Here is a 121,896-nt window from a genome sequence, read left to right as displayed (position 1 = left end):
GGAGGAGGAGCGCGATGAGCCCCAGCCAATGGGGGTGGGGGCCCTGCGCAGGCGCAGCGGCGGCGGCTGAGGTGGGCGAGGCCCGGAGTAGGGAGGCGCAGGCGCAGTGGGGCGCGGCGCATGCGCGGTGTTGCGGGCGGGCGGCTGAGGCGGCTGAGGCGGCTGCTGGGCCCGGGGCCGGTCCTGGGCCCGGCCTCGTCGTCCCCGTCGTCCCCGTGGCGGCGGCGGCGGCGGAGCAGCTCACCGCGGCGGGTCGGGGGTCGTCGGCGTCGTGGTGGTCGCGGTCGCGGTCGTCGCCGGGCGTGAGGATGGCGGAGCTGGGGAAGAAGTACTGCGTGTACTGCCTGGCCGAGGTGAGCCCGCTGCGGTTCCGCTGCACCGAGTGCCAGGACATCGAGCTGTGCCCGGACTGCTTCTCCGCCGGCGCCGAGATCGGGCCGCACCGGCGCTGGCACGGCTACCAGCTGGTGGACGGCGGACGCTTCACCCTGTGGGGGCCCGACGCCGAGGGCGGCTGGACCAGCCGCGAGGAGCAGCTCCTCCTCGACGCCATCGAGCAGTTCGGCTTCGGGAACTGGGTAAGGGGCCCTCGACCACGCCCACGCCGACACCGCGCCCCCCGGGGCCGGGGGCTTCTCCTCCTCCTGCTCGTGCCCCTCCTGGTGGGCCTCCTCCTCCTCCTCCTGGCGGGCCTCCTCGTCCTTCTCTTTCTGGTCCTGTTCCTCCTCCTGGTCCTGCTCCCCGTCCTCCTGGCCCTCCCTTCTCCTCCTGGTTCTCCTCCTGGTGGTCCTCCTCCTCGGCCTGGTCCTCCTCTTCTTTCTGGTCCTGATCCTCCTCCTCTTTCTGGTCCTCCTCCTCCTGGTGGTCCTCCTCGTCCTCCTCCTCTTTCTCCTCTTGGTCCTCCTCCTCCACCTGGTCCTGCTCCTCGTCCTCCTGGTCCTCCCTTCTCCTCCTGGTTCTCCTCCTGGTGGTCCTCCTCCTCCTACTGGTTCTCCTCCTCCTCCTGGCGGTCCTCCTCGTCCTCCTCTTCCTCCTGGTCCTCCTCTTTCTGGTCCTGCTCCTCCTCCTGGTGCTGCTGCTCCTGGCCCTCCTGGTCCTGCTCCTCGTCCTCCTGGCCCTCCCTTCTCCTCCTGGTTCTCCTCCTGGTGGTCCTCCTCCTCCTCCGCCTGGTCCTCCTCATCTTTCTGGTCCTGATCCTCCTGGTCCTCCTCCTCCTGGTGGTCCTCCTCCTCCTGGTGGTCCTCCTGGTCCTCCTCTTGGTCCTCCTCCTGGTCCTGCACCTCCTGGCTCTCCTTCTCCTCCTCCTGCTACTCCTTCTGGTGGTCCTCCTCCTCCTCCTCCTGGCAGTCCTCCTCGTCCTCCTCTTCCTCCTGGTCCTGCTCCTCCTTGTCCTCCTGGTCCTGCTCTTCGTCCTCCTGGCCCTCCTCCTGGCCCTCCCTTCTCTTCCTGGTGGTCCTCCCCCTCTTCAGCCTGGTCCTCCTCTTTTTTCTGGTCCTGATCCTGCTCCTCCTCCTGGTTCTCCTCCTCCTGGTGGTCCTCCTCCTGGTGGTGCTCCTTGTCCTGCTCCTCCTGGCCCTCCTCCTCCTGCTACTCCTCCTGGTGGTGCTCCTCCTCCTGGTTCTCCTCCTCCTGGTGGTCCTCCTTGCCCTGCTCCTCCTGGCCCTCCTTCTCCTGCTACTCCTCCTGGTGGTCCTCCTCCTCCTACTGGTTCTCCTCCTCCTCCTGGCGGCCCTCCTCGTCCTTCTCTTTCTGGTCCTGCTCCTCCTGGCCCTAGTGGTCCTGCTTCTCATCCTCCTGGCCCCCCCTTCTCCTCCTGGTGGTCCTCCTCGTCTTGGACCTCCTCGTCTTTCTGGTCCTGATCCTCCTCCTCCTCCTGGTGGTCCTCCTCCTCCTCTTCCTCTTCTTGGTCCTCCTCCTGGTCCTGCTCCTCCTGGCCCTCCTCCTCCTGGTCCTGCTCCTCGTCCTCCTGGCCCTCCCTTCTCCTCCTTCTGCTACTCCTTCTGGTGGTCCTTCTCCTCCTCATACTCGTTCTCCTCCTCCTCCTGGCGGTCCTCCTTGTCCTCCTCTTCCTCCTGGTCCTGCTCCTCCTGGCCCTCCTGGTCCTGCTCCTCATCCTCCTGGTCCTCCTCCTGGCCTTCCCTTCTCTTCCTGGTGGTCCTTCCCCTCTTTGGTCTGGTCCTCCTCTTCTTTCTGGTCCTGATCCTGCTCCTCCTTCTGGTCCTCCTCCTCCTCCTGGTGGTCCTCCTGGTCCTCCTGGTCCTCCTTCTGGTCCTGCTCCTCCTGGCCCTCCTCCTCCTGCTACTCCTCCTGGTGATCCTCCTCCTCCTGGCGGTCCTCCTCATCCTCCTTTTCCTCCTGGTCCTCCTCTTTCTGGTCCTGCTCCTCCTCTTCTTCCTCCTCCTGGTCCTCCTCCCCCTCCCGGTCCTGCTCCTCGTTCTCCTGGCCCTCCTCCTGGCCCTCCCTTCTCCTCCTCCTGGTTCTCCTCCTGGTCCTGGCCCTCTTCCTCCTGCTTCTCCTCCTGGTGGTCGTCCTGGCCTTGGCCCTGCTCTTCTCCTTCTTCCCCCAGGGCCAGTGGGGACACGAGAGCCGGGCCCCTCTGCTCCACCACTCCCAGCTTCCCTCCTAAAGCATCTTCCTCCTCCTCCGGGTCCTTCTCCTGGTCCTCCCCATCCTTCCCCTCCCATGGCCAGTGGGGACGCGAGGGCTGGGCCCCTCTGCTCCACCTTCCCCAGCTTCCCTCCTTCCTTCCTTCCTTCATTCATTCACTCATTCATTCAGTCATTCATTCAGTCATATTTATTGAGCGCTTGCTTACTGTGTGCAGAGCACACAGACTAGTTCTTGGAAAGTACAATTCAGCAACATATAGAGACAATCCCTACCCCACAACAGGCCTCCTCTTTTTCCTGGTCCTCCCTCTCGTTGTCCTCCTCTTCCTCCTCCACATCCCGATCCTCCCTCTCCTGATCTTCATCCTCCTCGTCCTGGTCTCCCTCCATCTCCTGGACCTTCTCCTCCCGTTCCTCCTCCTCCTCCTCGTCCTCTTCCAGGCCGGTAGGGACACTGGGCCAGGCCCATCTGCTCCACCATCCTCAACTTCCCTCTTTCGCATTCTCCTCCTCGTCCTCTTCCACCTCCTCCTGGTCCTTCTCCTCCTCCTTTAGATCTGCCTCCTCCTCGTCCTGGGCCTCCACCTCCTCCTCCGGATCCAGCAGGGACACAGGGGCCGGGGCCATCTGCTCCACAATCCCCAGCTTCCTACCTTCAGCAGCATCCTCCTCCCCCTTGTCCTTCTCTTCCTCCCCCTAGTCATCATCCTCCTCCCCCAGTCGTCCTCCTCTACCTCCTCTTCCTCCTCCTGGTCCTTCTTCACCTTCTGGTCCTCCTCCTTCTCCTGGGCCTCCTTCTCCTCCTCCTGCTCCTCATCCTTCTGCTCCTCCTCCTCCTCCTTCTGGTCCTCCCCATCCTCCTCCTCTTTTCTCCTTCTCCTCCTTCTTAGTCTCCCCTTTCTCCTCCTCCTCCTCATTTGCTCCTTCTCCTCCACCTGCTCCTCATCCTTCTGCTCCTGCTCCTCATCCTTCTGCTCCTCCTCCTCCTCCTTCTGGTCCTCCCCATCCTCCTCCTCTTTTCTCCTTCTCCTCCTTCTCAGTCTCCCCTTTCTCCTCCTCCTCCTCATTTGCTCCTTCTCCTCCTCATCCTCCTCCTTCTTGTCTTCCTCTTTCTTGTCCCCTCGTACTTTCCAATCAGTCAATCAATCAATCGTATTTATTGAGCGCTTACTATGTGCAGAGCACTGTACTAAGACACGTACTCCTTTACAGAACTCATTTGCTGCTGTGGCTTCGATTACCACCTCTATGTGGATGGTTCCCAAATGTGCCTCTCCAACCCTGATCTCTCCCCCTCTTGGCAGTTTCACATTTTCTCCTGCCTTCAGGACATCTCTACTTGGATGTCCCGCCGTGGCTTAGTGGAAAGAGCACGGGCTTGGGAGTCAGAGGTCATGGGTTCAAATCCCTGCTCCCTCAGTTGTCAGCTCTGTGACTTTGGGCAAATCACTTAGCTTCTCTGGGCCTCAGTTACCTCATCTGTAAAAAGGGGATGAAGACGGTGAGCCCCACGTGGGACAACCTGATCACCTTGTATCCTCCCCAGGGCTTAGAACAGTGCTTTGCACATAGCACTTAACAAACACCATCATCATTATTATTATTAAACCAGAACTCCTTATCTTCCCACCCAAACCCTGTCCTTCCCCTGACTTTTCCATCATGGTAGGCAACCCTTCCTCTGTCACCAGCCCGTAGCTTTTGTGTTACCTTTGACTCGTTTCTCTCATTCACCCCACATATTCAGTCCATCCCTAAGCCCTGTCGATTCCACCTCCACAGCATCTGTAAAATCCGCCCTTTCCTCTCCATCCACACCGCTACCACGTTAATCCGAGCACTTTTCCTATCCTGCCTCGATGACTGTACCAGCCTCCTTGCTGACCTCCTGCTTCCTGTCTCTTCCCCACTCCAGTCCACACTTCACTCTGCTGCCCAGATCATTTTCCGACATTATCGATCAGGTCATGTTTCCCCACTTCTCAGGTACCTCTAGCGGTTTTCCATCCATCTCTGCCTCAAACGGAAACTCCTCACCCTCGACTTTAAAGCAGTCCATCACCTGGCCCCCTTCTACCTCGCCTGGCTGCTCTCCTACTGCAACCCAGCCCGCACACTTCGCTTCTCTGATGCCAACCTTCTCACCTACCTCCATCTCTTCTATCTCGCCACTGACCCCTCGCCCACATCCTGTCTCTGACCTGGAACTGCCTCCCTCCTCATAACTGACAGGCAATGACTCTCCCCCCTCTTCACAATCTAATCAGGTTGGACACAGTCCCCATCCCACGTGGGGCTCACAGTCTTAATCCTCATTTTACAGATAAGGTCACTGAGGCCCAGAAAAGTGAGGTCACCCAGCGGACAAGTGACAGAGCCGGGATTAGAACCCAAGTCCTACTAGATCCAGGCCCGGGCTCCAGGAACTAGGCCACGCTGTTTCTCTCTTTGACTACTGCTTGACCAAGTTGTCTGCACCCTCTGCCTCCGGTTCCTCTGCTCCAGCTCTCTCCTCGTCCCCCACTGATCTCGTTTGGTCCCCCTTCGCTCTAGGGAGGCCTCCCTCTCTAAGGTCGCCCATGATCTCCTCCTTGCCAAATCCAACAGCCTCTACTCCGTCCTCATCCTCCCGGACCTCTCAGCTGCCTTTGACGCCGTGGGCCACCCCCTTCTCCGGGAAACGTTTTCCAGCCTCGGCGTCACTGACCCCATCCTCTCCCGGTTCTCCCACCTCTCTGCCCGCTCATTCTCAGTCCCTGTCGGCTGCTCCTCTGCCTCCCACCTCCTATCCGGTAGCGCTTAGAACAGTGCTTTGCACATAGTAAGCACTTAATTAATGCCATTATTATTATTTATTATTTAGCGGGTTGGGAGGGGGTCCCTCAAGGCTCAGTTCCGGGTCCACCTCCACCCGCTCCCTTGGAGAACTCGCTTTCTCTCACCGTGTCAAATATGGTTTCTGGGCAGAAGATTCCCAGATGTCCTTCTACAGCCCTGACTTCCCTCCTCTGGAGTCCCGCATTTCCTCTTGTCTTCAGGGCATCTCTGCTTGGCTTTCCCACGTAAACATGTGGGAAAGCCAAGTTTGACTTTCAGATTTAACCTGTCCAAGCAGAACTCCTCCTCTTCCACCCAAACCCTGTCCTCCCCGCTAGCTAGCCTGTCACCGTAGACGATACCACCATCCCCCCCGGCTCACAAGCCCTGAACCATGACGTTGTCCTCGACTCACCTCTCTCCTCCTTCCCGTTGGTTCGGTCTGTCACCGAATCCCGTCGGTTTGACCTGGTTTGACCGTCACTAGAGTCGTTAATTCATTTGGCCGAGTGGATAGAACTCCTGCCTGGGAGTCAGAAGGTCATGAGTTCCAACCCCGGCCCCACCGCTTGTCCGCTGTGTGGCCTTGGGCAAGTCACTCCACTTCTCCGGGCTTCAGTTACCCCATCTGTAAAATGGCGATTGAGCCTCAAGAGGGATGGGGACTGTGTCCAACCCGATCTGCTCGTATCCACCCCAGCGCTTAGTACAGTGTTTGGCACATAACAAAAGCCTAACAGATACCACAATTATTATTAGTGGACTCTGCCCACGTGCAGAGCCCTGTAAACTAAGCGCTTGAGAGTCCAGTACAACAGGAGATACGTTCTCTGCCCACGATGAGCTTACAGCCTAGAGGTGGATGTCCACTACCCTTTCCTCTCCATCCAAACTGCTGCTACGTCTCTCCAAGCACTTATCATTTCCTGCCTCCCTTCTAGACTGTGAGCCCACTGTTGGGTAGGGACTGTCTCTATATGTTGCCAACTTGTACTTCCCAAGCGCTTAGTACAGTGCTCTGCACACAGTAAGCGCTCAATAAATACGATTGATTGATTGATTGCCTCAGTGACCGCATCAGCCTTCTTGCTGACCTCCCTGCCTCCCGTCTCTCCCCACTCCAGTCCCGGCTTCACCCTACTACCCGGATCATTTTTCTGAAAAAGTGTTCAGTCCATGTCTCCCTGCTCCTCAGAAACCCTCCAGTGGTTGCCCATCCACCTCCCCATCAGTCAGAATCTCCTTACTCTCGGCTTTGATACCCTCAGTCAGCGCTCTCCCTCCTACCTCATCAATCTCCTTCTGTGACCGCAACGCACACTTTGATCGTCTAACGCCGGCCTCCTCTCTGTACCTCGATTCATCCGTTCCACCTCCGACCGCCCCCCCAGCCCACAGTCTCCCTCAGACTTACTCCCTCCCCCTTCGTTTCTGACCGTCCAGCACCCTCCCCGCTTTCAAAACCCTCCTGAAATCACGTCTCCTCTTGAGGCCTTCTCCGATCACCCTGGGAGTCAGAAAAAGACCTGGGTTCTAATCCCGGCTCCGGCACTTGTCTGCCGGGCGGCCTTGGGCCGTTCACTTCTCTGGGCCTCAGTTCCTTCAGCTGTAAAATGGGGATTAAGAGCACGAGCCCCATGTGGGACAGGGACTGTGTCCAACCTGGATTAACTTGGATCCTGGTTGACTAGAACAGCGATTAGAACAGTGTTTGGCACGTGGTTAGCACTTAACCAACACTATTATTATTATTATTATTATTATTATTATTATTATCAAGCCTTATTTCTCCACCTGCCCTTCCCTCTGTGTACCCCTAAAGCACTTCCGCACACACCCCAGTCCCCGCAGCATTTAGGTCCGCTTCGTCTACTATTTCCCCACCTTGTACTTATTTTAATATTCTCCCACTGCAGACTGCAAGCTCCCTGTGGGCAGGGATTACGCCCACCAGCTCTGTTGCACTCTCTCAATGTCTTAGGACAGAGCCCCACCGACAGTAGGCTCTCACTAAATAGCAGTGAGTGACTGACTGACTGGAGGGAAAATTGAGGAACTTACAGAAGAAATCCAGTTGTTGAAAGGCTCAAGAGCCCGTGATGAGGAGTTGGAGTGTCATGTAAAAAACGTTTGAGAGTGGGGTATTCATTCATTCATTCATTCAGTTGTATTTATTGAGCGCTTACTGTGTGCAGAGCACTGTACTAAGCACTTGGGAAGTACAATTCAGCAACAGAGACAATCCCTGCCCACACCGGGCTCACAGTCTAGAAGTGGGGAGACAAAACATCAAAACAAGTAAACAGGCCTCAGTAGCGTAGTTATAAGTAAATACAGTTATAGATATATGCACATCATCAACAAAAAAAGAATAGAATTGTAAGTAATAATCAATCAATCGTATTTATTGAGCGCTTACTGTGCGCAGAGCACTGTACTAAGCGCTTGGGAAGTACAAGTTGGCAACATATAGAGACAGTCCCTACCCAACAGCGGGCTCACAGTCTAAAAGATTTTTTAAAAATAATAATGATGGCATTTATTAAGCACTTACTTTGTGCAAAGCACTGTTCTAAGTGCTGGGGAGGCTACAGAGTGATCAGGTTGTCCCACAGAGGGCTCAAGGTCAATCCCCATTTTTTACAGATGAGGTAACGGAGGCACAGAGAAGTTAAGTGACTTGCCCAAAGTCACACAGCTGACAATCGGCGGAGTCGGGATTTGAACCCGTGACCTCTGCCTCCAAAGCCCGTGCTCTTTTTCCACTGAGCCACGCTGCTTCTCTAATAATATTAATGATAGCATTTGCCAAGCGATTACTATGTGTCAGACACTGTTCTAAGCGTTGGAGGAGATACAAGGTCATCAGCCTCACATCTTAAGGTCATCAGTCACAATCTTAATCCCCATTTTACAGATGAGGTAACGGAGGCCCAGAGAAGTGAAGTGACTTGCCCAAAGTCACTCAGCTGACAAGTGGCGGAACTGGGATTAGAACCCACGACCCCTGACTCCCAAGCCCGGGCTCTTTCCACTGAGTCACGCTGCTTCTCTTAGTATAAATATGTGCTTATATACACAAGTGCTGTAGGGCGGGGAGGGGGTTAGAGCAAAGGGAGCGAGTTGGGGCGATGGGGAGGGGACGGGGAGCAGGAGAACGGGGGGCTCCGTGTGGGAAGGCCTCCTGGAGGAGGTGAGCTCTCAGCAATAAGAATAATAATAATAATAATAATTGGCATTTGTTAAGCGCTTACTATGTGCAAAGCACTGTTCTAAGCGCTGGGGGGGATACAGACTGTGAGCCCACTGTTGGGTAGGGACTGTCTCTATATGTTGCCAATTTGTACTTCCCAAGCGCTTAGTACAGTGCTCTGCACATAGTAAGCGCTCAATAAATACGATTGATGATGCAGGGTGATCAGGTTGTCCCACGTGGGGCTCACAGTCTTAATCCCCATTTTCCAGATGAGGTAACTGAGGCCCAGAGAAGTTAAGTGACTTGCCCAGGATCACACAGCAGGCACGTGGCGGAGCGGGATTCGAACCCCTGACCGCTGACTCCAAAGCCCGTGCTCTTTCCACTGAGCCACGCTGCTTCTCTAGGGCTTTGAAGGGGGGGAAGTGTGGTAATTTGGCGGATTTGAGGAGGGGAGGTGGTCCAGGCCAGGGGTAGGACTTGGGCTGGGGGTCGATGGCGGGTGTGGGGAGCACTGTGTGCTCTGCACATAGTAAGCGCTCAATCAATACGATCGATGATTGATGACGATGCCCCCCCAAGTCAGCTGGCTGGGGTTGCCGACCAGAGGGCGGCTCTGGGTTCTATAGATTGGGCCACGACGAGCCAAAGAGCAGACACCGAGCCAGAGCCATCGGTTCTGCCTCTTTATTGGGCGCACTCACAAAACGAGCGCAGCAAGCAAGCCGAGGAGGGCAGGCTCTGCGGGGCTCGAAGCGCCTACCGTTCATTCATTCAATCGTATTTATTGAGCGCTTACTGTGTGCAGAACACTGTACTAAGCACTTGGGAAGTAGTGCTTAGAGAAGCAGCGTGGCTCAGTGGAAAGAGCATGGGCTTGGGAGGGGTTCGAATCCCAGCCCCGCCACGTGTCTGCTGTGTGACCTTGGGCAAGTCACTTAACTTCCCTGAGCCTCGGTTACCTCATCTGGAAAATGGGGATTAAGACTGGGAGCCCACTGTGGGGTCGGGACTGTCTCCATATGTTGCCAATTTGTACTTCCCAAGCGCTTAGTACAGTGCTCTGCACATAGTAAGCACTCAATAAATACGATTGATGATGATGATGATGACAGCTTAATCACCTGGTATCCCCCCAGCGCTTAGAACAGTGCACATAGTAAGCACTTAAATGCCATCATTATCATTATTATTATTATTATTATTGCAAATCGGCAACCTATAGAGACGGTCCCCGCACTAAAAATAGCAGCAATGCCTCTTCTATACGAAGCCCCCTCGCACCGGTTAGCCCTCCCTGTGTTCCCAGGATGTCTATCTGATAGGGCTCCTGGCTCAAGCGCTTAGTACAGTGCCCTGCACACAGTAAGCGCTCAATAAATACGATTGATTGATTGATTGACAGTTCCCGTTCCGCAACCTTGTAGTGTGGCGGTGCCGTGTCCTTACTGTGGGTTGCTCCGGCGGAGGGAGGGGGTGAATTCACAGATGGGGCATTCTTTCCACGGCAGGACAGGCGAGAACGAGGCACAGGGAGAAGGTTAGCACCAGATTGTTTCCACACAGACTGGAAGCTCGTTGGGGACAGGGATGTCACTGTTTATTATTGCATTGTATTTTAATTCATTCATTCAGTCGTATTGAGCACTCACTGTGTGCAGAGCACTGTACGGAGCACTTGGAAAGTACAATTTGGCAACAGATAGAGACAGTCTGTACCCAGCAATGGGCTCACAGTCTACAAGGGGGAGACAGACAACAACGTAGAACAAGGAGACAAGTGTCAATACAACCAAAATAGATAAATAAAATTATGGATGTATACACATCATTAATAAACTAGAGTAGTAAATGTGTACAAATATTCCCAAATGCCATGGGGAGGGGAAGGGGTAGGGCAGAGGGAGGGAAAGGGGGGCTCTGTGGGAAGGCCTCCTGGAGGAGGTGAGCTCTCAGTAGGGCTTTGAAGGGAGGAAGAGAGCGAGCTTGGCGGATGGGCAGAGGGAGGGCATTCTGGGCCAGGGGAAGGATGTGGGCCGGGGGTCGATGGCGGGACGGGCGAGAACGAGGTACGGTGAGGAGATTAGCGGCAGAGGAGAGGAGGGTGCGGGCTGGGCTGGAGAAGGAGAGAAGGGAGGTGAGGTAGGAGGGGGTGAGGGGATGGACAGCCTTGAAGCCAAGAGTGAGGAGTTTTTGCTTCATGCACAGGTGGGTGGGCAACCACTGGAGACTTTTGAGGAGGGGGGTAATCCATAGAAAGATAATCTGGGCAGCAGAGTGAAGTATGGACTGAAGCAGGGAGAGACAGGAGGATGGGAGATCAGCGAGGAGGCTGATGCAGTCATCCAGTCGGGATAGGATGAGAGATTGAACCAGCAAGGTAGCGGTTTGGATGATGGAGAGGAAAGGGCGGATCTTGGCGATGTCGTGGAGGTGAGACCGGCAGGGTTTGGTGACGGATTGGATGTGTGGGGTGAATGAGAGAGCGGAGTCGAGGATGACAGCAAGGTTGTGGGCTTGTGAGACGGGAAGGATGGTAGTGCCGTCAACAGAGATGGGAAAGTCAGGGAGAGGACAGGGTTTGGGAGGGAAGATGAGCTCAGTCTTGGACATGTTAATTTTAGGTGGCAGGCAGACATCCAGGTGGAGATGTCCTGAAGGCAGGAGGAGATGCGAGCTTGGAGGGAGGGAGAGAGAACAGGGGAGAAGATGTAGATTTGGGTGTCATCTGCGTAGAGATGATAGTTGAAAGCCGTAGGAGCGAATGAGTTCGCCAAGGGAATGAGTATAGTTGGTACTGGTAGAGCATATATTCATTCATTCATTTATTCAGTCGTATTTATTGGGCCCTTACTGTGTGCAGAGCACTGTACTAAGCGCTTGGGAAGTACAAGTTGGCAACCTATAGAGACGGTCCCTACCCAACAGTGGGCTCACAGTCTAGAAGGGGGAGACAGACAACAAAACATATTAACAAAATAAAATAAATAGAATAAATATGTACAAATAAAATAGAGTAATAAACACATACAAACATATATACAGGTGCTGTGGGGAGGGGAAGGAGGTAAGGCGGGGGGGATGGAGCAGGGAGGAGGGGGAGAGGAAGGAGGGGGCTCAGTGTGGGAAGGCCTCCTGGAGGAGGTGAGCTCTCAGTAGGGCTTTAAAGGGAGGAAGAGAGCTAGCCTGGCGGATGTGCGGAGGGAGGGCATTCCAGGCCAGGGGGATGACGTGGCCGGGGGTCGACGGCAGGACAGGCAAGAACGAGGCCCGGTGAGGAGGTTAGCGGCGGCAGAGGAGCGGAGGATGCAGGCTGGGCTGGAGAAGGAGAGAAGGGAGGTGGGGTAGGAGGGGGCGAGGGGATGGACAGCCTTGAAGCCCAGGGTGAGGAGTTTTTGCCTGATGCGTAGGTTGACTGGTAGCCACTGGAGATTTTTGAGGAGAGGAGGAACGTGCCCAGAGCGTTTCTGCACAAAGTTGATCCGGGCAGCGGCATGAAGTATAGATTGAAGTGGGGAGAGACCAGAGGATGGGAGATCAGAGAGGAGGCCGATGCAGTAATCCTGTCGGGGTAGGATGAGAGATTGAACCAGCAGGGTAGGGTACCCTTCTTCCCCCACCCCGCCCTATTCCATTCCATCACGGGCAAACTCCCAATCGATCAATCCTATCTGTTGAGCACTTACTGTGTGCAGAGTACTGAACTAAGCGCTCTGGAGAGTATAACAGACACTTTCCTGCCCACAACAAGCTCACAGTCTACAGGGGGAGACCGACATTAATGTAAATACATAAATAGAAAACTAAAATATCCATATGTGCTGTGGGGATGGGAAGAGAAAGAGGATGAATGAAGGAGCAGGTCAGAAGGGAGTGAAAGAAGAGGAGGGCTTATTCAGGGAAGGCTTCTTGGAGGAGATGGGCCTTCAATAAGGCTTTGAAGGAGGGGAGAGCGATTACCTGTGTGCAGGCCGCTGTACCTAAGCGCTCGGGAGAGCACGGCATACCAGAGTTCATTCATTCATTCAGTCGTATTTATTGAGCGCTTACTGTGCACAGAGCACTGTACTAAGCGCTTGGGAAGTGCAAGTCGGCAGCATATAGAGACGGTCCCTACCCAACAACGGGCTCACAGTCTAGAAGGGGGAGACAGATGACAGAACAAAGCATATGGACAGGTGTCAAGTCATCAGAATAAATAGAAATAAAGCTAGATGCACATCATTATCATCATCAGAGTTGTTGGACGTGTTCTGTGCTCACAAGGAGCTTAGAGTCTAGAGGGGGAGCCGGGCGTTGTGATAAATTGTGGCTGTGGGGCCGACAGGCGGGGGTAAATCAAGGGTCAAAGTGCGAGGACGGGATTCGTTTTGTGGCCGGCTAAGTTCTCCTCACTAACGCCCACACTTGGCTCTCCCCCTTTACACGATAAGCTCCTTGTGGGCAGGGATCTCGGCTACCTACTACTCCGTGGTGTCGTACTCTCCCAGGTGCTCAGTACAGCCCTGCGCACACAGTCAACACCACCAACTGACGAGGCTGTCTCCCCTCTACACTACACTGTCTTCGAGGAGAGGGCTCATCTTCCCCCGGAGCCTCCCCATCTCACGGGGAAAGGCTACGATCACCCTCTTTTTCACTTTTACCACCCCCCTTCCCTGAATCCCCCACACTGTCCTAACTCGTTTCATTGTCAGTCAGTCGTATTTGTTGAGTGCATTTTCAGTCGTATGTATTGAGCGCTTACTGTGTGCAAAGCACTGTACTTGGGGGAGTACAGCACAGCTACAAATAGACATATTACCTGCCCACAACGAGCTCACAGTCTAGAGGGGGAGACAGACATGAATATAAAAAAGTAAGGGACAGATATATCTATCTATCTATCTATATATCAGTGCCGTGGGGATGAATAAAGGGAACAGGTCAGGGTGATGCAGGAGGGAGTGGGAGAAGAGGGCTGTAGAATGATAATCCTGGCAAGGGAGTGACATGTGGACCGGAGTGGGGAGAGGCAGGAAGTTGGGAGGTCAGCAAGGAGGCTGATGCAGTATTCCAGAGGGGAATAGGATGAGTGAATGTACTAACTTGGTGGTGGTTTGGATGGAAAGGAAAGGGTGGATTTTGGCGATGTTGTGAAGGTGGGACCGGCAGGATTTGGTGACGGATTGGATGTGTGGGTTGAATGAGAGACCGGAGTCAAGGACGACACCAAGGCTGAGGGCTTGTGAGCCGGGAAGGATGGTTGTGCCGTCCACAGTGACGGGGAAAGTTCAGGAGAGGACAGGGTTTGGGAGGGAAGATGAGGAGCTCTGATTTGGACGTGTTAAGTTTGAGGTGGCGGGAGGACAGCCAAGTAGAGACGTCTTGAAGGCGGGAGGAGACGCGAGCCTGGAGAGAGGGAGAGAGATCAGGGGAGGAGATGTTGACTTGGGAATCATCCGCACAGAGGTGATAGTTGAAGCCGTGGCAGCGAATGAGTTCTCCCAGGGAATGAGCGTAGATGGGTCGAGCATTGTCAGTTTGGTCATCGAGGGAAGGTGGTTTGGGTGAGGAGGCTAAATGGGGAATGATGACGTGAAGCTACTGGTCACTGCCATCAGCGACCTTCCTTCCTTCTTCCCTGAGGAGGAGAGATCGGGGCTGGAGATGACCATCTGGGAAGCATCCCGGTGAAGGCCATAGTTGAAGCCATTTGAGCGAATGACTTCTCCAAGGGAGCGGGTGTCATTTCCCTCATTTCCACTCGCACATCTTCTTAATTCTATTGCATTCTACTTTCCCAGGTGCTCAGAACAGTGTTCTGCACACCGTAAGGGCTCAGCACATTCATCAATCATATTTATTGAGCGCTTACATTCCACCGAAGCAGCGTGGCCTAGTGGACGGAGCTCGGGCCTGGGCTTAGTACAGTGCTCTGCACACAGTAAGCGCTCAATAAATACAATTGAATGAATGAGTCAGAAATCAATCAATCAATCGTATTTATTGAGCGCTTACTGTGTGCAGAGCACTGGACTAAGCACTTGGGAAGGACAAGTTGGCAACATATAGAGACAGTCCCTACCCAACAGTGGGCTCACAGTCTAAAAGGGGGAGACAGAGAACAAAACCAAACGTACTAACAAAATAAAATAAACAGAATAGATATGTACAAGTAAAATAAATAAATAAATAGAAAGACCCGGGTCCTAATCCCGGCTCCGCCACTTGTCTCCTGGGTGACCTTGTGCAGGTCACTTCACTTCTGTGAGCCTCAGTGACCTCATCTGTAAAGTGGGGATTAATAATCATCATCATGATAATAGTAATTAAGGTACTTGTTGAGCACTTACTGTGTGCCGAGCACTGGGGTAGATACAGGTTAATCGGGTTCATTCAGTCGTATTTATTTAGAACTTAATGTGTGCGGAGCATTTCATTCATTCATTCAATCGTATTTATTGAGCGCTTACTGTGTGCAGAGCACTGTACTAAGCGCTTGGGAAGTACAAGTTGGCAACATACAGAGACGGTCCCTACCCAACAGCGGGCTCACAGTCTAGAAGACTGCTAATGACCCCATAAACTGGTTTCTCCTCCCCTTCACCTAGTTTTCCCAAAAAACACGAGTGGTTCCCCAATGGAAACGATTTGATTTTTTTTCTCATGAAGATTGGCTTCCTGCAAGGATTTCCAGGTGTTCTTCCCATGGGATTCATCCAGGGAAGAACGTAGGCTCCCAAAGCCCATTTGAAATCCTAGATTCCCCAGATCCCACCTAATTCCTGGAATTAGCACTGTCTTAAGCGCTTGGAAAGTACGATACAGCAATAAAGAGAGGCAATCCCTGCCCACCCCGGGCTTACAGTCTAGAGGGGGAGAGACAGATATCGAACAAGCTAACAGGCATCGATATTTATAAATAAGTAGGTTTGGACCCAGTCCCCGAAGGGGCTCGCACTCCCAGTTGAAGGAACTGAGGCCCAGAGAACTCGCATCCTCTAACTCCCAAGCCCAGGCTCTTGCCAATGAGCCTCAGGTTCTTGGTAGTGGAATAGTTTCTACATATTTATTACTCTATTTTATTTGTACATCCTTACTATATTTATTTTATTAATGATGTGTATATAGCTATAGTTCTGTTTATTCTTATAGTAGAACAGCGAAGCATTAGAGAAGCAGCGTGGCTCGGTGGAAAGAGCCCGGGCTTTGGAGTCAGAGGTCATGGGTTTGAATCCCGGCTCTGCCAACTGTCAGCTGTGTGACTTTGGGCAAGTCACTTCACTTCTCTGGGCCTCAGGTCCCTCATCTGTAAAATGGGGATGAAGACCGTGAGCCCCACGTGAGACAACCTGATCACCATGTAACCTCCCCAGCACTTAGAACAGTGCTTTGCACATAGTAAGTGCTTAATAAGTGCCATTATTATTATTATTAGTAGTAGTAGTAGTAGTAGTAATAGTAGTAGTAGTAGTAGTATTGCAGCCTGTCTACTTGTTTTGTTTTGTTGTCTTTCTCCCCCTTCTAGACTGTGAGCCCACTGTTGGGTAGGGACTGTCTCTATATGTTGCCAACTTGTACTTCCCAAGCGCTTAGTACAGTGCTCTGTACACAGTAAGCACTCAATAAATACGATTGATGATGATGTTGGGTAGGGACCGTCTCTATATGTTGCCGACTTGTACTTCCCAAGCGCTTAGTATAGTGCTCTGCACACAGTAAGCGCTCAATAAATACGATTGATTGATTGATTGATTGCTCAGGGTCACGCAGCAGAAACGTGGCAGGGCCGGGATTAGAACTCAGGTCCTTCTGACGCCCAGGGCCAGGCTTTATCCACTAGACCACACTGTTTCTCCAAGGATGTACCTGTGCACGGGAAACAGTTTGGCGTGGTGGCTAGAGCCCGGGTCTGGGGGTCAGAAGGTCATGGGTTCTAATCCTGCCCCGCCACTTATCTGCTGTGTGGCCTTGGGCAAGTCACTTCCTTTCTCTGGGCCTCAGTTCCCTCATCTGTAAAATGGGGACCCAGACCGTGAGCCCTCTGTGGGACACAGGGATTGTGTCCAACCCAGTTTGCTTGTATCCACCCCAGCGCTTAGCGCAGTGCCCGGCACATAGTAAGCGCTGCCCAAACACCATCTTCATCATCATTATTATTATTATTCTGGGTTCCAGGAGGCGGCTGGCAAGCGGCAACAGCCTCTCAAGTGGTTTTCGTGGTGGGCTGGCTGTGAGGAAGGGGCCCCCATGGGGAGGGGGGATTCCCAGACTGAGCCCCTTCCTTCCTCTTCCCCTCGTCGCCCTCTCCATCCCCTCCATCTTACCTCCTTCCCTTCCCCACAGCACCTGTATATATGCTTGTACATATTTATTACTCTATTTTACTTGTACATATCCATTCTATTTATTTTGTTTTGTTAGTATGTTTGGTTTTGTTCTCTGTCTCCCCCTTTTAGACTGTGAGCCCACTGTTGGGTAGGGACTGTCTGTAGATGTTGCCAACTTGTACTTCCCAAGCGCTTAGTAAAGTGCTCTGCACACAGTAAGCGCTCAATAAATACAATTGATGATGATGATGATGATGATGATGATGATGGGAAGGCGAAGAGGTTTCCCGGTTTGGATGGATCACCTTTTCGCAGGCACGGAACAGGTCTCCCAGAAGGCCGCTGACACGTCCCGCTCTGGGGCCCACCGGGGCCGGTTTCCGAGGGCCCTGGGGAGGCTGATCTGCCGTCCTCGTGTCTCTCTCCACTTCAATCCATACTTCATGCTGCTGCCCGGATTATCTTTGTCCAGAAACGCTCTGGGCATATTACTCCCCTCCTCAAAAATCTCCAGTGGCTACCAATCAATCTGCGCATCAGGCAGAAACTCCTCCCCCTGGGCTTCAAGGCTGTCCATCCCCTCGCCCCCTCCTACCTCACCTCCCTTCTGTCCTTCTCCAGCCCAGCCCGCACCCTCCGCTCCTCCACCGCTAATCTCCTCACCGTACCTCGCTCTCGCCTGTCCCGCCGTCGACCCCCGGCCCACGTCATCCCCCGGGCCTGGAATGCCCCCAATCCCTCTGCCCACCCGCCAAGCTCGCTCTCTTCCTCCCTTCACACAGTACAGTGCTCTGCACATAGTAAGCGCTCAATAAATACGATTGATTGATTGATTCAAGGCCCTGCTGAGAGCTCACCTCCTCCAGGAGGCCTTCCCACACTGAGCCCCTTCCTTCCTCTCCCCCTCGTCCCCCTCTCCATCCCCCCCATCTTACCTCCTTCCCTTCCCCACAGCACCTGTATATATGTATATATGTTTGTACATATTTATTACTCTATTTTATTTGTACATATCTATTCTATTTATTTTATTTTGTTGGTATGTTTGGTTTTGTTCTCTGTCTCCCCCTTTTAGACTGTGAGCCCACTGTTGGGTAGGGACTGTCTCTATATGTTGCCAATTTGTACTTCCCAAGCGCTTAGTACAGTGCTCTGCACATAGTAAGCGCTCAATAAATACGATTGATGATGATGATGATGATGATGATGATGGGGGCCCGAACGGGCCGCCCTTTCCTGCCCCTCCTCCGCCTTGCTCATCGGAGCTCTCCAGTGCCGTGCCAGCCCCACTCCCCTCGAGAAGCAGGGTGGCCCAGTGGAAAGAGCCCGGGTAGGGACCGTCTCTATATGGTGCCAACTTGTACTTCCCAAGCGCTTAGTACAGTGCTCTGCACACAGTACGCACTCAATAAATACGATTGATTGAATCGTATTTATTCCTCCTTCCTCTCCCCCTCGTCCCCCTCTCCATTCCCCCATCTTACCTCCTTCCCTTCCCCACAGCACCTGTATATATGGATATATGTTTGTACATATTTATTACTCTATTTTAATTGTACATATCTATTCTATTTATTTTATTTTGTTAGTATGTTTGGTTTTGTTCTCTGTCTCCCCCTTTTAGACTGTGAGCCCACTGTTGCGTAGGGACTCTTTCTATATGTTGCCAGCTTGTACTTCCCAAGCACGTAGTACAGTGCTCTGCACACAGTACACGCTCAATAAATACGATTGATTGAATCATATTTACTCCTCCTTCCTCTCCCCCTCGTCCCCCTCTCCATCCCCCCATCTTACCTCCTTCCCTTCCCCACAGCACCTGTATATATGTATATATGTTTGTACATATTTATTACTCTATTTATTTTACTTGTATATATCTATTCTATTTATTTTATTTTGTTAGTATGTTTGGTTTTGTTCTCCATCTCCCCCTTTTAGACTGTGAGCCCACTGTTGGGTAGGGACTGTCTCTCTATGTTGCCAATTTGTACTTCCCAAGCGCTCAGTACAGTGCTCTGCACACAGTAAGCACTCAATAAATACGATTGATTGATTGATTGATTGAATGAATGAATGGGTTCTAATCCCAGCTCCACCACTTGTCAGCTGTGTGACTTGGGGCAAGTCACTTCACTTCTCTGTCCCTTAGCTCCCTCATCTGTAAAGTGGGGATTCATTCATTCACTCATGCAATCGTATTTATTGAGCGCTTACTGTGTGCAGAGCACTGTACTAAGCGCTTGGGAAGTACAAGTTGGCGACATATAGAGACGGTCCCTACCCAACAGTGGGATCACAGTCTAGAAGGGGGAGACAGACAACAAAACAAAACATGTTAACAGAATAAAATAAATAGAATGAAGACTGTGAGCCCCACGTGGGACCACCTGATCACCCTGTATCCCCCCCAGTGCTTAGAACAGTGCTTCGCACATAGTAGGCGCTTAACAAATGCCATCATCATCATTATTATCACTCCCCACCCCCTTTCTCTGGTATCTGTTAAGCACCAACTATAATGGTGAGGATGGTATCTGTTAAGCGCTTCTTATGTGTCGAGCACTGCTGTGCGCACTGGGGTAGACACAAGCTCATCAGGAGGGGCACGGTCCCTGGCCCACATGGGGGTGCCAGGCTCAAGCTCCATTTTACAGATGCGGTAACTGAGGCGCAGAGAAGTCTAGTGACTTGCCCAAAGTCACACAGCTGACAGGTGGCAGAGCCGGGGTTGGAACCCGGGTCCTTCTGATGCCCAGGCCCGGGCTCTAGCCGTTGGGCCGTGCTGCTTCTGGGTGTCAAGCACCGTCCTAAGCACCGGAGTAGACACGGCTAATCAGGTCGGACCCAGTCCCTGGCCCCCGTGGGGTTCACGGTCCAAGCGGGAGGGAGGGCGGCGATCGAATCCCCATTTTACCGAGTTGAGGCCCAGAGAAGTGAAGCAGCTTGCCCGAGGTCGCCCAGCAGAGCCGGGGTAAGAACCCAGTCCTTTGCCTCTCAGGCCCGTGCTCTCTCCCCTAGGTCAGGGCATCATCATCATCATCATCATCAATCGTATTTATTGAGCGCTTACTCTGTGCAGCGCGCTGTACTAAGCGCTTGGGAAGTACAAATTGGCAACATCTAGAGACAGTCCCTACCCAACAGTGGGCTCACGGTCTAAAAGGGGGAGACGGAGAACAAAACCAAACATACTAACAAAATAAAATAAATAAATAGAGTAATAAATATGTACAGACATATATTCATATATACAGGTGCTGTGGGGAAGGGAAGGAGGTAAGATGGGGGGGATGGAGAGGGGGACGAGGGGGAGAGGAAGGAAGGGGCTCAGTCTGGGAAGGCCTCGCCCGGCGCGCCGTACACGCTTTGCGGGTCCCCCCGTTATCATCCGGCACGTGGACCTTGGCTTCCCGAAGAGCCCCGTGGTGTGTCAACCGGTCGGTCGTATTTAGCGAGCGCCTGCTGTGTGCGAAGCACCGTACCGAGCGCTGGCGGGGAGAGCGTGGTAGGCCGTCGCACGCGTTCCCTGCCCGCAACGAGCGTCGCAGCTCGCCAGCCGGCGGGGAGCGGGCGGGCGGGTGGCGGTGCCGGGCCCCTCCCCGGCGTGGGGCGCGCCTGACGGCCCCCGCGGCCTGTTCCCCGCAGGAGGACATGGCGGCGCACGTGGGGGCGTCGCGGACCCCCCAGGAGGTGATGGAGCACTACGTGAGCATGTACATCCACGGCAACCTGGGCAAGGCCTGCATCCCGGCCACCATCCCCAACCGGGTGACGGACCACACCTGCCCCGGCGGGGGCCCGCTGTCCCCGAGCCTGACCACCCCGCTGCCCCCCCTGGACATCTCGGTGGCCGAGCAGCAGCAGCTGGGCTACATGCCCCTGCGGGACGACTACGAGATCGAGTACGACCAGGAGGCCGAGGCCCTGATCAGCGGCCTGTCGGTCAACTACGACGACGACGACGTGGAGATCGAGCTGAAGCGGGCCCACGTGGACATGTACGTGCGCAAGCTGCGGGAGCGCCAGCGGCGGAAGGACCTGGCCCGGGACTACAACCTGGTGCCCGCCTTCCTGGGCAAGGACAGGAAGGAGCGGGACCGGGCCGGCCGGCGCAAGGTGACCAAGGAGGAGAAGGAGGTGCGCCTCCGCCTGCGGCCCCTCTACCAGTTCATGTCCTGCAAGGAGTTCGACGACTTCTTCGAGAACCTGCACAAGGAGAGGGTGCTCCGGGCCAAGATCCGCGAGCTGCAGCGCTACCGCCGCAACGGCCTCACCCGGATGGAGGAGTCGGCCGAGTACGAGGCGGCCCGCCACAAGCGCGAGAAGAGGAAGGAGAACAAGGCCGCCGCCGCCGCCGCCTCCGCGGCCTCCTCCTCGGCCTCCTCGGCCGCCACCGCCGCCGCCGCCAAGAAGGGCCGGGAGGACGGGCGGGAAGGGGACCTGGCCGGCATGGAGAACCTGCCGGGGTTCGAGCTCCTGTCGGACCGGGAGAAGGTGCTCTGCGGCTCCCTGGGGCTCAGCCCGGCCCGCTACCTGACGGTCAAGACCATCATCGTCAAGGACCACCTCCAGAAGCGCCAGGGCATCCCCTCCAAGAGCCGCCTCCCGGCCTACCTGGACAAGGTGCTCAAGAAACGGATTTTCAACTTCCTCACCGAGAGCGGGTGGATCTCCAGGGAGGGATCCTGAGGGCGGGGGCGCTCGGCCCGCCCGCCCGCCCCCCGGGTTGACCGACCCGGCTGGGGGCCGCGGGAGGGGGGCCCGGCGGTCCCCACCTCGCTCTTGACGCGACTCGAAGGCCTCCCCCCGGAGACGCGGGCGGTCGCCGTGGCCCTCGCGGAAGCGGCCGCGTCCCGTCGGGGAGAGGGCCCGGGCCGGGACGGGGCCTCGGCCGTCCCGCGCGGAGCGGGGATCCCGACGTCGGGTCTTTTTCGATGTCTCCTTTTTGTCGTCGTCGTTTTCTTTTCTTACGGTGGGGAGTAAGTCTCTCCCACTCTAGGAGGAGGGCAGCTCCCTCCGGCGCCGCGCAGCGCCTCCGAGTACGTTGGCCGCCGTCGGGCCCAGGCACACAGCACTTTAAAACAGAGGGGTTGGAGGGGGTCTTGCCCTGCCGCGGCCCCCCGAACCGACGAGTCCCATGTAGCAGATTGGGGGAGGAGGGTGGACCCGCTCGGCACCGGGAATGAGGAGAGCGGAGAATGGGCAGATGCGGGGGGCTCCGTCCGGCCCCGACGGTTTGCGGCCTCTCTCGGCTCCGGGGGGGGGGGAAATCCAGCCCCTCTCCTTCCCCGTCACCCCGCCTTTGCACGTCCGGGACCTCCACCGGCCGGCCGGGAGACCCCCCTCGTCGGGGACCACCCCCTGCCGTCGACGGAGGGGTGGTCAGGGGGCTCGGCCGGGAAGGGAAGAAACGTCCGACGGAACGAACCCGTTCGCGTAGCAGCTTCTCGCAAAGCTATCCAGGGAAGAAAACTACCAAGTAGTAAAGCAGGGATTTTATATATAGGTTGTGAGTTTGTTTTTTTTTATTTAAAAAAAAAGAAGCAAAATGAAAACCAAGCAGTTGGCAGTTGTTCTCGTGTAATTTTTTCTTTCTTTTAAGCAACTGGAAGCCACAGGTGTCCGGACTCCTTATTCTGTCATCCAACAATCTCCTCATCGGTGGAAGTGCCAACTCTTTCCAGCCCCGAGAGGAATATTCTCCTTTCTGAGTAAAGACCCAGATCCTTCCTTTCTCCCCTCGCCAAATGTCCCGCCCGTCACGGACAGTGTGTTTCCACCATGGGCTCGTCCGGTTGTACCCAGGGCACCGTTACTACTGAAACTTCTCTGGGGAATGGCGGTTTTTTGGGGGGGAGGGGGGGTGTTTTAGTGTTGTTGAAAGCCCAAAGCCACTTTTGAGACGTGACCCACCTTCTACCCCAACCCGCCCTGCAGTGAGGTGCTATCTACTTGCCGGCGTCTTGGCCTTGGATTTTTTAAAGTGATTTTTCAAAAAGCCACCTTCTTTGTTTTGTCTTGTTTTTGGGGTTTTTCTAATTTAATCCTCGGCCTTTCCAATATCGCGGTGCCTTCGCCTTTCCTCCTCACCTCAGGGTGAGAAGTCCCGGGACTAAGATACTGTACAGCCGTGGGAGCTCAAGCAGGGAGCGAAACACGCCCGGCCGGTGTCTAAGACCCAACCCGCCGATGCACCGAAGGTGGACCATCTGCCCCCTCGGCGACGTGGAGTTCGCTCACAATGCCGGGTCATCCCCGTCGGAAGCGGCTCTGAGGATCGATCGGGACGGCGGATTCCTAAGCGTGGCGAAAGGGAGAGGCGGCGACGCGTCGCGTTCGGCTCCGAGGTGAAGCCGGACCTCAGTCCTTCCCGCCAGTCGACTTCTTCCGACAAGGGTGTCGGAGACGCAAACTCGACGGGACTTAGGTCTGACTGCTGGGAACACCCTAGTGAAGGTCAAGCGGAGCCACGGAAGCGGCGGTCGGCCTCCTTCCTCCAGCCCCGGCGACGGGGAACCAGAGATGACTAACGAGCGGCCCGTTCGTCCGTCTCTCTCTAACTTCGGGAAATAAGATGAGCAACGAGGAATGTCATCGCAGGATTGAATCCGCCTCCCCGTTGGCTCGGCTGGCGGGCCCCGGGAACGGAAGAGGTGGCGTTCCGCTGCATTCCCGTTGCTTTGCGCGTTTCTTGATTTAGGAAGCCCCTCTCCCCCACCCCACGACCTCGCGTTCGAATATTTTCATTCTCAGAATATTCGATGCTGCTCCCAAGAAGCCCGGACTGCCCTCCCTCTGCTCTCTCTCTGTCCTCTGCTTTCTCCTCCGCCTCTCCCTCTCAGATCCTCGGCCTGGCCCAGGCTCAGCTGCAAGAGTCCAAAAAGGCCAACTGAGGGCCAGGGAAAGGCCTCTGACCCTCTGAAAAACGGCAAATATACGAATACCCAAACAGCATTCGACGTTCTTTCGACGAGACTTTGGTGCCAAACTCTACGCTTTTTTTCCCGTGATTAGCGGAAGCATGTTTTCCCTAAGTAGAAAATTTTCTGAAGTGTAGAATTTTCCAGCGGAAAAACAAACCCACCAAAACCCTACTTCCCGGTAAACCAGGCCACGGTGTTTCATCTAAACCCTTTGAAGGTGTCACTGTATCGGGTGAGAAGTTTTACTTACTAACGTCTTTTTTCTTTCCCTCCCCTCGGAGCTGTGCACTGTTTGGGAAAATGACCCTAACGTACAAATGTCCCAACTGCAGTTATGCAAAAGTCCAAACGATCGTTACTCTTGTGAATAGAAAAGATCATTGTTTAATTTTTCACTGTAAATCTGTACATAATTAAAACAGCTGTTTTCACATGACTCCGTCTCACCTGCGTCTTTGAGGGAACCCTTCAGAGAACAGATTTTTCTAGCCCTTCAAAAACCCGACCTCAAGCTATTTTCCGTGGTTTTTCCCTTTTAAAATACTCTTGTGTTTCTAAGATAGTGAGGTAATCACTTTCGCTCTGAAGTATGAATTCTGTAATGAGGAACGGCAGGTTCAACAAAGAGCTCAGTTTGTCATGAATCAAAATTAAATCTGTAGGGGTTTTTTTTGCTGGTGTTATTCAAAATTCAATTTAATATTCATCGTATTAATTAAATATTTAATATTCAATCGTATTAATTGAGTGCTTACTGTGTGCAGAGCACTGTACTAAGCGCTTGGGAAGTATAAGCTGGCAACATGGTTATCATCATCATCAATCGTATTTATTGAGCGCTTACTATGTGCAGAGCACTGTACTAAGCGCTTGGGAAGTACAAATTGGCAACATATAGAGACAGTCCCTACCCAACAGTGGGCTCACAGTCTAAAAGGGGGAGCACATGGTTATGCGCTTACCATGATGATGATGGTATTTGTAAAGCGCTTACTATGTGCGAAGCACTGTTCTAAGCGCTGGGAGGGGAAACAAGGTGATCAGGTTGTCCCAAGTGGAGCCCATAGTCTTAATCCCCATTTTACAGATGAGGAAACTGAGACCCAGAGAAGTGGAAGTGACTTTGCCCAAGGTCACTCGGCAGGCAAGCGACGGAGCTGGGATTAGAACCCACGACCTCGTGAATCCCAGGCCCGTGTTCTGTCCACTGCACCGTGCTGCTTTCGAACTGGTGGTTTTTTATGAAATCTCAAGAAAAACCATGATGGATATTAACTTTCCCAGTGTAAACATCGGATGGTCCTACAAAAACCGTCCCTCACCAGAAGGTTGGAGAGAAGACGGCGAACTCCAGCGGGCAACGGAAAGACACGTACACGGTAACCTGGATGTGTGTTCCTCGTGAAACCGAGTGCCATCGTCTGTGGCCTTTAATGAGCGCTTTCTGGGTGCAGAGCCCTGTACTAAGCGCTTGGGAGAGTCCAATAGAACAATATATCAGATGTCCCCTGCCTACAGCGAGCTTCCAGTCTATTGGCTGGCTCGTATGTCTTCCATCTCAGCCCCACCCCGGGCTTCTTTCTGGGTTTTGAGCCCCTGCTGCGTTTCAGAAAGAAGGAGGAGGGAGAACGCCCTTGGAGGTGAGTGGAGTCTGGTTTTTGCGGTGTTCGTTATGCACTTTCTATGTTCCAGACGCTGTAATGATAATTATAATTAGCATTGTGGTATTGGTGAAGCGCTTACTCTGTGCCAAGCACTGTACTAAGCGCTGGGGTGGATACAAGGAAGTCGGATTGGACCCAGTCCCTGTCCCACGTGGGGCTCACGGTCTCAATCCCCGTTCGACCGATGAGGAAACTGAGGCCCAGAGGAGTGAAGTGACTCGCTCAGGGCCGCGCAGCGGAGGAATGGCGGTGTTGGGGTTAGAACCCGTGACCTAAGTACGGGGGTAGATATGGGCTAATTCAGGTGGACACGGTCTTTACCCCCAGAGAAGCAGCGTGGCTCAGTGGAAAGAGCCCGGGCTTTGGAGTCCGAGGTCGTGGGTTCGAATCCTGGCCCCCGCCACGGGTCTGCTGTGTGACCTTGGGCAAGTTACTTCTCTGAGCCTCAGTTCCCTCATCTGTAAAATGGGGATTAAGACCGTGAGCCCCACGGGGGACAACCTGATCACTTTGTATCCCCCCCCCCCCAGCGCTTAGAACAGTGCTTTGCACATAGTAAGCGCTTAACAAATGCCAACTTTATTATTATTATTTTACAGCTGAGGTAACTGAGGCCCAGGGAAGTGAAGCGCGGCAGTGAATGTCTTGTTATGTTGTTCTCCCTGAAGCGCGTAGTTCAGTGCTTTTTGCGCAGCGCTCGATAAATCTGATTGACTGGTCCGATTGATTGGTCGAAGTGACTTGCCCAAGGTCACGCGGAGGTGGGCTTCTATTCGCCATCTGCACCCACTCCCTTGGAGAACTCATTGGCCCCTGGTCTTCAACTGCCATCTTTCCGCGGATGATTCTCAAACCGACCTCTCCCCTTCCCTTCAGTCTTGCCTTCCCTATTGCCTGCACGACATCCTTTAGGTGGTCCTCCTCGGACGTCGCAGCGAAACACAACTCCTAGTCTTCTTAAACCCATCTTTCCCATCGTTGTAGACACCACAACTACCCTCCTGGTGTCCCCAGCCTGTGTAATAGTAATCACAATGGTATTGGTTAAGTGCTTACTAAGTGCCAAACACTGTTCCAAGCGCTGGGGTAATCAGGTTGTCCCAGGTGGGCTCGCAGTCCTAATCCCCATTTTACTGATGAGGTAACTGAGGCACAGAGAAGGTAAGTGACTTGCCCAGAGTCACACAGCCGACAAGTGGCGGAGCCTGGATTAGAACCCGTGACCCAAGGTCGTAATCTTGCCACTAAACCACGCTGCTTCTCTCTCATCCTTGACTCCATTCATTTGGTTTTTTGTGGTAGTTCATTCAATTATTCATTCATTCATTTGTGTTTATTAAGTGCTTACTCTGTGCCAATCCAATCAATCGATCAATCGTGTTATAATAATAATAATGATGGTATTTGTTAAGCGCTTACTATGTGCAAAGCACTGTTCTAAGCACTGGGGGGATACAAGGCGATCAGGTTGTCCCACGTGGGGCTCACAGTCTTAATCCTCATTTTACAGATGAGGGAACTGAGGCCCAGAGAAGTTAAGTGACTTGCCCAAAGTCACACAGCTGACAATTGGCGGAGCTGGGATTTGAACCCATGACCTCTGACTCCAAAGCCCGGGCTCTTTCCACTGAGCCACGCTGCTTCTCCTGCGGTTAATAATAATAATAATAATAATAATAATAATAATAATGGTATTTGTTAAGCGCTTACTATGTTCCAAGCACTGTTCTAAGTGCTGGGGTAAATACTAGGTAATCAGGTTGTCCCATGTGGGGCTCACAGTCTTAATCACTATTTTACAGATGAGGTAACTGAGGCACAGAGAAGTGACTTGCCCAAGTCACACAGCTGACAAGTGGTGGAGCCGGGATTATTCATTCATTCATTCATTCATTCAATCGTATTTATTGAGCGCTTACTGTGTGCAGAGCACTGTACTAAGCGCTTGGAATAATAATAATAATAATAATGATGGCATTTGTGAAGCGCTTACTATGTGCAAAGCACTGTTCTAAGCGCTGGTGGGGGGGGCTACAAGGTGATCAGGTTGTCCCGCGTGGGGCACACAGTCATCATCCCCATTTTACAGATGAGGTAACTGAGGCTCCGAGAAGTTAAGTGACTTGCCCAAGGTCACACAGCAGACATGTGGTGGAGCCGGGATTCAAGTACAAGTTGGAAGTACAAGTTGGCAACAAATAGAGACGGTCAGTGGAAACAGAATAAATATTCTATTTATTTAAGAGTCAGAGGTCATGGGTTCTAATCCCGGCTCCGCCAATTGTCAGCTGTGTGACTTTGGGTAAGTCACATTACTTCTCTGCGGCTCAGTGACCTCATCTGTAAAGTGGGGATTAAAAATGTGAACCCCATGCGGGACAACCTGATCACCTTGTATCTACCTCAGTGCTTAGAACAGTGCTTTGCACATAGTAAGCGCTTAACAAATACCATTATTATTATTATTATTATTATTATTATTATTATTATTATTATTATCTGCAACCCAATCCGCTCACTCCACTCCCCTAAAACCATCCGACTCCCTGTAAGGAAGCAGCGTGGCCCAGTGGCGAGAGCACAGGCCTGGGAGGAAGAAGGACCTGAGTTCTAATCCTGTCCTCACCACTTGTCTGTTATGTGACCTTGGGGCAAGTCATTTCACTTCTCTGGGCCTCAGCGACCTCACCTGTAAAATGGGGATGAAGGCTGTGAGCCACATGTGAGTCAGGGTCTGTGTCTAACCCAGCAGCCTGGGCCTGGGAGTTGGAGGGTCGTGGGTTCTAATTCCGACTCCGCCACTCATCTGCTGTGTGGCTTTGGGCAAGGCACCTCACTTCTCTGGGCCTCAGTTACCCAATCTGTAAAATGGGGATTGAGACTGAGCCCACGTGGGACAGGGACTGTGTCCAACCTGATTACCTTGTATCCCCCCCAGTGCTTAGTCCAATGTCTAAAAATTTATTTTATTTGTACATATTTATTCTATTTTATTTTGTTAATATGTTTTGTTCTCTGTCTCCCCCTTTTAGACTGTGAGCCCACTGTTGGGTAGGGACCGTCTCTATATGTTGCCAATTTGTACTTCCCAAGTGCTTAGTACGGTGCTCTGCACACAGTAAGCGCTCAATAAATCCGATTGAATGAATGAATGTCTGGCACATAGTAAGCGCTTAACAAAAACCGATTATTATAGTTATTTATTCCCTCCATCTCATTTAACCAGCGTGGCTCAGTGGAAAGAGCCCGGGCTTTGGAGTCAGAGGTCATGGGTTCGAATCCTGGCTCCGCCACGTCTGCTGTGTGACCTTGGGCAAGTCACTTAACTTCTCTGAGCCTCAGTTCCCTCATCTGTAAAATGGGGATTAAGACTGTGAGCCCAACATGGGACAACCTCATCACCTTGTATCCCCTCCCAGCGCTTAGAACAGTGCTTTGCACATAGTAAGCGCTTAACAAATACCATCACTATTTATCCGGCCCCTGACTTCTTTGGCCTGGAGTGCCATCCTCCTTCGTATCTGACAGACCATCATCATCATCAATTGTATTTATTGAGCGCTTACTGTGTGCAGAGCACTGTACAAAGCGCTTGGGAAGTACTAGTTGGCAACATACAGAGACAGTCCCTACCCAACAGTGGGCTCACAGTCTAAAAGGGGAAGACAGAGAACAAAGCCAAACATACTAACAAAATAAAATAAATAGAATAGATATGTACAAGTAAAATAAATAAATAGAGTAATAAATACGTACAAACATATATACAGGTGCCGTGGGGAAGGGAAGGAGGTAAGATGGGGGGGATGGAGACCAACACTCTCCCCACCTCCAAAACCTTGCCAAAAATCACAGGTCCTCCAAGAAGCCTTCCCCAGTCCTCATTTGATAATGATGGCATTTGTTAAGCGCTTACTATGTGCAAAGCACTGGTCTAAGCTCATTTCCCCATCCATCATCATCATCATCAATCGTATTTATTGAGCGCTTACTATGTGCAGAGCACTGTACTAAGCGCTTGGGAAGTACAAGTTGGCAACATAGAGAGACAGTCCCTACCCAACAGTGGGCTCACAGTCTAAAAGGGGGTGACAGAGAACAAAACCAAACATACTAACAAAATAAAATAAATAGAATAGATATGTACAAATAAATTAAACCCTTCCTACGGCGTCCAGTATACGCTTGGCTGATTGCCCCCTGACGCCCTTTGCTGCTCACCTCAGCCCTACAGCACTCAGGCTAAATACCTGACTCCTTCCCCTCCCTGTAATTTGTTTCAATTTCTGTCTCCCCCTGCAGAGAAGAAACCTCTTGTGGGCAGGGCCCGGGCCTACCGACTGGACTCCACTCACCAATGCTCTTGATACAGTGCTCTGCTCACGGTAAGTGCTCAGTTCGCGGTAATAGTAATGATTGTGGTATTTGTTAGACTTTTAGACTGTGAGCCCACTGTTGGGTAGGGACCGTCTCTATATGTTGCCAACTTGTACTTCCCAAGCGCTGAGTCCAGTGCTCTCCACACAGGAAGCGCTCAATAAATACGGTTGATGATGATGATTTGTTAGACTTTTAGACTGTGAGCCCACTGTTGGGTAGGGACCGCCTCTATATGTTGCCAACTTGGACTTCCCAAGCGCTTAGTACAGTGCTCTGCACACAGGAAGCGCTCAATAAATACGGTTGATGATGATGATTTGTTAGACTTTTAGACTGCGAGCCCGTTGTTGGGTAGGGACCGTCTCTATATGTTGCCAACTTGGACTTCCCAAGCGTTTAGTCCAGTGCTCTGCACACAGTAAGCGCTCAATAAATACAGTTGACGATGATGATTTGTTAGACTTTTAGACTGTGAGCCCACTGTTGGGTAGGGACCGTCTCTATATGTTGCCAACTTGGACTTCCCGAGCGCTTAGTCCAGTGCTCTGCACACAGTAAGCGCTCAATAAATACGACTGAGTGATTGATTTGTTAAGCATCTATTCCAGCCCAGGCACTGGTCTAAGCGCTGGGGTCAACACAAGTTAATCGGGTTGTCCCACGTGGGGCTCACCGTCTCAATCCCCATTTAACACACGAGGGAACTGAGGCCCAGAGAAGTGATGTGACTTGCCCAAGGTCACCCAGCAGATGAGTGGCGGAGCCAGGTTTCGATAATGATGATGATGATGGCATTTGTTAAGCGTTTACTAAAAGTGCTAAGCACTGTTCAAGGCCCTACTGAGAGCTCACCTCCTCCAGGAGGCCTTCCCAGACTGAGCCCCTTCCTTCCTCTCCCTCGTCCCCCTCTCCATCCCCCCCATCTTACCTCCTTCCCTTCCCCACAGCACCTGTATATACGTATATACGTTTGTACATATTTATTACTCTATTTTATTTGTGCATATCTATTCTATTTACTTTATTTTGTTAGTATGTTTGGTTTTGTTCTCTGTCTCCCCCTTTTAGACTGTGAGCCCACTGTTGGGTAGGGACTGTCTCTATATGTTGCCAATTTGTACTTCCCAAGCGTTTAGTACAGTGCTCTGCACACAGTAAGCACTCAATAAATACAATTGATTGATTGTTCTAAGGGCTGGGGTAGAAACAAGGAAATTAGGTTGACCCCCATAGGGCTCACAGCCTTAATCCCCATTTTACCGAAGAGGTAACTGAGGCACAGAGAAGTGAAGTGACTTGCCCAAAGTCACAAAGCAGACAAGTGGCGGAGCCGGGATTAGAACCCGGGTCCTTCTGAGTCAGAGGCCATGCTGCTTCTCTCTGTTTTCATTAGTGTTAAGCATCTTCTAGACTGTGAGCCCACTGTTGGGTAGGGACTGTCTCTATGTGTTGCCAACTTGTACTTCCCAAGTGCTTAGTCAGTGCTCTGCACACAGAGCAATAAATAAATAATTTCTTTATTATTAAATAAAATTATATTTATTAAATTAATACATAATTTATTTATCAATAAATACGATTGAATGAATGAATGAATTGTTCTAAGCACTGGGGTAAATACAAGAAGCAGCGTGGCTCAGTGGAAAGAGCCCGGGCTTCGGAGTCAGAGGTCATGGGTTCGAATCTCGTCTCTGCCAACTGTCAGCAGTGTGACTTTGGACAAGTCACTTCACTTCTCTGTGGCTCAGTGCCCTCAACTGTAAAATGGGGATTAAAAATGTGAGCGCCATGTGGGACAACTTGATCACCTTGTATCCCCCCCAGCGCTTAGAACAGTGCTTTGCACATAGCACTTAATAAATGCTGTCATTATTATTATTATTAGAAGTTTAATCAGGTTGGGCACAGTCTAATTAGGAGGCCTCCCCAGACTGAGCCCCTTCCTTCCTCTCCCCCTCGTCCCCCTCTCTATCCCCCCATCTTACCTCCATCCCTTCCCCACAGCACCTGTATATATGCATATATGTCTGTACATATTTATTACTCTATTTATTTATTTGTTTATTTATTTATTTTACTTGTACATATCTATTCTATTTATTTTATTTTGTTAGTATGTTTGGTTTTGTTCTCCATCTCCCTCTTTTGGACTGTGAGCCCGCCGTTGGGTTGGGACCGTCTCTGTATGTTGCCAACTTGTACTTCCCAAGCGCTTGGTCCAGTGCTCTGCACACAGTAAGCGCTCAATAAAAACGATTGATTGATTGATCGAGGACAGGCAGTGAATCCCCATTTTACAGATAACGAAGACACAGGAGTTAAAGTGAACGGCGAAAGGGCACAGAGCGGGCATAGGGCCGAGCTGGGATCAGAAGCCAGGTGCTCTGATTCCTAGGCCACGCTCCTCCGTAAATATCACCGACGGATTCCGTCGTTGCCGTCGATGAGCCGGGCCTCTTCCGAGGGGAAGCGCTTCTCCTTCCACCGCAAGGGCAAGATATTAAGTGTTTAATACGCGAAGCAGGGTGGCTCAGTGGAAAGAGCCCGGGCTTTGGAGTCGGAGGTCATGGGTTCAAATCCCGGCTCCGCCACTGGTCAGCTGTGTGACTTTGGGCAAGTCACTTCTCTGGGCCTCAGTTCCCTCATCTGGAAAATGGGGATTAAGACTGTGAGCCCCCCCTGCGGGACAAACTGATCACCTCGTACCCTCCCCAATCAATCAATCAATCAATCGTATTTATTGAGCGCTTACTGTGGGCAGAGCACTGTACTAAGTGCTTGGGAAGTACAAGTTGGCAACATATAGAGACAGTCCCTACCCAACAGTGGGCTCACAGTCTAGAAGGGGGAGACGGAGAACAAACCCAAGCATACTAACCATCATCATCATCAATCGTATTTATTGAGCGCTTACTATGTGCAGAGCACTGTACTAAGCGCTTGGGAAGTACAAGTTGTCAACATATACAGTCCCTACCCAACACTGGGCTCACAGTCTAAAAGACTGCGCTTAGAACAGCGCTTTGTGCATAGTAAGCGCTTAATAAATGCCATTATTATTATTATTCTCTGTGCCTCAGTTACCTCATCTGGAAAATGGGGATTAAGACTGCGAGCCCCACGTGGGACAACCTGATCGCCTTGTATCCCCCCAGCGCTTAGAACAGTGCTTTGCACATAGTAAGCGCTGAACAAATACCATCATCATTATTATTATTATTATAATATGCCTTAGGACAGAATCAAGGGAGATGTGCAATATTCAGCGGAAAGAGCACAGGGCTTGGGAGACAGAGGACCTAGGGTTTTTTTAATAGCATTTATTCATTCATTCATTGTCGCATTTATTTATTTATGTATTTATACATAAATTTAAAATTTATGTATGCATTTATTTATTTATTAAGCGCTTACTATGTGCAAAGCTCTGTTCTAAGCACTCAGGAGGTTACAAGTTTAATCAGGCTGAGCCCCCTCCTTCCTCCCCATCCCCCCCCGCCTTACCTCCTTCCCCTCCCCACAGCACCTGTATATATGTGTATATGTTTGCACGTTATTTATTACTCTATTTTACTTGTACATATTTATTTTATTTTGTTAATATGTTTCGTTTTATTGTCAGTCTCCCCCTTCTAGACTGTGAGCCTGCTGTTGGGTAGGGACCGTCTCCATATGTTGCCAACTTGTGCTTCCCAAGCGCTTAGTACAGTGCTCTGCACACAGTAAGCGCTCAGTAAATACGACTGAATGAATGAATGAATACAAGGTGATCAGGTTGTCCCACGGGGGGGCTCACAGTCTTAATCCCCATTTTCCAGATGAGGTCACTGAGGCACAGAGAAGTTCAGTGACTTGCCCAAAGTCACACGGCTGACAAGTGGCTGAGCCGGGATTTGAACCCATGACCTCTGACTCCAAAGCCCGGGCTCTTTCCACTGAGCCACGCTGCTTCTCACCTTACCTTCTCAGGTAAGGTTACCTCCTCCACTTTTGTTTTTTTTAATGGCATTTATTAAGCGCTTACTATGTGCAAAGCACTGTTCTAAGAGCTGGGGAGGTTACAGGGTGATCAGGTTGTCCCACAGGGGGCTCACAGTCTTCATCCCCATTTTACAGATGAGGGAACTGAGGCCCAGAGAAGCGAAGTGACTTGCCCAAAGTCACACAGCTGACAGTTGGCGGAGCCGGGATTTGAACCCATGACCTCTGACTCCAAAGCCCGGGCTCTTTCCACTGAGCCACGCTGCTCCACTTGCCCGCTGGGTCACCTTGGGTAAGTCATTTCACTTTTCTGGGCCTCTGTTCCCTCCCCTGTAAAATGGAGATTCATTCATTCAATCGTATTTATTGAGCGCTTACTGTGTGCGGAGCACTGTACTAAGCGCTCGGGAAGTCCAAGTTGGCAACATATAGAGACGGTCCCTACCCAACAGCGGGCTCACAGCCTAGAAGGGGGAGACAGACAACGAAACAAAACATATTAACAAAATAAATAGAATAAATACGTACAAATAAAATGAATAGAGTAATAAATATTAAGAGCTTACTATGAGCCAAGCACTACGGTGGATACTAGCAAATCAGGTTGGATACAGGCTGTCATTCATTCAATCGTATTTATTGAGCGCTTACTGTGTGCAGAGCACTGGACTAAGCGCTTGGGAAGTACAAGTCAGCAACATTTAGAGACGGAGATGGTTATTCTCCCTGCCCAGAGACTGCATCCGACCTAATCACCTTGTATCTACCCCGGCCCTTGAGACTCACGATTTCTTTTATGGTGATTGTTAAGCGCTTACTATGTGCCAGGCACTGTACTAAGCGCTGGGATAAATATAAGTTTCTATTTATTTTACTTGTACATATCTATTCATTTTATTTTGTTAGTATGTTTGGTTTTGTTTTCTGTCTCCCCCTTCTAGACTGTGAGCCCACTGTTGGGTAGGGACCGTCTCTATATGTTGCCATCTTGTACTTCCCAAGCGCTTAGTACAGTGCTCTTCACACAGTAAGTGCTCAATAAATACGATTGATTGATTGTACTTCGCAAGCGCTTAGTACAGTGCTCTGCACACAGTCAGCGCTCAATAAATAGGATTGATTGATCAGGCTGGACACAGTCCAGGTCCCATAGAGTTAATCCCCACTTTACGGATGAGGGAACTGAAGCCCAGAGAAGTAAATCGACTCGCCCAAGGTCACACAGAAGACCAGTGGCAGAGCAGGGATTCATTCATTCATTCATTCAATCGTATTTATTGAGCACTTACTGTGTGCAGAGCACTGTACTAAGCGCTTGGGAAGTACAAGTTGGCAACATATAGAGACGGTCCCTACCCAACAGCGGGCTCACAGTCTAGAAGGGGGAGACAGACAACAAAACAAAACATAAAATAATAATAATAATGGCATTTGTTAAGCGCTTACTATGTGCAAAGCACTGTTCTAAGCAATGGGGGGGATACAAGGTGATCAGGTTGTCCCACATGGGGCTCGCCGTCAATCCCCATTTTACAGATGAGGGAACTGAGGCTCAGAGAAGTTAAGTGACTTGCCCAAGGTCATCATCAATCATCAATCGTATTTATTGAGCGCTTACTGTGTGCACAGCACTGTACTAAGCGCTTGGGAAGTACAAGTTGGCAACATATAGAGACAGTCCCTACCCAACAGTGGGCTCAAAGTCTAAAAGAGATGGGAAAGGAGGAGGAAAGGAGATGGGAAAGGAGGAGGGAAGGAGATGGGAAAGGAGGAGGGAAGGAGATGGAAAAGGAGGGGAAGGAGGAGGAAAGGTGAAGGGAAGGAGGAGGAAAGGTGAAGGGAAGGAGATGGGAAAGGAGGAAGGAAGGAAGGAGAAAGGAAAGAAGGAGGGAAGGAGATGGGGAAGGAGGAGGGAAGGAGATGGGGAAGGAGGAGGAAAGGTGAAGGGAAGGAGATGGGAAAGGAGGAGGAAAGGAGAAGGGAAAGGAGGAAGGAAGGAAGGAGAAAGGAAAGGAGGAGGGAAGGAGATGGGGAAGGAGATGGGGAAGGAGGAGGAAAGGTGAAGGGAAGGAGATCGGAAAGGAGGAGGAAAGGAGAAGGGAAAGGAGGGAGGAAGGAAGGAGAAAGGAAAGGAGGAGGGAAGGAGATGGGGAAGGAGGAGGGAAGGAGATGGGGAAGGAGGAGGAAAGGTGAAGGGAAGGAGATGGGAAAGGAGGAGGAAAGGAGAAGGGAAAGGAGGAAGGAAGGAAGGAGAAAGGAAAGGAGGAGGGAAGGAGATGGGGAAGGAGGAGGGAAGGAGATGGGAAAGGAGGGAGGAAGGAAGGAGAAAGTAAAGCGAGCAGGAGTCCGGAGCGGTCCATCTCCTCACGCATTGCAGGTCACACAGCAGACATGTGGCGCAGCTGGGATTCGAACCCATGACCTCTGACATATTAACAAACTAGAATAAATCGAATAAATCGATTAGAACCCAGGTCCGTCTAAGGCCCGGGCCCTACCCACTAGGCCACGCTGCTTCACGGCTCTGTTAAAATAGGAATGTAACTCCTCCATCCCCAAGATGCCAACCCAGGGGAAAAATTCCTCAACCCGCCATTAATTCTAACCAGTCAAAAACCTTATTTTGGAGAATTTTTGCCCTCGGGGAAAGGAGATCAAATGATGGACTGTGAAATCACACTAATTAAGGTACTCAAGCCAATGAGTTACAAAACAGTGTCTCAGACACCAATCTGTTAATGTCTGCCCCTTCAAACCGTAAGCTCCTTGTGGGCAGGGAACGTGGCTACCAACTTTTGGCTCATTTTCGCCCAAGCGCTTAGTACAGTGCTCTGCACATAGTAAGCGCTCAATAAATACGATTGATGATGACGGTGAGTCCTCAATAAATACCCGCTGTTGGGTAGGGACCGTCTCTATATGTTGCCAGCTTGTACTTCCCAAGCGCTTAGTCCAGTGCTCTGCACACAGTAAGCGCTCAATAAATACGATTGAATGAATGAATGACAGAAGCAGTTTGGTTAGTGGAGTCAGAGGACATGGGTTCTAATCCTGCCTCTGCCGCTTGTCTGCTGTGTGATCTTGGGCGAGCCACTTCACTTCTCTCTGCCTCAGTTATCTCATCTGTTAAATGGGGATTGTGAGCCCCACGTGGGACAACCTGATTACCTTGTATCTCACCCAAGCGCTTAGTACAGTGCTCTGCACATGGTAAGTCCTCAGTAAATCGATCAATCGTATTTATTGAGCGCTTACTGTGTGCAGAGCACTGTACTAAGCGCTTGGGAAGTACAAGTAAATAACAGAGAAGCAGTATGGTTAGTGGAAAGCACGGGCTTTTGGAGTCAGAGGACATGGGTTCTAATCCTGCCTCTGCCACTTGTCTGCTGTGTGATCTTGGGCAAGCCACTTCACTTCTCTCAGCCTCAGTTATCTCATCTGTTAAATGGGCATTGTGAGCCACATGTGGGGCAACCTGATTACCTTGTATCTTGCTCAAGCGCTTAGTACAGTGCTCTGCACATGGTAAGCCCTCAATAAATAACAGAGAAGCAGGATGATTAGTGGAAAGCATGGGCTTTCCGAGTCGGAGGACACGGGTTCTAATCCTGCCTCTGCCGCTTGTCTGCTGTGTGATCTTGGGCAAGCCACTTCACTTCTTTCTGCCTCAGTTATCTCATCTGTTAAATGGGGATTGCGAGCCCCACCTGATTACCTTGTATCTACCCCAGCACTTAGAACAGTGCTTAGCCCATAGTAGGCACTTAAATACCACCATCATTACTGTTATTGCTAACACAGTAAGCGCTCAATAAATACGATTGATTGATTAATAATAGTAAATACGATCGAGTGTCAACCGTTGTATTGTACCCTTCCAAGGGCTGGCACAGTGCTCTGCACACAGTACGTGCTCAACAATCAAGACCGTTGACTGGTTAGTGCGTAAGTTTCAGCTCTCTTAACAATTCTACCTCTCGGCCAGCCGCCTGGAGGGTTACTTTGCTGGTCTAGAATCAATCCATCGTATTTATTGAGCGCTTACTGTGTGCAGAGCACTGTATTAAGCGCTTGGGAAGTACAGTTTGGCAACATATAGAGACGCGTGGCTCAGTGGAAAGAGCCCGGGCTTTGGAGTCAGAGGTCAGGGGTTCGAATCCCGGCTCTGCCACGTCTGCTGTGTGACCTTGGGCAAGACCTTTTAGACTGTGAGCCCACTGTTGGGTAGGGACTGTCTCTATATGTTGCCAATTTGTACTTCCCAAGCGCTTAGTACAGTGCTCTGCACATAGTAAGCGCTCAATAAATACGATTGAGGAAGTCACAACTTCTCTGGGCCCTCAGTTACCTCATCTGTAAAATGAGGATTAAGACTGGGACTCCCCTGTGGGACAACCTGATCCCCTTGTAACCTCCTCAGCGCTTAGAACAGTGCTTTGCACATAGTAAGCGCTTAATAAATGCCATCATTATTATTATTATGTCCAGGCTGGACGGCTGACCAAAGCCCCGCCCCACCGACCACCCCACTCAACCTGCCCCCGACTCCCCCCAAGAGGGTCCAGTTGGGCTACCCACGCTCCGCCCCGCTGCAGTGCCATCATGGCCGGGACTAAACTGCCACCCCATCCGGGAGGGGAACGACTCATCTCGCTTCCTTTCTTGGCTAAAACCCCGGCCTGGGAGTCGGAAGGTCCTGGGTTCTAATCTTGCCTCCCCCCTTGTCTGCTGTGTGACCTTGGGAGAGTCACGTCACTTCTCTGGGCCTCGGTGCTCCCATCTGGAAAATGGGGATTCAGGCTGTGGACCCAATAGGGGACGGGGACCGGGGCTAACCTGATCAGCCTGGTGTGGCTCAGTGGAAAGAGTCAGAGGTCGTGGGTTCGAGTCCCTGCTCTGTCACTTGGCAGCTGTGTGATGCTGGGCAAGTCCCTTCACTTCTCTGGGCCTCGGTTACCTCATCTGGAACATGGGGATGAAGACTGTGAGCCCCACGGGGGACAACCTGATGACCTTGTATCTACCCCGGCGCTTCTTAGAAGGGTGCTTGGCACATAGTAAGCGTTTAATACCATCATCATGATTATTGTGATCACCTTGTAACCTCCCCAGCGCTTACAACAGTGTTTTGCACATAGTAAGCGCTTAATAAATGCCATTATTACTATTATTAGACTATTATTTTAGACTGTGAGCCCACTGTTGGGTAGGGACTGTCTCTATGTGTTGCCAACTTGTACTTCCCAAGCACTTAGTCCAGTGCTCTGCGCACAGTAAGCGCTCAATAAATACGATTGATTGATTGTATCTCCCCCAGCGCTTAGAAAAGTGCTTGGCGCACAATAAGGGCTTAACAGATACCATCATCATTATTATTCTAGCGCTTGGCACATAGTCAACGCCTAACCAATATTATTATTATTATCATCAGCTACCATTCCAGAAGCGAGAAAATGAGCCAGTCCTGTTTCCTAGCCCCACACCGACTGGCTTCCCAATCAATCAATCAATCAATCAATCGTATTTATTGAGCGCTTACTGTGTGCAGAGCACTGTACTAAGCGCTTGGGAAGTACAAGTCGGCAACATATAGAGACAGTCCACAAAACAAGTAGGCTGCAATACTACTACTACTACTAATGGCATTTATTAAGCACTTACCATGTGCAAAGCACTGTTCTAAGCGCTGGGGAGGTTACATGGTGATCAGGTTGTCCCATGACCATTCCAGACTTGGAAACGTACACCTTTTTAGGAAAAAGGTGGGGCTCTTCCCGTCTGCTCTGAGGAGGTCGAAGCGACTGCTTCGTCGCTACTCCACTGGATTAGTCCAGTGCTCCGCACACAGTAAGCGCTCAATAAATACGATTGAATGAATGAATGAATGAATGAGGAATCCAAGCCCATTTACAGCGGAAATCTTGGGTCCAAGGAAGATCCCCGAGCGTCACCCGCAGAGGACTCCAGCCAAGGAAACACTCGGAAAACACGCGTCGCCGAGGAACCGCGCCGTCGGAGCCCGAGATGATTTTTATTGATTTTCGTCTCCCACCCCCCTGCGTCGTGACGGGGTGACAAGGGATCATCTGGGACGGCGGGGGGCAAGAGGAGCCGCCGCTCGGCTCGCTCTTCCGTGGTGTGCGATCCAAAAAAAAGAAAATAAATCACCGCGCGGGTTTTCCCCTCCCCGAGTGACTCGCTTTCCCAAGTCCGGTGGGGAGCGGCGGCGGAGAAGGGTGCCCGGCCGGAGGGGAGGCCGGCCGGCCGCTACGCCTCCTTGGCCACCCCGACTAAGGCGGGTCTCAGGGTTCGCCCGTGCAGTTTGTACCCGGCTTTGGTGACCAGGGCCACCGTGCCGGGCTCCCTGCCCTCCACCGGCGTGTGGAACAGGGCTTCGTGTTCGTACGGGTCGAACCGGGCCCCCACCGGGTTGAGCTTCAGCAGGCCGTGCTTCCGGAACACCTTCTGGATCTGCACCTCGGTCATCACGAGGCCCTCGTACAGGCTTTTCAAGTGAGGGTTCTCCTCCTTAATTGCCTCTTGGGGAACGCTCTCGGTCGCCTTCTCCAAAATGTCGGCGACTTCTAATAAGTCCTTGCAGAAACCCTGGATGCCTGAGGGAACAGGGGAGGAAAAGAAACGGGTCACCCGACTTCTGCGACTCCAACCCGAACTGCCGTCCGTCCGGTCTCCCTTCGCGGCGACCGCCACTGATGGAGCAGCTTGGCTCGGTGGAAAGAGCCCGGGCTTTGGGGTCAGAGGTCATGGGTTCGAATCCCTGGCTCCGCCGCATGTCTGCTGTGTGACCTTGGGCAAGTCACTTCATCATCAATCGTATTTATTGAGTGCTTACTATGTGCAGAGCACTGTACTAAGCGCTTGGGAAGTACAAGTTGGCAGCATATAGAGACAGTCCCTACCCAACATCATCATCATCATCATCATCAATCGTATTTATTGAGCGCTTACTATGTGCAGAGCATTGTACTAAGCGCTTGGGAAGTACATATTGGCAACATATAGAGACAGTCCCTACCCAACATCATCATCATCATCATCATCAATCGTATTTATTGAGCGCTTACTATGGGCAGAGCACTGTACTAAGCGCTTGGGAAGTACAAATTGGCAACATATACAGTCCCTACCCAACATCATCATCATCAATCGTATTTATTGAGCACTTACTAGGTGCAGAGCATTGTACTAAGCACTTGGGAAGTACAAATTGGCAACATCTAGAGACAGTCCCTACCCAACAGTGGGCTCACAGTCTAAAAGGGGGAGACAGAGAACAAAACCAAACATACTCACAAAATAAAATAAATAGGATAGATATGTACAAGTAAAATAGAGTAATAAATATGTACAACCATATATACATATATACAGGTGCTGTGGGGAAGGGAAGGAGGTAAGATGGGGGGGATGGAGAGGGGGACAAGGGGGAGGCTCACTTCTCTGAGCCTCAGTTCCCTCACCTGTAAAATGGGGATTAAGACTGTGAGCCCCCCGTGGGACAACCTAATTGCCTTGTATCCCCCCCAGTGCTTAGAACAGTGCTTTGCATCATCATCATCAATCGTATTTATTGAGCGCTTGCTATGTACAGAGCACTGTACCAAGCGCTTGGGAAGTACAAATTGGCAACATATAGAGACAGTCCCTACCCAACAGTGGGCTCACAGTCTAAAAGGGGGAGACAGAGAACAAAACCAAACATACTAACAAAATAAAATAAATAGAATAGATATGTACAAGCTAAATAAATAAATAAATAGAGTAATAAATATGTACAAACATATATAGACGATCCCTACCAACAATGGGCTAGTAAGCACTTAACAAATGCCATCATCATCATCATGGACGGAGTCGTTTCCGCGCGTCTCTGAGCCCGAAAGGTCAGGTCCAAAAAGTAGCTGGTCCTGGTTGCCTGGGGCGCCCGGTGCCAACTTATCTTAACCCCTGTGTCTCCTTCCCGCCGAAGCTTTCGCCATTCCCTCTCGCCTCTCCTCCGGTTTTGGCCCCCATCTCCCTCCGATTCTTCCTTCCTCCCCAAATCTGAGCACGTTGTCTACACCTGCTGCCCCCCTCACGCTGCGGACACGGCCCGCTCGCAAGTGGGGAAGCAGCGTGGCTCAGTGGAAAGACCCTGGGCTTCGGAGTCCGAGGTCGTGGGTTCTAATCTCGGCTGGGTGACTTTGGGCAAGTCACTTCACTTCTCTGGGCCTCAGTGACCTCATCTGGAAAATGGGGATTAATACTATGAGCCTCACATGGGACAACCTGCTTACCTCTTATCTACCCCAGTGCTTACAACAGTGCATGTAACACCGTAAGCGCTTAACAAATACCATTATTACTCTCCCCCTCATCCCCCTCTCCATCCCCCACATCTTACCTCCTTCCCTTCCCCACAGCTCCTGTATATATGTCTGTACATATTTATTACTCTATTTATTTTACTTGTACATATCTATTCTATTTATTTTATTTTGTTAGTATGTTTGGTTTTGTCTCCCCCTTTTAGACTGTGAGCCCACTGTTGGGTAGGGACTGTCTCTATCATCATCGTATTTGAGCACTTACTATGTGCAGAGCACTGTACTAAGCGCCTGGGAAGTACAAATTGGCAACATATAGAGACATATATATATATATGTATATAGACATATATATATATATGTACACATATATATTGGCAACATATAAAGACAGTCCCTACCCAACAGTGGGCTCACAGTCTAAAAGACAGTCTAAAGACTGTGAAAGTCTAAAAGACTGTCTCTATATGTTGCCAATTTGTAGTTTCCAAGCGCTTAGTACAGTACAGTGCTTAGTACAGTGCTCTGCACACAGTAAGCGCTCAATAAATACGACTGATGATGATGATGATTATTACCACTATTATTATTGTCTATTCACTCCCCGGAAGCAGCCCTCTCAAAGGTGTAGACCATTCACTCCGTTCATTCATTCAATTGTATTTATTGAGTGCTTACTGTGTGCAAAGCGCTGTACTAATCAATCAATCGTATTTATTGAGCGCTTACTGTGTGCAGAGTACTGTACTAAGCGCTTGGGAAGTACAAGTCGGCAACATATAGAGACGGTCCCTACCCAACAGTGGGCTCACAGTCTAGAAGGGGGAGACAGACAACAAAACAAGTAGGCTGCAATACTACTACTACTACTAATAATGGCATTTATTAAGCACTTACTATGTGCAAAGCACTGTTCTAAGCGCTGGGGAGGTTACATGGTGATCAGGTTGTCCCACGTGGGGCTCACGGTCTTCATCCCCATTTTACAGATGAGGGAACTGAGGCCCAGAGAAGTGAAGTGACTTGCCCAAAGGCACCCAGCTGACAATTGGCAGAGCTGGGATTCAAACCCATGACCTCTGACTCCAAAGCCCGGGCTCTTTCCACTGAGCCACGCTGCTTCTCTAATGCTTCGCTGTTCTACTATTAGAATAAATAGAATTATAGCTATATACGCATCATTAATAAAATATAGTAAGTATGTGCAAATAAAACAGAGTAATAAATATTCAGAAGTTGTTCCACTACCAAGAACCCGAGGCTCATTGGCAAGAGCCCAGGCTTGGGAGTCAGAGGATGCGAGTTCCAATCCTGACCCCGCCACTTGTCTTCTGGGTGACCTTGGGCAAGTCACTTCACTTCTCTGGGCCTCAGTTACATCGTCTGTCAAATGGGGATGAAGACTGTGAGCCCCATGTGGGACAGCCTCCCCCTTTTAGACTGTGATCCCACTGTTGGGTAGGGACCGTCTCTATATGTTGCCAACTTGTACTTCCCAAGCGCTTAGTACAGTGCTCCGCACACAGTAAGCGCTCAATAAATACGATTGATGATGACAGCCTGATTACCTTGGGTAATCAGTGCTTAAGGCAGTGCTTGGCACATAGTAAGCGCTTAACAAATCCCATCGTTACCATTATCCTTGGCTCAGAATGCAAGTGGCTTCCTGGGTTCTGCTGACCGCTACTCCCATCAACTGGCCCAAACATTCATTCAGTCCTATTTATTGAGCGCTTACCGTGCGCAGAGCACTGTACTAAGTGCTTGGGAAGTACAAGTTGGCAACATATAGAGACAGTCCCTACCCAACGGTGGGCTCACAGGTACTGCAGCTCATCTGTGCCTCAGCTACCTCATCTGTAAAATGGGAATTAAAACCGTGAGGCCCCCCGTGGGACAACCTGATCACCTTGTAACCTCCCCAGCGCTTAGAACAGTGCTTTGCACATAGTAAGCGCTTAACAAATACCATTATTATTATCTTTTTTTCCATAGGTACATCATACAATCAATCAATCAATCGTATTTATTGAGCGCTTACTGTGTGCAGAGCACTGTACTAAGCGCTTGGGAAGTACAAGTTGGCAACATATAGAGACGGTCCCTACCCAACAGTGGGCTCACAGGTACTGCAGCTCATCTGTGCCTCAGTTACCTCATCTGTAAAATGGGAATTAAAACTGTGAGCCCCCCTGTGGGACAACTTGATCACCTTGTAACCTCCCCAGCGCTTAGAACAGTGCTTTGTACATAGTAACTGCTTAACAAATACCATTATTATTATCTTTTTTCCCATAGGTACATCATACAAGAGCAATAATAATAATAATTGTGGCATTTAAGCGCTTAATATGCGCCAAGCCCCGTACTAAGCGCTGCCAACTTGTACTTCCCAAGCGCTTAGTACAGTGCCCTGCACACAGTAAGCGCTCAATAAATATGATTGATGACGATGATGAAGATGATCATCAATCGTATTTAATGAGCGCTTACTGTGTGCAGATGATGGGGTGCCTACAAGCAAATCAGGCTGGACACAGCCCCTGTCACACATAGGGCTCGCAGTCTCAATCCCCATTTTGCAGATGAGGTAACTGAGGCACAGAGAAGTGAAGTGACTTGCCCGAAGTCACCCAGCACACCCGGGGAGGAGCCGGGATTAGAAATCGCGACCTTCCGATTCCCAGGCCCGTGCTCCATCCGCTGTGCCCCGCTGCTTCGATTCCCTTGGATTTTCTTCCGGCTCATTTCGCTCTTCCGTCAAAAAGCTCAATCAATCAATCAATCGTATTTATCATCATCATCATCATCATCATCAATCGTATTTATTGAGCGTTTACTGTGTGCAGAGCACTGTACTAAGTGCTTGGGAAGTCCAAGTTGGCAACATATACAGTCATCATCAATCGTCATCAATCGTATTTATTGAGCGCTTACTATGTGCAGAGCACTGTACTAAGCGCTCCCTACCCAACAGTGGGCTCACAGTCTAAAAGGGGGAGACAGAGAACAAAACCAAACATACTCAAGGCGCTTTAGCCTACAGATAAAGGCTGCTATAAAAATAATCCACCCCCAATTTAGAGCCTTGCCCCATGAACTAATGATAAGCTGCGTGGCCTAGTGGGTAGAGTCAGAAGGCTCTGGGTTCCGATCCCAGCTCCGCCTCTTGTCTGCTGGGTGACCCTGAGAAAGTCACTTCCCTTCTCTGGGCCTCTGTCCCCTCGTCTGTAAAATGGGGATTAAGATGGTGAGCCCCTTGTGAGAAGCCGCGTGGCTCAGTGGGAAAGAACCCGGGCTTTGGTGTCAGAGGTCATGGGTTCGAATCCCGACTCCGCCACACACTTCCCCACAGCACCTGTATATATGTTTGTACATATTTTTTCACTCTATTTATTTTATTTGTACATATCTATTCTATTTATTTTATTTCGTTAGTATGTTTGGTTTTGTTCTCTGTCTCCCCCTTTTAGACTGTGAGCCCACTGTTGGGTAGGGACTGTCTCTATATGTTGCCAATTTGTACTTCCCAAGCGCTTAGTACAGTGCTCTGCACATAGTAAGTGCTCAATAAATACGATTGATGATGATGATTACTCTATTTATTTACTTATTTATTTATTTTACTTGTACCTATCCTATTTATTTTATTTTGTTAGTTTGGTTTTGTTCTCTGTCTCCCCCTTTTAGACTGTGAGCCCACTGCTGGGTAGGGACCGTTTCTCTATGTTGCCAACTTGTACTTCCCAAGCACTTAGTACAGTGCTCTGCACACAGTAAGCGCTCAATAAATACGATTGATTGATTGATTGAGCACTTCCGGTGTGCACACACTGTACTAAGCACTTTGTCTTACGCCGTCGAGTCCTCTCCACCCCACAGCGACGGCATGGATGCCCCTTTTAGACTGTGAGCCCACTGTTGGGTAGGGACTGTCTCTATATGTTGCCAATTTGTACTTCCCAAGCGCTTAGTCCAGTGCTCTGCACATAGTAAGCGCTCAATAAATACGATTGCTGATGATGATGTCTGCTGTGTGACCTTGGGCAAGTCACTTCACTTCTCTGAGCCTCAGTTCCCTCATCTGTAAAATGGGGATTAAGACTGTGAGCCCCACGTGGGACAACCTGATCACCTTGTATCCCCCCCAAGCGCTTACAACAGTGCTCTGCACATAGTAAGCGCTTAACAAATGCCATTATTATTATTATTATTATTATTATAAGGACTGTGTCCAATCTGATTAGCTGGTATCTACCCCAGCACTTAACACAGCGCCTGGCACAGAGGAAGTGCTTAATAAATAATAATAATAATAATAATGATGGCATTTATTAAGCGCTTATTATGTGCAAAGCACTGTTCTAAGTACCATAAAGGGGCAACCACAGGCAAACGTGAAGGTAATTTTTGCTTTTTTTCCTCATCAATTCAACCCAGTTCTACTCGCTGCAAGTTGCGCACCTGTTTTCCTCCCACTATCATACCCCACCCTGCAAAAGCTGTTTTCCCTTCCGAACAGTGCTTTGCACATAGTAAGCGCTTAATAAATGCCATTATTATTATTATTATTAATAGTAGTAGTAGTAGTAGTATTGCAGCCTGTCTACTTGTTTTGTTTAGTTGTCTGTCTCCCCCTTCTAGACTGTGAGCCCATTGTTGGGTAGGGACTGTCTCAGTGGAAAGAGCCCGGGCTTCGGAGTCAGAGGTCATGGGTTCGAATCCCGGCTCCACCACATGTCTGCTGTGTGACCTTGGGCAACTCACTTCACTTATCTGAGCCTCAGTTACCTCATCTGTAAAATGGGGATGAAGACTGTGAGCCCCACATGGGACAACCTGAACACCTTGTATCCCCCCAAGCGCTTAGAACAGTGCTCTGCTTAACAAATGCCATTATTATTATTGTTATTATTATTATTATAAGGACTGTGTCCAATCTGATTAGCTGGTATCTACCCCAGCGCTTAACACGGCGCCTGGCACAGAGGAAGTGCTTAACAAATAATAACAATAATAATGATGATGGCATTTATTAAGTGCTTACTATGTGCAAAGTACTGTTCTAAGTACCATAAAGGGGCAACCACAGGCAAATGTGACGGAAGACCTCGATGCTTCCAAGTAATTTTTGCTTTTTTCCCCTTATCAATTCAACCCAGTTCTACTCGCTGCAAGTTGGGCACCTGTTTTCCTCCCACTATCATACCCCACCCTGCAAATGCTGTTTTCCCTTCCAAACAGTGCTTTGCACATAGTAAGTGCTTAATTAATGCCATTATTATTATTATTATCAGTAGTAGTAGTAGTAGTAGTAGTAGTAGTAGTAGTATTGCAGCCTGTCTACTTGTTTTGTTTTGTTGTCTGTCCCCCCTTCTAGACTGTGAGCCCATTGTTGGGTAGGGACTGTCTCAGTGGAAAGAGCACGGGCTTTGGAGTCAGAGGTCATGGGTTCGAATCCCGGCTCCGCCACATGTCTGCTGTGTGACCTTGGGCAACTCACTTCACCTCTCTGAGCCTCAGTTACCTCATCTGTAAAATGGGGATGAAGACTGTGAGCTCCACGTGGGGCAACCTGATCACCTTGTATCCCCCCAAGCGCTTAGAACAGTGCTCTGCTTAACAAATGCCATTATTATTATTATTATTATTATTATTATTATAAGGACTGTGTCCAATCTGATTAGCTGGTATCTACCCCAGCGCTTAACACAGCGCCTGGCACAGAGGAAGTGCTTAACAAATAATAATAATAATAATGATGGCGGCATTTATTAAGCGCTTACTCTGTGCAAAGCACTGTTCTAAGTACCATAAAGGGGCAACCCACAGGCAAATGTGACGGAAGACCTCGATGCTTCCGAGTAATTTTTGCTTTTTTTCCTCATCAATTCAACCCAGTTCTACTCGCTGCAAGTTGCGCGCCTGTTTTCCTCCCACTATCATACCCCACCCTGCAAAAGCCGTTTTCCCTTCCGAACAGTGCTTTGCACATAGTAAGCACTTAATAAATGCCATTATTATTATTATTATTATTATTATTATTGGTAGTAGTAGTAGTAGTAGTAGTAGTATTGCAGCCTGTCTACTTGTTTTGTTTTGTTGTCTGTCCCCCCTTCTAGACTGTGAGCCCATTGTTGGGTAGGGACTGTCTCAGTGGAAAGAGCCCGGGCTTTGGAGTCAGAGGTCATGGGTTCGAATCCCGGCTCCGCCACATGTCTGCTGTGTGACCTTGGGCAACTCACTTCACTTCTCTGAGCCTCAGTTACCTCATCTGTAAAATGGGGATGAAGACTGTGAGCCCCACATGGGACAACCTGAACACCTTGTATCCCCCCAAGCGCTTAGAACAGTGCTCTGCTTAACAAATGCCATTATTATTATTATTATTATTATTATTATTATTATTATAAGGACTGTGTCCAATCTGATTAGCTGGTATCTACCCCAGCGCTTAACACAGCGCCTGGCACAGAGGAAGTGCTTAATAAATAATAATAATAATAATAATGATGGCATTTATTAAGCGCTTACTATGTGCAAAGCACTGTTCTAAGTACCACAAAGGGGCAACCACAGGCAAATGTGAAGGTAATTTTTGCTTTTTTTCCTCATCAATTCAACCCAGTTCTACTCGCTGCAAGCTGCGCACCTGTTTTCCTCCCACTATCATACTCCACCCTGCAAAAGCTGTTTTCCCTTCCGAACAGTGCTTTGCACATAGTAAGCGCTTAATAAATGCCATTATTATTATTAATAGTAGTAGTAGTAGTAGTAGTATTGCAGCCTGTCTACTTGTTTTGTTTTGTTGTCTGTCTCCCCCTTCTAGACTGTGAGCCCATTGTTGGGTAGGGACTGTCTCAGTGGAAAGAGCCCGGGCTTCAGAGTCAGGGGTCATGGGTTCGAATCCCGGCTCCACCACGTCTGCTGTGTGACCTTGGGCAAGTCACTTCACTTCTCGGAGCCTCAGTTACCTCATCTGTAAATGGGGATTGACTGTGAGCCCCACGTGGGACAACCTGATGATGTTATATCCCCCAAGAGCTTAGAACAGTGTTTTGCACATAGTAAGCGCTTAACAAATGCCATTATTATTATTATATGTTGCCGATTTGTACTTACCAAGCGCTTAGTACAGTGCTTTGCGCACAGTAAGCGCTCAATAAATACGACTGAGCGAATAAATGAATGAACACTGTGATCCAGGGGTAATTTCTGGTGGCACAGATCTGGGGAAAGAGGCACCGGGGCCGGAGACGAGTAAAGTCTTCTAGTCTGTGAGCCCACTGTTGGGTAGGGGCCGTCTCTATATGTTGCCAACTTGTACTTCCCAAGCGCTTAGTACAGTGCTCTGCACACAGTAAGCGCTCAGTAAATACGACAATGAATGAATGAAATACGGTAACAGTCTGTGGGGTGCTGACTACCAGAAGCGGCGCGGCAGAGGGGGAAGAGTGCAGGGCTGATGATGAGGATGGTATTTATTAAGCGCTTACTATGTGTTACGCACTGTTCTAAGCGCTGGGGTAGAAAGAGGCTAATCAGGTTGGACACAGTCCCTGTATCACATGGGGCTCACAAGCTTCATCCCCTGGCCAGGAGCCAGAAGATCCATCATCAATCATCATCATCAATCGTATTTATTGAGCGCTTACTATGTGCAGAGCACTGTACTAAGCGCTTGGGAAGTACAAATTGGCAACATACAGAGACAGTCCCTACCCAACAGTGGGCTCACAGTCTAAAAGGGGGAGACAGAGAACAAAACCAAACATACTAACAAAATAAAATAAATAGAATAGATATGCACAAACAAAATAAATAAATAAATAAATAAATAAATAAATAAATATGTACAAACATATATACATATATCCACCTTCTAATCCCCAGGTGTGACCTTGGGCAAGCAGCATGGCCTAGTGGCTAGAACACAGGCCTGGGGCTCAAAAGGCCATGGGTTCTAATTCTGACTGCCACGGGTCTGCTTTGAGACCTTGGGCAAGTCTTGGGCACAGAGAATAATAATAACAATAATAATGATGGCATTTGTTAAGCGCTTACTATGTGCAAAGCATCATCAGTCGTCATCAATCGTATTTATTGAGCGCTTACTGTGTGCAGAGCACTGTACTAAGCGCTTGGGAAGTACAAGTTGGCAACATATAGAGACAGTCCCTACCCAACAGTGGGCTCACAGTCTAGAAGGGGGAGACAGAGAACAAAACCAAATATACTAACAAAATAAAATAAATAGAATAGATATGTACAAGTAAAACAAATAAATAGCAAACTGTTCTAAGTGCTGGGGGGATACAAGGGAAGCAGCGTGGCTCAGTGTAAAGAGCCCGGGCTTTGGAGTCAGTGGTCATGGGTTCAAATCCCGGCTCCGCCCATTGCCAGCTCTGTGGCTGCACTTCTCTGGGCCTCAGTTACCTCATCTGTATAATGGGGGTGAAGACCGTGAGCCCCCCGTGGGACAACCTGACCACCTTGTAACCTCCCCAGCGCTTAGAGCAGTGCTTTCCACACGGTAAGCGCTTAATAAATGCTATCATTATTATTTCACTTCCTCTGTGCCTCGGTTACCTCGTCTGTAAAATGGGGATAAAGATTGTGAGCCCCAAGTGGGACTGGTTTTAATGATTTTTTTTTATTTTACCTACACCAGTACTTACTACAATTCTTGGCCCACAGAAAATGCTCAGCAAAACCACAATTTCTAGTATCGTCATCAACCCACCGTACAGTTTGGCCTCGTCTACCATCTTCTGGCTCCTCTGTCGCAAATTCTCGGTGTCCGCCAGAGCCCGCTTATACTTCTCCTGAGGGAAAGAGGCAAAAGACACAGTCAAAATTGCAATTCACTTAGACTGTGCTAAACACCGACACGACCCTAAATAAATGCTGAGATCACAATTCGAACCAAACCCCGTGGAAAGACGAACACGGACAAGTGAACGAAATCCAAGGAGCTCTGTTTCCGTTTCGGTATGAATGCTTAGTACGGTATTCGGCACGAAATAAGTGCTCGGTAAATAATAATAATAATGGCATTTATTAAGCACTTACTATGTGCAAAGCACTGTTCTAAGTGCTGGGTAAATGTGACTGATTGATTTAGGAGGCTCTTCATGCGCTAAACTCGAGGGCCGACAAAGAAACGCGGTTGGCAGAAGAGGGGAAGGGAAATTGTAAACCCCTTAAGTGATCTCGAAGGTAGGATGCAAATTCTCCTTTTCTGAGGATGTCGCTTTGGACAACAGCACACACCCCCTCATTAAGGGAAAAACTCTTTTCACTCTGGGTAATGAATAAATGGAACTAGTTTCCTCAAGACACTTAAAAGGTGGCAAGTATTTCAAAATTTGATATCCCAGATGATATGCCTATAAAGGGTCCTTTGAGGAAAGGTATTTTTGAGGAAAAAGTGGAGAGGTAGTAAGAATAATGGCATTTGTTAAGCGCTTACTATGGTGCCAAGCACTGTTCTAAGCGCTGTGGGGGGGATACAAGGTAATCAGGTTGTCCCTCATTCATTTATTGAGCGCTTACTGTGTGCAGAGCACTGTACTAAGCGCTTGGGAAGTACAAGTCGGCAACATATAGAGACGGTCCCTACCCAGCAATGGGCTCATGGGGCTCACAATCTTAACCCCCATTTTCCAGATGAGGGAACTGAAGCACTGAGAAGTGAAGCGACTTGTCCAAAGTCACACAGCTGACAAGCGGTGGAGCTGGGATTCGAACCCATGACCTCGGACTCCCAGGCCCGAGCTCTTTCCACTGAGCCACGCTGCTTCTCCTACTAGAAGGCACGTTCTGAGGGAGTTGAGAACATGCCTACTAACTCTAACTTTTGATAGCATTTATAATAATAATGGCATTTATCAAGCGCTTACTATGTGCAAAGCACTGTTCTAAGCGCTGGGGAGGCTACGAGAAGCCCGGGCTTTGGAGTCAGAGGTCCTGGGTTCAAATCCCAGCTCCGCCACTTGTCAGCTGGGTGACTCTGGGCAAGTCACTTCACTTCTCTCTGCCTCAGTTCCCTCATCTGGAAAAGAGGGATTAAGACTGTGAGCCCCACGGGGGACAACCTGATCACCTTGTATCCCCCCCAGCGCTTAGAACAGTGCTTTGCACACAGTAAGCGCTTAATAAATGCTAGTATTATCATTATTATTATTACAAGGTGATCCAGTTGTCCCACAGGGGGCTCACAGTCTTAATCCCCATTTTCCAGATGAGGTCACTGAGGCCAAGACAAGTGACGTGACTGGCCCAAAGTCACACAGCTGACCATTGGCAGTTGGGATTTGAACTCAGGACCACTAACTCCAAAGCCCGTGCTCTTTCCACTGAGCCACGCTGCTTATTTAAGTGCTTATTATGTGCCAATCACTTTTCTAAGCACTGGGGTGGATCCAAGTAAATCGGGTTGGACGCAGTCCCTGTCCCAGTTGGGGGCTCACAGTCTCCATCTCCCATTTTACAGCTGAGGTAAGTGAGGCATATGTATATATGTTTGTACATATTTTTTTACTCTATTTATTTATTTTATTTGTACATAGCTCTTCTATTTATTTTATTTTGTTAGTATGTCTGGTTTTGTTCTCTGTCTCCCCCTTTAGACTGGGAGCCCACTGTTGGGTAGGGACTGTCTCTATGTGTTGCCAATTTGTACTTCCCAAGCGCTTAGTACAGTGCTCTGCGCATAGTATACGATTGTTGATGATGATGATGATGATGATGATGATGATGACTTGCCCAAGGTCACCCGGCAGACATGCTGTACAGCCAGGATCAGAAGCCAGGTCCTGTGTCTCTCAAGTCCGGGCTCTTTCCATTAGGTCACACTCTCCTTGTTGGAAGGGAACATGTCTTCCAACTCTGTTGTACTGGGCTCACCCAAGCGCTTAGTACCATGCCCTGCCTTCATTCATTCGTATTCATTTTTAGACTGTGAGCCCACTGTTGGGTAGGGACTGTCTCTATATGTTGCCAATTTGTACTTCCCAAGCGCTTAGTACAGTGCTCTGCACATAGTAAGCGCTCAATAAATACGATTGATGATGATTACTCTCTTTATTTATTTATTTTACTCGTACCTATCCTATTTATTTGATTTTGTTAGTTGGTTTGGTTTTGTTCTCTGTCTCCCCCTTTTAGACTGTGAGCCCACTGTTGGGTAGGGACTGTCTATGTTGCCAACTTGTACTTCCCAAGCGCTTAGTACAGTGCTCTGCACACAGTAAGTGCTCAATAAATACGATTGACTGATTGATTGATTTATTGGGCACTTACTGTGTGCACGCACTGTACCAGGCTCTTTGTCTTGGCTCACACCATCGAGTCCTCTCCGCCCACAGCGACGGCATGGACGCCCCTTTTAGACTGTGAGCCCACTGTTGGGTAGGGACCGTCTCTCTATGTTGCCAACTTGTACTTCCCAAGCGCTTAGTACAGTGCTCTGCACACAGTAAGTGCTCAATAAATACGATTGATTGATTGATTGATTGAGCACTTACGGTGTGCATGCACTGTACTCGGCTCTTTGTCTTGGCTCACTCCGTCGAGTCCTCTCTGCCCCACAGCGACGGCATGGGCGCCCCTTTTAGACTGTGAGCCCACTGTTGGGTAGGGACCGTCTCTCTATGTTGCCAACTTGTACTTCCCAAGCGCTTAGTCCAGTGCTCTGCACACAGTCAGCGCTCAATAAATACGATTGATTGATTGATCTCTCCCAGAACGCCCCACCTCCACCTGGTAGTGGATCCACAGTTTTCTTGGGAAAAATCCGGGGGTGGTTTATCACCGCCTCCTTCCGCGCAGTCATCATCATCATCAATCGTATTTATTGAGCGCTTACTGTGTGCAGAGCACTGTACTAAGCGCTTGGGAAGTACAAATTGGCAACACATAGAGACAGTCCCTACCCAACAGTGGGCTCACAGTCTAAAAGAGTGGGCTCACAGTCAACTAGAGTCTCCACCCTCGACTCTCTCCCGTGCCCGCTGCTGCCCGGCACAGGGGAGTTTTGACTTGTAGCCGATGCCCGACGGGCCTCTGCTTCACTCTCCCTCCTATATTCGAGTCTAGTAGACGACTGGAAACTCTCCGGGTGCCACCCTGAAGTAACTAAGCACTTGGTACTTCCCAAGCGCTTAGTACAGTGCTCTGCACACAGTAAGCGCTCAATAAATTAGGAGGCCTTCCCAGACTGAGCCCCTTCCTTCCTCTCCCCCTCGTCCCCCTCTCCATCCCCCCATCTTACCTCCCTCCCTTCCCCACAGCACCTGTATCTATGTATATACGTTTGTACATATTTTTTACTCTACTTATTTATTTATTTAATTTATTTCTACATATCTATTCTATTTTATTTTGTTAGTATGTTTGGTTTTGTTCTCTGTCTCCCCCCTTTAGACTGTGAGCCCACTGTTGGGTAGGGACTGTCTCTAGATGTTGCCAATTTGTGCTTCCCAAGCGCTTAGTACAGTGCTCTGCACATAGTAAGCGCTCAATAAATACGATTGATGATGATGATGATAATAAATACGATTGATTGATTGATTGGTAGAGTACAATATAGCATAAACAGACACAAACCCTGCCCATGATGAGTTTACAGTCTAGAGATAAGTGGTCAACACATACCACTGATGAGGACCCAAGTTTTCTTTAACGTGGATGCCTTTGAGAACAGAGGACCGCCCTGCATTATCATCATCATCATCAATCGTATTTATTGAGCGCTTACTATGTGCAGAGCACTGTACTAAGCGCTTGGGAAGTACAAATTGGCAACATATATCCCAGAAGGGCAGGATGAGGTTTAGAATTTAGAGTTTCTTGCTTCAGAAAGTGAGGAACAAAGAGGAAGAGACGCCTTACCACCGTTTCTCTGAGCTGTTCTTCTAGCTTGACCTTCTCTTCGATGAGCGCCTTCTCCGCGGAGCCGGGTTCGGGCTTCTGTTCGCTGGGGTTTGAGTCCTCTTCCAAATGCTGCCCGCTGTTTTTCTGTTTTGTGGCCGTGCAGAGCAGCCGTGGGGAAGCCCTAAGACAAAGTCAGCACATGTTGACCCATTTCACTTTCCTAGAGTGATGGAGAAAAGATATCGGGGGGCAAAGCGGGGAGAGGGGAAATGGGGGGGGGGGGGTCCCTCCCGTCTCTGGGGGCTGCAGCTCGAGGGATAGCGGGGTAGACAATGTTTAGGCCAAGCAAAACTGGGACTGCTCCAGAAAAACAAGGAACAGCTCATTCAGAGATGCAGTGTGGCCCCATTCATTCATTCAGTCGTATTTATTGAGCACTTACTGTGTGTGCAGAGCACTGTACTAAGCACTTGGGAAGTACAAGTCAGCAACATATCATCACCATCATCATCAATCGTATTTATTGAGCGCTTACTAGGTGCAGAGCACTGTACTAGGTGCTTGGGAAGTACAAATTGGCAACATATAGAGACGGTCCCTACCCAACAGTGGGCTCACAGTCTAAAAGGGGGAGACAGAGAACAAAACCAAACATACTAACAAAATAAAATAAATAGAATAGATATGTACTAGTAAAATAAATAGAGTAATAAATATGTACAAACATATATACATATAGAGACGATCCCTACCCAACAATGGGCTCACAGTCTAGAAGGGGGAGACAGACAGCAAAACAAAACATGTGGACCGGTGTCATCAGAATAAATAGAAATAAAGCTGGATGCACATCATTAAGAAAATAAATAGAATGAGAGCCCGGGCCTGAGAGTCAGTGGGCCTGGGTTCTAATCCCGGCTCCGCCATTTGCCTGCCGTGGGACCTTGGGCAAGTTGCTTCCACTTCTTTATGCCTCAGTTCCCTCGTCTGTACAATGGGGACTACAACTTTGGGCCCCGTGTGGGCCAGGGATTATGTCCAATCTGATTAACTCCCACCTACCCCAGTGCTTAGTACAGTGCCTGGCACAGGGTAAGTGCTTAACCAACGCCATATCATCATCATCAATCGTATTTACTGAGTGCTTACTGTGTGCACAGCACTGTACTAAGCGCTTGGGAAGTACAAATTGGCAACATATAGAGACAGTCCCTACCCAACAGTGGGCTCACAGTCTAAAAGGGGGAGACAGAGAACAAAACCAAACATACTAACAAAATAAAATAAATAGGATAGATATGTACAAGTAAAATAGAGTAATAAATATGTACAACCATATATCCATATATACAGGTGCTGTGGGGAAGGGAAGGAGGTAAGATGGGGGGTTGGAGAGGGGGACGAGGGGGAGAGGAAGGAAGGGGCTCAGTCTGGGAAGGCCTCCTAGAAGGGAAGGAGATATGGGAAGGCCATATAAAAATGTATGCCTCCGAAGCTAAAACAGGGTCTCAGGGGTTTCCAAGACAATCTAGGGAAAAAGTCAGGTGTAAACAACTGAGCACCACACCCCCAAATACAGGCTGGAAGGTGGTGGTAATAATAATGATAATAATAATTGTGGTATGGGTTAAGTGCTTCCTAGATGCCAAGCACAGTGCTAAGTATCTCTAAGCATCAATCAATTGTATCTGTTGAGTGCTTATTCAATCATTCAATCGTATTTATTGAGCACTTACTGTGTGCAGAGCACTGGACTAAGCGCTTGGGAAGTCCAAGTTGGTGACATATAGAGACAGTCCCTACCCAACAACGGGCTCACAGTCTAGAAGGGGGAGATGGACAACAAAACAAGTAGACCATCGGAATAAATAGAATTATAGCTTATTGTGTGTACGGCACTGTACTAAGCACTAGAGAATACACAACTTAATATATCAGACACATTCCCTGCTCACAGTGAGCTTGCAGTCTAGAGGGGGAGACAGACGTTACTAGAAAGAAAGAAATTAAGGAGATGTAAGTAGATCCTTTGGGAAGGGCATTAGTTCTCCGAGTTCTTGGCATTTCTGCCTGTGCTTAAGTGCTTCCTAATAATAATAATACTGATAATAATAAGGCCTCCAGGAGGCCTTCCCAAACTGAGCCCCTTCCTTCCTCTCCCCCTCGTCCCCCTCTCCATCCCCCCATCTTACCGCCTTCCCTTCCCCACAGCACCTGTATATATGTTTGTACATATTTATTACTCTATTTATTTATTTTACTTGTACATATCTATTCTATTTATTTTATTTTGTTAGTATGTTTGGTTTTGTTCTCTGTCTCCCCCTTTTAGACTGTGAGCCCACTGTTGGGTAGGGACTGTCTCTATATGTTGCCAACTTGTACTTCCCAAGCGCTTAGTACAGTGCTCTGCACATAGTAAGCGCTCAATAAATACGATTGATGATGATGATGATGATAATTAGGGTACTTGTTAAGTGCTTACTATGTGCCAAGCACTATTCTAAGCGCTGGGGTAGACACAGGGTAATCAGGTTGTCCCACGTGGGCTCACACTTTTAATCCCCATTTTACCGGCGAGGTAACTGAGGCCCAGAGAAGTTAAGTGACTTGCCCAAGGTCACACAGCAGACACGTGGCAGAGCTGGGATTAGAACCCATGCCCTCTGACCCCCAAGCCCGGGCTCTTTCCACTAAGCCATGCTGCTTCTCCAAAGACCACTTCGCCCCACAACAGGTCATTCTGTCCAGTCCTATTGATTGAGCGCTTACTGGGTGCAAAGCACTGTCTGAAGTGGTTGGGCGAGTACAATACAGCAATCAATCAATCAGTCGTATTTATTGAGCGCTTACTGTGTGCAGAGCACTGTACTGAGCGCTTGGGGGGTACAAGTTGGCAACATATAGAGACGGTCCCTACCCAACAGTGGGCTCACAGTCTAGAAGGGGGAGACAGAGAACAATACAGCAATCAATCAATCAATCGATCGTATTTATTGAGCTCTTACTGTGTGCAGAGCACTGTACTAAGCGCTCGGGAAGTACAAGTTGGCAACATATAGAGACGGTCCCTACCCAACAGCGGGCTCACAGTCTAGAAGATGTCTAGCAATAAACCGACACGGTCCCCTGTCTGCAACGAGCTTACGGTCAAGAGAAGCAGCGTGGCTCAGTGGACTAGAGCCTGGGCTTTGGAGTCAGAGGTCATGGGTTCAAATCCCGGCTCCCCGCTTGTCAGCTGTGTGACTTTGGGCAAGTCACTTCACTTCTCTGGGCCTTAGTTACCTCATCTATAAAATGGGGACGAAGACTGTGAGTCCCCCATGGGACAACCTGATCACCTTGTGGCCTCCCCGGCGCTTAGAACAGCGCTTTGCACACAGTAAGCGCTTAATAAATGCCATTATTATTATTATTATTAGAAGGGGCTATGGAAGCTAGGTATGGGTAAGGGTGGCTAGCTATGTATATATGTATATATGTTTGTACATATTTGTTACTCTATTTATTTATTTTACTTGTACATATCTATTCTATTTCTTTTATTGTGTTAGTATGTTTGGTTTTGTTCTCTGTCTCCCCCTTTTAGACTGTGAGCCCACTGTTGGGTAGGGACTGTCTCTATATGTTGCCAACTTGTACTTCCCAAGCGCTTAGTGCAGTGCTCTGCACACAGTTAAGCGCTCAATAAATACGACTGATGATGATAAAAGGAGCAGTTTTCATACTTTAGACAGAGAATGCCTTTCAGAAAAAGACGCCCAATACAAGTTCAAGTCAACCTTAAAGAGAAGGGAGGGGATGGTAATGATTGTGGTAATCTGCCGGCTGCACAGAGAGGAAAAAAAATGTCTTGCTCCTAAAGGCAAAGCACTGGATTTCATAATAGGTGTGGGGGGAAATTCATTCTTTCATTCATTCAATCATATTTATTGAGCGCTTACTGTGTGCAGAGCACTGTATTAAGCGCTTGGGAAGCACGAGTTGGCAACATATAGAGACGGTCCCTACCCAACAGCGGGCTCACAGTCTAGAAGGGGGAGACAGACAACAAAACATATTAACAAAAAAATAAAAATAAATAGAATAAATATGCACAAATAAAATAGAGTAATAAATACGTACAAACATCTATACAGGTGCTATGGGGAGGGGGAAGAGGTAAGGAGGGGGGGAGAGGAAGGAGGGGGTTCAGTCTGGGAAGGCCTCCTCGAGGAGGTGAGCTCTCAGTAGGGCTTTGAAGGGAGGAAGATCCCTATACTATCCCTAATACTATCATCATCAATAGTATTTATTGAACACCTACTGTGAGCAGAACACTGTGCTTAGTGCTCGGGACAGTAAAATACAATAGAGTTGGTGGACAATCGATCAGTGATATTTATTGAGTGCTTACTGTGTGCAGAGCACTGTCCAAAGTGTTAGTAAGAGTAAAATACATCAGAGTTGGTAGACAAGTTCCCTTCCCACAATGAGGTTTTAATGAGCTAAATCATCATCATCATCATCAATTGTATTTATTGAGCGCTTACTATGTGCAGAGCACTGTACTAAGCGCTTGGGAAGTACAAATTGGCAACATATAGAGACAGTCCCTACCCAACAGTGGGCTCACAGTCTAAAAGAGTGGGCTCACAGTCTAACGCAAACAGATGTTTTTGTCCCCATTTTGTTTCAAGATGCTTTTATTGTTAATTAAATAACCAAAACTCAGTTGATGGACCTCATTCTTAAAAATACTAGCATCGTAAGCCTAGACCACTTATTCTAATACTTAACTCCCTTTCCCACTTCCATCGTGTCCTTTTTCAAGTCTTGTAAAAAGAAAAGAAACGTCCTGGATTGCAAAAAGCCAAAACTAACCACCGTTCAAATATTAAAAAAGGAACAACGTATTCTCCCATACATAGTCACTTGTGGTGTTGGCAAGAAGTGTGGTGAACCTCGGGGAAGGGTGCGGTAGGGAAGCAGTGTGGCCTAATGGATAGAACATCGGCCTGGGAGTCGGGAGGAGCTGAGTTCAAATCCCATCTCCACCACCCCTTCTGCTGTGTGACCTTGGACAAGTCACTTCACTGGGCCTTAGCTCCCTCATCTGTAAAATGGGGATTGAGACTGTGAGCCCCACGTGGGACAGGGACCGTGTCCAACCCCAGCACTAAGCACAGTCCCTGGAACATAGTAAGCGCTTAATACCGTAATTATTATTATTATTATGGGCAAACCGCCCAGTCACTCTCAAAAGTCTCAGGCCTGATAAAACAAAAAAAAAATCACATAAACTGATATTAAGCCATTAACTGCATGGCTCAGTGGAAAAAGCCCGGGCTTTGGAGTCAGAGGTCACGGGTTCAAATCCCAGCTCCGCCAATTGTCAGCTGTGTGACTTTGGGCAAGTCACTTCACTTCTCTGGGCCTCAGTGACCTCATCTGTAAAATGGGGATGAAGACTGTGAGCCCCCCGGGGGACAACCTGATCGCCTTGTAACCTCCCCAGCGCTTAGAACAGTGCTTTGCACATAGTAAGCGCTTAATAAATACCATTATATATATATCATCATCATCAATCGTATTTATTGAGCACTTACTGTGTGCAGAGCACTGTACTAAGCGCTTGGGAAGTACAAGTTGGCAACATATAGAGACAGTCCCTACCCAACAGTGGGCTCACAGTCTCAAAGTGTATATATATATACACACATATATATATACATATATATGTATACACATCCTCTTTAAAAAGCAGAAGCAATTAGGAAATCGGCCAAAAAGATGTAATATGTAATAATGGCATTGGTTAAGTGCTTACTATGTGCAAAGCACTGTTCTAAGTGCTGAGGGGGATACAAGGTGATCGGGTTGTCCCCCATGGGGCTCACAGTCTTAATCCCCATTTTACAGATGAGGGAACTGAGGCTCAGAGAAGTTAAGTGACTCGCCCAAGGTCACACAGCAGACACGTGGCAGAGCTGGGATTCGAACCCACGACCTCTGACTCCCAAGCCCGGGCTCTTTCCACTGAGCCACGCTGCTTCTCTAAGAAGATAATAATAATAATAATGTTGACATTTGTTAAGCGCTTACTATGTGCAAAGCACTGTTCTGAGCGCTGGGGGGGATACAAAGTGATCAGTTTGTCCCATGTGGGGTTCACAGTCTTAATCCCCATTTTACAGATGAGGTAACTGAGGCTCAGAGAAGTGAAGTGACTCGCCCAAGGTCACACAGCAGACATGTGGCGGGGTCGGGATTCGAACCCATGACCCCTGACTCCAAAGCCCGGGCTCTTTCCACTGAGCCACACTGAAGATGTCCTTCTTTTGTGCATGCAACCAAATGAAAGAAAAAGAATGTGAAAAACCTTTCCCCAAATTCTTTCTCCCGCTTTAATGGTGGCATTTGTTAAGTGCTTTGTTAAGTGAGAAGCAGCGTGGCTCAGTAGGAAAGAGCCCGGGCTTTGGAGTCAGAGGTCATGGGTTCGAATCCCGGCTCCACCAATTGTCAGCTGTGTGACTTTGGGCAAGTCACTTCACTTCTCCGGGCCTCAGTTCCCTCATCTGGAAAATGGGGATTAAATCTGTGAGCCCCACGAGGGACAACCTGATCACCTCGTAACCTCCCCAGCGCTTAGAACAGTGCTTTGCACATAGTAAGCGCTTAATAAATGCCATTAAAAAAAAAAAGTGCTTACCGTTGCTAAGCAGTATACTAAGTGCTGGGATAGATACAAGGTAACCAAGTGCTTAGTACAGCGCTCTGAACACAGTAAGCGCTCAATAAATACGCCCGAGGGAATGAAGATAATCAGGATGGACACAGTCCCGGTTCCGCATGGTGCTCACTGTTTAATCAATCAATCAATCATATTTATTGAGCGCTTACGGTGTGCAGAGCACTGTACTAAGCACTTGGGAAGGACAAGTTGGCAACGTATAGAGACGGTCCCTCCCCAATAGTGGGCTCACAGTTTAAGGCGGAGGGAGGACAGCTTTGAATCTTCAATCAATCAATCAATCGTATTTATTGAGCGCTTACTATGTGCAGAGCACTGTACTAAGCGCTTGGGAAGTACAAATTGGCAACATATACATATCTTCATTTTACAGGTGAGGAGCCTGAGGCCTGGAGAAGTGAGGACCTTGCCCAAGGTCACAGAGTGGGGAAGAAACAGAGGTGGGATTTGAACCCAGGTCGACTAACTCTCAGTCTGGTGCTTTTTTGAGTTTCCTGTGCCAAGCGCTGCGCTAAACACTGGGGTCGATACAGGACAATCAGGTCCTCACATGGGGCTCACAGGCTAAGTAATGAGAAAGGACAGTTATTGAATCTCCATTTTATGAGAAAACTGAGGGCCAGAGAAGTGACTTACCCAAGGTCACCCAGCAGACAAAAGCAACAGGGCCAGGATTAGAGAAGCAGCCGGGCTCAATCAATCGTATTTATTGAGCGCTTACTGTGTGCAGAGCACTGTACTAAGCGCTTGGGAAGTACAAGTTGGCAACATACAGAGAAGCAGCCTGGCTCAATCAATCAATCAATCGTCTTTATTGAGCGCTTACTGTGTGCACAGCACTGTAATAAGCGCTTGGGAAGTCCAAGTTGGCAACATATAGAGAAGCAGCCTGGCTCAATCAATCAATCAATCGTCTTTCTTGAGCGCTTACTGTGTGCAGAGCACTGTACTAAGCGCTTGGGAAGTACAAGTTGGCAACATATAGAGACGGTCCCGTGGAAAGAGCCCGGGCTTTGGAGTCAGAGGTCGTGGGTTCAAATCCCGGCTCCGCCAGCTGTCAGCTGTGTGACTTTGGGCAAGTCACTTCACTTCTCTGGGCCTCATCTGTAAAATGGGGATGAAGACTGTGAGCCCCTCGTGGGGCAACCTGATCACCTTGTAACCTCCCCAGCGCTTAGAACAGTGCTTTGCACATAGTAAGCACTTAACAAATGCCATTATTATTATTATCAGTAGTACCCAGGTCCCCAGAACTTGAATGCTAGCTCTCTTCCTCCCTTCAAGGCCCTACTGAGAGCTCACCTCCTCCAGGAGGCCTTCCCACACTGAGCCCCTTCCTTCCTCACCCCCTCGTCCCCCTCTCCATCCCCCCCCATCTTACCTCCTTCCCTTCCCCACAGCACCTGTATATATGTCTGTGTATATTTATTACTCTATTTATTTTACTTGCACATATCTATTCTATTTATTTTATTTTGTTACTATGTTTGGTTTTGTTGTCTGTCTCCCCCTTTTAGACTGTGAGCCCACTGTTGGGTAGGGACCGTCTCTATGTGTTGCCAACTTGTACTTCCCAAGCGCTTAGTACAGTGCTCTGCACGCAGTAAATGCTCAATAAATACGATTGATTGATTGGAGGCTTCTTTAAGAGCACCTACCATTCATTCAGTCATCATCATCAATCGTATTTATTGAGCGCTTACTATGTGCAGAGCACTGTACTAAGCGCTTCGGAAGTACAAATTGGCAACATATAGAGACAGTCCCTACCCAACAGCAGGCTCACAGTCTAAAAGGGGGAGACAGAGAACAAAACCAAACATACTAACAAAATAAAATAGAATAGCTATGTACTAGTAAAATAAAGTAATCATCAATCGTATTTATTGAGCGCTTACTATGTGCAGAGCACTGTACTAAGCGCTTGGGAAGTACAAGTTGGCAACATACAGAGACAGTCCCTACCCAACAGCGGGCTCACAGTCTAAAAGGGGGAGACAGAGAACAAAACCAAACATACTAACAAAATAAAATAAATAGAATAGCTATGTACTAGTAAAATAAATAATAAAGTAATCATCAATCGTATTTATTGAGCACTTACTATGTGCAGAGCACTGTACTAAGCGCTTGGGAAGTACAAATTGGCAACATATAGAGACAGTCCCTACCCAAAAGTAATAAATATGTACAAACATATATACATATATACAGTCGAATTTATTAAGCGCTTACCGCATGCAGGGCACTGTGCTAAGCACTGTTCACAGAAAGGCGGCAAGCGAGGCCTAGCGGAAACCCCCTGGGTCTTGGATTAAGCCCCGGGTTCTAATCCCAGCTTGGCGTGACCTTGGACAAGTCACCTGACCTCGCCTCATCTGTACAGCGGGGACGATACTTCACCGCCTTTCTGTGATCACAAAAAGGGAGACAGCTAATGGGGAAGCACTTTGGGAAACTAAAATCACTGGAAGAATTTCAAAGTTCAGTTTCGCCCCCTCGGCGGTTCAAACGCAGCCTGGAAATAATAATAATAATGGCATTTGTTAAGCGCTTACTATGTGCAAAGCACTGTTCTAAGCGCTGGGGGGGGGGGGAATACAAGGTGATCAGGTTGTCCCGCATGGGGCTCACAGTCATAATCCCCATTTTACAGATGAGGTAACTGAGGCTCAGAGAAGTTAAGTGACTTGCCCAAGGTCACACAGCAGACATGTGGCGGAGCAGGGATTTGAACCCATGACCTCTGACTCCAAAGCCCGGGCTCTTTCCACTGAGCCACACTGCTTCTCCCTGACGTCTGACGTCCCCACTCTTGCTCACTCCTGAATATTTTTCCCTCTTAATCGGTGGCTTCTTCCCGCCATCGACCCCCGACCCCCGTCATCCCCCGGGCCTGGAATGCCCCCAATCCCTCTGCCCCTCCGCCAAGCTAGCTCTCTTCCTCCCTTCAAGGCCCTGCTGAGAGCTCACCTCCTCCAGGAGGCCTTCCCACACTGAGCCCCTTCCTTCCTCTCCCCCTCGTCCCCCTCTCCATCCCCCCCATCTTACCTCCTTCCCTTCCCCACAGCACCTGTATATATGTATATATGTTTGTACATATTTATTACTCTATTTATTTATTTTACTTGTACATATCTATTCTATTTATTTTATTTTGTTAGTATGGTTTTTTTTTTCCTCTGTCTCCCCCTTTTAGACTGTGAGCCCACTGTTGAGTAGGGACTGTCTCTATATGTTGCCAATATGTACTTCCCAAGCGCTTAGTACAGTGCTCTGCACATAGTAAGCGCTCAATAAATATGATTGATTGATTGATTGATTCTTCCTTGGATCCCGCTTCAGCATTGCCCACTAACTACGGCATCGTGTCCGACCCTCCGGACCCCATTTTAAACTCTCCCCCCTCCCGCCAGGTCCCTGTCCCCTGGGAGAGTTTAATCATTCCCTCGCGGCTCACTGGAAAGAGCCCGGGCTTTGGAGTCGGAGGTCATGGGTTCAAATCCCGGCTCCGCCAGTTGCCAGCTGTGTGACTCTGGGCCAGTCACTTCACTTCTCTGGGACTCAGTTACCTCATCTGGAAAATGGGGATGAATCCATCCATCAATCGCATTTAGTGAGCGCTTACTGTGTGCAGAGCACTGGACTAAGCGCTTGGGAAGTACAAGTTGGCAACATATAGACGGTCCCTACCCAACAGTGGGCTCACGGTCAAGAAGGGGGAGACAAAGAACAATCAATCAATCAATCGTATTTATTGAGCGCTTACTGCGTGCAGAGCACTGTACTAAGCGCTTGGGAAGTACAAGCTGGCAACATCTAGAGACAGTCCCTACCCAACAGTGGGCTCACAGAACAAAACAAAACATAGGATGAAATCACAGGATGAAGACTGTGAGCCCCCTGTGGGGCCACCTGATCACCTTGTATCCCCCCCACAGCGCTTAGAACAGTGCTTTCCACATAGTAAGCGCTTAATAAATGCCATCATTATTATTATTCGCTAAGAGAACGGCCCCAGCTTTTGACCTTCTCGGGCACCGGGACGGGTGTCCCTGCCTCATATAAATGGGGGGATCTCCCCTCCAAATGGCTGGTCCAAGCGCTCAGTACAGTGCTCTGCACACAGTAAGCGCTCCATAAATACGATCGAATGAATGAATGGTCCGCCCCGAAGAAATACCCTTCCAAGCTGGGCAGGTGGGCCGGACAACTTGGTTTGATCCCAGCCTCCTTTTCACCCGATCCAAAGTGAAGAGAAGCAGCGTGGCCTAGTGGATAGAGCCCGGGGCCTGGGAGTTGGAGGTCGTGGGTTCTAATCCTGGCTCTGCCACTCAATCAATCAATTGTATTTCATCATCATCAATCGTATTTATTGAGCACTTACTGTGTGCAGAGCACTGTACTAAGCGCTTGGGAAGTACAAATTGGCAACATGTAGAGACAGTCCCTTCCCAACAGTGGGCTCACAGTCTAAAAGGGGGAGACACAGAACAAAACCAAATATACTAACAAAATAAAATAAATAGAATAGATATGTACAAGTAAAATAGAGTAATAAATATGTACAAACATATATGCATATATATATATACACACACATATATTTATTGAGTGCTTACTGTGTGCAGAGCACTGTACTAAGCACTTGGGAAGTACAAGTTGGCAACACATAGAGACAATCCCTACCCAACAGCGGGTCTGCTGCGTGACCTTGGGCAAGTCACTCAACTTCCCTGTGTCTCAGTTACCTCATCTGTACAATGGCGATTAAAACTGTGAGCCCCATGTAGGACAAACTGATCACCTTGTATCTACCCCAGCGTTTAGAACAGTGCTTGGCACATAGTAAACCCTTAACAAATACCATTATTTATTATTATAGTTTTAAGGGGCTTCCCTCCAGAAGGCCAGAATGTTTGACCCCCCTCGACCCCACCTGCTCCTCTTCTAGACTGTGAGCCCACTGTTGGGTAGGGACCGTCTCCCGATGTTGACAACTTGGACTTCCCAAGCGCTTAGTCCAGTGCTCTGCACACAGTAAGCGCTCAATAAATACGATTGATTGATTGATTGGCTCCACTGTAACCTCCATGAGGGCAGGGATCACACCAACCAACCCTACTGCACTCTCAATCATATTTATCTAATCCCCCTCATCCCCCTCTCCATCCCCCCATCTTACCTCCTTCCCTTCCCCACAGCACCTGTATATATGTATATATGTTTGTACATATTTATTACTCTATTTATTTATTTTGCTTGTACATATCTATTCTATTTATTTTATTTTGTGAGTATGTTTGGTTTTGTTCTCTGTCTCCCCCTTTTAGACTGTGAGCCCACTGTTGGGTAGGGACTGTCTCTATATGTTGCCAACTTGTACTTCCCAAGCGCTTAGTACAGTGCTCTGCACACAGTAAGCGCTCAATAAATACGATTGATGATGATGATGATGATGATCTAACACTTGTGGCGGGCAGATACTCTCCCAAGTGTTTAGAGAAGTGCTCTGCACACAGTGCATATTCACTGGACCCCACAGATTGATCAATACTCTTTTTTATCAGTATTTGTTAAGTGCTTACTATGGGCCAGGCACTGTATGAAGTTCTGGGGAAGATGTAAACTAATCAGGTTGGACAAGGTTCATGTCCCAAACGGGGCTCACGGTAGTAGTAGTAATAGTAATAATAGTAATAATAGTAATAATAGTAATAGTAATAATAATAATAATAATAATAATAATAATAATAATAATAATAATAATAATGATGATGATGATGATGATAGTTGTTACACACTTACTACGTGCCAAGCACTGTTTGAAGCCCTGGGGTAGATACAAAGTAATCAGGTTGGACACAGTCCCTGTCCCACATGGGGCAGCCCTTAATCCCCATTTTACAGATGAGATGAGAAGCAGCGTGGCTCGATGGAAAGAGCACAGGCTTGGGAGTCAGAGGTCATGTGTTCGAATTCCAGCTCTGCCAACTGTCAGCTGTGTGAACTTGGGCAAGTCACAACTTCTCTGTGCCTCAGTCGCCTCCTCTGTAATAATAATAATAATGGTATTTGTTAAGTGCTTACTATGTGCAAAGCACTGTTCTAAGCGCTGGGGAGGTTACAAGGTGATCAGGTTGCCCCACGTGAGGCTCACAGTTTTAACCCCCATTTTACAGATGAGGGAACTGAGGCCCAGAGAAGTTAAGTGACGTGCCCAAAGTCACACAGCTGACAGTTAGCAGAGCCGGGAGCTGTAAAATGGGGATTAAGACTGGAAGCCCCATGTGGGACAACCTGATCACCCTGTATACTCCCAGAGCTTAAAACAGTGCTTTGCACATAAGCGCTTATAATATTATTATATTATTATTATTATTATGTAACTGAGAACTGGGGAGGGCCTGAGATCACATAGCAGACATGTGGCAGGACCAGGATTAGAACTCAGGTTCTTCTGAAGTCCAGGCCCGGTCACTAAGCCGTGCTGCTTCTCTATTTAGTCACTTGTTTCACTTTGTCATCACTCAACAATTATTTTTCCCCACCCTAAAAGCTTTATTGCATTCCCATCACCTCCACGGGCCTTCCTTGACTAAGCCCTCTTTTCCTCTCCTCCCTTCTGCGTCACCCGGACTCCCTCCCTTTCTTCATCTCCCCTCCCAGGCCCACAACACTCACGTCCGAATCTGTCATTTTTATTTATTGATTTTTATTCATATCTGCCTCACCCTGTAGACTGTAAGGTGGTTGTGGGCAGGGAATGTGTCTGTTTAATAATAATGATGGTATTTGTTCAACGCTTACCGTGTGCCAAGTACTGTTCTAAGCGCTGGGGTAGATCTATCAATCGTATTTATTGAGCGCTTACTGTGTGCAGAGCACTGTACTAAGCGCTTGGGAAGTACAAGTTGGCAACATATAGAGACGGTCCCTACCCAACAGTGGGCTCACAGTCTAAAAGGGGGAGACAGAGAACAAAACCATACTAACAAAATAAAATAAATAGAATGGATATGTACAGGTAAAATAGAGTAATAAATATGTACAAATATATATACATATATACAGGTGCTGTGGGGAAGGGAAGGAGGTAAGATGGGGGATGAGGGGGATGCAAGGTCATCAGGTTGGACACAGTCCCTGTCCCACTCCCCATTTTGCAGGTGAGGTAACTGAGTCCCAGAGAAGTGAAATGACTTGAGCAAGGTCACCCAGCAGACAGGTGGCAGAGCCAGAAGCAGAACCCATATAGCTATAATTCTATTTATTCTGATGATTTTGACACCTGTCTACATGTTTTGTTTTGTTGTCTGACTCCACCTTCTAGACTGTGAGCCCGCTGTTGGGTAGGGACCGTCTCTATATGTTGCCGACTTGTACTTCCCAAGCGCGTAGTGCAGTGCTCTGCACACAGTAAGCGCTCAATAAATAGAGAAGCAGTGTGGCTCAGTGGAAAGAGCCCGGGCTTTGGAGTCAGAGGTCATGGGTTCAAATCCCGGCTCCGCCGCTTGTCAGCTGTGTGACTTCGGGCAAGTCACTTCACTTCCTCTGGGCCTCAGTTCCCTCATCTGTAAAACGGGGATGAAGACTGTGAGTCCCCCATGGGACAACCTGATCACCTTGTATCTACCCCAGCGCTTAGAACAGTGCTTTGCACATAGTAAGCGCTTAACAAATACCATCATCATTATTAATAAATACAATTGCATGAATGAATGAACTCATGACCTTCTGCCTCCCAAGCCTACTGTCCTCTCCCAAGCGCTTAGTAGCTGAGAAGCAGCATGGCGTCGTGGGTAGAGCCCAGGAGTTGGAAGGTCATGGGTTCTAATCCTGACTCTAATCCATCCCCCCCATATTACCTCCTTCCGTTCCCCACAGCACCTCTATATATGTATATATGTTAGTACATATTTATTGCTCTATTTATTTATTTATTTATTTATTTTATTTGTACAGATCTATTCTATTTATTTTATTTTGTTAGTATGTTTGGTTTTGTTCTCTGTCTCCCCCTTTTAGACTGTGAGCCCACTGTTGGGTAGGGACTGTCTCTATATGTTGCCAATTTGTACTTCCCAAGCGCTTAGTACAGTGCTCTGCACATAGTAAGCGCTCAATAAATACGATTGATGATGATGATGACTCTTCCACCTATCTACTGTGTGACTTTGGGTGAGTCACAACACTTCTCTGGGCCTCAGTTTCCTCAGCTATAAAATGGGGGTGAAGGCTGTGAGCCCCACGGGGGACAGGGACTGTGTCCACCCCAACGTTTAGTACAGTGCCCGGCACCTAGTAAGCGCTCAATAAATACGACTGAGTGACCGCCAGGCTCCGACTAGCTGAGGAGAACGCGCGCCTATTTCTATTTAATTTTATTTGTACATATTTATTCTATTTATTTTATTTTGTTAATATGTTTTGTTTTGTTGTCTGTCTCCCCCTTCTAGACTGTGAGCCCGTTGTTGGGTGGGGACCGTCTCTATACGTTGCCGACTTGTACTTCCCAAGCGCTTAGTACAGTGCTCTGCACACAGTAAGCGCTCAATAAATACGACTGAATGAATGAATAGCGCTTGGCACGTAGTAAGCGCTTACCAAATACCATTATTATTATTACCAGGCCCAATCACCCAGCAGACTACCTGAGCTGCCCAGGGCGCATGCGCAGAGCCGGCGCGTGGCCAAAGAAGGAGGGGCAGTGGCTCAGGGCGCATGCGCATCCCCGAGAAGGAGGGGGGAATCGCGGCCCAGACGCATGCGCACCCCCGAGTAAGGGGGGAAGCCGCAGCCCAGACGCATGCGCACCCCCGAGAAGGGGGGGAATCTCGGCCCAGGGCGCATGCGCACCGCCGGCGCGCGATCGAGGAAGGCTGCGGCCCAGCGCGCACGCGCGCCGCCGATAAAAGGGGTGGGAAATGCGGCCCAGACGCATGCGCACCCCCCAGAAGGGGTGGGGGAAGCCGGGACCCAGACGCACGCGCACCCCCGAGAAGGGGGGAAGCCGCGGCCCAGGGCGCATGCGCACCCCCGGCCCGCGGTCGAGGAAGGGGAAGGCTGCGGCCCAGGGCGCATGCGCACAGCCTGCGCGCGGTCGACGAGAGGAGGGCTGAGAGCCAGCACGCATGCGCACAGCCGGCGAGCGGTCGACGAAAGGGAGGCGGCCGCCCAGGCTGAGGGACGAGGGCGACGGGCCCCGCGCCACCATTGCACCCAGCGGGCCGGACCCCCGGGAGGGAGGAGGAGGAGGAGATGAAGAAGGTCTTACCGGACAGAGAGGGCCACCGCCGGCACAGCCCGCCGCACCAGCACCATGCACTGGCTCGCCATGACGGGACGGGACGGCTCCGCTTCCCCCCCCCACCCACCTCGCCACCGCGCCTGCGCGACGCGCGTCAGCCAGCGGGCCGCCCCGCCCCGCCCCACCGCGCCTGCGCCAATCCCAGGACGGGGAGCGCAGCGCCGGCCAATAGGAACAGGGGAGGAGGGGGGACGTGTGCAAAAGGGCAAGGGCGGGGGGGGAGGGGCTGCTGAGGGGAGCCTGGACTTCCGGTGGAGGGGCTGCTGAGGGGCCGGATGATCATCATTCATTCATCTATTCATTCATTCATTCATTCAGTCGTATTTATTGAGCGCTTACTGTGTGCGGAGCACTGGACTAAGCGCTTGGGAAGTACAAGTCATTCATCATCATCAATCGTATTTATTGAGCGCTTACTATGTGCAGAGCACTGTACTAAGCGCTTGGGAAATACAAGTTGGCAACATACAGAGACGGTCCCTACCCAACAACGGGCTCACAGTCTAGAAGGGGGAGACAGAGAACAAAACCAAACATACCAACAAAATAAAATAAATAGAATAGATATGTACAAGTAAAATAAATAAATAAATAAAGAGTAATAAATGTGTACAAACATATATACATATTTATTGAGTGCTTAGTGTGTGCAGAGCCCTGGACTAAGCGCTTGGGAAGTACAAGTCATTCGTTCAGTCGTATTTATTGAGCGCTTACTGTGTGCGGAGCACTGGACTAAGCGCTTGGGAAGTACAAGTCATTCATTCATTCAGTCGTATTTATTGAGCGCTTACTGTGTGCAGAGCACTGGACTAAGCGCTTGGGAAGTACAAGTCATTCATTCATTCCTTCAATCGTATTTATTGAGCGGTTACTGTGTGCAGAGCACTGGACTAAGCGCTTGGGAAGTACAAGTCATTCATTCATTCAGTCATTTATTGAGTGCTTACTGTGTGCAGAGCACTGGACTAAGCGCTTGGGAAGTACAAGTCATTCATTCATTCAGTCATATTTATTGAGTGCTTACTGTGTGCAGAGCACTGGACTAAGCACTTGGCAAGTACAAGTCATTCATTCAGTCGTATTTATTGAGCGCCTACTGTGTGTGGAGCCCTGTACTAAGCGCTTGGGAAGTACAAGTCATTCATTCAGTCGTATTTATTGAGCGCCTACTGTGTGTGGAGCCCTGTACTAAGCGCTTGGGAAGTACAAGTCATTCATTCCTTCAATCGTATTTATTGAGCACTTACAGTGTGCAGAGCACTGGACTAAGCGCTTGGGAAGTACAAGTCATTCATTCATTCCTTCAATCGTATTTATTGAGCGCTTACTGTGTGCAGAGCACTGGACTAAGCGCTTGGGAAGTACAAGTCATTCATTCCTTCAATCATATTTATTGAGCGCTTATCATTCATTCCTTCAATCGTATTTATTGAGCGCTTACTGTGTGTAGAGCACTGGACTAAGCGCTTGGGAAGTACAAGTCATGAATTCATTGTCATATTTATTGAGTGCTTACTGTGTGCAGAGCACTGGACTAAGCGCTTGGGAAGTACAAGTTGGCAACATATAGAGACGGTCCCTACCCAACAGCGGGCTCACAATCTAGAAGGGGGAGACAGACAACAAAACAACACATATTAACAAAATAAAATAAATAGAATTAATATGTACAAATGAAATAAATAAATGAGTAATAAATACAAACATATATACATATATACAGGTGCTGTGGGGAGGGGAAGGAGGTAAGGTGGGGGGGATTGGGGAGGGGGAGGAGGGGGAGAGGAAGGAGGGGGCTCAGTGTGGGAAGGCCTCCTGGAGGAGGTGAGCTCTCAGTAGGGCCTTGAAGGGAGGAAGAGAGCTAGCTTTGTAATAATAATGGTATTTGTTAAGCACTTACTATGTGCCAAGCGCTGTTCTAAGCGCACGGGAGGTTACAAGGTGATTGGGTTGTCCCGGGGGGGCTCACAGTCTTCATCCCCATTTTACAGATGAGGGAACTGAGGCCCAGAGAAGTGAAGCGACTTGCCCAAAGTCACACAGCTGACAAGTGGCAGAGGCGGGATTAGAACCCACGACCTCCGACTCCCAAGCCCGGGCTCTTGCCACTAAGCCACGCTGCTTCTCTAACAATGGTATTTGTTGAGAGTTTACTATGTGCTGAGAACTGTTCTAAGCCCTGGGGTAGATAGAAGGTGATCAGGTTGTTCCATATGGGGCTCACAGTTTCAAACCCCATTTTCCAGATGAGGGACCTGGGGCCCAAAGAATAATAATAATAATGGCATTTATTAAGCGTTTACTACGTGCAAAGCGCTGTTCTAAGCGCTGGGGAGGATACAAGGTGATCAGGTTGTCCCACGAGGGGCTCACAGGCTTCATCCCCATTTTACAGATGAGGTAACTGAGGCCCAGAGAAGTGAAGTGACTTGCCCAAGGTCACACAGCAGACAAGCAGCGTGGCTTAGTGGCAAGAGCCCGGGCTTGGGAGTCGGAGGTCGTGGGTTCTAATCCACAACCTGATCACCCCCCCCCAGTGCTTATAACAGTGCTTTGCACACAGTAAGTGCTTATTAAATGCCATCATTATTATTATTATAAGTGGCAGAGGCGGGATTAGAACCCATGACCTCTGACTCCCAAGCCCGGGCTCTTGCCACTAAGCCATGCTGCTTCTCTAATGATGGTATTTGTTAAGCGCTTACTATGTGCCAAGCCCTGTTCTAAGCGCTGGGGGGGGTACAAGGTGATCAGGTTGTCCCACGGGGGGCTCACAGGCTTCATCCCCATTTGACAGATGAGGGAACGGAGGCACAGAGAAACTAAGTGACTTGTCCAGAGTCACACAGCTGATGCAAGAGTGGCTCAGTGGAAAGAGCCCGGGCTTGGGAGTCAGAGGTTATGGGTTCTAATCCCGACTCCACCACATGTCTGCTTTGTGACCTTGGGCAAGTCACTTAACTTCTATGGGCCTCAGTGACCTCATGTGGAAAATGGGGATGAAGACTGTGAGCCCCCCATAGGACAACCTGATCACCTTGTATCCCCCCAGCGCTTAGAACTGTGCTTTGCACATAGTAAGCGCTTAACAAATGCCATCATTATTAAGTGGCAGAGTCAGGATTAGCACCCATGACCTTCTGACACCCAAGCCCCTGCTCTTGCCACAAAGCCATGCTGCTTCTCTAATGATGGTATTTGTTAAGCGCTTCCTATGTGCCAAGCACTGTTCTAAACCCTGGGGTAGATACAGCGTGATCAGGTTGTCCCACGTGGGGCTCACAGTCTTCAGCCCCATTTTACAGATGAGGGAACTGAGGCCCAGAGAATAGTAATAATAATAATGGCATTTATTAAGCACTTACTACATGCAAAGCACTGTTCTAAGCACTGGGGAGGTTGCAAGGTGATCAGGTTGTCCCGGGGCGGCTCACAGTCTTAATCCCCATTTTCAGATGAGGGAACTGAGGCCCAGAGAAGTGAAGTGACTTGCCCAAGGTCACACAGCAGACAAGTGGTAGAGGCGGGATTAGAACCCACGACCTCCGACTCCCAAGCCCGGACTCTTGCCACTAAGCCACGCTGCTTCTCTAATGATGGTATTTGTTAAGCGCTTACTATGTGCCAAGAACTGTTCTAAGCCCTGGGGTAGATACAAGGTGATCAGGTTGTCCCACATGGGGCTCCCAGTCTTAATTCCCATTTTACAGATGAGGGAACTGAGGTCCAGAGAAGTGAAGTGACTTGCCCTAAGTCACACAGCTGACAAGTGGCGGAGCCGGGATTCGAACCCACGACCTCTGACTCCCAAGCCCGGGCTCTTTCCACTGAGCCACGGTGCACAGTCAATAGGGAGCCAGTGCGGGGTGATGGGCGGAGAGGGCGAGGGGAATCGGAGCCCGGCCCTGCTACTTGTCTGATGAGTGACCTTGGGCAAGTCATTACACTTCTCTGGGCCTCAGTGCCCTCATCTGGAAAATGGGGATTCATGCTGTGAGCCCCACATGAGACAGAGACTGTCCAACCTGAGTAACTCGAATCTACCTCAGTGCTTAGAACAGTGTTTGGTACATAGTAATAGTAATAATAATAATAATGATGGCATTTGTTAAGCGCTTACTATGTGCAAAGCACTGTTCTAAGTGCTGGGGAGGTGACAAGGTGATCAGGTTGTCCCCCAGGGGGCTCACAGTTTTAATCCCCATTTTACAGATGAGGGAACTGAGGCACAGAGAAGTGAAGTCACTTGCCCAAAGTCACACAGCTGACAGTTGGCGGAGCTGGGATTTGAACCCATGACCTCTGACTCTAAAGCCCGTACTCTTTCCACTGAGCCATGCTGCTTCTCTTTAATATGCCTTTATAGTATGCCTTTAACAAATACTACTACTATTATTATTATTATTTTCTGGGCCTCAGTTACTTCATCTGAAAAATGGGGATAAAGACTGTGAGCCTCATGTGGGATAGGGACTGTGTCCAACCTGATCATTTTCTCTTCATGTATAAGGCCTTTTTTAAATTACGGTGTATGAGTATAATGAATTAAATGTACCATGCACCTGTATTACTTGTTTTGTTGTCTGTCGTCTCCCGCTTCTAGACTGTTAGCCCATCGTTGGGTAGGGACCATCTTTATATGTTGCCGATTTGTACTTCCCAAGCGCTTAGTACAGTGCTCTGCACACAGTAAGCGCTCAATAAATGCGATTGAGTGAATGAATGAATGACCTTGTATCTATCCCAGTGCTTGGCAAAGAGTAAGCCCTTAACAAATCTTCTTCTCTGTGCCTCAGTTTCCTCATCTGTAAAATGAGGAGAAAGACTGTGTCCAACCTGATTAACTTGTATCTACCCCAGCTTAGAACAGTGTTTGCCACCTAGTTAGCCCTTAACTCTTTTAACAAATACTATTATTTTTATTATCATTATTATTCTCCGTGCCTCAGTTACTTCGTCTCAAATGGGGATGAAGACTGGGAGCCCCGTCAGGGTCTGTGTCCAACCTGATTTACTTTTATCCACCTCACTGCTTAGAACAGTGCTTGGCACGTAATAATAATGACGGTATTTGTACTTCCCAAGTGCTTAGTACAGTGCTCTGCACACAGTAAGCGCTCAATAAATACGATTGATTGATTGATTGATTAAGCGCTTACTATATGCCAAGCACTGTTCTAAGCACTAAGGCGGATACAAGGTGATCAGGTTGTCCCACGGGGGGCTCACAGTCTTCATCCCCATTTTACAGGTGTTGTAACTGAGGCCCAGAGAAGTGAAGTGACTTGCCCATAGTCACACAGCTGGCAAGCGGCGGAGCCGGGATTAGAACCCACCACCTCTGAATCCCAAGCCCCGGATCTTTGCTGCTTACTAAGCACATAATAAATGCTTAACAAATACCACTGATAATAAAAAAAAGTGGAGAAAGAGATGGGAAGCCTAGGAAGAAGGATGTTATCACTCTAAAACACAACCTTCAACATTAAAAACAACCTTTCATCTTTAATTTTTCTCCTCAGAGCTTGCCTGGTTTTTGCATCTGATAGGAGACCACAGGCTTCCCAGAAATTCCGTGAGAAAGATAGGGAATTGCAAGTTTAGTGGTAGCAGTGTTAACTAATCATTCTGTAATTTATTTGTTTATTCGTTTATATCAACGTATGTCTCCCGCTCCAGACTTTTAACTTACTCGCTGTGGACAGGGAATGTGTCTGGTGTAATAGTGTACTCTCCCAAGCGTTTAGTACAGTGTTGGGTAGGGACTGTCTCTATATGTTGCCAACTTGTACTTCCCAAGCGCTTAGTACAGTGCTCTGAACACAGTAAGCGCTCAATAAATACGATTGATGATGATGATGATACAGTGCTTTGCATGCAGTAAGCACTCAATAAATACGATTCATAATAAGAATTCAGTGGTATTTATCGAGTGCTGGTAGACATATACCCGGGCCTCTAGACTGTAAACTCACTGTGGGCAGGGATCCTGTCTCCCAACTCTGTTGTATTTTACTCTCCCAAGCCCTTAGTACAGTGCTCTGCATGCAAGTGCTCAATAAATATTACTAAGAGCCCGTTGTTGGGTAGAGATTGTCTCTATCTGTTGCCGAAGCGCTTAGTACAGTACTCTGCACACAGTAAGCGCTCAATAAATACGATTGAATGAACGAATGAATCATTACCTCCTTCCCTTCCCCACAGCACCTGTATATATGTATAAATGTTTGTACATATTTATTACTCTATTTATTTTGCTTGTACATATCTATTCTATTTATTTTATTTTGTTAGTATGTTTGGTTTTGTTCTCTGTCTCCCCCTTTTAGACTGTGAGCCCACTATTGGGTAGGGACCGTCTCTATATGTTGCCAACTTGTACTTCCCAAGCGCTTAGTACAGTGCTCTGCACACAGTAAGCACTCAATAAATATGAATGATGATGATGATGATCATTCATTATTCGTTATTACCATCAGTATTATTAGTAGTAGCAGTAGTTACACCATCTAGAAAATGGAGATTAAGACTGAGAGCCCCACGTGGGACAGGGACTGTGTCCAACCTTTCATACATTCATTCATTCATTCATTCATTCAATCGTATTTATTGAGCGCTTACTGTGTGCAGAGCACTGTACTAAGCGCTTGGGAAGTACAAATCGGCAACATCTAGAGACGTTAGTTAAAAGTCTAGAGCGGGAGACATACGTTAATATAAACGAATAAACAAATAAATTACAGAATGATTAGTTAACACTGCTACCACTAAACTTGCAATTCCCTATCAATCTTTCTCACGGAATTTCTGGGGAGCCTGTGGTCTCCTATCAGATGCAAAAACCAGGCAATGGGCTCACGGTCTAGAAGGGGGAGACAGACAGCAAAACAGAACAAGTAGACAGGTGTCAATGCTATCAGAATAAATAGAATTATAGCTATATGCACATCGTTAATAAAATAGAGTAGTAAATGTGTACAAATATACCCAAGTGCTGTGGGGAGGGGAAGTGGGTAGAGTAGAAAGAGGGAGTAGGGGCAGTGGGGAGGGGAGAAGGAGCAGGGGAGAAAGGGGGCTCAGTCTGGGGAGGCCTCCTGGAGGAGGTGAGCTCTCAGTAGGGCTTTGAAGGGAGGAAGAGAGCTAGTTTGGCAAGTGTATGGAGGGAGGGCATTTCAGGCCAGGGGGAGGACGGGGGCCGGGGGTCGACGGTGGGACAGGGGAGAACGAGGCCCAGTGAGGAGGCGAGTGGAGGCAGAGGAGCGGAGGGTGCAGGCTGGGATGGAGAAGGAGAGAAGGGAGGGGAGGGAGGAGGGGGCCAGGGGATGGACAGCCTTGAAGCCCAGGGTGAGGAGTTTTTACTTCATGCGAAGGTTGACAGGCAACCACTGGAGATTTTTGAGGAGGGGAGTGACAGGCCCAGAGCGTTTCTGTACAAAGATAATCCAGGCAGCTGAGAGAAGTATAGACTGAAGAGGGGAGAGACAGGAGGATGGGAGATCAGAGAGGAGGCCGATGCAGTCATCTAGTCGGGAGAGGATGAGAGATTGAACCAGCAGGGTAGCGGTTTGGATGGAGAGGAGAGGGCGGATCTTGGAAGGTTGCGGGCTTGTGAGACAGGATTCAACCTGATTAGCTTGGAACTACCACAGCACTTAGAACAGTGCCTGGCACATAGTAAGTGCTTATTTATTACTTCTACATATCTATTCTATTTATTTTATTTTGTTAATATGTTTGGTTTTGTTCTCTGTCTCCTCCTTCTAGACTGTGAGCCCACTGTTGGGTAGGGACTGTCTCTATATGTTGCCAACTTGTACTTCCCAAGCGCTTAGTACAGTGCTCTGCACACAGTAAGAGCTCAATAAATACGATTGATTGATTGATTAACAAATACCATAAAAAAAGTATGTCCACCTGGGCTAAACTTAGCACATTTCACCTGGGGCTCCCTTAACTCTCCTCTTCTTGTTTGGGAGTTATTCCATCCCCTTCCCTGGCAGCATGAACATGGGCACTGTTTCCAGGCTGGGGGTCTCAGGGGTAGGAGTCATGGGCAGAGGGGGGCTAGGCATGAAGAAATTCATGAGTGGACCTAAAGGTGTCTGGTGCCCTCTGGAAGTGGACAAACTAGAAATCTGTCTTGTCTGGAACCGGATAGCTGGCCATCCTAGACAGGGGACAACGCTGGAAGGGAAAGAAAAGCAGGAGGAAATAGGGTAGGGAAATACAAAGAGGAATGGGGAAATAAAAAAGATGAAGATCGGGGGGGACAGGGAAAGAGAACGAAAAAGGCGGGAAGGGGGCAGAGAAAGAGAAAAAGATGGTTGGAATAGAGAGGAAGAAAAGGACAGGAGACAGAGAAAGAGATGAAAAGACTGGGGGACAGAGAAAAAGAAAGAAGATAGGAGGCAAGGAAAGAGAAAGAAAAAGATGAGGGGCAGAGAGAGAAAGAAAAAGACAAGTGGGACAGAGAAAGAGAAAGAAAAATACTGGGGAAAGAGAAAGAAAAAGGGGGTACAGGGAAAGAAGGGAAAAGGGAAAGAGAAAGATGGGGGACAGAGAAATAAAAAGACAACGGGGACAGAAAGAGAAAGAAAAAGATGGGGGTACGGGAAAAGAGAAAAAGATGGGTTACAGGGAAAAAGAAAGGGGAAAAGAAAAATGGGGGGCAGAGAGAAAGAAAAAGACAAGTGGGACAGAAAGAAAGAAAAGGATGGGGGAAAGGAAAAGAGAAAGAAAAAACAGGACAGAGAAAGGAAAATACAGGGAACAGGGAAAGAAAAAAAGGGGACAGAGGAAGAGAAAGAAAAAGACGGAACCGGGAAAGAGAAAGAAAAAGATGGGTGACAGAGAGAGAGAGAGAAAAAGACAAATGGGACAAAGAGAAAGAAAAAGATGGGACAGGAAAAGAGAAAGAAAAAGACTGACAGAAAGAGAAAGAAAAAACAGGAGACAGAGGGGACAGGGAAAGAAAAAAAACTTCAGGGGTGGTCAGGGAAAGAAAGAAAATGATGGGGGACTGGAAAAGACAGAAAAATAAAGAGGACAGAAAGAAAGAGGGGACAGAAGAAGAAAGAAAAAGATGGGTGACAGAGAGAAAAAGACAAATAGGACAAAGAGAAAGAAAAAGATGGGACAGGAAAAGAGAAAGAAAAAGACTGACAGAAAGAGAAAGAAAAAACAGGAGACGGGACAGGGAAAGAAAGAAAACTTCAGGGGTGGTCAGGGAAAGAAAGAAAATGATGGGGGACTGGAAAAGACAGAAAAATAAAGAGGACAGAAAGAAAGAGGGGACAGAAGAAGAAAGAAAAAGATAGGGTCTGAGAAAGAAAAAAAGAGGGACAGAAAAAGAGACAGAAAAAGATCAAAGGGCAGGGAAAGAAAAACCAGGAACAGGGGAGAGGACAGGAGGTGTTCTCTTCATTGAAACACTGCCATCGTTCCTGCCATATGCATGTTGTCTACAGCCTTGCTGTGGTCCTCGACTCCTCGCTGCCCCTTTTACCAGTGCTGCATTTGACAATTGGGGAAGCCGAGGCATAAATAATCAATCAGTCATACTTATTGAGCGCTTACTGTGTGCAGGGCACTGTACGAAGCACTTGGAAGAGTAAAACACAACAATATAACAGACACATTCCTGCCCACAATGAGCTTACAGTCTAGACGGGCATTAATATAAATAAGTAAATTACGGATATGGACTGTGGGGCTGGGGATGGTGAGTAAAGGGTGCAAGGTAGGGCCACACAGAAAAGAGTGGGAAAAGAGGAAATGAGGGCTGAGTCAGGGAAGGCCTCTTGGAGGAGATGGGCCTTCGGTAAGGCTTTGAAGTGAGGGAGAGTCATTGTCGGATATGAAGCAGCGTGGTCCAGTGGAAAGAGCTTGGGCTTGGGAGTCAGAGGTCATGGGTTCTAATCCCGGCTCCACCACCACTTTGAGCAAGGCACTTCGCTTCTCTGTGCTTCAGTTTCCTCTTCTGTAAAATGGGGATTAAGACTGTGAGCCCCACGTGGGACAACCTGATTTCCTTGTATTCCCTCCCGCCTGCACCAGCGCTTGGAAAAGTGCTTGGCACATAGTAAGTGCTTAGCAAATACCATCATCATTATTATTATTATTATTATATGAAGAGGGAGGGCGTTCCAGGCCAGAGGCAGGGCTTGGGCGAGGGGTCGGTGCAAGATAGATGAGATCGAGGAAGAGTGAGAAGCCCGATGTTCAACCTATAGTTGACAAATGCAAATTCTTCACTACATTGGAAAAACCACTACCCCAAACAAGCAAAACGAGCTGCAATCGACCAGTGGTATTTATTGAACGCTTACCGTGTGCAGAACATTGTACTAAGCGCTTGGGAGAGTGCAACAACCTAGAGTTGGTAGATGCGATCACTGCCTAGAGCGTGCTTAAAGTCCACAGCCTACTACATAATAATAATAGTAATAATGATAGCATTTATTAAGTGCTTACTATGAGCAAAGCACTGTTCTAAGCGCTGGGGAGGTTACAGGGGGATCAGGTTGTCCTACGGGGGGCTCACAGTCTTAATCTCCATTTTACAGATGAGGAAACTGAGGCCCAGAGAAGTGAAGTGACTTGCCCAAAGGCACACAGCTGGCAATTGGCGGAGTCGGGATTTGAACCCGTGACGTCTGACTCCAAAGCCCGGGCTCTTTCCACTGAGCCACGCTGCTTCTCATCAATCTCGTCCTACATCAATTCATGATCATATTAGCAACTCATTCTTTAACTGCAGTGTGATGTTCTGCTCCGAATTACTTTAATAATGATTAAACGGTAGTCAAGAGGTGTTTATCACAACAGGTTATAGAGTAGATGAAGCGGTGTCTACCTGGAGGACAGTGCTCTGCACACAGTAAGCGCTCAATAAATACGATTGATTGATTGGAGGACAGAGCAGGGGCTTGGGAGTCAGAGGACCCGAGTTCCAAACCCGGCTCCATCACTTGCCTGTTGTGAGACCTTGGGTAAGTCACTTAATCGCTCTCAGTTCCCTCATCTGTAAAATGGGGATGAAGACTGGCTCGGTGGAAAGAGCCCGGGCTTTGGAATCAGAAGTCATGGGTTCAAATCCCGGCTCTGCCAATTGTCAGCTGTGTGACTTTTGACATGCCTGCTGTGTGATCTTGGGCAAGTCACTTCACTTCTCCGTGCCTCAGTTACCTCATCTGTAAAAGGGGGATAAAGGCTGTGAGCCCCACGTGGGACAACCTGATCACCTTGTATCTCCCCCAGTGCTTAGAACAATGCTTTGCACATAGTAAGTGCTTACAAATGCCATCATTATTATTATTATTATTTGGGCAAGTCACTTAACTTCTCTGTGCCTCAGTCATCTCATCTGTAAAAGGGGGATTAAGACTGTGAGCCCCACGTGGGACAGCCTGATCACCTTGTATCCCCCAGTGCTTAGAACAGTGCTTTGCACATAGTAAGCGCTTAACAAATACCATCATCATCATCAAGACTGTGAGCCCCAAATGGGACATGGACTGCGTCCAACCCAATTAGCTGGTATCTACCTATCCCCGCGTTTAATCATTATTAATATTAATCATATTTATTGAGCGCTTACTGTGTGCCAAGCACTGTACTAAGCACTTGGGAGCTTACAATATAACATCAGACACTTTCATTCATTCATTCAATCGTATTCATTGAGCACTTACTGCGTGCAGAGCATTGTACTAAGTGCTTGGAACGTACAATTCAGCAACAAATGGCGACAATCCCTAAGCACTTAGCAAATAACATAAAAAAAATTCTATTTTCCAGTCAGTTTCGGATGGCGGTGAAAATATTTAAAACAAAGTGGACTTTTTTTCAGACTTTAGGACGTGAATGCCAATTTTCTTTTTAATTACGTGGGGACAGAATCGGGTTCTAGAAGTGGGGGGAACGGTTTAAAGGCGGAATCGTTTCTAGAAAGGAAATCTCTGGGATTTTATCCCTGAAGAGCAAGAACTGCGTGCCATCTAGTGGGAATATAATGTTCTGCTAAAATGTAAATCTGGTATGTTTGCCTCACTACCTCTAACCCTGCAGTTTGAGAGCTGGAATCAATCAATCAATCATATTTATTGAGCGCTTATCGTCTGCAGGGCGCTGTACTAAGTGCTTGTACAGTATAACTGTATTTGTAGTATAAAAATAACAATACAGGATTCTTTCGAGGCCCTGTAACTGGAAGGAGCACGCTTTAAATCCTTGTTACGAGGATCCATTGGAGGGCAAGTCTGCTGCAGTTAAAAAGCTGGTAGTTGGATCTTCCATCCCCTGGCCCCCTCCTACCTCACCTCCCTTCTGTCCTTCTCCATCCCAGCCCTCACCCTCCGCTCCTCTGCCGCTAATCTCCTCCCCATGCCTCGTTCTCTCCTGTCCCGCCGTCGACCCCCTGCCCATGTCCTCCCCCTGGCCCGGAATGCCCTCCCTCTGCCCATCGGCCAAGCTAGCTCTCTTCCTCCCTTCAAAGCCCTACTGAGAGCTCACCTCCTCCAGGAGGCCTTCCCATACTGAGCCCCCTCCTTCCTCTCCCCCTCTCCATCTCCCCTGCCCTACCTCCTTCCCCTCCCCACAGCACCTGCATATATGTTTGTACAGATTTTTTACTCTATTCATTCTACTTGTACATATTTATTATTCTATTTAGTTTGTCAATGATGTACATCTAGCTTTACTTCTATTTATTCTGATGACACCTGACCACATGTTTTGTTTTGTTGTCTGTCTCCCCCTCCTAGACTGGGAGCCCGTTGTTGGGTCGGGACCGTCTCTATATGTTGCCAACTTGTACTTCCCAAGCACTTAGTATAGTGCTCTGCACACAGTAAGCGCTCAATAAATACGATTGAATGAATGAATTAATTTCCCTGCCCACAATGAGCTTACATCATCATCATCATCAATCGTATTTATTGAGCGCTTACTGTGTGCAGAGCACTGTACTAAGCGCTTGGGAAGAACAAGTTGGCAACATATAGAGACAGTCCCTACCCGACAGTGGGCTCACAGTCTAGGGGAGACAGAAATTGATAGAAATAAATAAATGACAGATATGGACATAAGTGCTGTGGGGCTGAGGGCGGGAGGAGTGAATAAAGGGAGCAAGTCAGGGTGAAGCAGAAGGGAGAGGGAGAAGAGGAAATGAGGGTTTAGTCAGGGAAGGCCTCTTGGAGGAGATGGGCCTTCAATAAGGCTTTGAAGAGGGGGAGAGTCATTCTCTGTGGGATTTGAGGAGGGAGGGCATTCCAGGCCAGAGGTAGGAGGGAAGAGGGATGGAGGGAGGAAGCCGGAGATATCCTTCAAGGCCCTACTGAGAGCTCACCTCCTCCAGGAGGCCTTCCCACATTGAGCCCCTTCCTTCCTCTCCCCCTCCTCCCCCTCTCCATCCCCCCCATCTTACCTACTTCCCTTCCCCACAGCACCTGTATATATGTATATATGTTTGTACATATTTATTACTCTATTTATTTATTTATTTTACTTGTACATATCTATTCTATTTATTTTATTTTGTTAGTATGTTTGGTTTTGTTCTGTGTCTCCCCCTTTTAGACTGTGAGCCCACTGTTGGGCAGGGACTGTCTCTATATGTTGCCAATTTGTACTTCCCAAGCGCTTAGTACAGTGCTCTGCACACAGTAAGCGCTCAATAAATGCGATTGATGATAGATGAGACGGAGGTAGGGTGAGTAGCTTGGCAGTAGAGGAGAGAAGGGTGAGGGTTGGAATAGGAGAGTAGCGAGGCGAGGCAGGAGGTGGCAAGGGGATTGAGGGCTTTAAAGTCAATGGTGAGGAGTTTTTGTTTGATGCCAAGGTGGATGGGCAACAACTGAAATTTCTTGAGGAGGGGGGAAATATTGACGGAACATTTTGGTAGAAAAATGATCCAGGCAGCAGAAGTGAAGTATGGAGGACTGCAGTGGAGAGAGCAGGAGGCTGCGATGTCAGAGAGGAGGCTGATATAGTAATCAAGGCAGGTTAGGACACGTGATTGGATGAGTATGGTAGCAGTCTGGTTAGACAGGAAAGGAAGAATTTTAGTGATGCCGCTGTGAAGGTTGAACGGACAGGATTCAGTGATGGACTGAATATATGGGTTGAATGAGAGAGAGGAATCAAGGATAACACCGAGGTTACAGGCTGATGAGATGGGAAGGATGACTTATTTGTAAAGAACAACTCATTTCTATGGTGTGTACTACTTTTATATCTTGTATCCATTAATGGCAGTAATATTACTTGCCAAATCCAATGGCTCATACTCTATCCTAATCCTCCTCGACCTCTCAGCTGCCTTCAACACTGTGGCCCACCCCCTTCTCCTCAACACGCTATCCGACCTTGGCTTCACAGACTCTGTCCTCTCCTGGTTCTCCTCTTATCTCTCCGGTCATTCATTCTCAGTCTCTTTTGCAGGCTCCTCTTCCCCCTCCCATCCCCTTACTGTGGGGGTTCCCCAAGGTTCAGTTCTTGGTCCCCTTCTGTTCTCGATTTACACTCACTCCCTTGGTGACCTCATTCGCTCCCACGGCTTCAACTATCATCTCTACGCTGATGACACCCAGATCTACATCTCTGCCCCTGCTCTCTCCCTCTCCCTCCAGGCTCGCATCTCCTCCTGCTTTCAGGACATCTCCATCTGGATGTCTGCCCGCCACCTAAAACTCAACATGTCCAAGACTGAACTCCTTGTCTTCCCTCCCAAACCCTGCCCTCTCCTGACTTTCCCATCACTGTTGACGGCACTACCATCCTTCCCATCTCACAAGCCCCCAACCCTGGTGTCATCCTCAACTCCGCTCTCTCGTTCACCCCTCACATCCAAGCCGTCACCAAAACCTGCCGGTCTCAGCTCCGCAACATTGCCAAGATCAACCCTTTCCTCTCCATCCCAACCGCTACCCTGCTCGTTCAAGCTCTCATCCTATCCTGTCTGGACTACTGCACCGGCCTTCTCTCTGATCTCCAATCCTCGTGTCTCTCCCCACTTCAATCCATACTTCACGCCGCTGCCCGGATTGTCTTTGTCCAGAAACGCTCTGGGCATGTTACTCCTCTCCTCAAAAATCTCCAGTGGCTACCAATCAATCTGCGCATCAGGCAGAAACTCCTCACCCTGGGCTTCAAGGCTGTCCATCCCCTCGCCCCCTCCTACCTCACCTCCCTTCTCTCCTTCTCCAGCCCAGCCCGCACCCTCCGCTCCTCTGCCGCTAATCTCCTCACGGTGCCTCGTTCTCGCCTGTCCCGCCATCGACCCCCGGCCCACGTCATCCCCCTGGCCCGGAATGCCCTCCCTCTGCCCATCCGCCAAGCTAGCTCTCTTCCTCCCTTCAAGGCCCTACTGAGAGCTCACCTCCTCCAGGAGGCCTTCCCAGACTGAGCCCCCTCCTTCCTCTCCCCCTCGCCCCCCTCTCCATCCGCACCATCTTACCTCCTTCCCTTCCCCACAGCACCTGTATCTGTGTATATATGTTTGTACATATTTATTACTCTATTTATTTATTTTACTTGTACATATCTATTCTATTTATTTTTTTTCTTAATACGTTTGGTTTTGTTCTTTTTCCCCCTTCTAGACTGTGAGCCCACTGTTGGGTAGGGATTGTCTCTATGTGTTGTCAACTTGTACTTCCCAAGCAGTTAGTACAGTTCTCTGCACACAGTAAGTGCTCAATAAATATGATTGATTGATTGATTGATTACAACCAAAATCACTGAGGACTTCCACTGTGCCCTCCATTTTAAAATCATAAGCTTTTGCTGGGTTGCTGTGAACATATGTTGCCAACTTGTACTTCCCAAGCGCTTAGTCCAGTGCTCTGCACACAGTAAGCGCTCAATAAATGCGATTGAATGAATGATTGAATGAACATGACTGCACTCTTCCTTGATACCACTGAATCCCCACTCCTCACCTCCTCCTCGACCAACCCAGGTTAATTTGCTACATTTTGACAGTTGTTCGGCCTGTACTGGCAGCGTCTTTTGTGGGCAAAAGAAGAAAAAAAACTAAGGTTTTTTTCCTACTGGATCTTGTGAGGTGTTCAATGGGAAAGTAGGTGGAACTGATACAGAATTCAGATAAGGATTGATGTTTCAAGCTATTTTTTTTAAAAATAGTATTTGTTAAGTGCCTACTATGTGCCAGGCACCCAACTAAGTTACTTGTCCAAGATCAATGAATCAAAACTGAACTAGACTCCCAGATTTTTCAGTATTATCCCCTGCTGTCTGTTTTTCGCAGCAGCGCAATAATAATAATGATGGCATTTAGTAAGTGTTTACTATGCGCAAAGCACTGGTCTAAGCGCTGGGGAGGTTACACGGTGATCTGGTTGTCCCACGGGGGGCTTACAGTCTTAATCCCCATTTTACAGATGCGGTAACGGAGGCACAGAGAAGTTTAGTGACTTGCCCAAGGTCATGAATTCCGTCTCCTGCACACCTCAATTGCCAGGTGGCAACAACATTAAGTATGGGTGAGAAAGAAAGCATATCCTTTAGCACATTTATGAAACTACGGCCGGCTCACTACCCAATAAACGAACTAATAAAATGACCTAGGCTAAACTGTTTCAGTTTTTATTATTATTATTATTATTTGTTAAGTGTTTTCTATGTGCCAGACACTGTACTAGGCACTGGGGGAAAATACAAGCTAATCAGGTTGGACGCAGTCCCTGTCCCACATAGGACTCACAGTCCTAATCCACATTTGACAGATGACGTCACTGAGGCACAGAGAAGTGAAGTGAATTGCCCAAGGTCACACAGCAAACAAGTGCCAGAGTCAGGATTAGAAGCCAGATCCTTCTGTCTCCTAGGCCTGTGCTCTACCCACCTGTGAGTTAACCATTTCTCTGATTTCTGGGTTTTTCATACTGAGGGGGAAAGATAAGCATTACTACCCTTGAAATTTCAGCTCAATGAAGGCAGGGGCCACGTTTTTGACGTGGCATAGTTTCCCCCCGGAAAGCCTATTTCTTTTTCATGAGCACATGGAAAATTTGTGCTTTTAAGAATGAGACATCTGTTGCCGGAAAGATGGAGAGGAGATAAAAATCGACTTGCGTCTGATCTTTGGATGGAATTCAGGAACGGAGTTGGGAGAGGAGGCACGGTGATCATCTTCAAAGGCTATTTTCTCAGTTGGGCAGGGGGGAGTACGGAAGCAAAATTCAAAGTTTTAGGGTCAAAGTGACCCTAATAATTAGAAAAAGAGTCCTACAACAGCAGGATAAAATTCAGTAGGAAATAGGGCAAAGTTAATATCTAAAGGAGCCAAAAGGTGAGCACCGTGAATACAGAAGAGGGAAATGAGGTTATCACAAAAGCAGTAGAGAAAGGTAGAGATGCATAGCTAATCATCAGCTGAACGAAGTAACAACATTGGAGAAGCAGCGTGGCACAGGGGAAAGAGCCCGGGCTTTGGAGTCAGAGGTCATGGGTTCGAATCCCGACTCTGCCACATGTCTGCTGTGTGACCTTGGGCAAGTCACTTAACTTCTCTGAGCCTCAGTTACCTCATCTGTAAAATGGGGGCTAAGACTGTGAGCCCCAAGTGGGACAACTTGATCACCTTGTATTCCCCCCCCCGCCAGCGCTTAGAATAGTGCTCTGCACATAGTAAGCGCTTAAAAAATGCCATTATTATTATTATTATTATTAAAGAAGCCAACACGATCCTGGAATTTATTAAATAGAAGAATATACCATGCAAGAACCGAGTCAGTCCTTCATTCATTCATTCAATCGTATTTATTGAGCACTTACTGTGTGCAGTAAGTATATACTGTATATATATATATATATATATATATACTGTGTATATATTTTTACGTTTTTATTACTCTTTTACTTGTACATATCTATTCTATTTATTTTATTTTGTTAGTATGTTTGGTTTTGTTCTCTGTCTCCCCCTTTTAGACTGTGAGCCCACTGCTGGGTAGGGACTGTCTCTATATGTTGCCAACTTGTACTTCCCAAGCACTTAGTACAGTGCTCTGCACACAGTAAGTGCTCAATAAATACGATTGATGATGATGAAGATGCAGAGCACTGTACTGAGCGCTTGGGAAGTAAAAGTTGGCGACATAGAGAGACGGTCCCTACCCAACAACGGGCTCACAGTCTAGAAGATTAGACCGTCTCTATATGTTGCCGACTTGTACTTCCCAAGCGCTTAGTACAGTGCTCTGCACACAGTAAGCACTCAATAAATATGATTGATTGATTGATTAGAAGGGGGAGATGTGTGGGTCTAGTGAAGAATAATACTAATAATTGTGAAATTGGTTAAGCACTGTACCAAGTCCTTTGGGGGATACAAGATAAACAGGTCAGACAGTCCCTATCCCACATGGACTCACCGCCTAAGGGGGATGGAGAACAAGTATTGAATCCCCATTTTACAGATGAGGAGACTGGCCCAGAGACGTTTAGTGGCTTGGTTAAGGTCACACAGCAGTCAAATGGCAGAGCTGGGATGAGAATCCAGATCCCCTGATTTGCAGGCCCGTGTTGCTTCTCTGGGTGACAAGTGACAAAGTAATAATCGGAAAATCAATCAATCAATCAATCATATTTATTGAGCGCTTACTGTGTGCAGAGCACTGTACTAAGCGCTTGGGAAGTACAAGGTACAATAGATGCCTCGGGGCTCAATTTGGTTGTCCAGTGCTCAGGACGAAGAAGTTCATCACCTTCCAGGGGTGGGAGAAACACTGGCACACATGTTAAGGAAAGGTGGTGGTGATTCCAAGTCCTTCCGCCGGCCTGGAATGCCCTACCTCCGCACATCCACCAAACTAGCTCTCTTCCTCCCTTCAAAGCCCTACTGAGAGCTCACCTCCTCCAGGAGGCCTTCCCAGACTCATCCCCTTCCTTCCTCTCCCCCTCCAGTCCCCCGCCTTACCTCCTTCCCCTCCCCACAGCACCTGTATATATGTATATATGTTTGCATGTATTTATTACTCTATTTATTTATTTTATTTGTACATATTTATTCTATTTATTTTATTTTGTTAGTATGTTTTGTTTTGTTCTGTCTCCCCTTTCTAGACTGGGAGCCCATTGTTGGGTAGGGACCGTCTCTATATGTTGCCGACTTGTACTTCCCAAGTGCTTAGTACAGTGCTCTGCACACAGTAAGCGCTCAATAAATACGATTGAATGAATGAATGAATAATAATGGTATTTGTTAAGCGCTTACTATGTGCCAAACACTGTTCTAAGCGCTGGGTGGGGATACAAGATAATCTGGTTGTCATCATCATCAATCGTATTTATTGAGCGCATACTGTGTGCAGAGCACTGTACTAAGCGCTTGGGAAGTACAAGTTGCCAACACATAGAGACAGTCCCTACCCAATAGTGGGCTCACAGTCTTAAAGGGGGAGACAGAGAAATGTGAGCCCCATATGGGGCTCACAGGCTTAGTCCCCATTTACAGATGAGGGAACTGAGGCCCAGAGAAGTTAAGTGCCTTGTCCAAAGTCACACAGCTGACAAGTGGCGGAGCCGGGATTTGAACCCATGACCTCTGACATAGTAAACGCTTAACAAATACTTTAGAAAAAAAGGTCACGGGTGCCATTTTGCACAACTCCCGCAGAGATCATTCAAACTGAGAGACTTCCTCCAGGTAACGGGTAGGGCTTCCCCCGTGCCCTCAGTCTGGCGTTTTCCTCCCAAGTTCCTGTTCGTTCATTCATTCGTTCATTCAGTCGCATTTATTGAACGCTTTCTGTGTGCAGAGCACTGTACTAAGCATTGTGCAACAATAACCGGACACATTCCCTTCCCACAGCGAGTTTTCGCAGAAGAATCATCATCAATCGTATTTATTGAGCGCTTACTATGTGCAGAGCACTGTACTAAGCGCTTGGGAAGTACAAATTGGCAACATATAGAGACAGTCCCTACCCAACAAGAATCGCTGCCAAGTTGGACGGCTAGCCGTCCACACTGATTTTCTCAGCTCACAGGGGCTGCGGCGGTGACCAAACAGGCCCTCAAGGCTGTTTATTGCCCCCTCGTTCTGGGCAGAGCACTGTAGTGAGCGCTTCACCCTGTGGTAACTGGCTGTTTCTTTTCTTTCAAGTGACATTCACCCTACCCCACAGTTTTTATGTCTCGCCTTAAGCCGCCCAGTCGTCTCCGACCCATAGCGACCCCGCGGACACGTCTCTTCCAGAACATCCCCCTCTCCATCTGCCATCTTTTTTTTTTTAATGGCATTTATTAAGCGCTTACCATGTGCAAAGCGCTGTTCTAAGCGCTGGGGGATACAAGGTGATCAGGTTGTCCCACGTGGGGCTCACAGTCTTCATCCCATTTTACAGATGAGGTAACTGAGGCACAGAGAAGTTAAGTGGCTTGCCCAAGGCCCCACAGCTGACAAGTGGCGGAGCCGGAATTCGAACCCATGACCTACACATGTACATATCTATTCTATTTATTTTATTTTGTTAGTATGTTTGGTTTTGTTCTCTGTCTCCCCCTTTTAGACTGTGAGCCCACTGTTGGGTAGGGACTGTCTCTATATGTTGCCAATTTGTACTTCCCAAGCGCTTAGTACAGTGCTCTGCACATAGTAAGCGCTCAATAAATACGATTGATGATGATGACCTCTGACTCCGAAGCCTGTGCTCTTCCCACTGAGCCACGCTACTTCTCCCTCGTTCCGGTAGTGGATCCACAGAGTTTTCTTGGGAAAAATCTGACCATTGCCTCCTTCCGCGTAGTCAACCCAAGTCTCCACTCTCGACTCATTCATTCATCCAATCGCATTTATTGAGCGCTTACTAGGTGCAGGGCACTGTACTAAGCGCTTGGAAAGTACAATTCGGCAACAGAGACAGTCCCTACCCAACAACGGGCTCACAGTCGAGAAGGAGGAGACAGACAACAAAATAAAACAAGTAGACCGGCGTCAATACTATCAAAATAAATGAATAGAATTAGAGATAGATACATAATGATGAGGAGACTCACTTCACTGGGCCTCGGTGACCTCATCTGTAAAATGGGGATTGAGACTGTGAGCCCCACGTGCGACAGGGACTATGTCTAACCCGAGTTGCTTGTATCCCCCCCAGGGCTTAGTACAGTACCTGGGACATAGTAAGCGCTTAACAAATACCGTCATTATTATTATTATTATTATTATGAGACGAAGCATGGCTCAGTGGAAAGAGCCCGGGCTTTGGAGTCAGAGGTCATGGGTTCCAATCCCGGCTCCGCCAATTGTCAGCTGGGTGACTTTGGGCAAGTCACCTCACTTCTCTGGGCCTCGGTTACCTCATCTGGAAAATGGGGATTAAGACTGTGAGCCCCCACCGTGGGAGAACCTGATCACCTTGTAACCTCCCCGGCGCTTAGAACAGTGCTTTGCACGTAGTAAGCGCTTAATAAATGTTATTATTATTATGGGGATGAAGACTGTGAGCCTCTCCCGGGCCGCTGCTGCCCGGCACGGGGGAGTTTTGCCTTGTAGCAGGTGGCCTTCCCCTCGCTAGCCACTGGCCAAGCTAGGAATGGAATCAATCAATCAATCAATCGTATTTATTGAGCACTTACTGTGTGCAGAGCACTGTACTAAGCGCTTGGGGAGTACAAGTTGGCAACATATAGAGACGGTCCCTACCCAACAGTGGGCTCACAGAAGGGGAACGGACAGGCCTCTACTTCGCTCTCCCTCCCGTAGCCGAGACTGGTAGAGGACAGGAAACTCTTCACGTGCGACTCTGAGAGGGGAGCCTTTATGTACATATCTTTTAATTATTTATTATAATTAACATATTTATTCATATTAACATCAGTTCCCCCCTCTAGACTATAAGCTCATTGGGACAGGGAACGTGTCTGCCAACCCTGCTGTACTGTACTCGCCCAAGCGCTTAGAACAGTGCTCTGCACATAGTAAGCGCTCAATAAATGCTATTGATTGATTGATTGATTTCTAGCTTGTTATGGGCAGGGAACATGTCTTATAATTTTGTTGTATTGTACTCTCCCAAGTGCTTAGTACAGTGCTCTGGACATAGTAAACGCTCATAGACTGATTTCAAGCTTGTTATGGGCCGGGGATGTGTCCCCTAATTCTTTTATATTGTACTGTCCCAAGCTCTTAGAACAGTGCTCTGCACATCAATCAATCAATCAATCAATCAGTCAGTCGTATTTATTGAGCGCTTACTGTGTGCAGAGCACTGGACTAAGCGCTTGGGAAGTACAAGTTGGCAACATATAGAGACGGTCCCTACCCAACAGTGGGCTCACAGTCTAAAAGGGGGAGACAGAGAACAAAACCAAACATACTAACAAAATAAAATAAATAGAATAGATATGTACAAGTAAAATAAATAAATAGAGTAATAAATATGTACAAACATATATACATATATACAGTATGTATATATACAGCACATAGTAAGAGTTCAATATATACCATTGATTGATTGATTGATTGATTGGGCAGGGAATGTGACCACTAAAGGAACGTGTCTACCAGCTCTGTTGTGCTGTATTCTTCCAAATGCTTAGAACAGTGCTTGGCACATAGTAAGCGCTTAACAAATGCCGTCATTATTGTTATTGTTATTATTATCCTGTCCCAAGTGTTTAGGACAGTGCTGTGCTCATAGGAAGTGCTCAATAAATACCGATTGATTGACTGATTTCACTGTTTTGCAGAGGATTCTTTAAATATTCACGAGCCTAAAGGAAATCTTAAGGCACATTTTTTCTTTTTACTGATTCGATGAGGAGGAAACAGAAAACAAGGCGGTATGGAAGGACTGCTTTCCAATAAATCACTATTCCTTGCCTGGGCAGATCTGTCGACCAAGTAGAGATAATAATAATAATTATTATTATTATTTTAGACTGTGAGCCCACTGTTGGGTAGGGACTGTCTCTATATGTTGCCAACTTGTACTTCCCAAGTGCTTAGTACAGTGCTCTGCACACAGTAAGCGCTCAATAAATACAATTGATTGATTGATTAATAATGATAGCATTTATTAAGCATTTACTATGTGCAAAGCACTGTTCTAAGCATGGGGGAGGGTACAAGGTGATCAGGTTGTCCCCTGGGGGGCTCACAGTCTTCATCCCCATTTTCCAGATGAGGTAACTGAGTCACAGAGAAGTGAAGTGACTTGCCCAAAGTCAAGACTGTGAGCCCGTTGCTGGGTTGGGACCATCACTATATGTTGCCAACTTGCGCCTCCCATCATCATCATCATCATCAATCGTATTTATTGAGTGCTTACTATGTGCACAGCACCGTACTAAGCGCTTGGGAAGTACAAATTGGCAACACATAGAGACAGTCCCTACCCAACAGTGGGCTCACAGTCTAAAAGGGGGAGGCAGAGAACAAAACCAAACATACCAACAAAATAAAATAAATAGAATAGATATGTACAAGTAAAATAAATAAATAAATAGATAAATAGAGTAATAAATATGTACAAACATATATAAATATATACAGGTGCTGTGGGGAAGGGAAGGAGGTAAGATGGGGGGGATGGAGAGGGGGACGAGGGGGAGAAGAAGGAGGGTCTCAGTCTGGGAAGGCCTCCTGGAGGAGGTGAGCTCTCAGCAGGGCCTTGAAGGGAGGAAGAGAGCTAGCTTGGCGGAGGGGCAGAGGGATTGGGGGCATTCCAGGCCCGGGGGAGGACGTGGGCCGGGGGTCGATGGCGGGACAGGCGAGAGCGAGGTACGGTGAGGAGATTAGTGGTGGAGGAGCGGAGGGTGCGGGCTGGGCAGTAGAAGGAGAGAAGGGAGGTGAGGGAGGAGGGGGCGAGGGGATGGACAACCTTCAAGCCCAGGGTGAGGTGTTTTTGCCTGATGCGCAGATTGATTGGTAGCCACTGGAGATTTTTGAGGAGGGGAGTAACATGCTCAGAGCGTTTCTGGACAAAGATAATCCGGGCAGCGGCGTGAAGTATGGATTGAAGTGGAGAGAGACACAAGGATGGGAGATCAGAGAGAAGGCTGGTGCAGTAGTCCAGACGGGACAGGATGAGAGCTTGAACGAGCAGGGTAGCGGTTGGGATGGAGAGGAAAGGGCGGATCTTGGCAATGTGGATCTTGCCACTTGCCTGCAGTGTGACCTTGGACAAGCCGCTTAGCTTCTCTGGGTCTCGGATTCTTTTATCTGTAAAATGGAGACAATACCGGCTCTCCCTCCAACTGTGTCCGACCTACTTATCTTGTATCTACCCCACGAGACTGTCAGAATCGCCACATGGGTCTTTGAAAGTCTCTCTTGGCAAACTGGTGAGGCTGCTTGAAATCGCTGTTGGCCTCCACTGTAATTAAAATGCTGGAAAATAAAACATCCTCTGGTAATCTCTCCCACCCGTACGCCCACAGGCATACACACAGTCGAAGCGTGCTTTTAAATTGCATGGGTTCATTTGGTTTCGGGATCGATTGTATTTATCGAGCGCTTACTGCCGGCGGAGCACCAGTAAGTCAATTGTATAGAACAGTGCTTTGCACATAGTAAGCGCTTAATAAATGCCATCATCATCATTTACTGGGAGCGTACTGTGTGCAGAGCACTGCATGAAGCGCTTGGGCGGGGACAATATCATCATCATCAATCATATTTAGTGAGCGCTTACTATGTGCAGAGCACTGTACTAAGCGGTTGGGAAGTACAAATTGGCAACATGTAGAGACAGTCCCTACCCAACAGTGGGCTCACAGTCTAAACGGACACATTCCCTGCCCACGACAAGCTTACGTGCCAACTTGTACTTCCCAAGCACTTAGTACAGTGCTCTGCACACAGTAAGCGCTCAATAAATATGATTGATTGATTGATTGATTTTGTTAATATGTTTGGTTTTGTTCTCTGTCTCCCCCTTCTCGACTGTGAGCCCACTATTGGGTAGGGACTGTCTCTATATGTTGCCAACTTGGACTTCCCAAGCGCTTAGTACAGTGCTCTGCTCCCAGTAAGTGCTCAATAAATACGATTGATTGATTGATTGATTGATTTTGTTAATACGTTTGGTTTTGTTGTCTGTCTCCCCCTTCTAGACTGTGAGCCCACTATTGGGTAGGGACTGTCTCTATATGTTGCCAACTTGGACTTCCCAAGCGCTTAGTACAGTGCTCTGCTCCCAGTAAGTGCTCAATAAATACGATTGATTGATTGATTGATTGATTGATTTTGTTAATACGTTTGGTTTTGTTGTCTGTCTCCCCCTTCTAGACTGTGAGCCCACTATTGGGTAGGGACTGTCTCTATATGTTGCCAACTTGTACTTCCCAAGCGCTTAGTACAGTGTTTTGCACACAGTAAGCGCTCAATAAATACGACTGATTGATTGATTGATAGAGGGATGGGGCCCAGAGAAGTGAAGTGACTTGCCCAAGATCACACAGCATGGCAATAGTGGGGAGACCTCGGGCCTGGGAGTCTGAAGGTCATGGGTTCTAATCCCGGCTCTGCCGCTTGTCTGCTTTGTGGCCTTGGGCAAGCCACTTCTCTTCTCTGAGCTTAGTACAGAGCTTCGAGCGCTTAGTACAGTGCCTGGCACATATTACGCACTTAACTCAGAGAAGCAGCGTGGCTCAGTGGAAAGAGCCCGGGCTTTGGAGTCAGAGGTCAAGGGTTCAAATCCCGGCTCCGCCACTTGTCAGCTGGGTGACTTTGGGCAAGTCACTTCACTTCTCTGGGCCTCAGTTCCCTCATCTGTAAAATGGGGATTAAAACTGTCAACCCCCCGTGGGACAACCTGATCACCTTGTATCCTCCCCAGCGCTTAGAACAGTGCTTTGCACATAGTAAGTGCTTAATAAATGCCATTATTATTATTATTATTATTAACAAATACCATAATTATAATTGTTATTATCCTCCGGGGCCTCAATGACTTATCACTGCAGAGAAGCAGTGTGGCTCAGTGGAAAGAGCCCGGGCTTGGGAGTCAGAGGTCATGGGTTCTAATCCCGGCTCCACCACTTGTCAGCTGTGTGACTTTGGGCAAGTCACTTCACTTCTCTGGGCCTCAGTTACCTCATCTGGAAAATGAGGATGAAGACTGTGAGCCCCACATGGGACAACCTGATCACCTTGTACCTACCCCAGCGCTTAGAACAGTGTTGGACACATAGTGAGGGTTTAACAAATGCCATCTTTTTTTTTTTTAATCTGTCAAAAGAGGATTGAAACTGTGAGCCCCATGAGGGACCGGGCCTGTGTCGGCCCCGGTTTGTTGGTATAGTAATAATAATAATGGCATTTGTTTAGTGCTTACTATGTGCGAAGCGCTGGGGTGGATACAAGGTGATCAGGTTGTCCCACGTGGGGCTCACAGTCTTAATCCCCATTTTCCAGATGAGGGAACTGAGGCCCAGAGAAGTGAAATGACTTGACCAAAGTCACACAGCTGACAAGCAACACCCGGGGGCTTAGAGCGGTGCCTGGCGCATAGTAAGCGTTTAACAAATACCAAAATTATTGTTATAAGTGGTGGAGGTAGGATTAAAACTCAGGGCCTTCTGATTTCCAAGCCCGGGCTCTATCCACTAGGCCACACTGCTAAGCACTTGTGAGAGCGTCTAACGGAATAATATTGTACAAGAAATGCAGCTCCTTCGTTGCCCTGAAACCCCCGGGGATCAGAAAAGACCTCCGTTCAGAGATGGGGATCAATCAATCAATCAATCAATCGTATTTATTGAGCGCTTACTGTGTGCAGAGCACTGTACTAAGCGCTTGGCAAGTACAAGTTGGCAACAGATAGAGACGGTCCCTACCCAACAGCGGGCTCACAGTCTAGAAGGGGGAGATGGACGACAAAATCAATCAATCAATCGTATTTATTAAGCGCTTACTGTGTGCAGAGCACTGTACTGAGCGCTCGGGAAGTACAAGTTGGCAACACATAGAGACGGTCCCTACCCAACAGCGGGCTCGCAGTCTGGAAGGGGGAGACAGGCAACAAAACGAAACCTATTAACCAAATAAAATAATTAGAATAAATATGTACAAATAAACTAAATAAGTAAATAGGGTAATAATGGGATGCTAAAGGGGTTCAAATCCCCCCGCTTCAGGTGGGATGGCCGCCAAACTGTCTCCTCCTCTAGACTGTAATTACTATTATTATTATTTTATTTTGGTATTTGTTAGACGATTAACTTTGCACTGTACTAAGCACTGGGGTGGATACAAGCAGATCGGGTGGGACCCAGTCCCTGTCCCACGTGGGGCTCACAGTCTCAATCCCCATTTTACAGATGAGGGAACTGAGGCCCAGAGAAGTGAAGTGACTCGCCCAAGGTCACCCAGCAGACAAGTGGTGGAGCCGGGATTAGAACCCATGACCTTCTCGCTCCCAGGCCCCTGCTCTAGCCACTATGCCACGCTGCTCGTTGTGGGCAGGGAGTGTGTCTGTTTATTGTTCTCTCCCAAGCACTTAGGGCAGTGCTCTGCACACAGTAAGCACTCAATAAATTCATCCATTCATTCAATCATATTTATTGAGCACTTACTGTGTGCAGAGCACTGTACTAAGCGCTTGGGAAGTACAAGTCGGCAACGTATAGAGACGGTCCCTACCCAACAACGGGCTCACAGTCGAGAGAAGCAGCGTGGCTCAGTGGAAAGAGCCCGGGCTTGGGAGTCAGAGGTCGTGGGTTCTAATCCCGGCTCTGCCACTTGTCAGATGAGTGACTTTGGGCAAGTCACTTCACTTCTCTGGGCCTCAGTTACCTCCTCTGTAAAATGGGGATTAAGACTGTGAGCCCCATGAGGGGCAACCTGATCACCTTGTAACCTCTCCAGTGCTTAGAACAGTGCTTTGCACATAGTGAGTGCTTAATAAATGCCATTATTATTATTATTATTCTCTGTGCCTCAGTTACCTCATCTGTAAAAAAATGGGGATTAACACTGTGAGCCCCACGTGAGACAACCTGATCACCTTGTAACCTCCCCAGTGCTTAGAACAGTGCTTTGCACATAGTAAGCGCTTAATAAATGCCATTATTATTATTATTATTATTCTCTGTGCCTCAGTTCTCTCATCTGTGAAAAGGGGATGAAGACCGTAAGCCCCACGTGGGACAAGCTTGATTACCTTGTATTCCCCCCCCCCCCCCAGCGCTTAGAACAGTGCTTGGCACATAGTAAGCGCTTAATAAATGCCATTATTATTATTATTATTATTATTATTCTCTGTGCCTCAGTTCTCTCATCTGTGAAATGGGGATGAAGACCGTGAGCCCCACGTGGGACAACCTTGATTACCTTGTATCCCCCCAGCGCTTGGAACAGTGCTTGGCACATAGTAAGCGCTTAGCAAATACCAACATTGTTATTATTATTAGATCCGATTGAATGGATGAATGCTCTGCAATCAGTCAATCATATTTATTGAGCACTTACTGTGTGCAGAGCACTGTACTAAGCGCTTGGGAAGTACAAGTTGGCAACATATAGAGACAGTCCCTACCCAACAGTGGGCTCACAGTCTAAAATCAATCAATCAATCATATTTACTGAGCGCTTACTGTGTGCAGAGCACTGTACTAGGTGCTTGGGAAGTACAAGTTGGCAACATATAGAGACGGTCCCTACCCAACAGTGGGCTCACAGTCTAAAAGGGGGAGACAGACAACAAAACAAAACATATTAACAAAATAAAATACATAGTAAGCACTCAATAAATGCAATTGAATGAATGAAACGAGCATGTCCTGAGAAAGAGACCTGTCTATTAGGTGCTCTGCACACAGTAAGAGCTCGATAAATGCCATTCATCAATTGGCGTCTTGACTGGGAAACATGGCATTCATTCATTCAACCGTATTTATTGAGCGCTTACTGTGTGCAGAGCACTGTAATAAGCGCTTGGGAAATCCAAGTTGGCAACATCATCATCATCATCATCATCATCATCAATCGTATTTATTGAGCGCTTACTATGTGCAGAGCACTGTACTAAGCGCTTGGGAAGTACAAATTGGCAACATATAGAGACAGTCCCTACCCAACAGTGGGCTCACAGTCTAAAAGGGGGAGACAGAGAACAAAACCAAACATACTAACAAAATAAAATAAATAGAATAGATATGGACAAGTAAAATAAATAAATAAATAGAGTAATAAATATGTACAAACATATATCCATATATACAGGTGCTGTGGGGAAGGGAAGGAGGTAAGATGGGGGGGATGGAGAGGGGGACGAGGGGGAGAGGAAGGAAGGGGCTCAGTCTGGGAAGGCCTCCTGGAGGAGGCAACATCTAGAGACGGTCCCTACCCAACAGCGGGCTCACAGTCTAGAAGGGGGAGACAGACACCAAAACCAAACATACTAACAAAATAAAATAAATAGAATATGTACAAGTAAAATAGAGTAATAATAATAATGATATATAATATTATAGAGTAATAATATTAGAGTAATTAGAGTAATAATAACCAAAGCGGCAACGTTCATCGTATCTGTGTTTAAAAGGTCACAGACTTTTCGATGCCGCGATCGGATGGTCTGCGGAATTCCAAGATTCCTGGCTGTTCTCACGGAGGTCGTGTGAGTCGGGGGTTGCCATGGCAAATATGAATTTTTTATGGGCGAATGTGGTAAATATCAACGCAGGCCAGGGGAAGGAGGGCAGCTGCTGAGTTCCCGCTGCTTTGCTACTGCAGAAAATGCGGGAACCATAATAATAATAATAATTGTGGTATTTGTTAAGCGCTTGCTGAGCGCCGGGCACCGTTGTATGCACGGGGGTCAATATAACATAATTGGGATGGACGCAGTCCCTGTCCCACGTGGGGCTCACAGTCTTCACCCCCATTTTATTTCCATTTTATCACCAGCGCTTAGTCCAGTGCTTTACACATAGTAAGCGCTTAATAAATGCCATTATTATTCTTATTTTACAGATGAGGCCCAGAGAAGTGCAGCGGCTTGCCCGAGGTCGCACAGCGGACAAGTGGCGGAGCCGGGATCGGACGCTCGCAGATGGCAGCAGGCCAGAGAAGCAGGATGGAAAGGGTTTGATATCCAGGAAGGAAATCGGATCATAAGGAAAAACACGGAAGAGGGGCAAGACACAAGTCGGTTGAGGAGATGTTGGAGCCATTCGAAGGAGAAGAAAGTGAAAGAACGATCAAGGTGTTTTTTTTTATGGTACTTGTTGAGCGCTTATTATATCATCATCAATCGTATTTACTGAGCGCTTACTGTGTGCAGAGCACTGTACTAAGCTCTTGGGAAGTACAAGTTGGCAACATATAGAGACGGTCCCTACCCAACGTCAGGCACTGTACTGAGTGTTGGAGTAGATGGGTAGGGCCCGTCTCTAGATGTTGCCGACTTGGACTTCCCAAGCGCTCAGTACAGTGCTCTGCACACAGTAAACGCTCAATAAATACAGTGCTCTGCACACAGTAAGCGCACAATAAATACAGTGCTCTGCACACAGTAAGTGCTCAATAAATACAGTGCTCCACACACAGTAAGCGCTCAATAAATAGTGCTTTGCATACAGTAAGCGCTCAATAAGTACAGTGCTCCGCACACAGTGAGCGCTCAATACAGTGCTCCGCACACAGTAAGCGCTCAATAAATGGTGCTTTGCATACAGTAAGCGCTCAATAAATACAGTGCTCCGCACACAGTAAGCGCTCAATAAATACATTGCTCTGCACACAGTAAGCGCTCAATGAATACAGTGCTCTGCACAGAGTGAGCGCCTAACAAATGCCATCAAAAAAATAAATCAATACGACTGAATGAATGATTGAACAAAGGTATAAGTGGTGTGGCTCAGTGGAAAGAGCCCGGGCTTTGGAGTCAGAGGTCACGGGTTCGAATCCCAGCTCTGCCACATGTCTGCTGTGTGACCTTGGGGAAGTCGCTTCACTTCTCTGAGCCTCAGTTGCCTCATCTGTAAAATGGGGATTTATTTTTCTATTTTACTTGTACATACCTATTCCATTGATTTAATTTTGTTAATATGTTTTGCTTTGTTCTCTGTCTCCCCCTTCTAGACTGTGAGCCCACTGTCGGGTAGGGACCGTCTCTAGATGTCGCCGACTTGGACTTCCCAAGCGTTTAGTACAGTGCTCTGCACACAGTCAGCGCTCAATCCTATCTGATGCCTAATTGTACTTTCCAAGCGCTTAGTACAGTGCCCTGCACACAGTAAGCGCTAAATAAATGCGATTGAATGAATGAATAATCAGGTTGGGCACAGTTCATGTCCCACATTGGGCTCACAATCTTAATCTCCATTTGACAGAAGAGAGAACTGAGGCCCAGAGAATAACAATAATAATAATAATAATAATAATAATAATAATAATAATAATAATGGTATTTGTTAAGCGCTTACTGTGTGCCAGGCACTGTTCTAAGCGCTGGGGTGGATATAGACAAGTGAGATTGTACACAGTCCCTGTCCCATGTAGGGCTCACAGTCTCAGTCCCCATTTTACAGATGAGGTAACCGAGGCTCAGAGAAGTGAAGTGACTCACTCAAGGTCACAAAGCAGACAAGTGGCTGAGTTCGGGATTAGAAACCAGGTGCCATGCTGTTTATGCTATTATTATTATTTTATTATTATTATTATGTTTGCTAAGCCCTTACTACATATCAAGCACTGTCCTAAGCACTGGGGTAGATATGAGTTAGTCTGGACACTTGGGGCTCACAGTCTCAGTAGGAGGGAGAACAGGCACTGAATCCCCATTTTACAGAGGAGAAGACTGAGGCACCAAAGTGAGGTGACTTGCCCAAGGTCACACAGCAGGTAACTGGCAGAACTGGGATTAGAACCCAGGTCCTCCGACCCCCCAGGTCTCGCTTTGAGACTGTGAGTCCATTGTTGGGGAGGGATTGTCTCTGTGTGTTGCCGAATTGTGCTTTCCAAGTGCTTAGTACAGTGCTCAGCACACAGTAAGTGCTCAATAAATAATAATTTGCCAACTTGTACTTCCCAAGCGCTTAGTACAGTGCTCTGCACACAGTAAGCGCTCAATAAATACGATTGATGATGATGAATAATAATGGCATTTATTAAGTGCTTACTATGTGCAAAGCACTGTTCTAAGCACTGGGGAGGTTACAAGGTGATCAGGTTGTCCCACCGGGGGCTCACAATCTTAATCCCCATTTTACAGATGAAGTAACTGAGGCCCAGAGAAGTTAAGTGAGTTGCCCAAAGTCACACAGCTGACAATTGGCGGAGCCGGGATTCGAACCCATGACCTCTGACTCCAAAGCCCGGGCTCTTTCCACTGAGCCATGCTGCTGAACGAATGAATGCTCTATCCACTTGGCAACGCTTCTCCACCGAAATGAAATGGACCAGAAAGAAAAATTCCCAGCACCAAAAGTACTAGAGAAGCAGCGTAGTTCAGTGGAAAGAGCCTGGGCTTTGGAGTCAGAGGTCATGGGTTCGAATCCCTACTCCACCACATGTCTGCTGTGTGACCTTGGGCAAGTCACTTAACTTCTCTGTGCCTCAGTTCCCTCATCTGTAAAATGGGGATTAAGACTGTGAGCCCCATGTGGGACAACTTGATCACCTTGTATTCCCTCCAGCACTTAGAACAGTGCTCTGTACATAGTAAGCGTTTAACAAATGCCATTATTATTATTATTATTATTATTATTATTATTATTATTATTATTATTATTATTATTATTATTACTAGCAGCCATCAGCCTTATCTAGCATTTAGGGACTGAATTCTGAAATCCATCCATTAGTCAATGGTAATAATAATAATAATAATAATAATAATAATAATAATGACATTTATTAAGCACTTACTATGTGCAAAGCGCTGTTCTAAGCTCTGGGGAGGGTACAAGATGATCAGGTCATGCCACATGGGGGCTCACAGTACCTATCTATTCTATTTATTTTATTTTGTTAGTATGTTTGGCTTTGTTCTCTGTCTCCCCCTTTTAGACTGTGAGCCCACTGTTGGGTAGGGACCGTCTCTATATGTTGCCAACTTGGACTTCCCAAGCGCTTAGTACAGTGCTCTGCACACAGTAAGTGCTCAATAAATACGATTGATTGATTGATTGATTAATCCCTATTTTACAGATGAGGGAACGGAGGCCCAGAGAAGTGAAGTGACTTGCCCAAAGTCACACAGCTGACAAGAGGCGGAGCCGGGATTTGAACCCCTGACCTCTGACTCCAAAGCCCGGGCTCTTTCCACTGAGCCACGCTGCTTCTCTACTGGTATTTATATTGAGCACTTACTATGTGCAGAGCACTTGGGAGCGTACGCAAGTCCTAATTATCAATCAATCGTATGTATTGAGCGCTTACTGTGTGCAGAGCACTGTACTAAGCGCTTGGGAAGTACAAGTTGGCAACATATAGAGACAGTCCCTACCCAACAGTGGGCTCACAGTCTAGAACTACTATTAGTACTTCTCCCTGACCCTCTCAGAATCTGGGGGTCCCGAAACCGCCCCCGCAAAACCGTCCCTTTCGATCCCCCCCCAAACTGGCCCCTCCAAAACTGTTCCGTTTCTGTTAGATTTACCTCATTAATAGAACAGCCGGTAGACACGTTCCCTGCCCACCCTAAGCTTCCAACCCAATTCACTTGTATCCACCCCAGCGCTTAGCAGCGTGGCTCAGTGGAAGGAGCCCGGGCTTGGGAGCCAGAGGTCGTGGGTTCTAATCCCGGCTCCGTCACTTGTCAGCTGGGTGACGTTGGGCGAGTCATTTCCCTTCTCTGGGCCTCATTTACCTCATCTGGAAAATGGGGATTAAGACTGTGAGCCCCACGTGGGACAACCTGATGATCTCCCCCAGTGCTTAGAACAGTTCTTGTCACATAGTAAGCGCTTAACAAATACCATTATTATCATTATTATCACCATCTAACTTCCATGAGCTTATTCTCTGACATCCTCGCATGCCCACAGAGCAGAGCTTTATAGTCGAGTTTTATAGTTTAGAGCTTTATAGTATAGTTTTCTAGACTGTGAGCCCATTGTTGGGTAGGGACCGTCTCTATGTGTTGCCAACTTGTACTTCCCAAGCACTTAGTACAGTGCTCTGCACGCAGTAAGTGCTCAATAAATACAATTGATGATGATGATGATGATGAACAAATATCACTATTATTATTATTATTATCATTATTATCACCATCTAACTTCCATGAGCTTATTCTCTGACATCCTCGCATGCCCACAGAGCAGAGTTTTATAGTCGAGTTTTATAGTTTAGAGCTTTATAGTATAGTTTTCTAGACTGTGAGCCCACTGTTGGGTAGGGACCGTCTCTATATGTTGCCAACTTGTACTTCCCAAGCGCTTAGTACAGTCCTCTGCACACAGTAAGCGCTCAATAAATATGATTGATGATGATGATGATGATGAACAAATACCATTATTATTATTATTATCATTATTATCACCATCTAACTTCCATGAGCTTATTCTCTGACATCCTCGCATGCCCACAGAGCAGAGCTTTATAGTTGAGTTTTATACTTTAGAGCTTTATAGTATAGTTTACTATTATAGTTGAGTTTTATAGTTTAGAGCTTTATAGTATAGTTTTCTAGACTGTGAGCCCATTGTCGGGTAGGGACCGTCTCTATATGTTGCCAATTTGTACTTCCCAAGCGCTTAGTACAGTGCTCCGCACACAGTAAGCGCTCAATAAATACGATTGATGATGATGATGAACAAATACCATTATTATTATTATTATTATCATTAGTATCACCATCTAACTTCCATGAGCTTATTCTGTGACATCCTCGCATGCCCACAGAGCAGAGCTTTATAGTCGAGTTTTATAGTTTAGAGCTTTATAGTATAGTTTTCTAGACTGTGAGCCCATTGTTGGGTAGGGACCATCTCTATATGTTGCCAATTTGCACTTCCCAAGCGCTTAGTACAGTGCTCTGCACACAGTAAGTGCTCAATAAGATATGATTGATGATGATGATGATGAAGAAATACCATTATTATTATTATTATTATCATTATTATCACCATCTAACTTCCATGAGCTTATTCTCTGACATCCTCGCATGCCCACAGAGCAGAGCTTTATAGTCGAGTTTTATAGTTTAGAGCTTTATAGTATAGTTTTCTATTATAGTTGAGTTTTATAGTTTAGAGCTTTATAGTATAGTTTTCTAAACTGTGAGCCCATTGTTGGGTAGGGACCGTCTCTCTATGTTGCCAACTTGTACTTCCCAAGCGCTTAGTACAGTGCTCTGCACACAGTAAGCGCTCAATAAATACGATTGATGATGATGATGAACAAATACCATTATTATTATTATTATTATTATCGTTATTATCACCATCTAACTTCCATGAGCTTATTCTCTGACATCCTCGCATGCCCACAGAGCAGAGCTTTATAGTCGAGCTTTATAGTTTAGAGCTTTATAGTGTAGTTTTCTAGACTGTGAGCCCATTGTTGGGTAGGGACCGTCTCTATATGTTGCCAACTTGTACTTCCCAAGCGCTTAGTACAGTGCTCTGCACACAGTAAGCGCTCAATAAATATGATTGATGATGATGATGAACAAATACCATTATTATTATTATTATTGTTATCGTTATTATCACCATCTAACTTCCATGAGCTTATTCTCTGACATCCTCTCATGCCCACAGAGCAGAGCTTTATAGTAGAGTTTTATAGTTTAGAGCTTTATAGTATAGTTTGCTAGACTGTGAGCCCACTGTTGGGTAGGGACCATCTCTATATCTTGCCACCTTGTACTTCCCAAGCTCTTAGTACAGTGCTCTGCACACAGTAAGTGCTCAATAAATACGATTGATTGATTGATTGTAGAGTAAACTTTTCTTTTTTTAGTGGTATTTGTTATTTTCATTCATTCATTCATTCAATCATATATACTGAGTGCTTACTATGTGCAGAGCACTGAACTAAGCTCTTGAGAGAGTACAGTAGAACAATAAACGGACATTTTCCCTGCCCTCAATGAGTTTACAGTCCAGAGGGGGTTTACTATGGGCCAGGCACTTTACTGAGCCCTGGGGGAGATAAAAGGTAGTCTGGTTGGACAAGTCCCTGTCCCACGTGGGGCTCACAGTCTCAATCCCCATTTTACAGATGAGGTAACTGAGGCCCAGAGAAGTGAAGTGACTTGCCTAAGGCTGTACAGCAGGTATATGGTGGAGCTGGGATTAGAACTTGTCCAATACTGTACCATGTTTGATTCAATAATAATAATTAGGGCATTTGTTTAGCACTTACTAGAGAAGCAATGTGGCTTAGGGGAAAGAGCACGGGCTTTAGAGTCAGAGGTCATGGACCAGCGCTTAGAACAGTGCTCCAGCGCTTAGAACAGTGCTTTGCACATAGTAAGCGCTTAATAAATGCCATTATTTATTTATTTTGTTTATTTATTTTTTATTTTATTTTGTTAGTATGTTTGGTTTTGTTCTCTGTCTCCCCCTTTTAGACTGTGAGCCCGCTGTTGGGTAGGGACCGTCTCTATATGTTGCCAACTTGTACTTCCCAAGCACTTAGTCCAGTGCTCTGCACACAGTAAGCGCTCAATAAATACGATTGATGATGATGATGATGATGATGATGATTTGAATCCCGGCTCTGCCATTGTCAGCTGTGTGACTTTGGGCAAGTGACTTAACTTCTCTGGGCCGCAGTTACCTCATCTGTAAAATGGGTACTAAGACTGTGAGCCCCACGTGGGACAACCTGATCACCTTGTATCTACCCCATTCATTCATTCATTCACTCAATCATACCCCAGCGTTTAGAACAGTGCTTTGCACATAGTAAGCACTTAACAAATACCATTATTATTATTATTATTACTATTATTATGTGCCAGGCACTGTACCAAACACTGGGGTAGACACAAGCGAATTGGGTTGGACACAGTCCCTGTCCCCCGTGGGGCTCACAGTCTCCATCCCCATTTTATAGGTGAGGGAACTGAGGCACAGAGAAGTGAAGCGACTTGCCCAAGGTCACACAGCAGACAAGTGGCGGAGCTGAGATTAGAATCTTCTGACCCCCAGGCCCGGGCTCTAAACTATTATTGAGAAGCAGCGTGACTCAGTGGAAAGAGCCCGGGCTTTGGAGTCCGAGGTCATGGGTTCAAATCCCAGCTCTGCCAATTGTCAGCTGTGTGACTTTGGGCAAGTCACTTCACTTCTCTGGGCCTCAGTTACCTCATCTGGAAAATGGGGATGAAGACTGTGAGCCCCCTGTGGGACAACCTGATCATCTAGTAACCTCCCCAGCACTTAGAACAGTGCTTTGCACATAGTAAGCGCTTAATCAATGCCATTATTATTATTATTACAAGCATCATCCCAGATAAAGGAAAAGGGGGGACACAACCCTCTTCCTGACATCCTGACATTCCCTCCCCCTGCCCCCTCGTCCCCCTCTCCATCCCCACCATCTTACCTTCTTCCATTCCCCGCAGCACCTGTATATATGTATATATGTTTGTACATATTTATTACTCTATTTATTTATTTATTTATTTTACTTGTACATATCTATTCTATTTATTTGATTTTGTTCGTATGTTTGGTTTTGTTCTCTGTCTCCCCCTTCTAGACTGTGAGCCCACTATTGGGTAGGGACCATCAATATATGTTGCCGCCTTGTACTTCCCAAGTGCTTAGTACAGTGCTCTGCACACAGTAAGCGCTCAATAAATATGATTGATTGATTGATTGATTGATTGATACTATTCCTTTGTAAAGAATGTATCTTGAATCACATTGATGTTCCCAGAAGGAACTAGGTTGGTTCTTTTGTAAGGTATCTGGAGCGCTTTTCTGCGTCTTCGAGCAGGATCCGACATTCCAGACACAATTCAATCAATCAATAAGCAAGCAATCAATCAATCATATTTATTGAGCACTTACTATGTGCAGAGCACTGTACTAAGCGCTTGGGAAGTACAAGTTGGCAACATATAGAGACAGTCCCTACCTAACAGTGGTCTCACAGCCTAAAAGGGGGAGACAGAGAACAAAACCAAACATACTAACAAAATAAAATAAATAGAATAGATATGTACAAGTAAAATAAATAAATAGAGTAATAAATATGTACAAACATATATCCATATATACAGGTGCTGTGGGGAAGGGAAGGAGGTAAGATGGGGGGCATGGAGAGGGGGGCGAGGGGGAGAGGAAGGAAGGGGCTCAGTCTGGGAAGGCCTGAGCTTTTACTGTGAGCCTGTTGTTGGGTAGGGACCGTCTCTATATGTTGCCAACTTCCCGAGCGCTTAGTACAGTGCTCTGCACACAGTAAGTGCTCAATACATACGACTGAATGACTGAATGAATGTGGGCGGAGCACTGTATACCCCGATGCTGTTTGCAGCTGGAAGTGGCAGGACCCTCTCCGAAGCGCTTAGTACAGTGTTCTGCGCAAAGTAAGCCCTCAATACATAATAATAATTCTGGTATTTAATAATAATTACAATAATGACGGTATTTGTGAAGTGCTCACTCTGTGCGACGCACTGTTCTAAGTGCGGGGGTAGATACAAGGTAATCAGGTTGGCCCCCGTGGGACTCACAGTTAAGTGCTTACTATGTGTCAGGCACCGTACTAAGCTCTGGGGTAGATAATAATAATAACAATAATGGTGTCATTTATTAAGCACTTACTATGTGCAAAGCAATCAATCAATCAATCAATCGTATTTATTGAGTGCTTACTGTGTGCAGAGCACTGTACTAAGCGCTTGGGAAGTACAAGTTGGCAACATATAGAGATGGTCCCTACCCAACTGTGGGCTCACAGTCTAGAAGGGGGAGAAAGAGAACAAAACCAAACATATTAACAAAATAAAATAAATAGAAATGGAGAGAGAGAGAAACAGGGAGGGAGCAGAGAAGCAGAGAGACAGAGAAAGAGAGGAAGAAATAGAGAAATGGAGAGAGAGAGAAACAGAGAGGGGGCAGAGAAACAGAGACAGAGAAAGAGAGAAAGCACTGTTCTAAGCGCTCAGGAGGCTACAGGTTGTTCCACTGGGGGCTCACAGTCAATCCCCACTTTACAGATGAAGCAACTGAGGCCCAGAGAAGTGAAGTGACCTGCCCAAAGTCACACAGCCGACAACTGGTGGAGCCGGCATTTGAACCCATGACCTAGAAGCTAATCAGATTGGCTACAGTCTCTGCCCCACGTGGGGCTCACGGTCTTAATCCCCATTTCACAGACGAGGGAACTGAGGCCCAGAGAAGTGCCTTGTCCAAGTCCACCCAGCAGACAAGCGGCAGAGCCGGAATTAGAACTCAGGCCTTCCTGACTCCCAGCCTTGGCTGTTTTGTTTGACCCCAAATGCAGTGGATTCCAGTGGTTTAGCTGAGCATGGGTGGGAAAGGAAGCAGCCCTAAGCCGAAAATCAGGTTCATTGCATCTGTAAAAAGGAGTTGTTCATTGATTTCTCCAGCGCCGAATCCCAACACGTTTGTTCCGTTGGGGATCGGGCCACGAATCAATATGTGCTTTTGGAAAATAACGCAAAATCCGCCAAACCACCCAGCGCCTGGATAGAAGCAGGAGCTTTGCCTGTTGCGGAGATCCTCGCGATCATGTTTTTCCCTTGTAGTGACACGGCTAGGGATCGATGAACTAGTGAAAGCTCCGACTGCAGTTTCTGGCTTCTTGCTCAGAATTCAGAGTCTCTTTGGGCCTTGCGGAGCAAAGCGTTTGACAAACATTCCCGGAGCCGGGAAGTGCGGGGGGCATCTCCCTTCCCCAGAAGGAAATGTCTGTTCCCTCTGGGAAGCAGCTTGGCCTAGTGGAGAGAGCCCAAACCCCGGCTCCTCCACTTTTCTGCTGGGTGACGTTGGACAAGTCACTTCACTTCTCTGGGCCTCCGTTCCCTCGTCCGTAAAATGGGGATTAATAATAATAATAATGATGGCATTTATTAAGCACTATGTGCAAAGCACTGTTCTAAGCGCTGGAGAGGTTACAAGGTGATCAGGTTGTCCCGGGGGGGACTCACAGTTTTAATCCCCGCTTTACAGATGAGGTAACTGAGGCCCAGAGAAGTGAAGTGACTTGCCCAAAGTCACACAGCTGACAACTGGCGGAGCCGGGATTTGAACCCATGACCTCGGACTCCAAAGCCCGGGCTCTTTCCACTGAGCCACACTGCTTCTCAAAGGCCCCACGTGGGACAGGGACTGTGTCCAACCTGATTAAGTTGTATCTACCCTGGTACTTAGAACAGTGCTTGACACCTAGTAAGTATTTAACCAATGCCATCATTATTGTTATTATTATTATTGTTCCACCCTATCTCCCATTTACCAGTGTTTGAGCTCCGGAAAAGTGTGCAATGACTAGCTAAAGTGCTCTCTGACCTCCCTCCACTTGGACACATTAGAGAAGCAGCGTGGCTCAGTGGAAAGAGCCCGGGCTTTGGAGTCAGAGGCCGTGGGTTCGAATCCCGGCCCCGCCACATGTCTGCTGTGTGACCTTGGGCAAGCCACTTAACTTCTCTGAGCCTCAGTTCCCTCATCTGTAAAATGGGGATTAAGACTGTGAGCCCCACGTGGGACAACTCGATCACCTTGTATCCACCCCCAGCGCTTAGAACAGCGCTCTGCACATAGTAAGCGCTTAACAAATGCCATTATTATTAGTAGTAGTAGTTTGTGAGCCCCTTGAAGGCAGGGATCAATCAATCAATCGTATTTATTGAGCACTTACTGTGTGCAGAGCACTGTACTAAGCGCTTGGGAAAGTACAGTAGACTGTGAGCCCATTTCTAGACTAGACTTCTAGACTTCTGTAAAATGGGAATGGGAATTAAGACTGTGAGCCCTACTGCGTCCAACCTGATAACCTTGTATCCACCCTAGTGCTTAGAACAGTGTTTGGCACATAGTAAGTACTTAACAAATACGATCATTATTATTTTATGACGTGAGGCAGTAGTTCCACAGTACCAGGCCAGCCTGGGAATAGTCATAATATGAGGAAATAATCATAATAAGTCTAGACTTCTAGACTATGAGCCCACTGTTGGGTAGGGACCGTCTCTATATGTTGCCAACTTGTACTTCCCAAGCGCTTAGTACAGTGCTCTGCACACAGTAAGCGCTCAATAAATACGATTGAATGAATGAAATACAGTACAACAGAGTTGGTAGACATATTCACCGCCCATAATGAGTTCTTGTACATATTTACTATTCTCCTGTACATATTTACTATTCTATTTATTTTATTTTGTTAATATGTTTTGTTTTGTTCTCTGTCTCCCCCTTCTAGACTGTGAGCCCGCTGTTGGGTAGGGACGGTCTCTATATGTTGCCAACTTGTACTTCCCAAGCGCTTAGTACAGTGCTCTGCACACAGTAAGCGCTCAATAAATACGATTGAATGAATGAATGAATGAGTTTATAATCTAGAGGGGGAGACAGACTTTTATAGAAATGAATTACAGATGTCAGTCAGTCAATCGTATTTATTGAGCACTTACTGTGTGCAGAGCTCTGTACTAAGCACTTGGGAGAGGACAATAGAACCGAGTTGGTAAACATGTTCACTGCCCATAATGACCTTATAATCTAGAGGGGGAGACAGACTTTTATATAAATGAATTTTATTTATTTATTTTATTTGTACATATTATTTATTTTATTTGTACATAGTTATTCTATTTATTTTATTTTGTTAACATGTTTTGTTTTGTTCTCTGTCTCCCCCTTCTAGACTGTGAGCCCACTGCTGGGTAGGGCCCGTCTCTATACGTTGCCAACTTGTACTTCCCAAGCACTTAGTACAGTGCTCTGCACACAGTAAGTGCTCAATAAATACGATTGGATGAATGAATGAATTATGGATTTGTCAGTCAGGCAATCGTATTTATTGAGCACTTACTGTGTGCAGAGCACTATACTAAGCCCTTGGGAGAGTGCCGTATAACAATATAGCAGACACATTCCCTGCCCACAATGAGCTTACAGTCTAGAGATGTAGATAAGTGATGTGGAGTTAGCGCTTAGTACAGTGCTCTGCACACAGTAAGCGCTCAATAAATACGATTGATTGATTGATTGGAGTTGGAGGGAGGGGCGAATAAACAGGAGAAATCTGAGTTACAAGGGCAAAGCAGGAGGGATTGGAAGAAGAGGAGGGGAGGGCTGAGTCAGGGAAGGCCTCTTGGAGGAGGTGGGCCTTCAGTAAGGCTTTGAAGGCAGGGAGAGGGATTGTCTGTTTGATATGAGGAGGGAGGGTGATCCAAGTCAGAGGCAGGATGTGGACGAGAGACTGGTGGAGAGATAGATGAGATCGAGGTATAGCGAGTGTGCCTTTCTGCTTGTCATATAATAATAATAATAATAATAATAACAATAATAATAATAATGGCATTTATTAAGTGCTTACTATGTGCAAAGCACTGTTCTAAGCACTGGGGAGGTTACAGGGTGATCAGGTTGTTCCACGGGGGGCTCACAGTCTTAATCCCCATTTTACAGATGAGGGAACTGAGGCCCACAGAAGTGAAGTGACTTGCCCAAAGTCACATAGCTGACAATTGGCAGAGCTGGGATTTGAACCCATGACCTCTGGCTCCAAAGCCCGGGCTCTTTCCACTGAGCCACGCTGCTTCTCTGTAATTAATGGCATTTATTAAGCGCTTACTATGTGCAAAGCACTGTTCTAAGCGCTGGGGGATACAAGGTGATCAGGTTGTCCCACGTGGGGCTCACAGTCTTAATCCCATTTTACAGATGAGGTAACTGAGGCACAGAGAAGTTAAGTGGCTTGCCCAAGGCCCCACAGCTGACAAGTGGCGGAGCCGGGATTGGAACCCATGACCTCTGACTCCAAAGCCTGTGTTCTTTCCATTGAGCCACGCTGCTTCTCAATAATAATAATAATAATGATGGTATTTCTTAAGCGCTTACCATGTGCAAAGCACTGTTCTAAGTGCTGGGGGGATACAAGGCGATCACGTTGTCCCATGTTGGGCTCACAGTCTTAATCCCCATTTTCCAGATGAGGGAACTGAGGCCCAGAGAAGTGAAGTGACTTGCCCAAAGTCACACAGCTGACAATTGGCGGAGCCGGGATTTGAACCCGTGACCTCTGACTCCAAAGCCCGGGCTCTTTCCACTGAGCCACGCTGCTTCTCTATGTTTCTAAGCACCTCGGGTGGTCCTGGGTGTGCCACGCAGGGACTGCCCATAACTGCAGAGCCGGGCTTGGGAGTCAGAGAACGGAGGTTCTAATCCCGGCTCTGCCACTCGTCTGCTGTGTGACCTTGGGCAAGCCACTTCACTTCTCTCTGCCTCAGTTCCCTCATCTGTAAAACGGGATGAAGACTGTGAGCCCCACGTGGGACAGCCTGATCACCTTTTGTCTACCCCGGCGCTTAGAACAGTGCTTGGCACATAGTAAGCGCTTAACAAATACCATAATGATGGTATAATAATAATAATGATGGTATTTGTTAAGCACTTACTATGTGTGAAGCACTGTTCAAATCAATCAATCAATCATATTTATTGAGCGCTTACTGTGTGCAGAGCACTGTACTAAGCGCTTGGGAAGTACAAGCTGGCAACATATAGAGACAGTCCCTACCCAACAGTGGGCTCACAGTCTAGAAGGGGGAGACAGAGAACAAAACCAAACATACTAACAAAATCAAATAAATAGAATAGATATTTACAAGTAAAATAAATAAATAAATAAGCACTGGGGGATACAAGGTGATGAGGTTGTCCCACGTGGGGCTCACAGACTTAATCCCCATTTTACAGATGAGGGAACTGAGGCACAGAGAAGTTAAGTGGCTTGCCCAAAGTCACACAGTTGACAAGAGGCGGAGCCGGAATTCGAACCCATGACCTCTGACTCCCAAGCCCGGGCTCTTTCCACTGAGCCACGCTGCTTCTCATATTATTAGTAATCCCGGCCTCACCGCTTGTCTGCTGTGTGTGTGTGAGACTTACCTTGGGCAAGTCTCTCTACTTCTCTTGGCCACAGTTCCCGCATCTGTAAAATCAATCAATCAATCAATCAATCAATCGTATTTATTGAGCGCTTACTATGTGCAGAGCACTGTACTAAGCGCTTGGGAAGTACAAATTGGCAACACATAGAGACAGTCCCTACCCAACAGTGGGCTCACAGTCTAAAAGGGGGAGACAGAGAACAGAACCAAACATACCAACAAAATAAAATAAATAGGATAGAAATGTACAAGTAAAATAAATAAATAAATAAATAAATAGAGTAATAAATATGTACAACCATATATACATATATACAGGGAATTAAGACTGTGAGCCCTACTTAGAACAGGGACTGCGTCCAGCCTGATAACCTTATATCCACCCTAGCTCTTAGAACAGTGCTTGGCACATAGTAAGTACTTAACAAGTACCATCATTATTATTTTATGACGTGAGGCAGTAGTTCCACAGTGCCAGGCCAGCCTGGGAATAATCATAATATGAGGAAATAATCATAATAATAGTTAAGTGCTTACTCTATGCCAAACACTATGATAATAATAATAATAATGGCATTTATTAAGCACTTACTATATGCAAAGCACTATTCTAAACACTGGGGTAGATACAAGGTAATCAAGTTGTCCCACGTGGGGCTCACAGACGTAACCCCGTTTTCCAGATGAAGTAACTGAGGCACAGAGAAGTTAAGTGACTTGCCCTAGGTTGCATAGCTGACAGGTGGCGGAGTCCGGATTTGAACCCATGACCTCTGACTCCAAAGCCTGGGCTCTTTCCACTGAGCCACGCTGCTTCTGTACTAAGCGCTGGGGTGGATACAAGAAAATCAGAAGCAGCGTGGCTCAGTGGAAAGAGCCCGGGCTTTGGAGTCAGAGGTCAAGAGTTCAAATGCCGACTCCGCTGTCAGCTGTGTGACTTTGGGCAAGTCACTTAACTTCTCTGGGCCTCAGTTCCCTCATCTGTAAAATGGGGATTAATACTGTGAGCCCCTTGTGGGACAACCTGATCACCTTGTAACCTCCCTAGCGCTTAGAACAGTGCTTTGCACATAGTAAGCGCTTAATAAATGCCATCATCATCATCATCATCAAAATCAGGTCCCACATGGGACTCACAGTCTGAGCAGGAGGGAGAACAGGTCATTGAATCCCCATTTTGCAGATGACAGTACTGAGGTACAGAGGAGTGAAGTGACTTGTCCAAGTTCCCACATCAGGTAAGTGGAGGAGGAGGAGGATTAGAACCCAGGCCCTCTGACTTCCACGACTGTACTCTTTCCCTGAAGCCATGCTGTTCCCCTGGGTTTGGAAAGCAAATCTTCCCCTACAAATCCACGCACACATCAATAGTAGTACTAGTAATATTCATTCAATCAGTCATATTTATTGAGTGCTTACTGTGTGCAGATCAGTGTACTAAACGCTTGGGTGAGGACAATATAACAGAGTTGGTAGACCCGTTCCCTGCCCGTAATGAGCTTACAGTCTAGAGGGGAAGACAAACATTAATATAAATAAAAGTATAGATATGTACATAAGTAGAAGGAATACCATTTATGTATTCATTCATTCAATCATATTTATTGAGTGCTTACTGTGTGCAAAGCACTGCACTATGTGCTTATGGTGATAGTGTTTGTTAAGTGCTTACTACGTGTCTGGCACTGTACTAAGCGCCGGGGTTAATCCAAGGAAATCGGGTTAGACACAGTCCCTGTCCCACATGGGGCTCACAGTCTCAATCCTCAACCCCAGCCTGAAATGCCCTCCCTCCGCACATCCGCCAAGCTAATCAATCAATCAATCAATCGTATTTATTGAGCGCTTACTATGTGCAGAGCACTGTACTAAGCTAGCTCTCTTCCTCCCTTCAAAGCCCTACTGAGAGCTCACCTCCTCCAGGAGGCCTTCCCACACTGAGCCCCTTTTTCTTTTCCTCCTCCCCATCCCCCCTGCCCTACCTCCTTCCCCTCCCCACAGCACGTGTATATATGTTTGTACAGATTTATTACTCTATTTATTTTACTTGTACATATTTACTATTCTATTGATTTTGTTAATGATGTGCATCTAGCTTTATTTCTATTTATTCTGATGACTTGACACCTGTCCACATGTTTTGTTTCGTTGCCTGTCTCCCCCTTCTAGACCGTGAGCCCGTTGTTGGGTAGGGACCGTCTCTATACGTTGCCGACTTGTACTTCCCAAGCGCTTAGTCCAGTGCTCTGCACACAGTAATCGCTCAATAAACACGATTGAATGAATGAATGACTGTGAGCCCCCGGTGGGACAACCTCATCACCTTGTAACCTCCCCAGCGCTTAGAACAGTGCTTTGCACATAGTAAGCGCTTAATAAATGCCATTATTTTTATTATTATTATCTGCCAAGCTAGCTCTCTTCCTCCCTTCAAAGCCCTACTGAGAGCTCACCTCCTCCAGGAGGCCTTCCCACACTGAGCCCCTTTTTCCTTTCCTCCTCTCCATCCCCCCCACCCTACCTCCTTCCCCTCCCCACAGCACTTGTATATATGTTTGTACAGATTTATTACTCTATTTATTTAACTTGTACATATTTACTATTTGATTTATTTTGTTAATGATGTGCATCTAGCTTTATTTCTATTTATTCTGATGACTTGACACCTGTCCACATGTTTTGTTTTGTTGCCTGTCTCCCCCTTCTAGACCGTGAGCCCATTGTTGGGTAGGGACCGTCTCTATACGTTGCCGACTTGTACTTCCCAAGCGCTTAGTCCAGTGCTCTGCACACAGTAAGCGCTCAATGAATGAATGAATGAATGAATCCCCCTTTTACAGATGAGGTAACCGAGGCATAGAGAAGTGAAGTGACTCGCCCAAGGTCACACAGCAGACAAGTGGGGGAGCCAGGATTAGAATCTGTCTCCCAGGCCTGTGTTCTTTCCACTAGGCCATGCTGCTTCCTCAACTCTAATTTGTAATCTCGTTATGGGCAGGGAACGTGCCTGCTTAATTCCATTGCAATGTCCTCGCCCAAACGTTTAGTACAGCGCTCGGCACATAGTAAGTGCTCAATAAATACCATTGACTGTTTGACTTCTCTGTGACTTCTCTGTGACTCTGTGACCTCTCTGACTTCTCTGACTTCTTTGACTGTTCACTTCTCTGTGAAATGGGGATGAAGACTGTGAGCCCCACGTGGGACAACCTGATCACCTTGTATCCCCCCAGCGCTTAGAACAGTGCTTTGCACATAGTAAGCGCTTAATAAATGCCATTATTATTATTATTATTATTATTATTATTATTATTATTATTATTATTGATTGGTTTATGGCCGTGGGCAGAATAGTGCATTTCAGGTATTGAGCCCGATTCCATTACATTTTCCAAGTCTCCCCTTGCACGCAGTCATTAAACGTCACTGAAGTCACACTGAAACTTTTTGAAATATTTTCAAACTCTGTCATCAGTCCTGAACCGGGGAATGTTTTCCACAGAAGCAGCATGGCGTAGTGGATTCATTTATTCATTCAATCGTATTTATTGAGCGCTTACTGTGTGCAGAGCATTGTACTAAGCGCTTGGGAAGGACAAGTTGGCAACGTATAGAGATGGTCCCTACCCAACAGGGTAGAAGGGGGAGACAGAGAACAAAACAAAACATATTAACAAAATAAAATAAATCGAATAGTAAATATGTACAAGTAAAATAAATAGAGTAATAAATATGTACAAGCATATATACAGGTGCTGTGGGGAGGGGAAGGAGGTAAGGCAGGGGGGTGGGAGGGGGAGAGGAAGGAGGGGGCTCAGTGTGGGATAGTGGATAGAACCCGGGCCTGAGTTCTAATCCCACTCTGCCACTTGTCTGCTGGGTGACCTTGGGCAAGTCACTTCACATCTCTGTGCCTCAGTTACCTCATCTGGAAAATGGGGATTGAGACCGTGAGCCCCATGTGGGACAAGGAACTGTGTCCAACCTGACTTGCTTGTATCCATCCCAGCGCTTAGTACAGTGACTGGCACAAAGTAAGTGCTTAACAAATACCATAATAATAATAATTATTATTATTAATAATCATTCAGCAACGACAACAGGCAGGAGATGAGAGAATCAGCTTTCCCCATTCGGGTTTCTCACCTCCCTGCCTGATTTTGAGTGGATTTCCTCCGTGGCTTTGGAGGGATTTTTCTCCTCCTTGAACCTGGGATTTCTCAGTGATCTGTTTTATTTTCATTTCATCTGTTCGATTGCATATTCATTCATTCAATTGTATTTATTGAGCGCTTACTGTGTGCACAGCACTGTACTAAGCGCTTGGGAAGTCCAAGTTGGCAACATATAGAGACGGTCCCTACCCAAAGCGGGATCACAGTCTAGAAGGGGGAGACAGCGAACAAGACAAAACATATTAACAAAACATATAAACATACAAACATTTAGACTGTGAGCCCACTGTTGGGTAGGGACTGTCTCTATATGTTGCCAACTTGTACTTCCCAAGCGCTTAGTACAGTGCTCTGCACACAGTAAGTGCTCAATAAATATGATTGATTGATTGATATAAATATGCTTCTACATATTTATTACATATTTATTACTCTATATTTATTTTACTTGTACATATCTATTCTATTTATTTTATTTTGTTAATATGTTTGGTTTGTTCTGTCTCCCCCTTCTAGACTGTGAGCCCACTGTTGGGTAGGGACCGTCTCTATATGTTGCCAACTTGTACTTCCCAAGCGCTTAGTACAGTGCTCTGCACACAGTAAGCGCTCAATAAATATGATTGATTGATTTATTGATTGATGATTGTATTTATTGAGTGCTTAGTGTGTGCGGAGAACTGTACTATGCTCTTCGGGGAGGACAATAGAACAATCAACAGACATAAGCAGCGTGGCTCAGTGGAAAGAGCATGGACTTTGGAGCCAGAGGTCATGGGTTCAAACCCTGGCTCTTGCCGCTTGTCAGCTGTGTGACTTTGGGCAAGTCACTTCACTTCTCTGGGCCCCAGTTACCTCATCTGTAAAATGGGGATGAAGATTGCGAGCCCCACGTGGGACAACCTGATCACCTTGTATACCCCCAGCGCTTAGAACAGTGCCTTGCACATAGTAAGCGCTTAATAAGTGCCATTATTAATATTTTATTATTATATTAACATAATAATATAATATTAATAATATTAATATAACATTAATAATTAATATAATATATACTATTATTATATCATTATTATCATTATTATTATTATATTCTCTGCCCACATGGAGCTTACTGTCTAGCAGGGCATGGCTAGAACAGGGGCACAAAAGGCCAGCCAACTCCCTCCGCCTCTGGCTCTCAGATGCCCCATCAAACTGGGCCCATTTGGAGCCTCTTCTTTTACGACCCTGTGATCAACGGGGGTTGGCGGTCCACGGTAGACGAGGTGAGGTTCGATTCTCGGGCCGTCCACAAAAAAGAAAAAAAAAAGAAAGGAAAACTCACTCCAGGCCAGAACTTGGGAAAAGCAGGTTTGAGCTCACCGCATCCATGGCTTCGTTCTGGGTGTGCATCCACGTCTGTGAGAAGGAGAATGTTAGAAGTTGCGGTTTAATACGCTTCCTTGGTGTTTTTAGAGGGTGTCGGGGCCCCTGGAAGACTTATATCTGATTTTCCTACACCAGAGAGTCCCTGCCTCATCTGTCTGGAAATAACCTCCTCAGTCAGCTAGACATCCAACCCTCTGGGTGCCAATAACCCCCCCTTAAATTAGCGAAACCCGCCGAAACGTCACACACAACTACCACTTCCAGGCCATTAATTTCAAGGTCGTATCCGGGGAACAAGGGGTTTTCTTTTTCTTAAAGAAAATTTTGTAGTTTGTGAGCTCCTATTTCTTAACCTTTCCACCCTGCCCTCCCCCCCATTTTCTTTTCTAAATGGCAATGAAGCATCAGATTTATTTTACTTGTACATTTACATTTATTTTACTTGTACACATCTATTCTATTTATTTTATTTTGTTAGTATGGTTTTGTTCTCTGTCTCCCCCTTTTAGACTGTGAGCCCACTGTTGGGTAGGGACTGTCTCTATATGTTGCCAACTTGTACTTCCCAAGCGCTTAGTCCAGTGCTCTGCACACAGTAAGCGCTCAATAAAGACGATTGATTGATCGATTGATCGGATCTAGAAGGCGTCATGGTGTGCGCTGAGTGGGGGAAGGAATTTTAGAGCCGTGGAAGTTTTGTTGGTTTGATCTGATTTATGTCATGATGGCAAACTCCACTCCATAGGCGGGTCTGACCAGTGAATCAATCGGTGGTATTTATTGAGAGCTTAGCGTGTCCAGAGAGCACTGTACTAAGGGTTTACTGTGTGCAGAGCACTGTACTAAGTGCTTGGGAGAGTAAAGATTTTGTTAGTATGTTTGGTTTTGTTCTCTGTCTCCCCCTTCTAGACTGTGAGCCCGCTGTTGGGGAGGGATCGTCTCTATGTGTTGCCGACTTGTACTTCCCAAGCGCTTAGTACAGTGCTCTACACACAGTAAGCGCTCAATAAATACGACTGATTGATTGATTGGTTAAAGAAAAGGTGGTAGGCCCGATTCGTGCCCTCAGTCTATTAGTTGTATTTACTGAGCACTTACTTTTATTTTTGAATGGCATTTTTTAAGCGCTTACTATGTGCCAGGCAATGTTCTAAAGTGCTGGGGTAGATGCCAGATTATCAGTCGG

The 121,896-nt window shown here is 47.7% G+C and overlaps 2 protein-coding genes across 3 annotated transcripts; one reads left to right on the top strand and one right to left on the bottom strand.

The window, feature by feature from the left end:
- The first annotated feature begins 230 nt into the window (after positions 1-230).
- TADA2B (transcriptional adaptor 2B) lies at positions 231-21,626 on the top strand. Its single transcript, XM_038745445.1, has 2 exons — positions 231-578; positions 20,583-21,626. The coding sequence occupies exons 1-2, from the start codon at positions 309-311 to the stop codon at positions 21,624-21,626; spliced, it is 1,314 nt and encodes a 437-aa protein (XP_038601373.1). The 5' UTR covers positions 231-308.
- An 18,252-nt stretch (positions 21,627-39,878) lies between these two features.
- Positions 39,879-71,185, bottom strand: GRPEL1 (GrpE like 1, mitochondrial). 2 transcript variants are annotated; one of them, XM_038745363.1, is made up of 4 exons: positions 71,099-71,185; positions 55,107-55,269; positions 50,956-51,037; positions 39,879-40,499 (listed from the first exon to the last, which is right to left on the bottom strand). In XM_038745363.1, exons 1-4 carry the CDS (start codon positions 71,158-71,160, stop codon positions 40,153-40,155), a joined length of 654 nt encoding a protein of 217 aa, XP_038601291.1. In that variant the 5' UTR covers positions 71,161-71,185; the 3' UTR covers positions 39,879-40,152. The 2 variants fall into 2 exon arrangements, with proteins under 2 accessions (XP_038601291.1, XP_038601292.1); XM_038745364.1 differs by having other exon boundaries at positions 55,110-55,269.
- Positions 71,186-121,896: the final 50,711 nt, after the last annotated feature.

This window comes from Tachyglossus aculeatus, chromosome 4 (assembly GCF_015852505.1).
Source record: "Tachyglossus aculeatus isolate mTacAcu1 chromosome 4, mTacAcu1.pri, whole genome shotgun sequence".
NCBI lineage: Eukaryota > Metazoa > Chordata > Mammalia > Monotremata > Tachyglossidae > Tachyglossus > Tachyglossus aculeatus.
The sequence above is the reverse complement of the archived record's forward strand: the minus strand, read 5'-3'. Positions and strand labels throughout refer to the sequence as shown.

Excerpts from the sequence above, each read along its gene's own strand:
- TADA2B (XM_038745445.1), top strand. The coding sequence starts at position 309 with ATGGCGGAGCTGGGGAAGAAGTACTGCGTGTACTGCCTGGCCGAGGTG. Across the intron at positions 579-20,582 it reads AGTTCGGCTTCGGGAACTGG|GAGGACATGGCGGCGCACGT; the intron begins GTAAGGGGCCCT and ends TGTTCCCCGCAG.
- GRPEL1 (XM_038745363.1), bottom strand. The coding sequence starts at position 71,160 with ATGGCGAGCCAGTGCATGGTGCTGGTGCGGCGGGCTGTGCCGGCGGTG. Across the intron at positions 55,270-71,098 it reads GCGGTGGCCCTCTCTGTCCG|GGCTTCCCCACGGCTGCTCT; the intron begins GTAAGACCTTCT and ends ACTTTGTCTTAG. Across the intron at positions 51,038-55,106 it reads AACAGCTCAGAGAAACGGTG|GAGAAGTATAAGCGGGCTCT; the intron begins GTAAGGCGTCTC and ends TCTTTCCCTCAG.